The sequence below is a fragment of the Nelumbo nucifera genome, chromosome 1 (assembly GCF_055504915.1).
Source record: "Nelumbo nucifera cultivar China Antique chromosome 1, China Antique-T2T, whole genome shotgun sequence".
In the NCBI taxonomy this organism is placed as follows: Eukaryota; Viridiplantae; Streptophyta; class Magnoliopsida; order Proteales; family Nelumbonaceae; genus Nelumbo; species Nelumbo nucifera.
The window spans coordinates 35,686,730-35,830,908 of NC_142649.1; the positions used below are offsets into that span (position 1 = coordinate 35,686,730).

A 144,179-nucleotide genomic window follows, 5' to 3' on the forward strand; every position below is an offset into this window, starting at 1 on the left:
CTCACTATATGAAATTATATTTTTCTCATCGAATGACCTTTTAGCCATTTCCTTATCTCTGCTTTGAAGGGCCATAAGCATATATTTTTTTTTTCTGGATTCCTCATCAATAATCTCATATAGTATTTCTAGAAGATGTTTTTCATTCAAGATTAATACATTAATTTTCCCTAACTCTTCATTTTCTGAATTTGTTTCATCTTTACAAGTACATATGCCATTGGCACAACATTATTCAGAGGAAGTAGAGGATTCCCTTTGTAACACTTCTTATTCTTCTGCTTCTCCTAATTCATTAATTTTCTTTGAGGAATTTTTATTTTTAAAACATTTATTAGCACAGTGCCCTTTCTGCCCACATTTGAAACAGGTTGGGGCGGAAGTGTTTCTTATTTTAGAAAATCTTTTTGATTTCTTATATTTCTTGTCTTCCTTTTTCTTATAAGACTTTAATTTATTTTTTCTATAGGCCGGTCTGGAGGTTGAGGATCTCAGGAGCCATTCTAAACTGGTAGCAGAAATCTCCCAACTCTTTTTTAGAGTTGAATTTTTCTTTCTTAATTTGTATTTTTAGACGTAAATCATTGCATAACTCTAATTTAACCAAGCAGGTAGACCTGTCAATGATATTTAAAACTTCACAACTTGATCCAATTATCACATATTTAGATAAGGTGTTTATGTAATCAAATTTGGATTTTGCAATATGCATCCGATTAATAATAAAAAACAAAAAGCATATAAAAACAAAAAATAAATATATATATAAATTTTTGAATACATTATTATTATCGTTATCACCATCTAGAATTACTACGTGCAAGCTTAATAGTGCAAATAAAACTCTCTTTCAAGTAAAAATTATACGAAATTTGTGAAGACATGAGTGTGTAGCAGCATGGAAACAACTCCATGTGAGTTTAAGATATATATGTATAGGGAAATATTCCAATGTGAGGCTGGATGCCATATATGTAAAGTTTTTATTTGCAAATACTGTGCAAGACGAATGGGTGATCTGCTTCTTACAAGCACCTCACAACGCCCTCTGAGGCAAATCCCGGTCTATTGGATTTTGGGAACATCTCCCCATGAGTACTACACTATGCAATGCTTTAAAGGCTGTTCGAACGGGTCTTGCACTTATTCAAGCCGATCTCTCCCGATATATGATGGGATGTCCCTGTGAGGTGCGCTGCGTAAGGAACCGGTCTCGTACAAGGCACTTCTTCTCATTTTTAGTCTTTCCAACTGATGCGGGTGCATCATTAAACAATGCTCCTCATCACATATTAACATATTGTAATTTGTAGATGTGTGAAACCCTCCAAAAGTCTTTCATTTGCAAAGAGCTAGGACAAATAAGCGGGCTGGGGGGGCTAGGTTTTCTCTAAAAGCTTATGCAAGACTGAGGTCGAAGAGGGTTTTCAGTTCAAGACCCCGCTGTGAAGATCCGTCGACGAGGCGGGCTTTGACCGTTACAGGTATTCTTTTCTTCTTTCTTTCTTTCTTTCTTCTTCTTCTTTTCTTCTGTTCGATGTTTTTCCTGGAACCACGGGCCCTCCGTTCCTTTGAAAGGGGTCTCCCGCGCTTTCTGTCTGTGGAGAGTTTCTCGATGTGAAGCGGGGGATTCCTCCCCTTTTTCTTCTTCTTCTTCATTATCTGCAAGCTGCAAATATTTTTAGTAATTTGCTACTAACATTATTGCTCTTTTCGTGCATTATTCTAATTATTAATTTGCTAATTGTCATTCTTATTTGTTAGTTGCTTTAAAATACTATACTATTTTGCTGTTATGCCAATTTAAGAAAATTGCGAACTTGTGGATTAGTGTATGAATTACCCGGTAGGAAATTTAAAATAGAAAGTAATAACTATCATGTTGTTTCTTTGCCTTATTTTTTTTCTTTTATTCTCCACAATTACTTATTAATAAAAAAATATGCTCGGGAATATTTGTCCTAACATTGAAGTTGACACGGAGAGGTTGGCTTACATCCTTGGTTGTAAGAATGAAATTGGCCTTTAAATTAATTTTTACATCTTGGGTAATTTTAGATATAGTTGTAATGGAAGAATTTTATATTATTATAAGGATAACCAAATCTACTTTATCCAACGTTGTTTACTATGAAATGGTGTTTAACCCTTGTGAAATTATCAATGTTGTTGGGAACATAAAAAAAACTTCTTTTGGGAACTAGGCTACCTAGGATTGCCTATTTTTATGTTTTAGGCCCAAGTATTTTATTTAAGGTGGGGTGGTCAAGTTATGGGAGTCTTTGCTTGCTATCCTTCGTAAATAGCCTTGCAATTTTCCTAGAGGGAGTTTGAATCTATGTCATTGGTAAAGGGATTGTGATTCAAAATTGTTAGCACCTTTTGAAGTTGGGGTTCTCTGGCATCTATAGCGTTTTTAGTGATTGGATAGACAATATATTGTTTGTTGGTTTGATAGGGGTGACTCTGTGATGAGTTGAGCAACTAATGCATGATTTAGCTTTGATATGAAACTAATGTAGGATGATCCTATAATATAAGAACCAGTGATTTAAAAGGCGCCCCTAGGCGCACAGGCGAGGCGCATTTTGGGGTATGCGCCTTGCCCAGGTCCTAGGCACACCCCTTTCAAAAGGCACATGCCTGATGCGCCTTGCGCCTCAGCCCAGGCGTGCGCCTTTATAAATATTTGCGCATTTTGCTTTTTTTTTTGAGTCTAACCGCTGGGCTGGGGTCTCTGCCCCCAGATCTCCAACCACGCTCCTCGAGGCAAGCCCGAACAAGTCTATGTTAGGGTCCTGAAGCTTCATTCGTTCATTGCAATAAAATATCTTCTTAAAAGGCAATGAAAGTTATAAAATCATTATTTTTTATGTGAGAAATAAGAATTTCAGACCCTAACATAGACTTGTTCGGGCTTGCTTCGAGGAGCATGGGACAAAGGCGACTCATAGAATCAAGAATGCAATATGTTTTACATCACATTAATTACTTGAAGCAATGCAATTAAGGAAAAAAAGAGATTGTGGGTTTAACATGCTTGAAAATGCTTTATATGTTTGCTTTTATTTTTAAATTTTCATTTGAATACACTTTACATGTTATGTTTATGTATTTTAATTTTAGATAATAGGTTTTTTTAAATAATTTATTTTAAAATTTAAGTTTATGTTTTTTATTAACATTATGTTTACTATTTTTTTGCATTTTTTTTTAAAATTTTTTGGCATTTTTTTGAATTTTCTGACTTTTTTTTTGATTTTTTAGTTTATCTTTTTGTAATTTTGCGCCTTTTTTAAGAAGGCGTGCGCCTCGCCTTGCGCCTTAGGCGCAAATTGGCCCTTGCGCTTTAAAAACACTGATAAGAACATGGAAGAAAATTAACCTAAGAATTAGCACCTATCGTTTTACTGGAATCAACATCTATGGGAACTATTATTTTTTGCCGGGGGGGGGTTAATCCGTTAAGGTTTCTTTTGGTACATATTCTCATGTACGGCCTCTTAGCTTAATGAAATTATACTTTACCTATTAAAAAAAATAAAAAAACAAAAAGAAGAAAAAACACAACTCTGTTATCTGTTGTGAAAAAGAGAGTATATTACATGTATTTATAGGCTAAGAGGGGTTGGTTGGTAGTAGCACATTGGGTGAGCACTTTAAAGCTCTTTGCTGACTTTAAGGTTGAAGATTTTTTCAGATCGTGGGGAATAATCGCGGGTTCTTCGTCTAGAAGACAGATTGTTCATGAGGCCTGGTCTCCTACATGTGTTGGGTGGAAGAAATTAAACTTTGATGGTAGTTGTATGGGCAATCCTGGACCATCGGGTATAGGTGGGGTGATTAGGGAAGAAAATGGAAACATTCTATCTTTGTACTCAGGTCCTATTCAGCATGGAGATGTGGTGAGATTGGAATTAATGGCAGCAATCTATGGAGTAGAGAAAACTAAAGAAATGGGGATTACTAAGCTGATCACTGAAGGTGATTCAAAGGTAGTTGTGGGCTGGTTGAAAAAAGGGAAGGAATCATATGGAAGTTAAGGAATGAATTCAGGAGATTCAAGCAGATTTCTAAAGATATGATGATCCAAATACGATTGATTAGGAGGTCTGCTAACAGTTTGGCTGATGGTTTGGCAAAGCAAAGAACTCAAAGACACTATGTTCTGGGCAATTCTGTAAATAGTGAATAGTTTCTGGGTGGGCTTGGTTTTTGTGCCCACAAATCTTTGTTGTACCTCTTTTTTAATCTATTGAATCAATTTTGTGTTGCTGATCAACAAAAAAAAAAAAAAAAGAGGGGTGGGTTGGTTAGCCATTTCCCTTTGTTTCTACTTTAAAACTATTGAGTAGTTTTAGTTAGTACATGATAGTTATATAATTGCTTAAGTAAGGGCAGTGGTGTCATCACACATTATGGAGTAAGTATTAATGAATGGCTCCTAGCTCAAGATAGAAAGTTGCTCCCACACTTGGTGTCATTGTACAACGTTGATGACAGCCCAACTATGGTGGCACATTGGGTCAAAACTTTTGAGTTATTTGCAATCTTCACAATTGATGGTGTCATCTAAAACCGGAAATTAGTGGCTTACTTGTTTCAGCTATATCCATACTGAATGCTGAATGCCCACTACCTCCTTTGTACACCAAATTGAATTTTGATAGCTGCAGGCTAGGCAAAACAAGGATTTTAGGAGTTGGAGGCATTCTTAGGAACCGTAAGGGACACATGTTGTATACTTAGGACCTATTGGGGTAGGGGACCCAATGAGGGCAAAGTTGATTGTGATTCTGCTGGGTATTATAAGGCAATAATCACTGAATTGCAGAAATCTCATGATTGAGGATACTCATGAGTTGTGCAGGGTGGTTGGGAAGGGGTTAGGAGGGTTCTTGGAAGTACAGACATGCACTTGCACTTAGAGAGGTTAAAGAGTTAGGGGCCGTTTGATAATGGCTGAAGTTGCTGAACTGACTGACATATTGCTTTGTCTTTTAGTGGATAAAATAATTAAATCATAAAATATTCAAGGGTATAGTAATCCACCTAACTTCAGCTTCAGCAATTAAGAAATCCACAACCTCCTTAAAAACTTATTCACTAATAGACAAAGCAATCAAATTTTCAGTTAAGCCACTTCAGCTGTTATGAAACAGCCCCTTAGTGAAGCTGTGAAGGAATTAAGAACAAGTATCATATGGATACCTCTATCTGCCAACAAGATAAATGGTCTAGCAAAACTGGGGGTACAAAGAGATAAGATGTTTTGGGGTATGATACATTAAGGGGGGAGTTGTAGTTGACAAACATTCTTTGTAGTGGTTAGCTAAGGCTGTCTACTCTTACATAGTTTGCTCTCTCTCTCTCTCTCTCTCTCTCTTCTTTTCCCCCCTCTCTCTATACATATATATGTATGTATGTATGTATGTATACATACATATATACATACATACATACATATTTTTTAAAACAATCATCATTTTCATGTTTTTATTCTTGCATTTTTTTTTAAATAAGAATTGGGCCTTCACCCCTTCATATTTTTTAGCATTTTTGTCTTTCTCTTTTTTGAGACAAAAAACAGGGGCTCCACCCTTGGCTTATGTGTTGATTTTTTTCTTCTTTTTATATGACAAAAAAGAACAGCCCCTTCTTTTACTAGGCGATGGTTATTTCTAGGACTAGCCTTGAAACAATAGGAAGAAAATGGTTACTTTTGAGACACTAGCCTTGAAACATTACAAAGAAAAGGTTTATTTCTGAAACACAACCTTAGAAACACTAGGAAAAACAAGTTTACTTTTGAGACACTAGGTGACACCTAGGCACCTGCCTAGGTGATTAGGCAACTAAGCACTAGGGGTGCTCACGGTTCAGTTAACCGAACAGTGGGGCATTTTCTTGAACCAAACTGGAACTGAACCAAAACCAGTTGGTTAATCGGTTGATCGGTTCGGTTATTTGGAACATGTGGCACATTAGTAAGAGTCAAGCCGTGAGGAAGAGATATCGATCCTTGGTTTGCAATGGAAGAGAAGGATCTATCAACAAGTTTGACTTTATCTCTTCTAGACAAAAGGCTGTAAGATTGAAATAAATTTGACTTACTAGTCATGTGATTGGAAGCCCTTGAGTCAATAATCCATAGGGAATTAAGGCAAGGCCCGCAAGGGTGGGTGCATTGTAGATAGAGGCAATATTACCTGCTATATATGCAAATGAAGTTGAAGGAGTACCACATTGGCCATCTGACATAAAGGCCTACCATATGATTCTGGGGGGTCATGGAAGGAGTCAATGGCAACCTCCTTGGTTTCAGAACCAATATGATGCTCTTGATTAGTGCCTCATCTGAGAATCCTGACCTGCCACATTAGCTGCATTGTGCTTCTTTTGTCTATGCATCTTATTTTGTTCTTGATTTTTGATAACCCACTTTGGCTTCCCAATAAGGATTCAACAGGTTTCACATGTATGTTTTGAAGCTTGCAATATGTACACCACAACTAACCTTATCATCATTCTTCTTGCCATCACTTTTCTTCATCATATTGCTACCCTTTGTGGCTGAGGCAATCCATTGCCACTCAGCTACAACCATCACACTTTGTCTACTCTCCTTAGGTTGAACTAGGGCATATACCTCCTGGACTTAAGGTAGCTCAGTGCTTCCCAAAATTCGAATTGTAAGAGGTTCGTACACAGGGTTTAGTCCCAAGAAAAAGGCAAAGAATTGCTGCTGAGAGACCAACTTCTTATAGGCCTTAGAATAATCATTATGTTTCTAGTTAATGGCTTGGTGGTGGTCTAACTCCTTCTACATAGGTGGATAGAAGGTTTGAACTGGCCAACCATTTCAGATGTTTGCAAGAGTTGGTTAGAAAGAAGGTTCGAGTTGGAAGAGATCAAGGGGCAGTGTTCTCTATGGATAGATCAAAAGCATCAGGGTTGGACGGATTCACCATGGCATTCTATCATTGTTGGGACATATTAAAAGATGACCTAAAAGAAGTTTTTGACGAATTTTTTGACAGAGGAGTAATAAATCTTGGTATGAATGCCACATTCATTGCATTGGTGCCAAAAAGAGGCGAAGCAGTCCATCCAAAGGACTTTAGACCCATAAGCCTGGTGAATAGTCTGTATAAAATCATAGCTAAGGTGTTATCTTTGAAGATAAAGAAAGTTCTCCCTTCCATCATCTCTCCTAACCAAGGGGCTTTTGTTCAGAATAGACAAATAACAAATCAAGTTTTGATAGAAAATGAGTGCCTTGAAGAAATGAAAAGAACTTGAAGAAAAGGCATAGTTTGTAAATTGGATTTGGAAAAAGCCTATGATATGGTGGATTGGTCCTTTCTGATGGAGGTTTTAAGTCACTCTGGTTTTGGGGAGAGGTGCTACAAATGGATCTGGGGTTGTATCCAAACATGCCATTATTCGGTGCTTGTAAATGGATTAATGGTGGATTTTTTCGAAGCAAAGCATGGTATTAGACAAGGAGACCTCCTTTGCCCCTTTCTTTTCACCATCATTGCAGATGTCTTGAGTAGATTAGTAACAAAAGCTGATACAAGACAATTGCTAGGAGGTTGGAGAGTGGGGAGAGGGATAGGGTATCGGTTACCCATTTACTATTTGCTGATGATACCCTATTGTTTTGTGAAGGGGACGATGTGATGTGTATTAGGATTCTAAAGCAGACAATGCAGCTCTTTGCAAGTTTATCCAAATTAAAAGTCAATTTTGAGAAGAGTCGCATTGCAGGTGTAAACATGGAGGATAGAGAGTTAGAAGTTTGTGCTAAAATCTTGGGTTGCATTGTCTCTCAATGGCCTTTAATCTACCTAGGTTTACCCTTAGGAGCCAACCCGAAGGACTCAAGCTTTTGGAATCTAGTTATAGAAAGGGTGACAAAGAAACTAGCGTGTTGGAAAAAGGGCTACATTTCCCTAGGAGGTAGGATAACCCTAATAAAGTCGACCCTAGCAAACCTCCCTGTGTACTATATGTCAGTCTTCAAAATGCCGATAGGAATAAGCAATAGCATTGAGAAATTAATAAGGGACTTCTTATGGGAGCCAGGAGAAGAGAAAAGAGATCACAAGGTGTGATGGGAGATAGTCAGTAGAGATAAAAAGTACGGGGGTCTTGGAATAGGAAATATCCAAAAAAGAAATTTATCTCTACTAGGGAAGTGGCTATGGAGAATGCCAAAAGAACGAGATAAACTATGGGCAAGGGTGGTGGTGAGCATACACGAGCTATTGGACAATGGATGGGATGCTGGATCACTGCAACGGGCTACCAGAACTTCAACTTGGAAGGTATGATCTCAATTCTGGCAACTTAATCAAATTCCGGGATCAAATCTGGTATGGGAAATCCCCTTTGAAAGACTTATACCCCTCTTTGTATTCTTTATCATGTTTCAAGAGTGAGACCATTTCAACTTTCTTAGTCCCTTCGAACTCAATCAATGGTTTCGATTGGAACTTTGGCTTTAGAAGGGGATTAAGGGATTTAGAAATTGATAGTGTACTCTCTTTAATCCAAAACCTTGAAGGAACTTTCCTTGATCCTGATAAGTCTGATGAAAGAATTTGGACACCTTCCTCTTCGGGTCTGTTTTCCTGTAATTCCTTCTTCAAAGTGTTAACCTAACCTCCCCTTAGTCTTCCTCAATCTTTTTCTGTTAAGGAGGTATGGTGCAAGCCTATCCCACCTAGGATTGCGGCTTTTTTTTGGGAAGTTGTACACAAAAGAATAAATCCTTTTGACTGGCTACAAAGGAAGAGGAAAAAGTGGTGCCTTTCCCCACACTACCGTGTTCTGTGTAAGGCTAATAGTGAGACTTGCTTTCATTTGTTTATTACTTGTTTGTTTGTTGCTGGTATTTGGGAATGGCTTTTTTCCTTATTTGAATGCAGGTGGACACCTCCGGCTGACATCAAAAGTCTCTTTGATCCAACTTCCTGTCCATGGCCGAGGAAGATAGGTAACGTCATGTGGAAGAGTGCTAGGGCGCAATAACTTGGGTAGTGTGGGAAGAAAGAAATGCAAGAATTTTTAGAGAAAAGGAGAGAACAAAAGAGGCCTTGATTGAATCAATACTGATTAGAGTGGCTCAATGGCTGAAATCCTTAGGAAACTTCTCACATATATCCATTGATGGTATCATTAGAAACTGGAAGATAGTGGTAGGCTCAAATGTCAATAAGCAGCCTATTATTCCTATCTGGACCCCTCCTGAAAGATGATTTATAATGCTTAACTTTGACGGTAGTAGCATGGGAAACCTAGGAAGGTCAGGAATTGGAGGTGTATTCAGGGATGAAGAGGGTAAAGTGTGTGCATTATTCTCAGGCCCAGCAGGTGAAGGAGACTCACTAATAGCGGAAGTAATGGCAGTTATGGAAGGGGTGCAAAGGGCTAGAACCATGAATGCTAGAAAGCTAATAATTGAAGGGGATTCCAAACTAGTAGTGGCTTGGCTATTGGATGAGGAAAGTAGGATGTGGAAATACAATAATGAGAAGAAAAAATTCAGATGGATCACAAAGGGGTTGGGAGAATTCAAACATTTTGGGCACAAATGTAATTGTAATTATAACTAAAGTTAAAGGGGAGAGATAAGAGAGCTTGTCTCTCTCTCACTTTCTCTTGTACACTTTCCTTTAAATTCAATGAAGTAATCAGTTATTCATCATAAAAAAAACTACGATCTCCGTGCTTACAAGTAGAGGACTCAACCTATAATTGACAGATTCAATGTTTTAAAAATCGACCCGGAGGCTGAACTGTTTTTGCCTTTGGGTCGTGGGTCACTGGTTCAACTGGCTGGGTTGAACAGTTAAGACCGTGGCACGTTAGCGCATATATGTATTAAGTATATATGTTTATATACATATATATAAATGTATAAATAGGCATATATATATGTGTGTATAAATATTTTAGCAATAAATAATGTATAAGTATGTTTTAGATATTTTATATGTATTAGTTTATATTTAATTTATGTTTAAATATAAACATCAGGGTCAAGGGATGCATAGATCTCGAAAAGTTATCCAAAATAAAAAACAAATCACCCCAATCGAACATCAGAGTGCAAAGTTATGGCCTCTGAAAGTTTTGCATGCATTGAGTGCGCAACTTGCGATCTGATCACCGGGTCGAATGGTTCTTGACCAAGTCAACGGGTTTTGACCGTCTGACGGGTCTTGATTAAACCAGACTTGGAATCCTGGCCAAGTGACGATTCGACCAGCTGGGTCAATGATGGGGTGAAAGCCTCCGACAGATCTTGGCATAATGTTTCTGCTCAAAGTAAGTAGATTTTGCCTGTTCCCAATATCTCATTAGCTGTGTAATTTATCAAAAAAAAATCTCATTAATTGTGTCAGCCCACATAAATTTTTTCCTCACCTCAGGTTCCATATCTACAAGAAGCTAGGACATGACCATACTATTCTCCTGATCCCACCTATTATGTTCAGCAGTGCCATATAGGCCTTTTCACATTCCCATTGATGTATCCAGCTTTACCCCTGGCTGTAACATAGAATTTGAAACCCATAGACCACTCCAAGTAATTTAATGGGGTGATTGGCATAGGAAAGTTCATGTTATCTACCCCTACACTAGCTGTTCCTTGGATAGATGTAACCCCGAAAGAGACATTCATCAGTTGCCATTTGAACAAACAGTGGGACCACAAGAAGGGCTGCTGAAACTGATTATACCTCACAAAAGAAATCAGCCAAATTGCTGAATCTCCAGAACTGGTGGAATACCAACCACAACAACTATACTAGCCCTGAAACTTGGTCTCCAATCACCCTCAGCCCACACACCACATGAGGCAATAGATTACTACCTCTACCTATTCAAGAAGGGGTGGTACAACCCCTTCACAGCACATACACGAAGGCACACACCCCAAGAAACTACTGTCACAGCATCCAACTGTCACCAAATAGTCTCCTTGATGTTATGACCAAGGGAGGAAATAAAAAGAGAAAAAAAAACTGATGGTCTGACCAGGCTGATCAAGGTTTTCTTCCCTTCAGCCCAAAAAACAGAATTCTGGGTAAAAGAAGAGAGGGAATCTGCAATCTGAGTGCTTCTATCTCCCAAAGGTCTGCTCTGATACCATGTTTTCTACCCAGAAACAGCAAAGAATAAAATGGAGGAGAAGAGAAGAGAGGGGAGAGATTAGAGAACCAAAGAAAATCAGGGCTGGTGGCACCCTCTTTTTATTATTTATGGTGGGGACAACTTAAAACAATAAATAAAGGTGGAAATATAGTTGTACCCTGTGACACAATATAAAGTAAAGAACAAAAAATAATAGTCAACTAACATCATTTGTATTGGAGGCCAATAGGGCATGAGAACTCCACAAGAGTGGAGCTTTTGGGAGTCTTTCAAGGGATCAAACAGGGTAAAACTCTAAACTTCAACAACTTGGTGATTGAGGGTGATTCCAAGGTGGGGGTTATGTAGCTGAATGGAGGCAACGAATGACCATGGAAATGCAAGAAAGCTTTAAGAGGGATTCAATTATTGAGAAGAATTAACTGTGAGGCCAATAGGGCATGAGAACTCCACAAGAGTGGAGCTTTTGGGAGTCTTTCAAGGGATCAAACAGGGTAAAACTCTAAACTTCAACAACTTGGTGATTGAGGGTGATTCCAAGGTGGGGGTTATGTAGCTGAATGGAGGCAACGAATGACCATGGAAATGCAAGAAAGCTTTAAGAGGGATTCAATTATTGAGAAGAATTAACTGTGAGCTTCCGCAGGGTAAAGAGATATGTTAATACCCTAGCCAAAGCTCTTTGTTAGGCAAGGAGTCTAAATCAGCCAGCTTTTTTTGTTGTCTGTCCTTTTGCTTAAAATTCTGTTTTTAAACAACAAAGTTACTGTCATTGATAAGAAAGGGTTTTGAGGGATTCTTCTATCCTTTCATCAAATTCAAGAATGGGGTGGTCAGTAACTCATCAAAAAGGAAAAAACATAGATTGTGGTGGTAAATAGAGCTTGTTTTTGGCTGGATTTCTGGTGCAATAACGAGAAAATTGAGGAACTTTTTTGTTGCTGTTCCTCATAGATCTGAACTGGGAGGTGCTTGTAGGGATCAATAATAATTAGGGATATGTAATAATAATAATTAGGGAAATGTAACCTGGAGATAAAAATGTAAGCTTCTGCCCTACTCCCCTCAGGTTTTTTTGATCGATAAAACTCCCCTTCACTTTTCCTCAATTCTCTTAAACTCACCCTCACTTTTCAAAATCTTCGGTGATCCCCTGTCAAAGATTTGCCATTAGAAGTTTAACAGTTTTTACAAAAATTGCTATGTTAACCTGTTTCAAATACAGAATCTCTCCTATCAAATATAGAAGGAATCCAAAACTTCGGTAATCCAAAGAAGGCATGCAATGAAAATCCAATCCAAATATATATTTTTTCTTTTCTTCCCTTTTTCTTATTTATCGCTTGAGAGGGAGAAAAAAACTAAGTGGATCAACTTTTTGTTAACCTTCAAGAGAGGTAAGATGCAAGAGGATGAAAGGCTAGGAGGGTGTTGATTATGCAGTCAAGGTTATCGGTGGTCTTTTGCATCGGATCAGCATCAGAACTTACGGGGTAGAAATTGGCACTGATGGTCAAATGCCTCTGCTCTCCTTGTCAGAGGAGCTGAACAGTCACCACCCATGTGTCCTACCCCTCTGAGGCCCAGGGTCCCTCCTCTCAATTCACTCTTTTTTGCTCAAAATGGTTCAACTAGCTGTGCACTATATCAACCCAAGTACACAACACAGGGTAGAGGGGCTGCTTGTTCTGGTGCCAACTCATTTGGTATTTTCACCTTATCTGCGTGAGATCGGCTTCAGTCAGTGCAAGACCCATTCGAACACCGTTCGAACAGCCTTTACAGCCTTGCATTGGGAACATCTCCGTACTTTTGTGTTTTATTTCATGGGGAGATATTCCCAATGCAAGGCTATAAAGATTGTTGGAATGGACCTTGCACCGACTGAATCCGGTTTCCATCTGGGTAGGTGTCATTAAAATAAGACCAAATCCTCTTGCTACGATATTGTTTATGTTTAATTTGCAATGAAACTATTCCCTGCAACACCTGGCAATCATTGATGACTTCATGACTTCAAATTTATCACCATAACAATCCAAGACATCATCAACAGACAATTTAATTTTAGAATCATGTCCTAATGAAATGAACAGACTAAGTTGCAGAAACCATGGAGTAGTTGGACATGCCAAGGTCGTTCTTGATTTGGTGGATATTGGTAATGGCAGATACCACAACAAAACACCTTGATCAGCACATTGCATTTCTATTTGTTTTCACAACCAAAAAGAAGAGATGACAAAGAGAAGTGGCTTTTCAGGGCAAATGAGACTGGATTGTGAGACGAAAGAGAGTAGAAGCGCGATATAGAAATGATTTTGTTCTCTCTTTTTGGGACCAGAGGATAAAGTACAGGGAGATGTGTCACTGACTGTAAAATCTTAACATTGACCGGACTATCAGGGTTAGCTTTGTCATTAAAAAATTTATGGTCTAAGGAGACAATTTCTGTCATGATTTTTTTTTGATAATTAGCAATTTCTGTCATGATTAATAACAGTAATCTAATGGCAGGTGAGTGTTAGATAAAATAATTCTCTGATAGGGGGTCTCGGGACTCGGGGGGGGGTGTTCAAAAGTGAGGGTGAGTTTAAGAGGATTGAAGTGAAGGAAGAGTTTTAGCTAATAACCTCAAATTGGGGTGCTTCTGAGAAGTGGAAGATGAAAGGTTTGGTGGAAGTTAATCTAGGGAGAGTCCTATTTTCCTATGTTGAAGCTACACGGCATTTGTCTCAAGAAGAGGCTTCAAGATTTCATGATGTGATAGTATGAAGAAAGGATGGAACAGGTGGTTTGGTTGAAAGAAATAAAGAAATTTTAAATGGGAATCCCCCCCAAAGAGAGGATCGATTTAAACGATTGTGGTCCATTTGATTTTATGAAAGTTGGGCTGGCATATGATTATTTAGAGTCACATGCCAACAAGTTACACTTTTAAGAGGTTGAGGCTCCTTAAGGAAAGAGGTATGTTAAGACAATGAATATAAGCAATGGTTCAAGGTGAAGGCTATAAAGGGGGAAAAGGAATAAACATAAACGATCATTGGAGCATACTTGTTCCAAGTAGGGGAAAGGGGGATTTTGATTATTGGGAATGGGTTATTACCAGGTTTGTTTGTGTTCTGAGGAGGTTTTGATTTTTGAAGGACATGAATGGAATAAAGCTTTTATAAATGATGGGGCTTTACAGGTATCAAAGGTAAATCATGTCAACACACCCTTGGTTTCAGCTGCAATAGAAGAGGTAAATTTTCAATACCAGGACTTTTTTTTTGGAAAAATTAAGGTAAATTTATTCAAACAGAAAAGGAGAACATTACAACAAAACCCAGGCCAAAAAGCTGCCTGAGCGTGGATCAGATTACAGACTCATCCAAGACTGAGAACAAAACAAGTGAGCCAAATCTGATGCCTAAACTCCTCAGTAATCGACACCCAAGAGATCAACATGCCCACAGCTCTCTGCACTAACTCTTTAGGGCTTTTAGCTCTACTGCAGAAAATTCTATTATTTCTCTCAGCCCAAATAAACCACAAAACAGCTGCAGGAATGGTCTTCCATACTAATTTTCCTTTCTTGTTGAGACCTTCCACTCTCCAACAATACAGCAGTTCCTTGACTGATCTTGGCATAACCCAACTAATACCCAGAGCCTTCAGGAAATGTCCCCACACCATTGTGGAAGTCGGGCAGTGAATGCACAAGTGATCTGTAGTTTCTGAAAGAGAACCACACAGCACACAAGAGGGAGTCCAGAACCTGAATGCCATATCTCTCCAGATTAGCTCTAGTCAAACATTTATCAAGAGCCATTGTCCAAACAAGAAAGTGGTATCATAGTGGTAGTAGTAGTAAGGAGGTGGAGATGGGACTGGGTTCAATTTCAGGAGGATCAGCAAAGGTGGACGGTTTGGAGAGCTATTCTTCATCAGCCTGTATTTCTGATGAGTTGATGACAGTTGAGATTGTTATGTCAGGGGTTGAAACTCAATAAGACAGTGTTGTTGATCCAAGGAAGAGTAGGATCTATTTTGGGAATGCTTCTCTTCAGGAGGATGTCTTTGAATCTGTTATGGGCTATGGGGATTGACATGCTTGTGTTAGGGAATGGATGTGGTGATCTGGATGGGGAAAAAGGAGCTGAGAACTCCATGGATTTTGGAGGTTCATGTGATGTAGAGATGTTGGATCCATATCTGTTACCCAAGTGTTTATTGGTAAACTGAGGGTGGATTTAGGGAGGAAAAAGGATGCTCATTTAATCGAAGGAACTAGAAAAGGTGATAGATCTTTGGTGAACTTGAAAAAACCCTAAGGTTTAAATAATGGTCAGTTAGTTCACGTTACCAATGTTTTTCCATTGGTTGAAGGAGGATCTTTTAGGAGTTGGCCCTTGTAGTAAGTTCAAGAGGGTCTATAAGAGGAAGGGGGCGAAGGTCAAAAATAGAAATCAGAGCTATGCTTGAAGAAGCAGTGTTTTGGATTTATTGAAGAAAGAGGTGGGGAAGATGAAGTTGGGACTAAATTCTAATGCTCAAAAAGATGTTATTTTAAGAGAGGGTGAGCTTTTGGGGGTTGGAGGATGAAGACAAAGAAAAGGACGTGGAAGGAGAATAGGAAAATGAGGTGATTGTTGATCAAGTGAAGAAGAAAGAGAATGTGGAGAGTATTGATGTATTCTATTTTTATAGTCCCTGCTGTATCGTATTCTATTCTTTTATTTTTTCTCTTTCATCCCTATAAGGCCTTTCTTGTAATCTACTAGCCCCATAAGGGTTTTCTTGCAATTATGCATAATATAATAAAGGTTCTTTGGGGGTGGGGGTCAATTCATTCATTTTGACACCCCTGGAACCTTGTATTTAGATTCTCCTTGGTTCAGCTTGTTGTCAGAAAATAAAGTGAATTTGGAAAAGAAAAAATGTTGGGGTTATTTTTTTTGGGAGGGGAAGAATTTGCAAGAAAAAACTTTTTTTTGGAGCTAGAAAAGAAGTCTTTTTGGGCATGTGGAAAGATCTGGTGCAGAGAGTTGAGTAGTGAATAGTTGTTGATTGGGTCATGTCATTAGCCGAGGCGTAGGGGTTGATTCTTGTCCTCTTGTGATGGTTTTGGGTTTTGGCAGCAAGGTCTTTTGATGGCTTAAGGTTTGGGAGGGGAAAAGCTTGTATACCAAAGGTTTTCGAGGCCCTGGTGCTTGGGCACCTTCTTGTAACTTCCTTTAAAATTTTTCTTATTTTAATTACCAACAAATGAAGAAGATTTTTCATAAGGGAGTGGTTCCAATTCATTCTTGGCTCAATTTGATAAACCTTTTAGAACTGTCCCTCACCAAGTGTATTTTAGCCATGAAACTCTTATTGTATAGATTTAAGTGGAATAGTTGAAAGTGCCTTGTCTGAATTGGTATATCTTCGTTGTATAGCTTCTCACTGTGTATGAGCTATACTTGTATATGTTTTTTCTAAAGTTCATCTTACCTTAAAAAAAAGAGTTCGTCATGTCTTTAAATGCTTCTTCACTTGGATTGTTAAATTGCCCTTTTTCTTATTTCCCTTACGCTTTTTTATCTATATGTAAAGGGAGAATGGGGAGTATCTTCTGCCTTGTTTATGGAAATACCTAGATGGTTCATCCGATTATGAACAGGATTGCCGTGGAGAACTACATATAATGAACATTGAAACTATGTCTACATTTAAAGAATTATTGCATTACAAATTGTTTAAAGAATAACTGCTTAGAAGGTCCATGGAAAATGTTTCTAGGAGCTATTTGATACCTCTGTCCTGTGTTCTGCTTATTTAGTTTTTCTTTTTTCTCAATTCTTAATGAATTCATTTTGGTCAATGTTCTGATTTTTCTACCTGTTTTGAGTGTTATAGGTTTCTTTTCTAAGCTTTGAGATTTGTGTGCTTTTAGTGTTATCAAATGCCCATTGTGCCATGTTCACATGATACTTGATCTTTGTATTTCTGTTTATTGGTGGATTTTGAAATTAAAAGATGGTTATTGGTAGAAATGATCATTCAAATTGAAAATCTCGTAAAGCTATACTTGTTATTAAAAATCAGAAAATAAAAAAACAATGTTTTGTCTGTTCACTAGTTGGTACACAATGAGTTTGAAATTTGAAATTATTATACTTGCATATTTCACTGAGTGGCTTGGATTTGGAACATTGGTCTCATACGAATTTTTCTGTCCTTTTTCCTTTTTCTATTTGTTTGTATTGTATTTATGAATTGCTATTCTGATAGAGAATGGAACAACAATTGGGCTTCATGCCTCCCTATTTTTGTGACTTTGTTTATATTGGATTGAGATGTTGTCATTTATATTTGGAATGATTATGGGCTGTGTCTTTTCCATTTTGGAACCGAGACAGTTGAAATCAAGAGTAGACTGGGTTTTGAGGCGATGCCCTGAGACTACAAGCATGTCCGTAGATCCTAGTGTACCATTGGCATTTTTGCAAGACGATGCTTCATCACATTCAGAAGAGAACGTGAACATGTTAGATGGACACAACAAGCGCCAGTTTGTAACACCACCAAGTTCGGGCCGTCGCAAGAGAAATCGTAAGGGAACTGGTGATGCTATAGTAGATGCTATGTTAGAGATAGCAGCAGCTTCAAGGTTGAGGGCAGCTGCAATGATGAAGAAGGATGATCGTTTCTCTATAAGCAATTGCGTGAAAATATTGGATGATATGGAAGGCATTGATCAACGCCTTTACTTTGTTGCCTTGGATCTATTTGAGAATCCCAATGCCAGGGAAACATTTATATCTCTTAAAAGCGAGAAGCGATTGACATGGCTGCAGGGGAAGTGCAACACTCCTTCTGGTTCTGTTGTGTGAGGGGCTTAGTGGACTATGTTTTCTTTTTAGTTTTGGAATTTATATGTTGTGGTCTATATGGCCATATTGGATTTCACCAACACTACACTGTTTTTGTTTAACTATATGGTTGTGCTCTGATGCTTATATTATGAATGAATGATATTAACTTGTGCCCTTTTTTCAATGGAAAAAAAATATTACATGTGAGTGAATGCTACCAAGTGGGACTAGTTTTTATTGTCTAAAAATGTGCCCTGTGTTGCATGTTTTATATGTTGATTCTATTGGTACAGATATATATTAAGCTGATATGGATGACAATGACATAGAACTGGATGAGATGGAATTAGTTGCAGCAGCTGCTGGCTATTACTATTATAATCATATTTGTAAGCAGCCATCTCGTAGTTCATCCCTTAACAGATCTGAATTTATGGATGAAGTCTTAAATGATAATGATGATCGATGTCGTGAAATGTTCCGGATGGATAAACATGTCTTTTTTAAGTTGTGTGACATTCTTCGACGGAGAGACCTTTTACATGATACCGCTGGTGTTAGGATAGAAGAACAGTTGGCCATATTTTTAAACATCATTGGCCACAACGAGCGTAATCGAGTCATACAGGAACGCTTTCAACACTCTGGTGAAACCATCAGCCGGCATTTTAACAATGTACTGAAAGCAATCAACTCACTGTCACGGGAATTTTTGCATCCACCACAGACCACAACTCCACCGGAAATCCTCAACAATTCTAGATTCTATCCCTACTTCAAGGTTTGTTTCCAATAGTAAACTTATTTTATCAGTTGGTATTTCTTTCTTTCTTTATTTTTTGTTCTAGAAGGAAAACACTTAAAGGGTTTGTTTCCAATAACAAGTATCTTTAGCAGTTTGTATTTATCGTGTTCATATATTCACTTTACATCTTTGTCCTCAGGATTGTATTGGAGTGATTGATGCTATGCACATCCCTGCACATATCCCTGCCAAAGATCAATCTCGATTTCGTAACAGGAAGGGTGTTCTGTCGCAGAATGTATTGGTGGCTTGCACTTTTGATCTGCAGTTTATATTTGTCTATCCTGGTTGGGAAGGTTCAGCTGCAGACTCACGTGTATTAAGAGCTGTCCTTGATGATCCAGATCAGAATTTCCCCCACATTCCTGAAGGTTCTGCTTTTCTTTATATGTTTATTCATATTTTGTATAGTTCATTTTCATCTTATTTATTAATAGATCATTTTTAACAGGTAAATACTACCTTGTGGATGCGGGTTACAGGAACACAGTTGGATTTATTGCACCATTTCCAGGAGTTAGGTATCACCTTTATGAATTTAAAGGTGCTAATCAGCAACCAAGAAATGCAATGGAGTTATTTAATCACCGACACTCGTCACTAAGAAATGCAATCCAGCAGTCTTTTGATGTTTTGAAGGAACGGTTTCCTATTCTGAAATTGGCCCCTCAATATGCATTTCGTATTCAAAGGGATTTGGTTATAGCTGCATGTGTTATACATAACCACATCCGGCGAGAAGGAAGAAATGATTGGTTATTTACCAGCTTTCAGAGGAGGACTGCAGAAGAATATGAGATCGATCAACCTGAAGTGGAGTTGACTCAAACCTTCCAGGAACAAATTGCTTTCTCACAACGGGAGTTGATTATGGCCGCAATGTGGAATGACTTCCTAAATGAATGGAAGGATTGGTGATTGGCAATGCAGTGTTAAGGAGGTACTGCTAGCCTCTTCTTGTAGGTCTTACAGGAACTTGCAGTTGCTTCTTGGTTACAATTTGGAGCTATATTGCCTTTTGTTATGACTTAGTAGCTATATACTTTGTTCTTCTCTGAATGTTTTGTTTTTGATAATTTTCGCATTGTAGTTTGCCAATTTTTTGCTTAATGTAATGACGTAAGATGCATGTTGTAGGAAGTAGATTACTAAACATTTAGTTCTGAATTTCTTATGTTTTAGCATTGTCTATATGGATATTTCCTGATATTTGAATTTTGAGAAGTACCTGCCCTCATGTTTTAGTGATTCTTTTATTTTATATTTTGATAGATTTTTAGTGATTCTTTTATTGCAAACTAGTACTTTACAAACAGTTAAGGAAGCACTAGAGACAGAAGAGTTGATTGATTGGAGGCAAATTTTCAAAGACACTGATGAGCAACTTTTGTGCATCACATTCTCACGAGGTACTTGTTATACTTCTTATTTGATAGATGAGGTATTTATTATAGTCGAGTATTATGATGTGTCTCTCCCCAACCCTATGAGTAAATGCCCTTTTCCGCTCCTCTGTTTAACGTGGACAGCAAAATTTTGTGAACGCAAATTGTTTGAGTTGAGGTTTAGGTCTTCCTTCCCTTGTCTCTCCCCTTTATTCTACCTTGGCTTTTTTCAGTTTAGGGCAGAGCCACAGTTAGAGTTCTTTTTTTTTTCTTTTTAAAGTTATTTTTTTGGGCCAGTTTAATCTCACAGGGATTTAATTACATCTGGAAGGGAGAGAACGAAATAGGAGTTCCATCCCATTTCTCCCAGGTACCTATACCCCAAAATACGTTGAGATTGCTACTTTTGCCGGTTTCATGTCGGAAATTGGCTTAGGAGACTGCCGTTGCCCATACGGTCATTTAGATGCCAATAGAGTCCAGACTATGAAGACGACGTGTTGTTTAATCATTTAATGTGTATCCAAAATTTTAACGTGTTATTATATGCGACCTCTATCATTTTTTTTTAAATTTTATAATACTATTTAATTTGTTGTCTGTTTTACTTTAGGCTCAGTTTGGAAGGAGTACAAATACAAATATGCACAGTGCAAATACATACAAAATACATAGGCTCAGTTTGGAAGGAATACAAATACAAATTTGAGAGTGCAAAACCTTGTATTGTGTTATTTTGTATATAATTGTATTATTTAATTTGTTGTCAGTTTTTCTTTAAGCTCAGTCTGGAAGCAGTACAAATACAAATATGTACAATGTAAAATTTTGTATTTTGTATTATTTTGTATTTATTTGTACTATACATATTTGTATTTGTACTCCAAACTGGACCTTCCTCAGTTTGGGAGTACAAATACAAATTTTAGAGTATAAAACATTACATTTTATATTATTTTGTATGTATTTGTACTTTCAAACTGAGCCTTACGATCATACATTATGGTTGCAAACTTGCAATTGACCAGCTGACTTGCATCAAACGGTTCAACCAGTTGGTTCAGCTAATTATTCTGGGTTTAATGTATGATGGCGGCCCGGGTTCAGATGTCACTGCTGATACCATCATACCATCTGATCATGGATAACGCTCATGGTTGGAGCTGCCCAGATGCGTTGCTAACTTCTAAGATTACACTCGTGTCCCGTCATGCAGGGAGAAACATCTCTCCATTTGGGTAAAAGATTGAATACACGACGCCGGAAGGACATGATACCAGAAAAAAACAATCAATTGGCACCATAAAAGTGGCAACCAATCGGATGGTATTTTTTTTTATCGAAATTGATGGAGGTTTTGACTTGTCAAAAAACTTCCGGAGTCATCTCTTTTGTTTTTGCATTATGGGTTTTCTCTATAAATGCCTATCCAAAATTATATTTTTAGGGTCATTTACTTAGGCACCCTCTTTAGTTTTACTTACCGAAACATCCCCGATAGTTTGTTCATTACTAAGACACTCATAGTTTGCAGCTACTAATTCTATCTATTTGTTGACATTAACATATATTTCTGTCTAAAAACGGTCATCTAACCAGGGCATTGTCTATAATTTTTTATATAAAAATATCCCTAATAATCCAAAAATTAGATTTTTGTTGTATAATCCCTGGTATCACGGCCATTGTCATTTTGGTGGTTGGGATCACCAGAGGATTTTATTTTTTATTTGAATTAAAATGAAAGCACGGTGGAGTTACAGAGCCATTGGCCGAATGACGAAGATAGAAAGCCCTTCATTTTTTGAGACTCGTCTCCTTGATTCTTGCAATTGGGGCAACACAAAACTTGTTCCCATTGGCCGTTTACAAAAACAGAGCCAAGATTGGAAGATATCAGAACTCAGGAGCCCCATAAAAGAATAAGCACTGCCCTACAAATATATCACTTTTCTGTGCAGAGAAAGCATAGAAGAAAATAAGATAGAGCTTATTTAGATCGTTTATTTTTTCATCCCCTAAACACAATGGAATGGGGAGTAAAAAATTAGGATAAACAAAATGGCCGTAGGCATTCACACCATTCTACTTGGAAAACCAAAGAGTCGCAAACCAATGAAGGTTCTTTAAGGAGAAAATATCTTTCAGTCTATTGAGAAATTAGAATTATGAATTACACATCTTCAGTCTAGAGAAGTGGTGGTGGGGGGATGAGTTAGAAGGATTTTTGAAAATTAGTATAATTGTCAAGATAATTTTCAGAGCATCTGAAAAATCCTGCATTTTATCATTTTATGGTGATTTTGTTGGGATGCAAATGGTGCGTGGGATGCTGTTTTTAGTTGCTCCGGAATGCAGATTTGCTTGACTCTATAGGAATTTTTCTTAGAGCCTTTAAGTTCATGGAAGGAGATTGACCTTTTTGTAAATGGAGTTTCTCTGGAAGCAACGCTTGCTAGAGGTTGAAGCTGATAGACCCAAACCTTGGTATATCATCTTGCAAGGGTCTTTTAGATATATGATCAGTGATCACATTAGGTTGGGCCGGACCAACCCATCATGTGTCAGGCTGTCAGCTGCTAGACTATTGGTTGCCCGATTTTTATAATAGGCAAACTTGGTATTTTAGTTCTTCCTTTTCATTTAATTGATCAAACATATTTGAGGGCTAGAAATGTCATTAAGTACTTCGGTTTTGACAGACAAAGCATTTTGTAAAACGGGAGCAAACTAGCAGGCGTGTCTTAATAATGTCTTAGTAATCATAGAATAAAAAAAGTTTTATCAAGAGTCATCAAAATTCCGGCAGAGAGGAATAATGACCTTTACTTGGGAACTAAAGTTTTTAATACTAAATTCAATAACCTTTGAATTCCTCAAGGAGAAAAGTAATGAAAAGCTTAAGGGATAGAAGAAGAACTCTCCTTGTCTGGAAGAATCAATCTCATAAATTCATCAATTAGCATGATGATTCCTAAGAGTGTGATTGGTGGCATCAATAAATATCAAAGACAATTATAATAGTGAGAGGAAGTCCCTCTACTTAGTTAAGGTGGAATGAGAAGCAGGCAATGGAGAAAAAATAAATTTTTGGAATGATGTTTGGACCGATGATACCCCAACAAGTTGTGTGATTAGGGAAGCCATATCTAATGAAAACTTGAAAGTGAGTGATGTGATAGATATAGAAAGAAGGGTGTGGAAAGAACAAGTAATAAGGAGCTTGATTCCACACCAAGTATGGGAAAAGAAAAGGACAATTTTCATTTCTTCGGCTCCTAAAGAAGATAGATTAATATGGAGACCAAATAAGGATGGGGAGTTCTCAATTAAAACTGCCTATTTAAAGGCAAGTACTTTAGATAGTGTTCCTCCTAGGGGACCTAATGAGATTGCAAAAGTATGGAATCTAAACACCCCCCACCCCCCCCAAATACAAGACCTTTATGTACCTCCTCTTTAATGAACTACCATCGAAAATGAACCTACTTAGTAGAGGAATGAAGATTGATGGGTCTTGTAGTATTTGCGGTGAAAGTGAGGAAGATCTGAACCACATTTTTGTCAATTGCAACCATGCAAAACAAATTTGGTTGATTACCCAAAGTACATTTAAGTTCAAGTGAATTAATTTTCTCAGTTCAAGAGATGTGGAAAAAGTTGAATGATAATGATGCAAATATTTGTCAAAATTCAGATATTAAGGAAAAATTTGTAATTTTACTTTGGCATATTTGGAAAATAGAAATGAGAAAACTTTCAAAAAATAAAATCTTACCTCCTTCTATCATTCTTGATAGAGCTCTCAGCTCATTTTGGGAGATTAAATCAGCTCCTAAGGAAAAGAAGAAAAAGGAAAAAAGTTGGATCCCAGTAAGATGGACGAGTCCATGTTTAGATGCTATTAAAATAAATTTTGATGCTTCGTGTGTAAATGCTCACTGCTCTATAGGCTGTGTTGCAAGGGACCATTTGGAAAATATTCTTGACCTAAAAGCCTATAAAATCGGATTTACCACTGTTAACTTAACTGAAGTTTGGGCTGCTTGGGAGGCCCACAATATAGCAAACAATTTCAGAAACAGGTACGTCATTATTGAAGGTGATTCAAATCTCGTCATCAACTACCTCAATGACAAAACCAAACCACTGTAGAGATTAAAGCCTATCATTGAAGACTGTAGGGCCATGAGATAGCTTGGAAGGATATCAACATGCTTTCAATGAAGCAAATATAGCTGCAGACTGGTTAGCAAACAAAGCTCATGAAGTTTCTGTTTTGAATGGGTTGATTCCGAGACCTTTAACGTTAATTTCGTGCTTAGATTTGTGGGGAAGTGCTACCCCCAGAGCTGTATAGCCCTTTTGTTATTTTCCCGTTTTATCAAAAAAAGAAAAAAGAAAAAAGAAAAACTATAGGGGGTATTTTAGTTAATATGGTATAATATAGGGGGTGTCTTAATAAATGACCCTTTTATATTCATTAAACCTATCTTAGATGGCTACAGGTATAAAGTGTTATCTAAGACAGATCAAGTTCCAAATATCAGTATCATCATTATCGTGTATCTGTCGATGAGTTTGATATCATATGGTGTCTGTAAATTTCAAAATATTAACACAATGTCTGATTCGGTTATTCAAATGGTATACTATATACCCACTAATCCCAACATCGATCAATAGAGTTTTTTTCCTCTTTTCTTTTATATATGATTCAACAAAAATGAACATGAACTGAACATTAACAGAGAACTAAATTAGCCAATTTACAATCCGCAGGATAATAGAGAACCCATTTTTTTTTTAAGGTAAACCCCCAAGTTGGCACAACATCCACAACCAATAGGTGGCAAAGCTTTCATTAGAATGTTCAAGAAAGGAGTACAAGCAGGAGAGGTGGTTACAAACCACTTACCTATAGGTACTAGTCATTCAACATTCAACAATCCAAGACTCCACCCTTCTTTGCGACAGGATTCCCTATCAGCAGAAGTTCTGTACACACTCTGAAAGCACGGGAAGCCAACCATTGGGACATACATGTATGGGAGATATTCCCAATACGCGACCAGATGCTATATGTACATAGATTTTTGCTTGCAGGAAATCCATGCTCTCCTCCAAAATCTCCAATTTATTTTTTTATATTAAAATGGAATGTGCCAAGTTAACACTTTCTTGCTTTGTGGTTTATTTTCAAAGTTATTTATCTTTTTTCTGATTTCTTCTCAAAGGTACCTATCTTTTTTTCTGTTTTTTTTTATTTTTTTTTATTTTCTAATTTTAAAATTGAACAACATAACTGAAGTGACCAATCACCTTTAAGACTTTTAACACTAATTAATACACTATTCTCTCTCTCTCTCTCATTAACTCTTTTAATATTCTCTCATTAATTATGCCATTAACTCTCTCCTTTTATAATTGATGCCACTAATTCTCTCTCATCTCCATCACTCCATTAAATTGCATAAAATAAATTTTTTGGTAAATTGCATAAATTTCATTAACTTTATATATATATAACTATAACCACTTCTATTTAAAATTATAATCCATTTATATTCCATTTGAAAATAATAAAAATTAATTAACCATAATAAAAATAATTTAGTAAGTTACTTAAATAAAATAAAATAATTATTAATTAGTGTTACTGATAAAAATATTTTTATTAATATAATAAAAATGATTTAATTAATAAAAGGAATAAGATAAAGTAAGAACTAATATCAATTTAAAATTAATATAAAAATGGCACAAAATTGTCAAACAATTATTAGTTTTATAGTTGAATTTTATTAATTTAAAATCAACTTTAGTTCCATTGAAAAATAAAACATTAAAATGTAGTTATAATCCACTTATATTTAAAATTCTAATCTATTTATATTCCACTTGAAAATAATAAAAATTAATTGACCATAATAAAAATAATTTAGTAATTTACTTAAATAAAATAAAATAATTATTAATTATTGTTACTGATAAAATATTTTTATTAATATAATAAAAATGATTTAATTAATAAAAGGAATAAGATAAATTAAGAACTAATATCAATTTAAAATTAATATAAAAATGACACAAAATTATCGAATAATTATTAATTTATAATTGAATTTTATTAATTTAAAATCAACTTTATTTCCATTGAAAAATAAAAACTTATATAGTTAATTAGATTTCATAAGGATTTTAAATTCAGTAAAAACTTAATATTCTTAAATAAATTCAATTTTACTAATTTAAAAAATTAATAAAAATATTAATTTTAAATATAGTTTAATTATTTTAAAATCAATTTAAATTCCATTTAAAGATAAGGAAAATTATAAAAACCTCCATGGGTTTTCTAACAATCCTATGAAACTCCCCAATGTTTTGACCTTAGCAAAAACTTCCCCTATTGTTTTGAAAAAACGTGCAAACACCTTCCTTTTATCATCATTTCAAATAAAAATTGTTGATGTAATGCATTAATTTTACTTCACTTTAGCCTTTTTATCTTACTTAGTCCAAGAGGAGTAAGGATTCTTTGAAAGTTGTCTTGCAAAATAAATTAGTGAAAGGTAAGGTTGACACTTTAAATTATGTATGATAATGCACTAACAATGATAAGGGTATTTTGGTAACTTCAATGTCTTGTTACTGAAAAGCCAAGGGAAATGAGGCATTTGCACTTTTTTCTCAAAACACAAAAGTGGTTTATAGAATTGTTATAAGAGGATGTTCTTTTAGAATTTTACCTAAAATAATACAAAAATAATAATAAACCAATAAAAATTAATAAAAAAACTTGAATTTAACTTAGATGAACACCATTTAATTGGAAATGTCATAAGGCTCCATATTCAATTTTGCTTATAGATAAAGCTTGTGCATCACATAGGTCCTGACTAATAAATGAATAAACCCAAAATGGGGAGGGGGGCGATTGGGTTAGTTTCAACTCCATGCTTAGCACATTGGAACTCTATGTCCCTCTTTCCCTTATCAATTCAGATCAGTCCTTTCCCATTGGAAGGCTTTTGGTTCATTAAAAACTCCTCAATTCAATGAGGAAATTTCTCCTCCACCTGTTCCATGGAGAGCCACTTAGCACAATCCAGGGAGTTGTCTTTTTGGACAAAGCCACAAAATAATTCTTTTTCTTTTTCAGGCACCACAAAATAATTCTTGTTCGCCATTTCTTGTCACCCTTGTCTAGAGGTGTAAATTGGGTAATGTTGGGGTTGGCATAACCCGTAGGTGGCTTGTGCTTTTGGCAGGTTGTGTCGTGTCAGCCCGCAGGATGAGTTGGGCCATGCTTCCTTCCCTTGGGATACTTTGAGGGGTTGACCTGACATGACCCACAACCCGAGTCCACGTGGCCTCGTGCCATGCCGTGGGTCGAGCCTTGGGCCAAGAAGGGCCATGGGTCGAGCCAAGCCATGAGAGGTATATTTTTTTTAAATTGAAAAAAAACCTTTAAATGAAATTAACAAAATAGGAAAAAATTAGAAATGTCTTAAAATTTTATTTTATATGAATTTTGATGTATACAAGTGTTTATATATGCAATAATAAAATTAGGGGTGGATTCGAGCCGAGCCGAGCCGAATAACTAGCTAGCAATTCGAGCTCGGCTCGCCAAGGTAGTATGAGGCTTGAGCTCGAGCTCGAGTTCGACTCTAGTCAAAAGCTCGTAAGCTCGAAATTAAATTGAAAATAAAATTAGAGATGGATTCGAGTCGAGTTGAGCCGAATAGCTAGCTAGCTATTCGAGCTCGACTCGCCAAGGTAGTATGAGGCTTGAGCTCGAGCTCGAGTTCGACTCTAGTCAAAAGTTCGTAAGCTTGAAATTAAATTGAAAATAAAATTGGAGGTGGATTCGAGTCGAGTTGAGCTGAATAGCTAGCTAGCTATTCGAGCTTGGCTCGCCAAGGTAGTAGGAGGCTTGAGCTTGAGCTCGAGTTTGACTCGAGTCAAAAGCTCGTAATCTCAAGCTTGACTTGAGAAAAATGTTTTATAAAAATAAAATAATTATATATAAAAATATTTTTTTATTTGATATTTAAAAAATAAGAATTATAATAATTAGTTATTATTATATATAAAAAATATTATATCTATAATATTATATATATAAATATATTATTTTCTATCATGAGCCTTACAAGCTGTGTTTTATTAGGCTCGAACTCAGCTCGATTAATAAATGAGTCTGTAAATTAGACTTGAACTCGACTCGAAGCTCGATTGAAACCGAGCCGAGCCAAGCTCGAGCCTAATAAAACTCGACTCGTGGCAACCCCTACCAATTGTAACCCACGGGATAGCTACTTGCCGTATTGTAGCCTTGCTCACCCCTGCACCACCAAAGGTCGTGAGATCCATAATCACAAGATAAACTAGAGCCCCAACTAAGAGATTGCAAGATGATAGGCCGCAATACCAATTAAAGCCTAACCGTTAGATCACACCCTCACTTTGTGACATGACCTACATGTTGACCTGGTCCCTTGTTGTCAATGCAAATCCTATTAACCCTTTGACCTGCCAATCATCAACATGAGGAGCGTCTGAACACTTGAAACTACCGGTGTCCATTCTAGGACTTGTTGTACCTTTTGGGGTTTACCTTTTGAATAGCATATCTATTTTTGTTATGTTGTTTTGGTGCCAAAGTTCCAAAAAAAAGTTGTAATCCAATCTCATCTTGACAGTATAAAAGATGCCCAAACCATTGTATTGGGGGGAGTTTTTTTTTGAATAAAAATCAAGTTATTTCCTTTTGCTTTTGGGTGTTATCTTCTCTTTTCTCTCTTGTTCGTTTTGAGCCATGGAGATCCCTTAATCCAATCTTATCTTGACTGTATTAAATCTGCCCAAACCATGTTGTTTTACTTTAACTATTGTAGTGTTTTAGCTGTAGTTTATTCCTTTACGAGCCCTATTCTGTTAATGGATTATTGCTGCACCAAATATATTTGATGCGATCTCGTGATGATGTGCCATCCTTAGAATGAGAGTTTCATCACATGGTTATTACACAAGCTGGGATGAGGCTAGGGCTAAGGTTTTTAGATTAAATAATGTTAGGGAATATTTTGAAAATGACATAACATCTTAGTAATTGGAGCGTGCATGGGGTGATTCATCATAGTAGTTTTGCATATACACCTCAACAAAATGGAGTAGTAGAAAGGAAAAACATGCATGTTGTGGAAGTGACAAGAAGTCCTATGGTGTGTGCTTTGGTTCTAGTTCAGTTTTTGGGTAATGTTGTACTTACTATCTTCTTGATCAATGGTGTACCTTCTTATGTCTTTGGGTTCAAGGTGTCATATAGTCTTCTTTTCCCTTATGGGGGAGATGAATTCAGTTTCCTTTATAGGTCTTTCAGTGTATCTATTTTGTTCATATTCCACCATGCTAAGTTAGATCCTAAAGTCAAATAAAAGTATTTTTCTTGGGTATGCTCAAAACCAAATAGGATATTATTGCTATGATATAGTGTCAAGGAGTCAATATGTCTGTCGCTATGGATGTCATTTTCTTTAAGTCCACATTCTTATTCTCTGATGGTTCTCCTCAAGGGGAGTGTTTTGGGGAAGGAGTGTGAGCATCGTATTCCTCTTCATGTTCTTGCTCCTTTACCTATTCTAGTTGCTCCAGCTCTACCTACCCCATTACATTCTACCTCACAGTTCTTTACACGCTAGCATAGGAGGGTTGATTCTACACATGCTCCAATAGGGAACCTTTACTACTCCCTATCAATTCATTTGGGATTTTGGGTCTAACTACTATAGGCACAAGTCTTGATCTCGTGACAACAACTGTTTGTGCTCCTATTGATGATACCCTTGTGCATAACACTATTGTTGTAAATGACCTTGATCTCCCCATTGCTCTCCATAAGGGAAAGAGAAAGTGTACAACTCATTGTATTGTTAGACAATTATGCCCTTAGTTCCAATTAGATTGATGTGTTTTTTGACATTTATTGTAAATGAATAAAGTACATAATTGATTTATGTCATTATGGTGTGTTTCTGTGTAATACCCTTAAACTGGACACTTATGAGGCTCGTGTTAGTTTAGAATCTTCACAGCCATTTGATAGATCTGGGGAGATTTATCTTGCCAAAGCTGACACTGATGTACCGCCAAATTGGTTGGGGTGGCCTGTTTCAGCTGCCAGAGTGAGACCTGAGGTACATGCAGTGTGGGTTTCCTTGAAACCTTGAACCAGACCAAAATTCCAGTATTGCCTTGGACCTTGGAAGTAGATGGGCAAAACTGGAATGTTACACCTGACCCATAGACTCAATTATGATACTACACTAGGTGTCAGATTGTGTTGTCTTTGATATGCCAACTAGTGAGATCCTTAGAGGGGGTCAAAACCTGGGTATGTTGGGACAGTCTGAGAATTCATCTGAGTGGGTGATCATAGTGACATGATTAACCCCTTTGTCGGGCAAAGTGAATGATCGGGGATGCACCCTCTTTGATGGAAACCTAAACTGCTGGTAGTTGATTTCAATCATTGAAATTTGTTTTTGCAATATATATATATATATATATTTGCAATTTACAAAATGTTTTAATTCCCGGGATCCATGTGAGTAGAGAGTGCACCACTGTTCCTTGTAGCTGAGGGAGAGGTCCTCTCTTGTCGGGCAGTGTTTGATCATTATGGGCTGAGAGGTTAAGTGTAAGACCATTGATGGTAATAACTGATGGGCTAATCTTGCATCTACCCACAATCCTTGGGTTTTCATAAGGTGGCTGGACCCAAGGACCATTTAGTGTAAATGTTGGGCCCATTAAGAGTCCATACTGATGGATTCAGGGGTTCACTGTCTTCTACAGTGAATTCAGCCAGGCCTTGTAACAAAGGCTGGGCTAAACCCATGTGACTGATGTGTAGATCAATGGTTGGGTCCCACGCCATACAAAGAGAGCCAATTGGACAGTAGGTTAAGAGGTTAAGTGAGCACATAAACTTAATGGGCCTAAAGCCCAATTCGAACTAGGCCTAAGTTAGTTAATTAAAAGGAGGCAGAATAGGATTTATAATCTGATTAGGATTAGCTGAAGGATAAGATAAGTCTTTTCCATTCTAAAGTCCAGATCCAAATATCAGATTTGGATTATGGAACTCTCTCCTAATTGGATTAGGAGGCTGATCCTGAGAAGGCTATAAATAAAGGGGGCGAATTCCTTAGTGACACATAATACAACAATCTATAAAATTCTTCCTTGTTCTTGTCGCCCCTACCTAGTTCGATCTCCACTTGTGGAAGTGATCAAGAATTGTTCTTGATACTAAGTCGTGCTCACCAGCCCTCCACTCCGTTCTTACTGAAGAATTCGGTTCCTGTTGAAGAGCCGTCCTATTGATCCTGCTTCACTACACGCTGTGTTATATTCAGTGGAAACGGGTTTTGGTTTTCTCCTTGGGCGTGAAAACCTTCATTGAGAGTTACTACTACTTCGTATCAGGTATATCCCTCTCCTCCCTTTTGGTTTCAGATTTGGTCTGGCTTTGGTTCAAGATTGATCCTTGAAAATGCAGTTTTCCAAAATAGGGAATGCGATTCCCAAATGGGAGAGAGAAATTTTTGAAATTTCACCCAACCTTCCTGTAGGGTTCGACCATCCATATGATGGATCTCTCATCCCTTCAGTGGTATCAGAGCATGGTTCAAATCTTGAACCGAATTAAACTAGATCTGGATCTGCGCAAATGGGTCGAAGGCGTTCTACTCGATTTGCGTAGTTAGCATTTTTTTCTGGAAAATTGATAGCTATAATTATATAACCCTAGCAAGTGCACTAGTTATCAAGTATTATAAAAATATCGTTCCCATGAGGATTTAACAAAATAAGTAATAGAACTACAACCTTTCTTAATTATTTGGACAACCGAAATTCAGATTCAATAATAAAAACTATTAAAAATTAAAAATAGAAAAAGAAAATAGAAGCAAGGGCAATCAATAATTGAATATGCAACGATTAATTGAAATCGCTAGGACCATTGGTCCGCCTAACCATTCCAACGAATATTAATGGATGAGATTAACCAAGACAATTTGTCATTCCCATAAGCTGAAATTTTTCCAATTTTATTTAATATTCTTTCCCAAGATATATTAAACCTATTTCTATCAAGTCACCCCCCGATCCCTCGACTAGGGTTCTCAAGATAGAAATGCATCAAGTGCAAGAAAAACTTATACATTCAGATGAATCATGTGTATATATCCTTATATACATTTCAATTCACACCATGAATTATGTGGTATAATATATGAATTCCTCTCCCGGTTCATTCATATAAACCTAATCAATTAAGAGATGGCCACTCCTAATCGCATTAAGCAAATAACTCATAGACTATATGGCAATCACGATCTTGGAAGAATCATATTAATAGAAATATATTCATTGTCATGGTTAGGCTTTCCACAACCCTAGCTATAAATAAATCAGTTCATAATAAAGGAAATAAAGCAAACAAGAGGGAAGAAAGAACTCATGATTTCGCCCTTGGAGCTGAGATCTCCTCTTCTTCTTACCGCCACCTCATTCTTGAAGCTTTCTTGATGGTCTTCTTGATTACTTCTGAGGGAATTTCAGTAATTGATTGATTGATTGATTGATGCCTCAAGCTGGTCCCCCCCCTTTATATAGCTTTAGGAGGAGGGGCTCTCTCCAACTCTTCTTAGGAGATTATCCTCAAAATTAGAAAGCCCTAATTGGTTTTGATCTAATCCTATCCTATCTCTTATCTAGTAATCTCAATCCTCTTATCCTTCTAGAATTACATTGAAATTTAAATCTGATAGGACTCTTCATTCTTGAATTCGAGTGGGCTGCTTTAATAACTTGGGTTGCTACAAAGCGTTTCTACGAATTGGGCTTCAGCTGTGAGCTGGGCTTTACTATGGATCTGCTTCAATTTTGGGCCTGATTTTGACTTCGATGCAGGCCGAATCTGTCAAAACCCAAAACATGAAAGTTGTGGAGTTCTCCCTTATCTTTTCAATGCATATTGAATCTTCTCAATCGGAGTCCGGATGGGAGAGTTATGCCCAGATTACTGAATGGTGCCGAAACTGTGAAAAACCATCCGATTAGCCTTGTTTTCTTTCTTGCAACTTCTTTCCTTGCCTTGAATCAAAATACCAGAGTGATGAGTCCAATTTAATGTAAATTAAGTGTAAAAAGACTGAATATCAGAGATAAGAATATGATAATTTTTATTCACATAAAAAATCGGTTCCCAGTTTTGGGCGAATGATCTGAAATTAAATTTTTTATTAATCTGATTTATATTTAGAATTGTTCTATGTATTTTTCTTGGATTTTAGGTTGTTCGTATGGTGGAGATCGAATTCTTTTTGGTGCAAGAAATCTGCGCACCTACTGATTTATTCTATTCATTCTTGGTCTATAATTAATTTTATTTTTATTTTTAATTTTAGACAGAATGTATAGGTATTCGAATCTGGTGTAATATTAATAGAAAAATTAGGTTTTCTATTTTATTTCATTCGAAAATGAAGCTGAAAGCGCAAAGGAGAGAATTTTGCAGATTCAGGTTCAGTGATCTACGATTTGCAGTTTTGGAAACTGCATACTGCGAATTGATCTTTGTTTTGCATGGTAGCAGCCTTACAAACATCCCTCTTACTGATTCTTGATTGTCATAATCAGTTTCAATATTTTTCAGATCATGATTCTTGAATTGGATCTTGAACTAAACATCAAACCCTAGATTCATTCGAACCAGATTGGACCAAACTGGTTGAACCAAATCTATGGTTCGATAGGGGCTGTTCTCAGCCCTAAAATTTCCTTCATGGACTGAGGGATTGATGGTTAATTGCAAGATGCAATCCGACCCACATCTGTAAAACCCAGTTTTAATCTGTAATAACTGCTTTAGCCCAATTCAGCATAAATGCTATATGGGTCGAATTGCTTTTTGTAGTTCAGCCCATATACCTAGATAATATTAATTGGTAATATTATGGAATTAAATGAGCTTCATTTATGAGTTTTACAGTTATTTAATTGATTGGATCAATTATGGATTTCATGCATGTGATGTATGGATGTGTGATGTGCTACGAACATGGGCCATAAGCACTTGGCCCATGCTAATTCGGTAGTGGCTCTTTCGAACACCATGGTTGAATGCACATCATTGCCATGGTGCCCTTAAGATCATTGGATGATCTTCCTTTCTCAGTGGGGCCCACTTCAGTTTCTCCCCAAGAGGAACACCCCAGAACCCTAGCCGTTTTGGGCCCACTTTGAATCTGGCTTTATGAAAGCCAGTGGGAGCCACTTTGGTTTGACCTAAATCAGATCTAGGGGATTTCGTTCCATCCATTAAATATAAGTGCATGTGATAGGGAATTTCATTTGACAAACTCTCTAAAGGCCTTCCATCATTAGTATGAAGGTTGGATGTATTGGTGGGTGGAGATGCACCATAAAATTGGGTTATCCATCTGCTAGTGCAGTTGACTGAATTGCTTCATGAGATGATAGGGGCGTCATAAACCGATGTGGGAGGGGCCTATCCTAAAATGGAAGACTCTCTCATGGTACCTTGGCGTTCACGAACATGAAGCTAAAGGCTTATGCAAATGTAGATTGGGATTTTGATACACCTATTTAAAGGTGTTATGAGGAATTAGGTGTTTTTATTGATTAAACCATATAAAAATATATGTAAAACAATTTTTTTTTTTTGAAAAAAACAAAAATTAGTAAAAAAACATGGGGTAAAAAGTAATGAGACACCCTTGTTGGTGTATTGGGGTGTATCAATATTTTAAACTATGGATGACAAGCTACATTAGGATTCTACACCTTTCTTAGGGGTAACATGGTTTTTTGGAAAGGTAAAAAGTTGTTATTTGTGGCCAGGTCAAGTGTAGAAGTTGAATATAGATTAATGGCTCATGGTGCCTCAGAACTTATTTGGATTTGTTCTTTATTATGTGAGCTTGGTGTTATTGTAGAGGAACCTATGGTGTGACATTGTGATAATTAAGCCGCAACCAACATGCTTATAATTCACTTTAGCATGATAGGACAAATCATATTGATGTAGACAAATACTTTATAAGAGAGAGGGTGAAGTCAGGAGAAGTATGCCTGCCTTATGTTTCATTTGACTTACATTTAGTTGAATTCTTCAACTTCAATGAGATTGAGAAAAAAACTAAAAAAATAAAAAAACATGGGGTAAAAAGTATTGAGACACCCTTGTTGGTGCATTGGAGTGTATCAATATTTTAAACTATGGATGACAAACTACACTAGGATTCTACACCTTTCTTAGGGGTAACATGTTTTTTTTTGGAAAGGTAAAAATTTGTTAGTTGTGGCTAGGTCAAGTGTAGAAGTTGAATATAGATCAATGGCTCATGGTACCTTAGGAACTTATTTAGATTTGGTCTTTATTAGGTGAGCTTGGTGTTATTGCAGAGGAACCTATGATGTTGTATTGTGATAATTAAGCCGCAACCAACATACTTATAATTCACTTTAGCATGATAGGACAAATCATATTGAGGTAGACAAATACTTAATAAGAGAGAGGGTGAAGTTAGGAGAAGTATGCCTGCCTCATGTTTCACTTGACTTACATTTAATTGATGTCTTCAACTCCAATGAGATTGATATAATTTGATATTTGCTAATGAATAAAATCAAAACATTATTATTTCATGTATGTTTTGGTATGTTTCTATGATTTTCCCCTTAAACTAGATATTTATAAGACTTAAATTAGTTTAGAATGTTCTAATCCATTTGATAAACTTGGGGAGTTTATCTTACCAAGGCTAATATTATTGTAATGCTAAATTGGTGGATCAATCTATTTCAATTGTTAGGATTAGACCTACCTAAGGTACAATTAATATGTGTTTTTTAAAATACTGAACAAGGACCATTTCTGGTTATGTCCTAGATCTTGGAGACAGATGGACATAACTACAAAGTTGCGCTTAACCCTAGACTTGATAACGATACTACACTAAATGATGGACTAGGCAACTTTTGATGTACTAAATAGTGAGATCCTCTAAGGGTTAGATACTTGGGTATGTTGGAGCGGTTAGGAATATCACTTGAGTGAGTGATTATTGTGATAGAATCAGCTACTTTGTCAAACAAAGAGAATATTCTAATGGGCAAATTTCTTAAATTACCCTTATGGTTTAGCTAATTGACTAACTCTGCCCTTATTGTTTACATATTGTCTTAAGTACCCTTAAGTTTTCTGATAATTGTCCAAAACCTCCCTTGCCATCAACTTTCCGTCACACTCCATTCAAATGTGACATCATGTGACTGTTATATTTTTTAAAATTCCTAAAATACCCTTTAATTGGACAAATACATAACCTAAACTCTACCACTAAATCAATTGTCCTAGACCCACCAAATGAGAGGCAATTCGTTTTGGTGCCTTAGTTGCTGACTCTGAGGAGTTTTCTAGAGGTTGCCGACTTTGAGAAATCAGTTGCTAACTATTGCTTTTAGTTCCAACATCTTTCATCTTAGATGTGGTGGGGCTCTTTGGTGACTTCTTCATTTTCTTTCTCTGCCATCTTGATCCAAAAGAAAAATTATAGAAATTTTATTCTAGAACCAAAAGTTAAAGAAATATGAGATTTTCTTGTATTACTCTTAGATTTCTTCAGCCCCTTGGACCACAACTTTCCTTTCATTTTCTCAGTTTGACTTTCACTCTTCCACTTTGAAGAAAATAGACTTCTAAAACCTCAGATCTAAATTCACCACATGAAAACCTCTAGAAGAAGAGAAATCTCGAAGCAACACCTAAAAACCAGCAACAGCATTTGACCGGTCATCGTAGAATAAAGAAATCGAACTTGCGAGCAACTTCAGGAGTGAGAACCCCTTATCTCCCTCACTCTTGCCTCTTTTAGGAGCAGTAGCACGCGCACACACACACACACACACTCTCTCTCTCTCTCTCTCTCTCCCCCTATAGTCTTCTATCTCCCTTTCTCTCATTGCAATATAATAATTGAACACGCAAATGGATAGAACAAATAACAAGCTCTACCAAACCCCCCATCAATAGTTAGAGAGACAGAGAGATGCCCACACATTGCCACACCACTCTCAGTACTGCAAACTTGATTTGATGTTGTAGGCCTTATCAAGATGAACTTCAAACCCTATTTTATGCCAAGAGAAAGAAGGGTTTGAGATACTTTTTTGGGCAACGAAGCCAAACTTTCCAACATCGGTGATGGGAAGTAAATAACCTGCATCTACATACTCTCCCTAGCTTGTGGATTTCTTTCAGGTTTCAACATTCAAGTTTCAACCCATGGCAAAGCAGTTGCTATGGTTGGAGCTGAGTTTGAGAAGATAGTAATGGGTGCTCACCTTTTGTGTCGAAGTTGAGCTTGAGAAAGGTCTTTCCCAGATTCTTTGTTTGTTTTTTTATTTTAATGGTAATAACAAATGATGATTGGAATTAAAAAAGGGGGTTGTTGATTGCATTAGAGTAAAGATTCCATGGGTTGAAAGAAGAATGGGGAAAGAGATTACAACAATGGTGGGGAGGAAGAATTAAGAAGAGGGAGTAAGAGAGATTACATAGAGGACAAAAGGGGAAAGAGATTACCGTTCTTCAATTTTTTTTTGGGTTTTATTTTAAAAATTTGAGGAATAGTAAAGGGTAAATTTGACATTTTGTTTTTTGTTAGCACCTGACGACAATGTCAATCGTTAGAAAAGTTAAGGGTACTTTAAGACAATAAGTAAACAATAAGGGTAGAGTTTGTCAATTAGCTAAACCATAAGGGTAGTTTAAGAAATTTGCCTTATCCTGATTTATACTCTTTCTCTCTCTCTCATGGAAACCTAAAACTACTGGGAATGGATTTCAACTTTTTTTTAAGTTGATTTATAAAATGTATTCATACATATAAATAGTTTATTTTATGAAAGGGTCTACAAATGGTTTTAATCCCAAGATTTAAATGAAGAGAGAGTGTTGCATTTGCATTTTATAGTTGGGGAAGAGATCCTTCCCTATAGGCAGTGTACATATATTGTGGGCTAAGATTTTAAGTTCAAAAATCTTTTGGGCTAAAACCTGATGGGATTATTTCTCAGATCAAACCATGATATTTAGGTTTATAGAATGGATGAAATCCACATCCCACTTAAGTGTTAGGCCGGTTGCATGACCAATAAGATTAGGTGGGTGGTTCACTAGGTTTAACTAGTGAATTCGGTCCATGTGTTTTATTACATGGGCCAAATCCATGTGGTTTAATGCAAGAGCTTAGTGGGTTCCAGGACATACAATGTTCATGTCAAATTGACTAGTCAAAGTTGTGAGTCAAAGATAACTTGAGAGTTTTGATGTAATTGTAAAAACGACTAGTTTGACTAGTCACATGTTTAGGTTAGTTAGGAAATCGGGTAGTTGGATACATTGGGTTGAATTGAGAAGGGTGTTAGAAGGGTTATAAATCAGATTAGATATTGCTGAACCAGGTTTAGTGGCTGGACAAATTTCTAAAAATTTTCTAACCTGACTTGGGAATTAATTTCCTAGTGATTTTGAAATCTAAAATTTCGAGATTGATCTTGCAATGATCAGACCAGATTTCAAACCCAAATTAAAACTGACTATATTTGATATGGAGACCACGATGTGCATCTCTTAGAGTGGTAGTTTATGCCCAATATTAATCCAAAAATTTTCCTCTAATTGAAAATGGCGCAGTGTGTATGCGAAGCCGATTTAGCATTATTGTTTTAGCAAAACCAATTCCCAACTTGCTTGGATCGATGTGGGTGCATAAACCTAATATCATATGATGTTTTTCTTGCAAAATCATAGTAAAGAATTGGTGGAAATTAGTCCCTAACAAAGTTGGGTCGAATTAGGGTTTCTGGGAAGCAAAGGAGAAGAGAGGAGAGCAAGAGAATGGAGAGAACTGATAGTGAATTGTTCCTCCCCTCTTAGTCCCTTATATAGATCACTCCCCTAATCTTATTAGGAGCTTATCCAAATCAGATTTGGCCCATTTAATGCAAAATGATTGAACTTCTTACCACCTAGGCGAAAATACGATTTTGTTTCTAGTTTAATATTAAAAGTATAAAATTTTATACTTTTAAAATTATTGTATTGATTTAACTAATGGAATTTAGTAGTGAGAAACAAAAATGCGTTAAATATATAATAGGAGTTTGTTAGATAGTACCAATTTGCTACCAAAGAAGTTGGGGAAAATTGTCTCAGCTGCTAGGGTTAGATCCAAAGCACATGTAGTGTGTGTTTGAATGAAACACTGAACCCATACCATTTTCCAGTTATGCCCTGGACTTTGGAGATTGATGGACAAAAGTAGAAAGTTACACATAACCCCTAAACTTGATTATGGCACTGCACTAGGTGTTGGATTGGGCTGTCTTTGATATGCCAATCAATGACATCCATCAAGGGTCAAAACCTGGGTATGTTGGGGCAGTCTGAGAATTTATTTAAGTGGGTGATCATAGTGATAGGATCGGCCCCTTTTTCGAACAAAGTGAATGATAGGGCTTACAGTCTCTCTGATGGAAACCTAAACTATCGGTAGTGGATTTTCAACTGTGTTTGAGATTTGGTTTTGCAAAATTTATATATATATATATATTTATATATATATTATGTTTTATGAAAAATGTTTGCAAAAGGTTTTAATTCTCGAGATCCATCCGAGTAGAGAGTGTGACATTCTACCTTGTAGCTAGGGGAGAGGTCCTTCCATGTCGGGCAGTGTTGTGATCATTATGGGCCGAATGGTTAAGTGTAAGAGACCATTACAGGGCTGATTACCTGATATGATTTATCTTACTTAAGTCCATTATCCTTTGATTTTCATAGGATGGCTGAATTCAATGATCATTTAGGTGTAAATGTTGGGCCCATATTGAACCCATAGTGATGCGCTTAGTGGTTCATTGCGTTTAGCAGTAGATTCAGCTAAGCCTTTTCATAGAAGCTGGGATAAACCCATGTGGACTTATGTGAGGTCATTGTGGGGTCCCACGCCATACAAATCAAGCCCAAGTTGGCCATGCAACACCTTGGGTCGTGAGCCTTTGAAGTAAATGGGCTTAAGGCCCATAATTAATAAGATTAAGTAAGCTATCACATGACCATGTGTTTTGGGTCAAATCTAGGTTTGGAAATGTGTATGGAGCACCCATCCTCTTAAGAGAATAAGGCTTATCTTTTAATAGAGTCCAGATCCAAATTAGATTTGGATAATCTCATAATTTGATTAGGAGAGTGCTCCATAAGGAGATAAAAGAAGAAGAGGGCGAACCAAACTAGAAGACCACTCTCTCTTTCTCTCTTGTTTTCTATTGTCTTCCAAGAAACCCTATCACGACTTAGACTTGTAGGACTAATAGAGATCAGTTTTCTTCTGATTTTTGCAAGAAAAATTCAGAGGAATTTCAGGCTCACCTTCTCCAATTCGATCCATGTAGTTGGGTTGCAGTTTTGCTGAATCAACTTCACCTTTACACTGCGCCATTTTTAGTGAAAGCTGGTTTTAGGATTGATTTGGACGTGAACTTCCACCTTGGGATCTGCATTTAGGGTATCCATATTAGGTATAAATCTCTCTCTTTGTTTGGTTTCAAATTTGGTCCAATTCAATGCAAGACCGATCTGAATAATGCAGGTTTTTAAAATATAGGGAATTCGATTCCTAAAAAGTTTAGAAAATTTTGAAATTTTGCTCAAATGTTTGGATCCTAACCCTTCCAACAGAGTTAATACCTTAAATGTGGAATTTAATGAGGGGGGTAAATTAAGTAGAGCTTTCAAAACTGATTATCTTAGAATTCAACCAAAATTCTTAGTCTTAGCAATCAAGACCCTTCCTCTTAAACTGAACCTAAGTCTTCTTAACAATTAAGATGTAATGGAAGTTTTAGGCTTGGTCCGTTTGGTTCAATAGTTAATCAAGAGTTTCCTATAGGATTAATCAAACCATTGAATAAGAAAAACTTGTAGCTGTAAAAATAAATATACAATAAACAGTTAAGAACTACAAATTAAACAGCTAAGAACTACAACTTGCTACCAGGTTAGTGGTTCTATAGTTAATAAAAGATTAATAACAATGAATGTAAAGAACTATAGAAAAGTAAAGGGAAATTAGAAGTAAACGAACAATAAATTCAAATGGCAGTTGCACATGGTGGTTTGTGCTTAGTAGTTAAGCACCCCTCTCTCATAAATAGCATGTAGTACCAATTTCTCTAGAGATAATGCAAAGAGAAAAGCTAAAACAACCAATGACTTTTACTAATGACAGAAGGCCTTTAGAGAGTTCATCATATGAATCTCCCTATCACATGCACTTATATTTTTAGGAGGTAACGAATAATTACGCCCTAATTTTATTTAGGTCAAACCAAAGTGGCTCCCACTGACTTTCATCAAGCCAGATTTAGATGGGCCCTAAACGGCTAGGGTTCTGCATGGTTCCTCTTGGGGTGGAAGCTGGTGTGGGGCCCACCACACAGGGAGATCATCCAATGATCTTAAGGACACCATGGCAATGATGTGCATTCAACCATGGTGTGCGAAAGAGCCACTATCGAATCAGCATGGACCGAGTGCTTATGGCCCATGTATGTAACACATCACACATCCATACATCACATGCATGAAATCCATAATTTATCCAATCAATTAAATAATTGTAAAACCCATAAATAGAGCCCATTTAATTCCATAATATTACCAATTAATATTATCTAGGTATATGGGCTGAACCGTCAAGAGCAGTTCGACCCATATAGCATTTATGCTGAATTGGGTTAAAGCAGTTTTAATAGATTAAAACTAGGTTTTACAGATGTGGGCCAAATTGCATCTTGCAATTAACCATCAATCCCTTGGCCCATGAAGGAAATTTTAGGTCTGAGAACAACCCCCATCGAACCACAGATCCGGTCTAACCAGTTTGGATCAGATATGATGTAAATCGGCCCATGTTTTGGTGTCCAGTTCAAGATTTAATTCAAGAATAATGATCTAAAAAATAAATTAATTCAAGATAATCAAATTATCGAGAAACTGAAATCAGAGGGCTGCACTGTGATTTTCTTGGATATCCTGCAAACCTACAAAGAACAGTTAATCGCAGATTGCAGAATTGATATCTGCAAAATCACAGATCGCAAAACTTGTTTCTGCGAAATCTTCTTCTCCTCTGTTGCGCGTTCCAGCAATCTCCAGATGGAAATAAAATAGAAAAACCTAATTTTTCTATTATTGCATCACATCGAATTCCTATACAATTTGTCTAAAAAAAAATTATTTATAAACCAAAATTGAATAGAAAAGAAATCGCAGGGTGTGCCATTCTTGGCACCATAAAGATTCGATCTCCATGACATGTGCAGCCCAAAATTTCAAGAAACATTCACAGAAAAATTCTATAAATATAAGAGAATAATAAAAATTTATTTTCCAGATCATCTGCCTATAATCTGGGAACCAATTCCCAGAAAAAACGCTAACTACGCAAATCGGGTAGAACGCCTTCTGCCCATTTGCACAAATTCAGATCTGATTCAATTTGGTTCAAGACTTGAACTTGGCTCTGATACCACTGAAGGGATGAGAGATCTATCACATGGATGGCCGAACCCTGCAGGAAGGTAGGGCAAAATTTCAAAAATTTCTCTCTCTCCCATCTGGGAATCGTATTCCCTATTTTAGAAAGCTGCATTTTCAAGGATCAATTTTGAACCAAATTGGACCAGATTTGAAACCAAAAGGGAGGAGAGGGATATACCTGATACGAAGTAGTAGTAACTCCCAATGAAGGTGTTCACACCCAAGGAGAAAACCAAAACCCTCTTCCACTAAAGATGACACAGTGTGTGGTGAAGCAGGATCAACAGGACGACTCTTCAGCAAGAATGGGTAGGGGTGGCAAGAATAGGGAAGAACTCTGCAGATTGCTGTGATGTGTAATTGAGAAAATTTCCCCCTTTATTTATAGCCTTCTCAGGATCAGCCTCCTAATCTAATTAGGAGAGAGTTCCTTAATTCAAATATGATATTTGGATCTTGACTATTGAATGGATAAGACTTATCTTATCCTTCAGCTAATCCTAATCAGATTATAAATCTTATCTTGCCTCCTTTTAATTAACTAACTTAAGCCCAGTTCAAATTGGGCTTTAGGCTCATTAAGTTTATGTGCTCACTTAACCTCTTAACCTACTGCCCAGTTAGCTCTCTTTGTATGGCGTGGGACCCAAACATTGATCTACACATCAACCACATGGGTTCAGCCCAGCCTTTGTTACAAGGCCTGGCCGAATTCACTGTAGGAGACAGTGAACCCCTAAGTCCATCACCACGGGCTCTTAATGGGCCCAACATTTACACTAAATGGTCATTGGGTCCAGCCACCTTATGAAAACCCAAGGACACACCTGAGAGGGCTAACAATGGCCGGAGGAGTGTTGGGAAACCAGGTCAAAACAAGCCGGACAATCAGCAGAGTGTTATAGATGTTCAAGAAGTTCAAAATTCCATTTGACACCAGAATCCCCGCCATTGAATCACCAGGTAAAATGGCAGCAAAGTTGTGGTTGTACAAGGTATTGAGACTCCTGGAATTTCTGCAATGAATCTGAAAGAAGATTTCAATGTAGTACTCATGTCTCTTAAGAAATAAGAGAAATTTGTGCAACTTAAGTCCTAATAAGAGTTATATGTGCCAACCATTTACCCATGCTGACAACCAGCTCAAAACCCCAACCTAACTATTTTCTTGTGTTCCGGGGCTACCATAGCTCAAACCAGTTAATAATCTGACTAGATCAATATGACTAATTTCCATCGACATCTCCATCATCTAAGGCTTGTCCTTACTAACCTTCATCTCCAATGTAATTTGGCCCTGCCTAAATCTAACTAATTCCCCAGATTTCCCCTGTTAGAGCTGGCACACCTCAATGGGATTTGGATTGTCAAGAATCAACCCATTGCCACATTTAGGTAGGTAAGTTAGTATCTGAAGCAAAATGACCAACTCAAATACCATATGAGAACTACTTGGTTGTAGATATAACTCTTTCAAGAAAGACAAAGTCTACGTTCAGACTATAAAATTTTCTCTTGCTAGAACAATACGAGTGATTGATGTTTGAACAGAGAAAATAAATCCCTATCCAAGCCAAGGAATGAAGGAATAGCTTTCCACGTTTGGTTTGAACATATTCTTTAAGAAAAATTTCTGATTTATCCCAGTAAAGGTTTTGTATGAACAAAAATTCCTAACCAATCAACTTATACATGGTATTTATAATGAGATACTATTTTGATGATGTGACGACAAAAACATAAAGCAGCAATAAGCCATTATGAATGGATTATGAAATAGAATTTAAGAAAATATTTTCCACCTTTCCCAATCAATTGCGCGTACAAATGTCAATTGCGGGCAGACATTGTTTCAATTACTAGTCATCCTTGGATATGACAGTCTTGAAGTGAAAATCCATAATTGTCTATATCAAAAGGATTCTTAAGTTTTTCATCAGGGGAAAAGGGGTGCAGAGAATTACCTGGAAGAAGTTGCAAGAATTGGTAGGTAAAGAGAAGAGATTGTGAAGAAAAGGATTTGCAGAAATGACCAAGTTTAAAGTCTTGAAACACCGATCAGCGGATGATAACAACGACCTGTGTAGCAGCTGGATGATATCGAGGAGTGTTGAAACGATGCATGAAACGCTAAAAAGCGACCTGTGCTTTTTGTTCGTTCAACCTAGAATGAAGACAACAGGTTTCGTTCGTTCAACCCATAACGAAGACAACAGGGGACAAGGGAAATAAGAAGGGTTTTTCGTAAATGGTATTTTTGGTATTTTGAAAAATTTAACCCGCATGTGAGTTTATAACTGATGGAAATCTAACGTTGGGTATTAAATTGACACTCGATTAAAGTATAGGGTGCCTATCGGGAATTTTTCCTAAAAAATATATATATCATAATAAAAATGAAAATTATCAAAAAAAAAACAGAATTATTAATATTCAAATTTCAGATTATGATTTACATATTTACCTATTCAAAAGTGTTGCCAAATGCCATTTCAAGCTCCAAAGTCCAAATTTAAATTCGAGTTTCCAACTTTCAGCCTTTCAGGTTGCACGTTGCAGCTTAGAAATCATAGAAAATTTGAAAAAAAACATATTAAAATAAATGAAAAAAAATCGATTTGCCAAGTTCGAGGCTTCTAGCAAGTTAGCAAATAGCAACTACAGATCTTAGTATCTTACACACAAAAAAAAAAAAAATCCTAAATCGAAATCCGAAAATGAGATATACACAACCAGAAAAAAATGAAAAACACAAAATATAAAATAAAAGACTTACCAAGAATCTACCTCTCTCTGAACTTTGAATCGCCTAGCCCAACACAAGCACCACTGACCGACAAGAAAGAAAGAAAGATGTTCAGCGGCTGGAGCTCCGGTGTCACCCAAACTCGATGCAAATGGCAAAAACGTTAAGAATTGATGTCACGGGCAACTGGAGACGTTCTATGTCTTGCAATGACTGAATCTTTGTGAGCTTGTTCGACAGTTCTATCTATTTCCTCTAGCGTTTTCATAAGGGCAAATTTCTTAAACTACCTTTATGCTTTAGCTAATTGACTAACTCTACCCTTACTGTTTGCATATTGTCTTAAAGTACCCTCAAGTTTTTTGAAGGGCAAATTCGATATTTCAAATTTTCTTTTAGTACCTAGCAGTGATGTCAGTTGTAGAAAACTTAAGGGTACTATATGACAATATGTAAACAGTAAGAGTAGAGTTAGGTAGTGTTTGAGAACACTTAAAAGAAGTGCTTCTTTTAGCAAGTACTTCTTTTAAGACATGGGGCCACACATTAAGTGGTTTTTAAGTATTTATGGGTGTTTGGTAAAAAAGTGGGGAAGTACTTTTTTTTAAGAAGTACTTTGAAAAAGTGACTTCAAGTTGGTTTTTTCTTAAGTACTTCTCCAAAAAAATAGGACGAACCAGTCCCTCATAAATATTTTATAATGCCTAAAATATCCCTCCACCCAAAAAGCACTATTCATCATCTTCTTCCTCTTGACATCAACACAACGTTTACTTTCATTCTTCCTCTCTCATTCTCTCCTACCCATCTTGATCATCCCCCTCTTCCCTAACGAGATAAAAGGAGATTTCACCCCTATTGATCGTCTTCTTGACAAGAATAGGGGAGTTGCAGCGGCAACGACCTCCCCCCCTCTGATTTGTTCTTCCAGTGGCAAATAGGGGAGTTGCAGAGAAAGTTTTACCACTCGTTGGGAAGATTGTCGACAAAAGTAAGGAGCATCTTAAGCTTGCTCCCGCCTTCAAATGCCAATCTAGCGTGCATCTCAACAGCCATAGCATCAACGACTTGCCTCAATCTTCCTATCAACGTTGAAGATCCCTCCTCTAATTCCCTCAATACACCAACCACTCGGCTCCACTTCCGCCGACTCTTCACTCGTCTACCAACCAATATAGCAGCGATTGTACACGACACTATCACACAACTCACAGCCAAACCAAAACCCACCTTCCCCATCTCCACCTCTCGCTCTCTCCTTGCTTCAAACCAGTCAAGCCATCGAAACAATATAGCCAACAAAACCACCCTTCACTCCACTCCCCCTCTTATATCTCCTTCACTTCAACTAGTATCAACGGATTGCTTTTTCTAGTGACAAACTCGGAGAACCTTCGTCGGAAATCTATGAGGACATACTGTTTGAGTAGATGCCCAAGAGAATTGCTATTGCAAAGATAAACAAATGGCAAAGAAGAAGAGAGAGATGAAGGGAGAAAGCTCTTTGTTTCCTTTTAATTATATTTATAATAATTATAATTATTTATAATAATTATTTTTATTTTTATTATGCTTATTATTATTTATTATTATTATTATTATTATTATTATTATTATTATTATTATTATTATTATTATTAATTGAATCCACATGGGGGTCCACGTGGGCTCTTAGTTGAAATGCATAGTATAACATGTGAAAAGCATTGTATATATGTATGAGCGAAGTGAGGGCTAAAATTGTCATTTGTGTCAATATAAGCACTTATGGGGAAAGTATCTTACTAAACATTCCCACCCCAATAAGTGCTTAAAAACATAATAAGTGATCTGAAAAGTGGGTTACCAAACAACCTTGGTATTCTTTTAACAAGTACTTAATCATCAAACAGGACCTTAGACAATTAGCTAAACCATAAGGGTAGTTTAAAAAATTTGCCCTTATCAAAATCCCTACAGAGAAACAAGAAAGAACAGAGAAATAAAAGGGAAAGAGGGTCAGGCTAATGTTGGGACTTTTGGGGAATTTTTAAATCTTTAAAACCTAAAATATGGAAATAAAAACATAGGTTGACATGAGATCCATCGCCCGCTAACCGGGTCATCTGGTTTAACGGTTCAATCATCTGGATCAATTATTTTATTTTTTTACTTTTCAATGATTTTTGGGGAAATGCCAAGTTTATAAGAACCAGACCCAAAAAGTCAACCGGGTGATGGTTCGAATGATTCAACTGTCCAAATCAACAACGGGTTGAAAACCTTGCCCGTTCTGTTTCCATAGCTTCTTTTTTGCCATTTCAACTTGTACAAAGTTGCTCTTGCTAGCAAATGAATAAGCCAAGAAAAGATAGAGATTATGCTGGACATCGTACTTTAGTCGACAATAAACTCGAACAGAAGCTTCAAGCCAAAAAGAAAAAAAAAAAAAACTTAAAACCTTAGTCTACCTTCTATAGTTTTAATACCAGTTTTGTATTGAACATGATATGCAAACCATCAATTGTTCTCGTAATTAGCCAAATGACCATAACACCAAATGTAACTACATACATATTTACTTGAATGTAGAGGAACATGATTCCTCTCTGTTCCTACTTCCATGATCTCTCGATTCCATCCACCTCTCCGTAGAGCTCTTTGGCAATATGATTCGCATTATCTATAAAGTATCCTAGAATCCTAGCATTGTACTACTAAGGAGCCATTATGAAGGCCTTTGTCACTGTGAAGGATTCAAGAATTCAAGAAATATTGAAACATAAATATGGAATAAGTGTATCTTGGGAATAGGAAACATTTTTGAATAAAAAGATGTAATGAAGACATTAAGAAAAGGAAACATCAAATTCCTCTTGTTTCCCACTCTCTGCTTAAGATCACATCTATAAACTAGTAAAAATGTATGTGCATTGTACGTGGCAATATCAAATGATGATGATGATAATAGTCAGCAATCAAATGACCTTACTGATTGAACCATTAGCCTACTTAATTAGGAAAATGGACTATGATTAAGACATTAATTCATTTTTTTCTTTGTATTTTAGTCATTTGTATCTTTACTAACAATAATTCTTATTTTTCAAACATATTTTTGTTTAATATGAAGAATATTTCTTATATGATGACAATAGTTGAAAAAATACTTGTATTTTTTGTTTTTCTTTATTTCAACTTTTATATTTTCTTTTTATTTTAATAATTTATTATTTTTTACAAAAACAAATCAGATCGTATCATATTCAAATGTCTGACATCTCAATTGGATTCAAATTGAAATCAATATTTATTAGATCCGGTCGAATCTTTGGATCAGATCAATATTAGAATATACCCTGATTCAAATCTGATCTGATCTATTTGCATACCTACCAAGCCACTTGCCTACGATGACCTAGCTAATTAAATTATTGAACCATTTGGCATGGTTAGTCGGGTCTTGTGTTAGACATTAATGCTCTTTAATTTTTATCATATTTTTTATCTCATTTCTATCGTTAATGAAAATAATTCTCATTAATCACACTTTTTTATATGATGAATATATAATATTATAGAATGTACCTAAAATTATCTACAAATTTCTACATTTTCTATAATTTTATGTACTTTATTATTTAACAATAACACCATATGTTGATTCATTTGACATGGATAGTTGAACCACTAACCCACCACTTGGATGGAAAAACCAATTTTCTTTTTCGGTTGGTTTAAAATCATGCATTCCATTTTCATCATCAATAAAGGTAATTCTTATTTTCACATTTATTTTTGCACGTGGTAGTATCAAATGATGATGATGATAACAATCAATAACCAAATGACCTTATTGGTTGAACTGTTACCCTGTTTAACCAAGAAAATAGACTATGATTAAGACATTAATTCATTTTTATTCATTGTATTTTAGCCATTTCTATCTTTACTAACAATAACTCTCATTTTTTCAAACATATTTTTGTTTAATATGAAGAAAATGTATGCTCAAATTTTTTATAATATTTATAAAAAAATTCTATATTCTATATTTTATTATTTAATTTATGAGATAATAAAAATTACTTATTTACCAAAAGGAAATGCAAATCCAATATATTTTTTGAACACTAGTTTTTAATATTATGGTCAAATCAATTATATATATATATATATATATTATTTATAAATAATATATGTGTTATTTATATTGCATTTTTGTAAACTTTTTATATGATGGAAATAGTTGAAAAAATACTTATATTTTTTGTTTGTTTATTTCAACTGTTATATTTTCTTTTTATTTTAATAATTTATTATTTTTTACAAAAAACAAATCGGATCGTATCATATTCAAATATCCGACATCTCGATCGGATTTGGATCCAAATCAATATTTATTAGATCCGGTCGAATCTTTGGATCATATCATATTAGAATATACCCTGATTCAAATATGATATGATCTATTTGCATCCCTACCAAGCCACTTGCCTACGATGACCTAGCTAATTAAATTAGTGAACCATTTGGCATGGTTAGTCAGGTAATGTGTTAGACATTAATGCTCTTTATTTTTTATCATAATTTTTTATCCCATTTCTACCGTTAATGAAAATAATTCTCATTAATCACACTTTTTTATATGATGAATATATAATATTATAGAATATACCCAAAATAATCAACACATTTCTACATTATCTAGAATTTTATCTATTTTTATTATTTAATAATAACATCATGTGTTTATCCATTTGACATGGATAGTTTAACCACTAACCCAAAACTTGGATGGAAAAACCATTTTGCTTTTTCGGTTGATTTTAAATCATGTATTCCATTTTCATCATCGATAAAAGTAATTCTTATTTTCACATTTATTGTTGTTTAATATGGTGAATGCATAACAATAGAACTGTATCAAAATGCTTTATACAAAGCTTATATTTTTCTTTGAGTTTATGTATGTTTGTATGTATGTATGTATGTATGTATGTATGTATGTATGTATGTATGTATGTATGTATGTATGTATGTATGTATGTATGTATGTATGTATGTATGTATGTATGTATGTATGTATGTATGTATGTATGTATATATATGTATGTTATGTATGTACATATGTATGCATGTATGTTTATTTAATATTAGTTACTTAGTTATGACATCATAGATTGATCCATTTGACCCGGAATGTTAGATCATTGACCTACTTACCATCTAGATATGGAAATTGTTTCATTTTCAAACTGGTTTTAAATTTTGTATTTCATTTATATCATTGATAAAATAATTATTGTTTTTCATACTTATTTTTGTTTATATTATTAGTATATAATATTATAGATGTGCCCAAAATTGTTTCATATTTTTTGTACTATTCTATTTTAAAAAAATATTTTTAATTATACATCATGGGTTAACCTATTATTATATATTAATTTCCCATTGGTTTTAAGTTGTATGTTTGATGTCATTTATTAATAAAATTATGTCTATTTTAGCATACTTATTTTTTAATATGACAAATATATAATAATAGAAATGTGTCCAGTTTTTTTTTTTCAATATTTTTTTTGTATTTTTTATATTTATAAATTTATATTATTTATTTATGATATCATGAAATTATTCATTTGACCCAAATGGTTGAAGTACTTATCCACCACCTAGATGGAAAATATGATTTCATTTCTAGCTTTATTTTAAAAATATAAAATTTTATTCTATTAATAATTATTATGTATGGATTTATTAGTGGAATTTAATGATGATAAACAAAAGTATTTTTTATATTTCTAAATGTGTATCATTTATTCATAACAATATGAAATTATCCATTTAAAACTACTTACCCACCACCTAGATGAAAAATATGATTTCATTTCTATATTTATTTCAAAAATATGAAATTTCATTCTATTAATACTTATTGTGTATGGATTTATTAGTGAAATTTAATGATGATAAACAAAAGTATAAATGTTGGATTCAATGAGATAGAATTTGATTTATTTAATGACTTAAATGTGAGACTTAATGAGAGGTAATTGAATGTACTTAATAGTATTCTTTTAATTACATTTTCTACCCTTTCAATGGAGATGAACTAAATTCAAGAGGAGGGGTATTTTAGTAAAAAAAATTTCTAAAAGCCAATACCTCCTCATTCGTAAGTAGTAGAGATATAGATATTGTTTGATTTGGGGAACCAAATCTTACTAAGCTAGGGCCCTATCTTTATAGTAAAGTATAAAGAATAGAGCAGAGTTGGAAATAAAAATAGAAAGGATAAATAGGAGTTAGAGATAATTTAGGAGAGATATTACAGCAAAACATATATTGAGCTAATTAAGAAGTCATGTGCATAGAGATAAAGATTCGTGAGAGAGAGAGAGAGTGAGAGTCCAATGGGAAGGGAGAGGAATGGAGAGAAGGGTGTTGGCTTGGCTTAGTGAGAGCTGAGAAGGAAAAAGAAGACTTAATGAAGAAACAGGAAAGGGGATTTGAAAAAAGAGACATGTTGGACTGACTTGGTTTATGTATATATATAGTACATATTAATAAAATATAGAAATATTTTAATTTTTCAAACTTTCAATTTGTATTCAAATTCATCGTATGTTTAATTGAACCGAGTTCAAACCAGAAAATAGAATTCGAGCTTAGAACTCAAATATAATGGTTTTTTAATCTGACCAAGACATGCCTAAGTTCGGTTTGTCTCGGTTCATTTACACCCGTAGGTTGTATAGTCCAATAGATTGGTTGAAAGCTTGGAATAGTATCTTAATAATCATTTTGCTTGAGTAACTTATTTCACTTGTCAATAATGTGTTTCTGGATTGTGATCCTAAACAAAATGACTGTTGGGTGTGAAAAGGCATTTGTCGCTCAAGAGATGTATTACGTGGGGGCCGTGCGCATCGGGTGGGCAATGGACATTTTGTATGTATATAGGGTGATCCATGGGTCCCCTTTCAACCAAATTTCAAATTACAAATCCCACCTATTAGTGTTTTAGATGGCATTTGTATAGTTTGTGATCTTGGCTCTAACCAATGATGGAGATTGGGTCTTCTTCATAGATTTTTTGATCTAATTTTAATTCAAAACATTCCTATATCTACTAGATCAAGTGGTGATGATGGCTGGTTGTGGACCTTGGAGCGTAAGGGTATTTTTTCTGTAAAATCTGCCTACAAACATCTATGCTCTATTTCAATTGACTCTCAAAATGGTGCATTTTGGAGGAGGTTCTGGAAATTGAAGATTTACCCAACGATTTTATTATTTTTATGGAAATTCTTACATGGAGGACTGCATGCATAGGATAAGCTTTTTGGTGTAAAGCCTGACCGTTATGCCCTTTTGGGTGTAACCACATTGAATCATCAAAGCATTTATTTTGGTATTATTCATTTTGTAGAACTATTTGGTTTGGGTCTTCTTTATCATGGAGACCATATCAACTTTCAAATATAAATATTGCTGATTGGTTTCGAAATTTTGTGATTGGTGCACAGGGTCATTATGAGGAGATGATGTCTGACCTAATTTTCATGACTGTTGTGGAAGATCTAAGACACTCGTAACAAATGCATTTTCCAAGGGTATTTGGCTCAGCCAATGGAAGTACTTCAGCGTGTGTACCGTTTCTGTAGGGAATGAGGTAATATTCTACAAACAACAATACATGAGGATGTGGGGGTTCAACACACGTATAGGAGTAAAGAATCAAACTGTGTCTCTACTGAGGCGGATGTCATTATTTACACTGATGTTGCTATCAGAGATGAATCCAATTCTGCTACATGGGTAATTACTGACGTAAATAATATGTTCATCAAGGCAGGAGTTACTCCATCTCCTCTTTGTGATGTTGAAGGTGTGGAAGCATGGATATTCTGTCTGCTTTAAAGCATCGCTCGGCATTTCATCATCAAAAAATCTGTGGTAAATGCCAATCTCAATGTAATTACTGCCTTGCAAGGGACATTGCTCTCTTCTACATGGGCTGCCCAACCAGTTATATCTGACATTATATGAACGTTGCTACTTGTTTTGATGATTTAAATTTGATTTCTCATACTTTCGCTACAAGGTTTAGGGGAATTCAACATGAATCTGTTTGGGTTTCTCCTGATGTACTCGACTTTTTTAACACTTGAAATTTTAATTGCACAAAAAAAAAAAAAAAAACTCAAAATATGCCTTGAATTTGGCTTGGCTCGACTCATTTACACCTGATGAGTGTTCTTAGCTGTTAGATATGTCAATTATTAAATTAGTACATCACAACACTTAAATTAAATTTCTGAAATTTCAACTTCAAATATTAGTAATAATAAGTAATAAAACATAACACAACCCCCCCCCCCCCCCCCCTGGCATCCATAGAACAGAAAAAGAAAAAGAAAAAAAAAACAGGATAAAGAAGACAGAAAAGGGCGTCAACATATGCATTATACATAATTTACTTGTACATACATAAGTATCACAACTTGGTCTAATTTGGGGAGAGAAAATGCACCCGTGCAAGTGGGTATTCTTTTCCAGCTATCCAAACACCAGTTTGTGACCACTGCACATCTTCCCAGTCGAGATTCTCCTCCAATACCTGTCAAAAGAAAAAGTTCAGGACCGGCCAGGCCAACGAAACAGAACACTTGGCAAAACAACTGTCAACCTGAGCTAACTTGATTGTAAGTATCAGTAGGTTTAGTGAAAAGCACTGGACCATAGTCACCCCACAAGGCAAACTGGATGGCTAATACAGAGTTAACAGCAACTCTTTTCGTCCCCTTACATTTTCCCTTGATAATGCACTCCAATAAATTTCCATTTTTTCTGTTGGCTGGGTTTACAACATTCAATGATGAAGTACAAATGGCAAAGTCACCACCATCCAAACAAATGAGTTGGTCAATCTGATAACATGAAATTCCCCTACTGTTTACTCAACAAAAATTTGACTTGATAATGAAGATAGTTCACCAAGGAGGGCTGATTTTTGGCCAAGGCAACCCACCTAGGCAGGTTAAGCACTAGTTTGGTTCAAAACACATACGACTGCATCCTGCATGTAAGCCAGATGAATGACCAGCTGGTCTGAGAGGCAGCTTAAGTTTCGACTTGTCATGACAGAACCTCCCATCTCCACAAAAAGGATGCATTTTCTTCATACATTGTAAAAATGATTTCTCTTTTGTACATCTGAATATGTGTGTGTGTGTGTTTAAAGTCCCATATGCTCAGGATAAGTGTCAGGATTGAAGGATCAAGAGAGAGTACCTCCAGATGTTCAAGGGGCAGTGGGATACCGATTGTTCTCATGACTTTTTGGGGAAGGGGTTTCTTACAGTGAGACCACCGAAATACATTGACAGTCATTGTTTCACGGTCCACACTTCTTTCACCATTTTGGGCATGTGAATTATGAGTTTGATGTTTTTCTGTCTCTCCTTCCATTGCCTGAGAGTTTGCACTGATCATTTTCTCCCCATTGAAACAAAGCTCGTACCTTCAGCCATCCAGAAAGAAGTTGATGGGCAAATGAGAGAGAGAAAGAGAGATTAGCACAAATTTATGGATGAGCAAGAATGTGAAGCAAATCTCATGGATTTGACAGATTGTAAATGCTATATAAAAGTACTATTTGAACTGAGTTTTATTTTGGTGTGCTCATTTATTATATAGTTGTTGCATAATATTGATGTTTCAAAACTTTAATTGAGCTTTTAACTATTTCTTTAGTTTAGCAACATTAAATTAAAACAAAAGAATCCATATAAGAAAACTGCCAAATTGCGAGAAATATTACTCATTGTTACCATTAACCAACAAGTTGCAAGAAATATTGCTTAGAATTACCATATAATGCATAAGATAAACAGGTAAAAACGATGGAACAGCAACAAAAAGCATCTAAGCTGACCAGACATTTTGCTCGGTAAGAACATCATTCAACTTGGTTTGAGAATTGACCCAGGCCTGTAAAACTAGATTTTGTGGTGGACCAAATAATGTGGATGGAAAGCATCTGAACAGAAGAGGCATTTTGAACAGTTTCTTAACACATGTTTACTTTGCTAGGTTTGAGAATTGACCTATGCCTGTGAAACTTGGAACTGTTTCACCTCTAGTTGTCTAGGACCTTGTAGAGCAAATGGTCACTTTAATTTGTCCGAATCAGTCCAAGAAACAACAGAATAGCCTTAGCGAGAGAGAGAGAGAGCGAGAGAGAGAGAGAGAGAGAGAGAGAGAGAGAGCTAACAGGCACTGAGTACAAAGGCACGGGCACAAATTAGGTATATGGGACGATGGTTTAGAGAAGCAAGGAAGTATAAGAGCAAAAACATCAGACAATCTGATTGAAAGGCACGTATTTATGTGCATTAATATGCATATGCCATAGGTTAGGACTGTACCCAATCTACCCCTCCCCAGACCCCAGATGGCTGGGACCAACATTGGGTAATGGGCCTTTATGGCCTTTTATATGCATATGGCTTCAAGCTATATGTCAAATATATGTCTAACCAAATGGGTTGGAGCTGATCACTGGTCACACCAGAGGGATTGATTGAACCCCTTGTAAAATTAATGTAAAATTTTGATTCTGAGCCTCATGACTATGTTGGCCAATTCACTTTGTTCTTTGCATTGGTATGCAAGCAACAATCTAATCCTAAACTTCATACTACAACAAATAGCTAACAGTCACTGATTATGTAGTTTGTTGCATACAAAAAAAAAAAGCTCAAAATAATAAATACAGTCATTAGCCATATATTGAAAACAATGATATATAAAAACCTGTTTGAATGTGTTTCTAAGTACAAAACTTCTCCCTTCTTCAAGCGTGCAGAAGTATAGAGGGGCTTCTTCAATCCTTTATCAGCAACTATGCTTATACTGTATTTAATCCTGAAACAGACCTCAATACCACAAAAAGTGAGTTCATGAAAACATTTCTTTTCTAGATCAGTGGCAGATATTATACTCATTGGAAGTGTAAGAGAGTATGTATACAAGATGTGCAAGAAAGGATGAGACTGGAAAAAAAAAAGTAAAATCCTCTGACCCTGGGCCCCAACATTCAAGTAAGGCCTAAAAGCCTAGAATAGACAAGAGAAACCCAACTAAATTCAGCCCCTGAAGCCCCAAACAAGAAGCATGAAAACAACCACAAGAGATCATAGCTTCCAATAACCAAGGAATTCCAGACTGGCAAGGAGAACCCAATTACAGACCCTACCAAGTCCCACCTACCTGCAATCTAAAAGAGAGCCATGTGCCCCTTGCTTCTCCCTCTTGAAAACCAACTTTTTTCATGAACAAAAACTGTAACAAAACGAAGCACCTAAGATCTGTGGAAAAAAAAAAAAACACCATATCCACAATTGTAAGCTAGGTAACTGTCCACTCTAGACCTTCTAGTTATAGAGCATCCCTTGGGCCATAGATCCAGAAACAAAAGTTAAGAAGACTAAAACCATCCAATTGATTGGTGTTGTAAAAACTTTCAGACTGCCCAAATATAGATGAGATCAGAAGGCCAGGATGGTGCATTCTAGCAAGACCTGGAGCCAAAGTTGTTTAAGGAAACCACATTCATTAGAACAATCCCCACCCCCACCCATAAATATAAACAAAAAAACGAAAAGTGAACAAAACAAAACTATTGGAGAAGAGTTGAAGTATACCAAGGTTCATTGCATAGGTTGTACTGTATGGTGACCTCTCGAACAAATCTTTGCTGTCGCAATGCATTCTACATAAGAGAATGTATTAGCTGAGTTTCAATTGTAAACTTCCAAATTGAGAAAAAAAGCTTACCAAAATTCAAATTTCTATGCATTCAACTGTGAATTTTAACATTGACAAAAGAATGAGCAAAAAAACAAAAAGGACTTGGAATTCATCAAAAAAAAGGGCTTGGTTGGAGGTAAAAAGAAATCATTAACGATAGATGTGTCACTGAACAGAATGGAACGGTGAAACATGATTGATGATGATTACATTTCTGGTTTGGCATTCGAAATTTTAAGATGGTTATTTTTAGGAAATAAAATATACAGGTGTTGGCTGTAGGGAAGCAAGTCTATGTTAGCATAGAACAAGGACTTAAATATCGATATGATACATCCGATACAGGGGTAACATATCAGTATTGACCAAGGGTGATACAGGAAATGCTATAACTATGCCTATATCATCTGAGTCGTGCGTGCCGAATCTATACGCATTCGTATCGGCCCGTATCGTAATATATCAGTCGACCGCACCCATACGGGACGATACAGATCAATGCACTTGCATGTTTACACGTAAAAAACGCAAATGCAATAAATCGAACCCACACCACCCAGCACTAAAGCTTTGATCCATTAGGCCCACCTTTCACCTTCTGTTGATAAATGAAACAAAATAATATTTTATCAATTCCAATGTCCACATTTGTGTTCAACAAATCTAACTAAATAAAAAAGATAATATTCAACACTAGTATTCCGTAAACTAATAGAATAAATAATTTCTCAACTCCACATTTATATCAAAAAATGGTTTCTAATCTCAAGAAATTTATACAAATAAAGATAATATGTATTGGAACTTAATAGAACAATTATTTTATTACTTAATATTTATAAATTTGAACATAATATGTATCTTAAAATTTTATAAATTATTAATTAATATTTTAATTTGAATTAAATAAAAACATATATATTATTTATAAAAATAAAATATTATTTACAAAATACTCAAGAGTATAATATAAATTAAATTTGTCAAATTCACTAATCTACTTTTTATATCAAAGAATAATTTTTATTTCATAAAATTTATAAAAATAAAATATTAATAATGAAATAATTATTTTAGTAATTAAAATTTAAGAATTTGCATATGATATGTATCTTAGAAATTTTAACATATTTGATATATTTTAAATTAAGATTATATATTTGTATAAATTATTAATTGATATCTTAATAACATGTTTATTGTTTATAAAAATAAAAGTGTTATTTACCAAACATTTGATAGTTACTTTTAGTTTACTTTTTTGTTAATGATAAAAATTAAAAATAGTAAAATAAAAAATAATTGATATAATAATCCACATATAATATTTGCATATGTTTTGTGCCTTGGAAGGTTGGCAAGTGTAGCCTTAATTAAAGTCAGCCTACCCCCTATTGAATTGTAATTCTTTTTCCAAGCCGCCAAGCACTTATCAAATTTCTCCACAATAGGGGCCCAGAAACTACTTTCTTTAGGGTTGGCTCCTAAGGGTAGCCCTAAGTATGTCAAAGGCCAAGAAGAAATATTGCAACCTAAGCATTCTGCAATGGATTCAATCTCCTTATTCTCCAAGTTTACTCCAACCACACAACTTTTATCAAAATTTACCTTCAAGTTGGAGACTCTCTCAAAAGTACTTATTAAAATCTTAAGGTTCTCCACTTTGCTCAACTCATTCCCTTCACAGAAAATAACAATATCATCAACAAACTAAAGGTGAGTTACTAGAATGCCTCTACTCCCTATTCTCCATCCCTTTATTTGGCCCTCCTCATCTGCTTGGGAGATCATCCTACTAAAGACATCAACAACAAGTGTAAAGAGGAAAGGGGAGAGTGGATCCCCTTGTCTTAAGCCTCTATTGGCTGGAAAAAAATCCTTAACCACCCCATTCACCAACACTGAATAACGACAAGAGTTTAAGCATCCTCTTATCCAATTACACCATTTATCCCCAAATCCACGTCTACTTGACATCTCTAGCAGGAAACTCCAATCCACTAAGTCATAGGCTTTCTCCAAGCCCAGTTTGCAAACAAATCCTTTCCTGCCCGATCTCCTTATCTCTTCCACACTCTTGTTTGCAATAAGGATTTGATCTGTAATTTGTCTGTCCTATATAAAGGCTCCTTGTGCTTGGCTAACAAGAGAGGGGAGAACTGCTTTGATCCTCCTAGAGAGCACTTTTGCCAGAATCTTATAGATGCTTGTCACCAGGCTAATTGGCCGAAAATCTTTGGGGTGTCTGGCATCATTCTTTTTGGGAATTAAGGCTATAAAGGTGGCATTGATTCCAGGACTCACAAAATGTTTATCCTCAAATTCTCTAAATACTCCAATTAAGTCTTCTTTGACTATGTCCCAACAGTCCTAATAAAATGCCATTGTAAATCCGTCAGGACCCGGTGCCTTAGCCCTATCCATAGAAAAAACAACTTGTTTAATTTCCTCTTCCTCAATCATTCTTTCCAACCATCCCTTATCTGTTTGGTTCAAAATTGGCCAATTCTCCTCCCCCACTATTAACCGATTCTCTAAGGGTCTTTGAAAGATGGATTTGAAGTGATCCACAATCCTACTAGCAATCTCCTCTTGAGAGGTTATCTCCACACCATCAACCTCAAGCTTTAGTATCAAAATTTTCCTCCTTCTCCCATTAGCCAAAGCATGAAAGAATTTGGTATTCCTATCCCCTTCCTTGATCCACTTATGTCTGGATTTTTGTCTCCAAGAGATCTCCTCCCTCAACAAAGCCTCCTTTAACTCCTTTTTCAGTTTCCTCCTCATTTCTCTGTCTTGCTCATCCATCATCCCTTGGGATTCTTTTGCATCTAACTCCTCAATCTGAACCAATAATCTAGCTTTTACCTCTTCCACTCTTCCAAATTGATCCTTATTCCATTCTTTTATTTTGCCTCTCAACCTTTTTAATTTTTTGTGGAATCTAATCCCATCCCATTTCACTTCTCTCATCTCTTCACTCCACCATTCCTTAACCTTAGGCAAGAAGTCCGGGTGTCAGCCACATATTTTTAAACTTGAATGGTCTAGGTCCATTACCAAGAGGTTCTTGTCCTACTTCTATAGGGTAGTGATCAGAGGTTATCCTAGGTAGGGCCTTAGCCACCAAACCTCTCCAGTGGTTCTCCCAACCCCCATTAAATAGGAATCTATCAAGCTTTGAGCAAGTTGGGTTTTCTTGGAAGTTGGACCAAGTGTAGGTAGCCTGTAGTAAAAGAAGCTCCCGTAACTCACAGGAATTTATGAAGTCATTGAACTTCCTCATACTAGTTGTAATGGCCTGCCTAGGATTATATGACTCATTTGTGAATCGTATTGCATTAAAATCCCCCCCCAAACACCAAGGACCTTTCCACAAACCTTGAATTCCATGAAGCTCCTCCCATAACTCATTCCTCTCTGTGATTATTTGGACCATACACATATGTTAGCACCCAAATAAATCCATCTTCCACAATTCTAAATTTTAGGGATACAGTGAAGTTTCCTATTAGCTCCTCTATTGGTTCTGCGAAGTCCTCCCTCCACAAAGTTACTATTCCCCCCGAGGCTCCCCACGACGGAGTTGAGCACCATCTTACCCCTCTTATTTTCCAGATCTCCCTGACCCACCTTCTATCTAGTTCAGCCAATTTTGTCTCCTGCAACATCACAACATCACAACATCAGGCACTACCCAAACCCCTTACATTCCAGCTTTGTATCTTCATTACCTTTCAAGAATTTAGCCCTCCAATATAGTGTTCATTTAGAACCCTTCTTTCATTCCCCTCTGCCACTGAACTCGATATCCCCTTCAATGTCCATTATTAGTCTCTCTACTTCAGACTTTTTCTTCTTTTTCCTACCCTTATTTCCCACTAACTTCCTATTCTGCCCTTTATTTCCTAATTCCTGCCCCAATCTATTGGTTATTGCCTCTGATTCAGGGTTTTTTGGAGCCACCTCTATCATTTCCTCCTTCTGTTTATATTCCTCCAGCAGTGCACAAATCTACTCCCAAATCCATTCTAACTCCTCTTGTTTCCTTTCTAACAACCCAATTCCCTTCTCTGATCGAACTCCATCATTATCAATCACCACTTCCCTGCTACCAGTTGGTTGGTCTGGTTGGGATTCCAGGACATCTGTTACAGGCAGAGAACCCAAGTTAGTATCTAAAACCAAATGAACAGGCTTACCTGGAATTAGCATAGATGGTTGCATGTGGACCGGTTGTTGGGTATCAATTCTTGGAGTCAGGACTAGGCCCTTCCCCTTTTCTAGACTCAGCCATGGAAGCGGACTAGGTACAACAAATACTTCCTCACCCTCTACAGTCATAGAAACTTCACTTCTCTTTCCCTTTGCGTGAATCCTTAGGTAAGGCTCCAAGTCTGATTCCTATCTCTCTGGCCCGATGTCCTAACTAGGCTGCACATATGGAATGGACTCGTTTATTGGCTGGGATGCACTCTGCCTTACCTCTTTAAGTGTTCCCAACTCCACCTGTCTTTTGTATAGCATACCCAATTTGGGAAAGATCTGTTCTCCGCTGCTAAGGCTCACTCTTCTTTGCATTTTGATATTAACAGAATCTTGTGAATTCGTTTCCTCCTCTAAGAATAACAGTTCAGTGTTTAGGCTACCCTCTTCCAGTATATCTCTTTGTTTTTGGAGGTCGATACTTTCCAAGCTAATGGTTTCTTCCAAATCTGAATCGGAATCAGAAAGTTCTTCATCGTCTATCAATCTTTCCGAATCAGAGTCAAAAACTTCACTACTCTTCACACTCCTGGGGTTACGGCATTCCTGTTCCTTATGCGGCATCTTCTTCGAGGGTCTCCACTGTAACGAGCTGGAGACCTTCACTGAACTGTTCGAACGAGAGAAAGGGCTTGAGGAAGACGATGGTATACGGATTTTACTGTCTACCTGAGGAGCCAACCTTTTCACGTGCTCCTTTAAGTTTTCACGCGCCCCCCTCACTCTTGGGTCTTTTAAGCATAGCCCACTTAACTTTTCGGGCCTACTGGGCCCAGAATTACAATTTAGAGATGGGCCTGCTGGTTGGACCCCTGTGCATATTCCTGAGGCTACCAATACCTCTACCCGACCCGATGAATCACCTCCCTCCTCCCGTATTGCACTCAGACAATTCATCTCCACTAGAGTAAATTGCTTAGGTCCACAAGCAACTGCCTGAGTGATGAGTGCACAAATTACACATATTTTATGAGGCTTTATGCATGGTTTTTATGCTAGTTTGTGTGAGTTTTACCCAAATTCAGCTTAATTTCAGGAAATCTTCAAAGGAAACCAATTCAGGAGAAAGAAAGCATAAAACAAGGAAAAATGAGCTAAATTGAAGGTAATTCAGCCCAGCTGAGAGAGTCAAGAGAGGGTCATTCGGCCCATGCAACACTCTTTGGGAGATACCCAAAGAGAGAGCCTAGCCACAGCATTCCAAGGGAGCCTATTTGGCCTAGCAAGGAGGAGGCCCATTGGCAGCCCATTAGCAGCCCAAGAGAAGCTAGGGGCGGCAACTTCTAGAAAGTTCAAGAGAAGCTAGGGGCAGCAACTTCTAGAAGGTTCAAGAGAGGCTAGGGGCGGCAACTTCTAGAATTCTTGGAGAGCTGAAGGAAAAACTATTTAAGGAGGTTTCTTGGAGGAAAAAAGGGTTCAAACACTTCGAGACTTCAGCCCTTTGGGGAGATTCAAACCTTGAGTTCGAATTCTTGGAAGGAGAAGAGAGAGATAGGCGCAAGAGAGGAGATTCAAGCAATTTCAAGAGGAGAAGCTGAATTCGAAAGGAGAAGAAGCCATTGGAGATCTAGGTTGTCTTCTTCCTTGAATTTTGCACATTTGGTAATCGAATTCAGCTAGGGATGATATGTATTTTTCTCCATAAATTTTTCTTTCTTGCTGTAATTTCAAATTTGTAATTAGCTTTCTATGTAATTTCGAATAGAGTAGATGCAATCTTGATGTTTCTTGATTAGGAATTTGATTGTAGAACTGCTAGCCGAACTGTTGTTTTGTAATTTCAGATTTTGATTTTATAATGTCTGAATTGCTTGAGAAAGAATTCAGGCAACATTAATTCTGTTTGGCCGAACTGTTCTTCATTCTTGGAAGTTCTAGAGTGCTTGAGAAAGACTCTAGAATTTCGGATCTACTAATCAAGAACCGAATTGAGTGTGAGTTTAGAGATAACTTGCACAATTCGATTGGTGTTCATTCAGCTGAAATGTTGCCCTAGAATTGCTAGATCTTAGCATAGGTTGAACATGCGCTTGAGAGAGGCTGTTCATTGCCTTGGGGTTTCACCAAACCAAGGCTGAATCCTAATCTACTCGAATGACCTAGAGAACTAATTGCTTAATCAATTTTGTGCATATTTAGCTTGTCTTCTCAGCTTGCAGGCAAGGTGTTTGATCCAATTTCTTAGAGATAGTTTGTTAGCTAGGATTTCAGTTTTGGGATTAGATATACATTTCAGTTTATCAGATAAGAGAAGGCTAATGTATTACTAGTAGTTGCTGCATAAGTCCTCGTGGGAAACGATACTCTATTACTTGTGCCGTTAGTGCACTTGCTAGTGTAGCAAATACGCATCAAGTTTTTGGCGCCGTTGTCGGGGACTTATTGCAGCAATATTAGGAACTATTAGCCACTGTTAATCTGATTTCTAACTCTGTGCATTGTAGTTCAGATTTGTGTGCATTAACCTCTGTTGCTGATTTAGGTAGTTTTTTTTCTTATAGCCAATTGTCTCTAACATAGGTTGTTCTAGTTCAATAGTGTAGTTGATCTTTAGTTCTATAGATTACAGTTCAGATCTGCACACACTAACCTACATTACTGATTTAGGTAATCTCTTTTTTCTTGCCGAATGTTTGTAATTCTGTACTAGGTAATCTGATTTTTTTTCTGTATATTAGGTTCAGATCTGTAGATAGAGTAACTTCCCTTGCTGATATAAGTAGTTTTCATGCTTATTGTTAATTGCCTTTATCTTAGTTTGTTGTTCTAGTTTCAGTTGTGTAGCTAGTTTTGGATTTCTTTCTCCTTGCCGAATGCATCTAGCTTAGGTTGTTGTTCTTGTTTCTGTAGAATGTAGCTTCTTGATTCTATAGGTTATTTTGCTGATGTGGTAAATTTCAGATCTGTGTTTTGTAGGAAGAACTCTATAGCTTGCTGTTATAGATTTCATTTCTGATTTGATAGATTTCTGACTTGCGAGATTTCGATCTGTAGTAGGATTCAGATTTGTATATAGTAACCTTCAGTACTGATATCAATAGTTTTCTTTCCTATTGCTGATTTGCTTAGTTTTTGGTGGTTGTTCTAGTCTTGGTAGTGTAGCTGAATTTTTGTTCTGTATACTCTATAAAAATAGTGTAGTTCAGATCTGTACACATTAACCTTTATTGCTGAAATCATAAATCAGATCTGTGCACACACAAAAATAGCTATTCTTGTTGCGGTAGAGTGTAGTTTCTTGAATCTATAGGTCATTTCTCTGATTGGACAGAATCCTGTAGGCTTTTTTTTTTTCTTTTTAGCTAGCTTCTGTGTTTTGTAGATAGCTGATTGTTCTTCTTGCCGATTGGCTTTATCTTATGTTGCTGTTATAGTTTCAGTAGTGTCAAGTTTTCTTGATTTGATAGACTACTTTTCTGATTTCAATCGTGTATATTAGATTTCAGATCTGTCCACATTAGTTTCCAGCCAGCTGATTGTTCTTTTTCTTAAGGTTTTTCTTTTTAGATAGCATTCAGTCTTTGCCTTGTAAATTGTTGCTACAGTAGTGGTTAACAGTACTTCTTTATTAGGATTGTTGATTGTTTGATTATTTACATTTCTGATTGGTGTACATTAGTCTTTTTTATTGCTTTGACTTGTATAGTTTATGACAAGCAGACCTGAACCGGAGGAAGTCCCTTATGATCCGGAGATTGAAAGAACCCTCCGCATCCGCCTAAGAGCTGCTAGACAAGTTAGAGATGAAATTGAAGAGATGGCCGAACCAAGGACTATGATGGACTATGCCAAACCAACCCTAACCGGGGCTGCATGAAGCATTGTAAGACCAGCCATTGCTGCTAATAATTTTGAGATCAAACCAGCCATAATTCAGATGATCCAAAACACAGTTCAGTTCTGTGGTATAGCTCATGAAGATCCAAACTCTCACATAGCCAACTTCTTGGAGATTTGTGACACTTTCAAGCACAATGGGGTGAGTGATGATGCTGTTAGGCTGAGGTTATTCCCATTTTCATTGAAAGACAAGGCCAAGGCTTGGCTGAATTCATTACCGGCCGGATTTATAGCCACTTGGGATGAGATGGCTAGCCGATTCCTCTCCAAGTACTTCCCTCCATCCAAGACAGCAAAGATGAGAAATGACATCACCACTTTTTTCCAACAAGATGGAGAATCTCTATACGAGTCATGGGAGCGTTATAAGGAGCTGTTAAGGAAGGTCCCTCATCAAGGACTTCCTATATGGCTGCAAGTGCAAACCTTCTACAATGGTCTAACCGAAGCCAACAAGACCATCCTAGATGCGACAGCCGGAGGCTCCATCAACAATAAGACCTCTGAAGTGGCCCATGCACTTATAGAGGAGATGGCAGCCAATAATTACCAATGGCATTCAGAGAGAACACAAGTGAGGAAGCAGTATGGTCTTCACAATGTGGACACATACACAGCTCTATCTGCGCAAATAGGTGCACTTAGCAAGAAAATTGATGAGATGCAGATGGCAGCCATGCATGTGCAGTCCATGACTTGTGATAAGTGTGGGGGAGGCCATATCAGCACTGAATGCCAAGTGGGCAATCAATTTATACAATCCACGGAACAGGTAAACTTTGTTGGCAACTTTGCAAGGCAGCAATACAGTCAGAGCCATCATGCCTTCAACCCCGAATGGAGAGGCCACCCGAATCAGCCATGGCCAAATCAGCATGTACCGAATCCCTTCCACCAAAACTTCCATCAGCCGGAACATAAATCTAACCTCGAGGAGCTGATGACCAAGTTCATAGCTAATGCTGAAACAAGATTTCAGAATAACGAAACATCGATAAGGAACTTGGAGAATCAAGTTGGGTAGTTGGCACAAATGATTTCAGCAAGGGTACCGGGCACTCTACCAAACAACACCGTGGTGAACCCAAGAGAACAAGAGGTTGTTGGGAGATATCCCAATTCAGATGCTTAGTCATAAACTGTCTTACTTGCTTTCTGCTTTTCTCATTCATAGCATTTGAGTTTAGTCAGTTTTTTTTTAGGATGTTAATTGCATAAAGTTGTTGATCTCTCTTTCTAGCTTAATATGATTCTTAGCAGCTAGAGGCTTCCCATCAAAAGAACTATTGCAGAATTTGAGAACAATCTTCAGGGAAGTCCTCTAAACCCCTCTCCTTACTTGATAATGTTCTTCATGTTATTACCTTCATTGCTGGATTTATTTATTGTGCTCCCTAACACTAGGAACATTGAGGACAATGTTCATCTTAAGTGTGGGGGAGTTAGGCTGAGGCTATGCACCTCAATCATCCCAACACTTATATACATGCATTGATAAGACAAATAAACTGGAAATCCCCTTAAGATCATTGTTGTTTATTAGGTGAAATCAAAGAGGGAATACAATGAGTGGAGGGAGACCACTGTATGTGTCAATTTTTATTCTTGTGAACGATCCAACTTAGCACAATGCATGAGGTTAAGGGAGCTGAATATGACTTTCGTCATGACCAGCCCTAACTACCTTCATATGTATGAAGCACTTGATTGCATTATTAATGATCAGTCGAGCTAGTCACATCTGAACATAATGCATGAGGTTCAACAACTGCAAAAGAATTGACTCCGCTATTCCGAGCTGAATAGTAAACCTAACAACTTGGAATATGAGTATTGTTATCTACCTCAAGCCTGTGACCAGTGTGAGATGGATCATAAAATGCACTCACCAAAAGAAAAAAAAAAAAAAGCCTACAGAATTTTGCCAAATCAGAGAAATGACCTATAGACTCAAGAAACTACACTCTACCGCAACAAGAACAACTATTTTTGTGCGTGCACAGATCTGATTTCTGATTTCAGCAATGAAGGTTAATGTGTACAGATTTGAACTACACTATTTTTATAGAGTACACAGAACAAAAATTCAGCTACACTACCAAGACTAGAACAACAACAAAAAACTAAGCAAATCAGCAACAGGAAAGAAAACTACTGATATTAGTACTGAAGGTTACTATATACAGATCTGAATCCTACTACAGATCAGAAATCTCTCAAGTCAGAAATCTACCAAATCAGAAATGAAATCTATAACAGCAAGCTATAGAGTTCTTCCTACAAAACACAGATCTGAAATCTACCACATCAGTAAAATAACTTATAAAATCAAGAAGCTACATTATACAGAAACAAGAACAATAACCTAAGCTAGATGCATTCAGCAAGGAGAAAGAAATCTAAAACTAGCTACACTACTGAAACTAGAACAACAAACTAAGATAAATGCAATTAACAATAAGCATGAAAACTACTTCTATCAGCAAGGAAAGTTACTCTATCTACAAATCTGAACCTAATATACAGAAAAAAAAATCAGATTACCTAGTACAGAATTAAAAGCATTCGGCAAGAAAAAAGAGATAACCTAAATCAGTAATGTAGGTTAGTGTGTGCAGATCTGAACTGTAATGTATAGAACTAAAGATCAGCTACACTACTGAACTAGAACAACCTATGTTAGAGACGATCGGCTATAACAAAGAAAACTACCTAAATCAACAACAGAGGTTAATGCACACAAATCTGAACTACAATGCACAGAGTTAGAAATCAGATTAACAGTGGCTAATAGTTCCTAATATTCCTACAATAAGTCCCCAGCAACGGCGCCAAAAACTTGATGCGTATTTGCTACACTAGCAAGTGCACTAGCGGCACAAGTAATAGAGTGATGAATAGAGTATCGTTTCCCACGAGGACTTATGCAGCAACTACTAGTAGTATATCGGCCTAATATTATCTGAGAATCCGAAATGTATATCCAACCTAAAACTGAATTCCTAACTAAAAAATTGGATCAAACACCTTGCATGCAAGTTGAGAAGACAAGCTAAATATGCATATAATTGATTCAACAATTAGTTTCCTAGGTTACTCGACTAGATTAAGATTCAGCCTTGGTTTGGTGAACCCCAAGGAAATGAACAGCCTCTCTCAAGTGCATGTTCAATCTATGCATGACTGATGGTCCTTATATCTCTATCAAGGATCCAATCCTCATGCATGCATTAAGATCTAGCAAATCTAGGGCATCATTTCAGCTGAATGAACACCAACCGAATTATGCAAGTTATCTCTAAACTCACACTCAATTCGGTTCTTGATTAGCAGATCCGAAAATCTAGAGTCTTTCTCAAGCACTCTAGAACTTCCAAGAATAAAGAACAGTTCAGCCAAATATAATTAAGAGTGTCGGAATTCTTTCTTAAGCAATTCAGACATTACAAAGATCAAGATCAATTCGGCTAACAGTTCTACAAATAAAATTCTAATCAAGAAACATCAAGATTGCATCTAATCTATTCAAATGAACCTCAAAAACTAATTACAGATCTGAAATTACAGAATTCATGCTTCAATTACAGCAAGAAAGAAAAATTAATGGAGAAATTACACATAATTCCTACCTGAATTCGATTACCAAATGTGCAGAAATCAAGGAAGAAACAACCTAGATCTCCAATGGCTTCTTCTCCTTTCGAATTCAGCTTCTTCTTCTCTTGAAGTTGCTTGAATCTCCTTTCTTCTCCTCTCTTGCACATATCTCTCTCTTCTCCCTCCAAGAATTCAAACTCAAGGTTTGAATCTCCCCAAAGGGCTTAAGTCTCAAAGTGTTTGAACCCCTTTTTTCCTCCAAGAAACCTCCTTAAATAGTTTTTCCTTCAGCTCTCCAAGAATTCTAGAAGTTGCCACCCCTAGCCTCTCTTGAACCTTCTAGAAGTTGCTGCCCCTAACTTCTCTTGAACTTTCTAGAAGTTGCCGCCCCTAGCTTCTCTTGGGCTGCTAATGGGCTGCCAATGGGCCTCCTTCTTGCTGGGCCGAATAGGCTCCCTTGGAAGGCTGCGGCTGAGCTCTCTCTTTGGGCTCTCCCAAAGAGTGCAGCATCTTCATGGGCCGAATGACCCCTCAGCTGGGTTTTTGTTCCAGCTGGGCTGAATTACCTTCAATTTAGCTCCTTTTTCCTTGTTTTATGCTTTCTTTCTCCTGAATTGGTTTCCCTTGAAGATTTCCTGAAATTAAGCTGAATTGGGGTAAAACTCACACAAACTAGCATAAAAACCATGCATAAAGCCTCATAAAATATGTGTAATTTGTGCACCCATCACTGAGCAAAAGAAACATTGGTTTTCCCACTGTTGCCTTGTGTAACACGTCTAACACTTCTAATGGTTTCCTGATCCGAGTCTTTTGGCCTGCCTAAAGGTTGTGCTTCCATTCTTGTGAAAACTCCTTGTTTCTTTTTTACAGCCACTTTCAGACTGCCACGTAGCTGCAGCTCCTCCACCACTTCATCTTCCTCCTGCCTTGCTTCTCTCCACAGGGTAGCTTCAATGGAGGACAGTAACCACACTGGGAAGAACAAACCCTCCACAGCTACATTCACCTTCCTCGATATATCTTCTGGTTTTACACCAGCTAGTAGAATGGCTGCACTTCGCAGGTCTCCCCAAAAAACACCATCAAGGCGAGCTCCACACAACAAAGCAATTGAGTTTGCTGTTTTTTGATTCCAGAGATAGAATGGCAACCCAAGCACTCGAACAATTGCATTATCTTCCACTGAGAACACTTTTGAATTTGATGAAAACGACCATTTAAAAACTGAGAAGGTTCCCAGATCATCTTGGATACTTAGGGCTCTAACATTTACCTGTTTTTCAAGAGGGTCCAACACTGCCTTAGCAGGATCAAACGAAGCCACAATAAAGGTGCTTCTTAGCTCCATCTTGCTCTTCAACATTTCTGCAACATTCCACCAGTCTGTCACTACCCCTCTAGCTTCAACCACTAGCATTCTATCCCATTTTCCTTTTGTCCCCTCTGCTACCAATGAAGGGTCCCTCCTACTATTTGCCATGACAACAAACTTTTTGTTTGTATCCTCTTTTTTACACAAAAACTGGCTTCTGGTTTCTGATCATTATCCCCTTTCATCAACATTCATATTCTCTTTATTCTCCATTCTCCTATTTAGAAAATTTGTTAGTGTCCCAGCAATCCTTCTCCACCCTTGATCATTCTTCCCTTGAGGAAGACAAAAAACACCATAAATGCACCTTTTGCATTACTCTTGTTCTCCAGCACATACCTCCTACCTGATCCTGAGAAATTTTCTTTCCAACATTTCTGCTTCCCTTTAGCAGCTGCATCAGAGACAAACTCTTTCACCCACTCAATCATTTCTGAGCCTTCCACAAGGACCGTGGCTCTCTTCTGTTCTCTTACTTTCAAACCCATTCTTCCTTTGATCTGTATCTCTTCGAAGAGAAACTCTTTGGCCTCTATCCTCAGAGCTGACCTCCATTTTACTTTCTCCACAAAACCTCCCTCCACTTTCTCCACGAAGTCTCCCATGGCAGTTATCTAAATCAGTATATCTCTTTCTATAATAAGGGAACTCCTGATTTTTTTTTCTTCCTATGCATGCATTAGAACTCCAGATTTTTTTTTCAAATATATTTATAAAATTGGCATGCATTTTCCAGCTTATCCAAGCATATACATTTTTTTTTTCATTCGCATCCATGTGTTTCCAAAGCGTATCCGTATCCATATCCAGGCAGTCCAATACGATACCCAATACCAATACTTTAATCCTTGGTATACAGTATTGTAGTATAGAAGAGAAAGGTGAGAATGGAATGAAGAATTTTTCAGCTACTTTTCCTTGGGTGTTATGCTCAAGAATTTTACTTCTTTGGTTCAACGCCACTGATGGTTCTGTATTGAGCTTGCAACTCCATACTTGTTCAAGATGAGGGATGGGACTCCTCTGACTATCTTATTTCTGCCTTATTCTATCCTATTTCATTATCTGTAAGAGATTTGATCATCTCTAAAGCTATTCTATATGAAGTTGATATCAGAACCCCACGTCATTAGTGCAACAATCAAGTTAAATATGATGCTTACTGTTTATCTAATCTATCCTTTTTCCCATTTCCTGTTTAAATCTAGGGTTATGACTTATGACAACTGACAACTGCCTATCTACAACATGTCCAGTTGCCCACATGGCAATATGCTGCTGACCAAGTGTTTAATTGGCATTGCCTAATAGCACACAGCAATGGCTCATGAGAAAACGAGTATGGCATTTCTCTGCCGCAACACTTGGCTCTTGTAACAGAACATGGTTGAGAGGGTAAACAGTCAGAATTAAAAAAAAAAAAATGAATGCAAACCAAGAGAAGAAATGGTAAGAAAAAGATGCAAGTCATACCGATGCAGCAGCTCTTGTAGTCATTGTCCGTTCAACAGCTACTGGAGCCAAAGTAGGCTCCACGGCTGATGTATGAGTTAAACAAGGTTCAAGATCAATGGTACCGCCACCCTTCTGTAGAAAAGTATTAAACTAGCAAGGGTTAGATTAAGCATCAGAAAAAAGACACAACAAAAGATAGATGATGATGTTGAGGGCAGAAATTTACAAGGTTTCTTAAAATAAATAGACATGAATAATAGAAAAGACAGGCAGTAGGAAAATTCTATTCCCCCCCCCCCGCGCCCTTTATTATTGATAACAAACAAGATGATTCATTCATAAAGGTTCTGAAATAAAGTGAGTTTTTTTACTTCTTCTCAAAAAAGAATAATAAAGTGAGATACAAGAACTGGGCCACAAGGTCCATAGAGAAAAAAAGTTAGAAGAAAAAATAGAAGACTGGGAAAGAAACATAGAACCAACTAATGTGATACCATTAGAAGCCCTCAAGCCCCCATATCAAATCCAACTAAAATGAAGAAATACTATCACACCCAAACTCAAACTTCTACTTGCTCAAGACCCCCAAGAGATGAACCTCCAACAAGTCCCTGCTCCCCCTAACAGCCACCAGGAAACTAGAAAGACATGATGCTAATCCCAAGAACATCAATATTTGAAAAAACGAAAGCAGAGAAAATGGTTATAGAATCTCCAACTAAAATGAAAAAGCACTGTCAGTATTGAAAATCCAACCATTGCAGGAGAGACGATATATGTAGAAAAGCTCAAAAGCATAGTCAAGGTGTTAGCTGATACATAAGCATTTTCAGCTGTCAAGGCCAAGCATCACATGGGTGACTAGATAAGGATACATTTCTCAAAATTCTAAATAAAATAAGATATAGAAGTATCAATATAATGCATGTATAAAATGGTAAAACACGTATTAAAGCTTTACTTTTAGAAACATGAAGTTTCATATCTTAATTTGAACCAATTCATTCTCTTTTGCATCAACAACTTATCTCAACCCCCCCCCCCCAACCAAAAGAAAAAAAAAAAAAAAAAGAAAAGATAAAACAGGAAAAGTAAGAAGCCCAATATCAGTGCTAACAATACAATGCTTAGCCTAGCATAATACATTTTATGTTAAAATTACCTTAACAATGCAGCATCTTTCAACACGATAACTACAACCAATTGCAGCACCCCATGCACGAGAACGTACATTGTTTCTCAAAGTGGATGTATAGCCTACAAATGAAATATAAAACTTAGACTTTTAGTATGATTAACAAGCATATACAAACCAAAATGCAAGGAGGAAGCTCCCCTCATATCGACTACTTGCTAGTGTACTCAATACTCACATGATTCACAAGTTAAAATGAAGCTCTAAAATCTTCCATCAACTGAGAATACGGCCTTTTACACATTGAAGGGGATAGAAAAGCTAGGGTAAACCACAGAGGACATGGCTAGTAGTAAGAACTGATTTTAGCACTTTAACAATGGATATGGCTTTAAATAGAACGAATTGGCAAAACAGGATTCATGTAGCCAACCCCATATAATTGGGACAAGGCATGGATGGTGATGATAATGATATTAAGTTTGAAACTTGGAACATGTGATGTGGGTACGATCTTGGCCTACAATAATTTTAGGATTAATTGGGTGGCACCCAAGGAGGGATGGGAAAATTTATATTTTGATGGATGCTTTCTTGGTAAGCCATGTAAGTTTCGGATTGGAAAAGCCTTTAGTGATCTGGTTGACAGTATCTTGTTGAGTGATTCAGACCCAAGTAGAGAGTCAGGCTCACATTGGAGTCTGACACTCCACAGACTCCGGGGGATACTTCTATTTGACATCTCATCACTTAGCTTATTTGGCATAAATGCACAGCTAATGTACAAGAAGAATGTCATTTTTCATGTCAAATATTACTTGGTAATAAAGGAAACATTTAAGACCACATTTTTTGCAGGCAAGGTTCAAAATTTCAAATTGACACGCCCCGTATCAGGCATAATGTATCATATCGCCAAGTCTCTGATACCTCAAATAAGGGGTGTTTCAGATTTTGAGTGGTTTCAGCAGATAGGCATGCCTAAAACCAACCACCTGAAGCAATTTTGAAAAAAATAAATAAAAACTAAAAAATTGTTATTAAGCATTGAAACACCCTATACGCCTGTTCATGTGTATTGGATGTATTGATACTTTGAACCTTGTTTGCATGTAATATAATGTTGGAAATTCAAATAATATGAACTATTTTAATAGTATACACTTTCCCATAGGTGTGTTTCCATATGTTCATGTTTCCTCGTCTTGCATCAGATTCCAAGTCCCATGTCCCCTATACGCCTGTTCATGTGTATTGGATGTATTGATACTTTGAACCTTGTTTGCATGTAATATAATGTTGGAAATTCAAATAATATGAACTATTTTAATAGTATACACTTTCCCATAGGTGTGTTTCCATATGTTCATGTTTCCTCGTCTTGCATCAGATTCCAAGTCCCATGTCCCCTTCCATGCAACATTGTCAAGGGACCTCTTTGAGGGCTGAGCTGCTTGCTCTCCCTTGAGGATTGAAGTTTACTTCTTCATCAGGATTCAGGATAGACAATGTGATTGTTGAAGGATACTTCCAGGTGGTGGTCAATTTGGCGCTCATCCAGATGCAATGATCCTTGGTCTGAGACATTTGTTAATAGCATGGTTTCAAATGCCGCCTGACATATGTTGATGTCGAGGCTTACCAACATGAAAATGGATAGTAATATAAAAAATACATTATTTCGGTCGACATTTCCTATATTTCGGAAATGTCGACCAAATCGATCCAAATAACCCAAAAAAGGACAGTTTTTCCTATTATGTCGGCAGGATGCCAACTAATGTCGATAGGATGTCGACTAATGTATATTAATAATATAATATATTAGTATATTATATTAATATAATACGGTATATTAATATAAATTATTCCATTAATAATTTCTATTTAATATTCCATTAATTACTTTATAATATAAAACATAAAATATTTTTCAAGTAATAAAATATTAACTAGTTAGTATTTTTTAAAATATTTATTAAAATCAGAAAATGTTTATTAAATTTTATAATAAATCATATTCTACATTTAATATAAAAATCACAATAAATTTATTAAATTTTATAAAAAATCATTATTTATTATAAATTTAGTATTAAAAATCATAATAAATTCATTAAGTTTTATAAGAATTCAGAATTTATCATAATCTTAATACTACAAAAAGGAGAATCAGTTTATTAAATTTATAATAAAACATAATGTATTATAACTTTAATATTTAAAAAATCAGAATAAATGTATTTCTATTTGTTATTGATCTTAGTTTCTTAACATTATATAATGGTTGGGAATAAGAATAATATTCTATAAATATGTATTAATGCTTATTTTATCACTTTACAAAATATCATTGCATATTTCCACATATTTCATAATATTTCCACAATGTCTCTAATTTTTACAATATTTCCCTTTGACATTTCCGACATTTCTGACATATGTCCTATGTTTTGGTAAGCGACATTTCCATCGACATTGACATTTTAAACCTTGGTTAATAGAACCTAACGCCTTGGTAATAGGTGTCCATTAAGTGCTCATTCACATGGATTCCAAGCTCTACCAATGGCCTGGCAGACTCTCTAAGGCAAGGGTGACTGAGGAATTTTTGTTTAGGGGATAATAGGCCCTGGGGTGGATATTATCTGTTTTTATTTTTTATCTTTTCAATGAATTAATCTGTTTTCAATATTACCTGTATTTATTGATGTTGGGTTTTTTTCTTCTCCTTTTCAATGAATGAAAGTTGTTTATTACTAAGAGATTTTCTAAATCTCTTAGTAAGTCCAGATACACAGAGGCTTTTTTTTTCATTTTGTATTGTTTTATGGGTTAGGGGCCATTACTCAGTTTAATGGAAAAAAATTGGCCTGAAACCAACATTGGACAATGGCCTTTTTATTGTTTGCATGGATTGGTCATCAGTCCTGTGGGAATCAGAACCAGTTATGTTGCTTTGGGTGCCCAAATGGCAAGTTTCAATTCTAGAGCCAAATAATGAGTTTTCTTGGATTTCGCACCAAGTTTATTCAAAAAACATGATGGCCTAAATTGAAGCACAAAAAACCAAAACAAAGTAGAACTACCGGATTAGTAACAGATGCTTGATGGAGTTGTTAATAATAACAGAACTGTGAATGGCCCATTTAGGCCCATTAAACAAGTGTATACCCAGGGACCTCGCAAGATGGCCCAGTATGGCTGAAAAGGGGGTAACCAACATCAAGCCATTTTCAGATTCTCTCTCTCTCTCTCTCTCTCTCTCTCTCTCTCTCCCTATTTTCTGATTTCAGGAGACAGAGTCTCCCTCGAAGAGACTCCTGTGGTGAGCAGGCTCTCTCCAATGCCTTACTGTCTGTTATTCTACCTCCAAGGGACATGTAGTTCATCTTTCAAACAGTCAATTTCTTGGTAAATTTGTCCACTACAGGATCTCAAAAGCCCCTTTGGATTTAGTGGCAACCAAAGATATTTCAAAGGCCAAGAGCCAGGGAAAGCATACAAGTCAAAGCTGTTCAATGGATCAAAATAACAAAACCTTTTGAAGAATTTACGATTTAAGATGTACTAAGAACTTGGACTGCGATAGCAGTGCTTCTGCCTTATGGCAGTGTGGCCTCCATGTCATGGGCTCCACCAATAGAAGGTGAAGTCAAATTAAACTTTGATGGAAGCAGTATAGGAAACTCTGGAGCAACCAGCATAGGAGGTGCCAGTGTTTTAAAAGCACAAGGTGCAAAAAAGGCACAGGAATCAACTTGCGCCCAAGGCACAAGCTGCAAGGCGGGGTGCATGCCTTTTTGAAGCAATGCACAAAAATAAAAAAAATGAAAAAATATTAAACATAATATTAATAAAAAATATAAACTTAAATTTTAAAATAAATGTTTTAAAAAACCTATTATCTAAAATTAAAATACATAAACATAACATGTAAAGCATATTCAAATGAGAATTCAAAAATAAAATCAAACACAACATTTTCAAGCATGCAAAACCCAAAATCTCTTTTTTTCTCAATTGCATTACTTCAAGTAGCTAATGTGATGTTAAACATATTGCATTCCTACTTCTACGAGCCGCCTTTGTGCCACGGCCCTCGAGGCAAGCCTAAACAAGTCCATATTAGGGTCTTAAATTCTTAGTTCTAGCACAAAAAAATAATGACTTTATAATTTTAATTGCTTTTTAAGAAGATATTTTATTAGGATGAATTAATGAACAACATTACCAAATAGGGGGTTCTTGAAAAAAAAAAAGCAAAAAGTGTCAAATTTTCAAAAGGTGCATGCATGGGTTGAGGCGCAAGGCGCACCAGGTATGTGCCTTTTGAAAGGGCTGCGCCTAGGACCTGGGCGAGGCGCCTACCCTAAAATGCACCTTGCTTGTGCGCCTAGGCGTGCCTTTTAAATTGCTGTGAGGTGCTTTTGGAGACCACAACAGGAATATCTAGGCATCAGTCTTTTAAAAAGGTGCTAGAGGCATACACCTAGAGGCATATAGAAACTTGAGGTGTACAAGGCATATGCCTCAAATTCTCTTACATTTAAAGTTTTTATAATAAAAATGATATAGATAAAATTAGGGGAACCATTTTATCATGCTCTCCATTATATACTAACATAATACAGAGGGTGAAACCTTCCAAATTTGTTCATTGTAATATAATAAACAAATTTTATTATAAAAAATTAAAATATGTAATCTTCTACTCTATCTTCCTATTCCTCCTCTCATCCTCCTCCGGGTAGTGGAATCCTCACATCATGCCACATTTTAAAACATTGCTTCACAATATTCTCTAGACCAATGGAGGAAGAAAACTCAATCAGGGCTGAGTTGATAACAGAACTGCAAGGTTTATGAATGGCAAGGACATTAAGTTTGCAGAACCTAGTAATGGAGGGGGAACAGAGGTTGTGGTGTAATGGCTACAACATAAAATAAGGCCCAAGAAAATTTTGGAGCTACTTGAAGGAGTGGAGAAAATTGGAAACTGAAATGAATGCAAGTTTTAGTTGGGCATAAAGAAATGCAGATGTGCTAACTGATGCAATGGTTAGGCAAGGGGTGAATAGGGCATAGTTCTGGGATAACTTGTAAAAAACCAAATCCATATATTGCTTGAAGTTTGATCCTCAAGCTAGCCACAAGGCGCAAAAAAAAAAAAAAAAGTGCAAAGGGGAAATTGTGCCCAAGGCGCGAGGCAAGGCACAAACCTTTTTGAAGCAAGGTGCAAAAATGCAAAAAAAAAGGTAAAAGAATTAAAAAAATTGTGAAAAATTCAAAAAGATTCATAAAAAATATTAAACATTATATTAAAAAAAATAAACTTAAAATTTAAAATAAATGCTTTAAAAAACCTATTATCTAAAATTAAAATACATAAATATAACATGTAAAGCGTATTCAGATGAAAATTTAAAAAAAAAAAATCAAACATAAAAAAACATTTTCAAGCATGTAAAACCCACAATCTTTTTATTTCCTCAAGTGCATTACTTCAAATAGCTAATGCGATGTAAGACATATTGCATTCCTAATTCTACAAGTCTTGTTTGTACCAAGCCCCTCGAGGCAAGCCCAAATAAGTCCATGTTAGGGTCTTAAATTCTTAATCCTTCCACAAAAAGATGATTTTATAATTTTAATTGCCTTTTAAGAAGATATTTTATTAGGATGAATGAATGAACAACATTAGCAAAAACGGGGGTTCTTGGAGCGAAGCATTTCTATGAAAATCCTAGAAGACATTCAACACATCTTGCTTGGTGAAATCCCAACATTCAACAAAGAAAAGATTTGTCAAACCATCCAATCCTAAGAAAGATTTTTGCTCCTCAGTAATTTGTTTGAAGGGGGTATTAGAGGGGAGGGGCCGCCCAAGGCTCCTCGGACAAGTTTTTCCAGAAAGAAGTTGCAATTGATTTAATTTTAGTAAAAGTTTCCCCTAGCACACCCTCATGCTCTAACTTACAAATTGTGTTGACCTTGCTTCGGGCATTGGCCATTCTATGGAAAAAAAAATGGTTTTCCTATCTCCCACCTTTAACCAATTAACTTTTGCCCCTGCCCCATCTAATCTCATCTTTATAAGCCAGCCTATTGAAAGTGGCCTTCACCTAGCTTCTTTTCAATCTCTCTTCGTTCAAGATAGGCCCTAACTTTTCCGCTCTATCTACTTCCTCAATCACACTTAGACAAGATTTCTTCTTGGTCTTAGAGATTAGCCTATTTTCCAAATTCCAAATTTTCAGCTTTTCTTTTACTACACTCAATCTTTTTTGCAAGAATGAAGAGCTAGAGCCTTCAATCTGAATATTTTCCCAAGTAGAAACTATAAGGGAAAGGAATCCTTCCTCTTCAAACCAAGCATTTTCAAGTGTGAAAGGAGCCTTGGTTCTCTCTTGCTCAACACAAATAAACTGGAGTGGACTATGGTCAAACATTGGTTTAGGAAGAACCAACTGCATAGAAGCAGGAAACCATTCATTCCAACCTATAGAGATTAAGAACTTGTCCAGTCTCACCAACGTTGGAGAAACTTAATTATTGTCCAAGTACATTGGGCCCCCAACTAGAGGAAGGTCGATCAACTCAAAACTGTTGATAAACTACACAAACATACTTATTGCCCTAGTTATGCACCCTCTCATGTTCTTTTCTTCAATGGATAAATACACATTAAAATTCTCCCTAGGGCCCAAGCACCCAAGTGAGCCTCTAGCCTCCACCAACTGCCCCTAGAAATCACCTCTTTGCCCATCTTCCATTGGACCATAGACATTTGCAACTTGACAAATTTCCCTGTTAAGAACTCAAACACCACCAAGATAGAGAAATTCCCAAACCTATAAGATGGCTTAACTAGTTTAAACCAAAGAGAAATGGGCTACTTGCATCCAGACTGTGGACTAGTCCTTTGGGTTTACTAGCTGCCTTCGGCCTTTGCCCATTTGGGTTCCTAGAAGAGAGCGGTTGCTCTGGGATTTTCTGATTCAACCTGCTAATTGAGACACCAAAAAGTCAAACCTCTTTTCCTGAAACCCCTTCTTTAGAAGCATGGTTTCTAGGAAATGTCAAAAAAAAAAAATAGAGCTCACAATAGTTCTCTTACACAGATGGCTTAACTAGTTTAAACCAAAGAGAAACGGGCTACTTGCATCCAGACTGTGGACTAGTCCTTTGGGTTTACTAGCTACCTTCGGCCTTTGCCCATTTGGGTTCCCAGAAGAGAGCGGTTGCTCTGCGGTTTTCTGATTCAACCTGCTAATTGAGACACCAAAAAGTTAAACCTCTTTTCCTGAAACCAAGAAGCCCCCTTCTTTCAATCTCATGTCTCTTGGGTTGTCTCCTTGCCAAATGTCTCTCTCCCCAATGGGATTAGGCACCACATAGAGTTCTTTCAAACAATCCTTAGTCACTAGCTTGAGACGGTCTAAAGTCAAAGTCTCCACCATATTTTCAAAATTTAAAATTTGAACTTCACCACAAGCAGGCATAACCACAAAGGTCAAATTGTGACCATTAAAGCTCCTAAAAATTAGATGGTCCACACCAGCCCCCTCCAATGACTCTCCAGCTTCCTCCTTGGTGGCCAAGACAAGAGGCACCACCTTCGGTTGTCCCACTTGGGGTGGCTTTGAACTTTGTCCCTTGGACCAGAGATTCCCGATGACTCTCCAAATTCCTCCTTATCATGTGCCAGCTTAATTAATCATATCAATTATAGGCCTCAGGCCCATCAGCTATAAGGCTCACGACCCAAGGGTATTGCATGGCCAACTTAGGCCTGATTTATATGGCGTGGGACCCCACAAAGACCTTACATAAATCCACATAAGTTTGGCCTAGTCTCTACGAAAAAGCTTGGCCAAATTCACTACTAAACGCAATGAACCCTTGAGCAAATCACTATGGGATCAATATGGGCCCAACATACACTTAAATGATCCTTGAATTTAGTCATCCTATGAAGACCCAAGGATAATGGACTTAGATAAAGCCCATTAGGTAATCAGCCCTTAATGGTCTCTTACACTTAACCTCTCGGCCCATAATGATCAAACAACACCCGACAGAGAAGGACCTCACCCCTGCCTGCAAGCTTGCAAGGTGCAATGTAACACTCTCTACTCGGATGTCGAGAATTAAAACCTTTTTGCAAGCATTTTCATAAAACATTACTATATACATATCATAAACATATTTTGCACATCAGTGTCAACCTTGGCAGAATAAACTCCCTAAGTCTATCCAACGGCAAAGAACATTCTAAGCTAACACGAGTCTCACAAGTGTCCAGTTTAATGGGTAATTTCACAGAAACATACCAATATCAACATAAAACAATAATGTACTTTTATTCATTTACAATAAATGTATTTATACATCAATCTGATTGGAGCTAAGACAATACACTGTCTAATAGTAAAAAGTAGAAAGTCACTTAAAATGAGGTGATCCTCCAATGGACACCTTGTCACCTAGGTGTTGTATAACCTTGACAACTATGCTCTGAAGTTTTTGCCTTCGAAAACTACTAATGGAAATGAATCCAATAAATAATATAATTTGTGATCAATGTGCACCGATGCATGGTATGATCTGCCATTGTCAACAATCCATGTTGTAGAAAACCCCTTGCAATGTAGGGTTTAAACTTCCAAATGACAAAACAGGACCGGGTTTACATGCATGGAATTAGCATTTTTTCTAGAGAAAGAAATGATGAAAAATTTGCACTACATAGATCTACAATCTATATCGATAAAAATTAAATGCAATTACCAATTATGGAATTTCAAGGAATAAATCCCACAAATAAACCATTTCCTCAATTCAATAAGTAGGAAACAGACTATGAGATGCACTTAAATCTGTGAACTTACAATCTTGTGGCGGTAGCACTCGAATGGTTGCCCGTAACTCATGAATGGCAGATGGAGGAGGGCACGCTGTTGGGCGACAGTATCCTGTGTGCATAAGAACTGACAAACACACATAAAAGATCAATATTGGATCCATCAGTAGAATGCAGGCTATCAAGTTTGCAACCTATAGACCATCCAAATATTCTATATTCTTCTGCATAAAATTGCTTACCAGCAACAAGATCCGAATCATCTGTGTAAATATCTGTCCCCCATAATTGGCCACCTCTAACCTGCACATATAAAACCAAATTAGTATATAAAGTAGACATTTGAATATATATATGTTAGACTCTACAACATATTTGGAAGAACATTAAATTAGTACTCAGAATAGAGATATTCGGAAGAACATTTACTAGTCCAGTACTGTTGGTTGAACAACAAACAAAAAGAACAAATTTTATAACCTTTAAACCCAAGGTCTCTGTAATTCATTTTATTTTTATTACAAAATTTCTCATACTTAGATCTGTTATGGGCAAGAATTCCAAGGAGAATATCAGCTTTAAAACACCTCCTATCATTGAGTTAAAGTTGCAAATAGCGCACTAATAGGAATCACACTAATTCCTTTAGACATTAGCAACAACTCTCAAAATGCTAAGGTATTAGTAGCTAGAAGAATACACCATGCTTTTCTCTTTCTTGGAGGTGCAAGTCTGTATAGGGAACACTGGAATTATATAGCATGGCCTTAAGTATGTCCAATGAGGGTGTGAGATCCAATTAGGGTTTCCATTTTCTTATGATTATAGTTTAGCACTAGATATACTATCCCTATAAATGTAGAAATGAATAGGGAAAAAGACTTGAAGTGAGATGTAAAAGTGTGAATTTGGTTGCATAAGTTGCTGTTTAGAAAAATAAAATCAATGGATTTACTCTAAACCTCTATTCTGAAATATTAGAGCAGATTGATTGCACACTTCCTGGAGCACCACGGACATCACCATCATATCGATGACATCAGTAGTCGAACAGTCAACCTGCAGCCCATTTTGATTTTAGGGTTATTTTGGAGCAGGTTGCAGGCCTGACGAATTCATCTGCTATATTTTATTGATTTTATACCAAGAAAATTAAAAAAAAATAATATAGATTTGATTTTAGTGACTCATACACTTTCAAATGTGAATTTTTCTGAATGGGATCACTTATACTTGACCTGAATCATATTTGAAGCACAATGAAAATGGTTTCATAATTTTATGATGTGTCATGAATAATTTGTAAAATTTTCATTGTACCTATTGTGCTGCCAAATTTTTCATATTTGGAGCAACTCCCAAATTTTCATGGTTTCATAACTTTATGCTTTAAATAAAAAGTGTGTACAAAGACAAAAATTCCCTTAATCGGGTGGCCAGTGCTCACAACCTAAAAAGAAACAAAACTGCTACTCTAATAACTTCTAACAAATAAGTTGTGGTCCCGGCTAACTAATTAAACGAAAAAAAAGAAATAAAGATATCAAGGGAGAAATCAATCCAATAACAGCAAAAACCCTCAGCACAAAATACTAAAATATTAAACACAATATTAATTAAAAGTATAAACTTAAATTTTAAAATAAATGCTTAAAAAACCTATTATCTCAAATTAAAATACATAACATATTAAACATATTCAAGCATGTAAACTCTTAATCTCCTTATTTTTCCCCAATTGCATTAATGTGATGTTAAACATTACTTATCAAAAAAATGTTATGTTAAACATTATGAATTCCACAATATGGCTTTCTATCAAGGCTACTGGAAAATCATAAAATTTGATTTGATGGAGGTTTTATTGAATTCCACAATATGGGGGAAAATTTTTTTATCAATAATATGGGGGAAATTTCACTAGGAGCACATGCAACCTTTCTTGCCCAAGTGCCTAATAAGGAAGAAGTCAAAACTCCAAAGGATTATAGGCCCTAAGCCTTGTGTGTAGCTTGTACAAAATCATTGTTTAAGTCCTGGCTGGAAGATTTAAGAGTATTCTGCCTTTGGTAATATCCCAAAATCAATGAGCCTTTATAGAAGGGAGACAAATAATTAACCACATTATTGTGGAAAATGAGTGTATGGCAGAAAAGCAAAAGCAAGTAGAAGAAGGTTTAATCTACAAATTGGATCTAGAGAAAGCCTATGATAATAGTTAATTGGTCCTTTCTTTTGAGATTGTTGGAAAAAACTGGCCTAGAAGAGAAATGGTGAAAGTGGATCAAAGGATGTACTAGTTCGGCACATTTCTCAATACTAATCAGTGGAGTAGCTAAAGATTTTTTCCCACCTAAAAGAGGTCTAAGGGAAGGAGATCCCATTTCTCCTTTCTATCAATGTTTTAAAACGCGGAGGCATGACACGACGCGTTCCACTACCTAGAGGCGTGAGACGTAGTTTAGAATGCAAGAGGTGTAAGCCTCCTGAACACAAGGAGGAGTAAGCCTCCTTAAGAAGAGGGGGGTTAAAAGGAGGAAGGGGAGGAAGGGGAGATCTCATTTTTTCTTTATTTTTAATAAAAATCTTTTATATTAAGAAGAATAAAGATGTATAACATTAGTTGAAAGGGGAGGCGGTCTTGTCGAAGTGGAGGCGAGTGACCCCCAGCCGAAGGGACAGGGGACAAACCACTTTCTTTCCCCTTATCTTTTTTTCCCTTCCCTTTTCTTTTCTTTCCTTTTCTCTTTTTTTGATTTTGTTTTTCTTTCCCTTCCCTTTCTTTCCCTTTCCTTTCCTTTTTTTATTTTTTCTTTTTTTTTCTATCTTTTTATATAAGATGTGCATGAGGCACATGAGGTGTACGCCTCTAGCACGCCTCATGAAAAAAGTTAGAGGTGTCAGCGCCTCTAGCATACGCCTCAGGGCATTTTGGGAGTGCCTCGCCTAACACTACTTCCTATTCACCCTTGTGGCTTAGGTGTTAAGCAAGTTGATTATTAGGTTGACCTAGAAGACCAGTTTAGAGGTTAGAGGATAGATAGAAACGAGGTTGTTGTGACTCACTTGCAATTTTTAGATGATATAACCATTTTTTGTGAGGACTATACTGAGCTCAGTTTAAGAAATTAAAATCTTTAGTCAATCATTTCCAAAGGATTTCAAATTTAAAAGTCAATTGGGAAAAGAGTTATGTGGTAGGAGCCAACATGGGAGAGGAAGACAACTGGCTATTGGTGGGAATACTAAGTTGTGAGGTAAAATGTTAGCCCCTAGATTTTCTTGATATGCCTCTGGGCGAAAACCCGAGAATAGATAACTTTTGGAAACCAATTGTAGAAAGATTTGCTAAAAAGTTAGCCATGTGGAAAATGAGCTACATCTCTAATGGGGGGGAATCACCTTGATCAGATCCACTCTAGCCAACTTGCCTACCTATTACTTGTCCACCTGTAGAATTCCGAAAAAAATAGCAAGACAACTAGAAAAAATAATGAGGACTTCTTGTGGGAGCCAGGAGATGAAAAGAAAGATCATCCAATAAAACGGGAACAGGTGTGTACATCTAAGGAACAAGGAGGACTAGACATAGGGAATCTGATTATGAGGAATACAACTCTTCTAGGAAAGTGGTTTTGGGCATTTTCCCCAAATGGAGATAGGTTGTGGCATAGGGTCATTGGAAGTAGGGGTGTCATGGGCCGAGCCAGATTTAGCACTAATGATAAATGCTTTAACCTAGGCCCAGGCCTGGCCTGGCTCGCACCCCGGTCCTAGTTTGCAAGCCCAAGCCCAGCCCTATACAGGCCCGAGCTATGCTTACGAGCTTTTCTAGGCCTATGACATCCAATAATAAAACTTTAATCATTTCAATTTTTTATTTTAAATTAAATAAAATAAAATGTAATATATGCAAAAAATATGGCACAAGCCCAAGGTAAATTGGGCTTGGCTAAGGTGCTAAGCTTTGGGCCTATGCACATAAATAGGCATGGGCCTCATTTAATTCTTATAGTTGGTTTGGTTTGGCTTGTCTTACCTACCCTTTTATAGATGAAGACAAGGCCTTCATTCCCATTCTTGAGCAATGCGGGACTTGGAACAACACTAAATAGTGAGTGCTACCATTGAGTGTTTTTCCAATTCCCACATTGCTTAGGCAATGAGAATCAAGGCCTCATCTTCATCTATACAAGGCCTTGTTCTAGGAGGACAATTTACATACTTGAGTTGGCTCAAGTGTTCACAGATATTGACATGTGTCAACTAATTAATATTTATTTATATGTTAAAACTTAAATTTTTTATATCTTATAAAAATAATAAACATTTTTATAACTTAGGCAATGAGAATGAAGGCCTCATCTTCATCTATATAAGGCCTTGTCTAGGAGGACAACTTACATACTTGAGTTGGCTAAGTGTTCACAGATATTGACGTGTCAACTAATTAATATTTATTTATATGTTAAAACTTAAATTTTTTTATATCTTTTACAAAATAATAAACATCTTTATATCTTATATATATATATATAATATAATGTTATAATATATAAATATATGTTATATTATATTACGGGCTAGGTTGGGCCCGGGTTGGGGTTAAAGTGTTGGGCCCAAGCCCGGCCCAAAATTTTTCAGGCTTGATGTGGGAACACAAAAACCTTGGCCCAGGCCCAAAAATTTGTAGGATGGGTCAGGCTAGGTTTCCAGGTTGGGCCAAGAATGATCACCACTAATTGGAAGCATTAACAATGTAGCAACAATGGTTGGGATGCAAAACTAGCACCTCATGTAGCTTCAAACTTTCCGTGGAAAGCAATTTTTGAGGTATTGCCAACCTTTCTTAATTTCATTCATTTTGATGTGGGATGTGGGAACAAAGTCTTATTTTGGGAAGATAGTCCACTTGTCAAACTATAAGGCTGATTTCCAAGTTTGGCTTGTCGTCAGAACTTGGTTTAAATGGGAACTTTGGTTTCAGAAGGGGTTTGAGGGTCAATGAATGTGACTCCCTAATTCTCCCACTTCCAAACTTGGAAATGGTTCTTCTAGGATCAAACTCCTTGGACAGTAGAGTTTAGTCTCCCTCCCCTAATGGCCTCTCTTGTGCTTCCTTTTTTAACCTTCTTATCTGCTCAGAACCTATGAGAGATTTTTCTGATGAAAGAAATTTGGTGCAACCCAATCCCCCCTAAAGTGCAAACTCTTTGTTGGGAAGTGTTCCTTGAAACGATTAACACCCGCGACATGCTACAAAAAAGAAGACCAAATAAATGCCACTCTCTTCATGTGTGTATCCTTTGTATGGCTAATGGTGAGACCCTTCCTCATTTGGTAATCTCCTGCTCTTTAGTGTCTTGTATTTGGGAATACTTCTGTTCACTCTTTGGTTGCAAATGGGCTCTCCAATAGGATGTGGTTAGATTGTTCAACTCCGACTTCTTGAGGCAACAGAAAAAAAAAAAGGGAAGATGTTTGTGGAGGGCAACAAGAACAGATTTGGTATGGACCATTTCGGAAGAAAGAAATCAAAGGATTTTCAATGAGAAGAGTAAATCCAAAGAGAAAGTGATTGAAACCATAAGAGTCATATATGCACATTGGGTAAAAACAATGGAAATCTTCAAAGATGTCTCTACAAATGACATGATAAGGAATTGGAGGGAAGTTGCACAAAAAGATACACATAAAGAAATTGTCAAGATGGAATGGAAACATCTGGAGCCAAATAAAAGGAAGCTGAACATTGATAGCAGCTCTTTTGTCAATCCGGGGGGGGCAAGTATGGGGAGTCTTTAGAAATCATCAAGGAGAAGTTGTGGCTCTGTTCTCAGGACCAATTGGTTATGGAGAATCAGTTCAGGCAGAAAGTATGGCATTTTTACAAGGCTTGAGACTAGCAGTACAATTAGAAGTTAGAGAATTGGAAGTAGTAGGAGACTAACTTTTGGTCATTTCTTGGGTTAAGCAAATAAGCTCAGTACCCTAGAAATATAGATTTGCATTCAGGGAGATTGATCTTCTTGCAAAGAGTTTTAAGTCAAAAAAAAAAAATTAATTCATACTAGTTATTAAGACTCAAGTTCAGCCAAGAAAGAACAAAAATGAGTTTGCATCCTCCTTATTCTTTCAGTCTATAAACCAGTACTCTATGATACGAGTATTGACAAGACATATACAACTAATTTATAAGCTATAAACTTTTAGCAGCCCTAGATTTTGTACAAGTATTGCCTAAACACTATTATCAGCCATCTTGTCAAACATGTTTTAAGCAGTCCTAAATTACTTATCAATTAGTCAACTGATTGGAAATTTTAAATAAATTCTTCTGCCAGGTTAGCAATATTTGAAGATCATCCATATCATGACATAAGGATGTGCATAAATTGTTAAGGACACAATGCCCTTAATTAACTGGGCAAAAACAGAACAGCAACAACTAAAAGCCTAAGCAAGCAAAGGTATAAACCACATGAAACAATCAATCACTCTAATGATCAGTCTAAGATCCCTTGGATATATAAACTTCATAATTTGTGCTTACTTGGCGATTTGTGGCAGTAACATATTCTGCCGGTATTCGAATTTCCAGAGTTGGACCATTATGAGAGCTGTCATCAGTTTTATTTTCTTGGGATGACTCAAACTCCTTCCATAATTTTTTCAGTTCTTGCATGCATTCACCCACTTTGTAAGTGACAGTTGATACTTCAGGTTTACCTGCAATAGGAATGGAACGATTTCAACTATACAAAAATACTGATAAAGCAAAACAATTAGGGAAACAAAAAACTCATTTTCTATCAGCAACAGTAAAAATATTATTGATTACTAGGAATTAAAGAGTACATGAGTAGCAGAAGGAACGTCAGCCTCAACTAACCATCCAATTGTACATTCAGATTTTACATAGACCTACACCTCTCTCCAATCATGCAGATTACAACTTGGCCCAAAACAAATGATTCCTCGTAACCCCTTCTTTTGCTAATCAGTCAACCATTGAATTGGCTGACCTCTGTATACATTGTACTGAAACTGTCATGCTCCTTGTCATCCATTTAATGCTTTTAATTTCATCTCTGTTAAGTCCACATAGCTTCTTCATTATTCAGCAGCCATCCTCTCACCAAGAACTTCATTTTCACCAGTATATATCAAATATCCGTTTCTTTATAGTTAACAATCGATTTTATTAAATATAAATAACAAAGATTTACAAGGCTCATTGGTCATGGTCATTACTATCTCTTCCCATAAAGTGTATATTACAATTGAGCCCAAAAAAAAATCGATTTCTTGATACCCTTTGTTTGGATAATGCATCAGCCAAACTATTTGCTTTTCACTTGTATGTTCCAAACACTTGTGCATCTTAATTTCTTGAGTTCATTTCTACAGGACCAAAATACTCTCTCACTATCTGCAGCCAACCAATTACCACCTTTGAGTCACATCCAACAAGTAGTTTGTTCATATTCTTTGATTATACAGGCCTGTTAACCTTTATTTTATGTGTTTATGAGCTGACCACCTTATTAAGGGTATTTTTGTAATTATACATTCATTCATTAGAGTTAAGAAAACTAATTAGGGGACTGGAGAGAGATCATCAAACTCTCATCTCTTTCTCCCTTCTTCTCTTACTTTATTCTTCCTCTTGTTCTGCATATTTTCTTATTTTCTTCTTACTATTCTTTGATTAAATACTTTTTTCTGCTTTCTGTTTTTCTTCTTTTTATCAGAGCAACCCCAACCTTTTTGCTTTTTCTCTTAATCCCATACACAACCCTTCCATTGGATGTGTATGGAGAGTTGGATTGCTGAATGTTTTTGGATGATTGAAGACTGGTTGGTAGAGGTTTTTGGAAACATATAGAACCTATCCTGAAGCCCAAGAAGGTAATCGGAGATTCAGCCTAAGAACTCTAGCTGGCTAGAGAAGGAATCAACTTAAAGGTCAAGGAGGTTGATCCAGCTTAGTGTTTGGCTCTTGGAGATTGATTCAGGTAAAGAAGGATTCTGACAAGGCTGGTAGAAGTGGCTGTCTTTTCTCCTCTTCTCCCAAATTGCAGGGTTGGTGAAAATTCTAGTTTCTTGTGTTTTGCTGCCTGGAAACCTGTAGTGTTGGATTACTTTAATCAGTTTGTGTTTCCAAAAGATTGTTTAAGAGGTTAAATTAATGGAGCAGTTTGGAGTAGTGATGAAATAACCAGAGTCTAGAGTTGATCCAGCAAGGTCTTTAGATACTTAACTAAATGCTGTGACTACAATTAAGCTGAATGGAACCAACTACCTTGCTTATTCACAATCTGTGGGTTCATGTTTGCAATAGAGGGAAGTTGGGCTATCTTACAGGTAGTAATAAGAATCCAACGGATACTGATTCCACCTATGAGAAATGGATGCATGAAAATCATAGTGTTATTGGTTGGTTAGTTTACACTATGCAACCTCATATCAGTCGGCACTAGTTGTGGATGGATTCAACTAAGGAAATCTGGGACAACGTAACAGAAACTTGCTCTCGAAAATAGAATGTGGCCAGAGCCTACAAGTTGAAGAAAGATGTGAATGGTCTAAGAAAGGGGGAGAAAAACTATAGGCTATAGCTGTGTATTATTCTATGTTGAAGTCCCTTTAGCAGGAGATTGATGCGAAGGAAACTATTGTGTGAAAAAGGATGAAAGATATTGAGACTTATAGAAAGCAGGTAGAGAGGAACAAGGTCTTTGAGTTTCTTATTGGACACAACCCTGAATATGACATTATTAGATAGATATATTGACAAAGGATGAGGTGACACTATCTCAGGCATCTGTAATGGTTAGTAGTGAAGAGAATAGGTAGCAAGTACAGTTGCAAGGGCCACCTATTGATCACTTCGCATGCTGGGGTGAAGTCCAAGGGGGCCAATGAGAAGAAAGAGGTATGTGAATAGTGTATGAAGACCAAGCATACAAAGAACACTTTCTGGAAGTTACATCCACAACTTTTATTGGTAAGATTTAGGAACAACAATAATAGTAAAATGACTGGGAAGAGTGGGAATGCTAATGTGGCTACTATACCAAAGGGTGAAAAGGATCTTGTGATGAGAAATCAGATATAGAGTAACTTGCAATTGTAAAAGAAAAACTTTAGAAATATGGACTTATTGATCATATGGAATCCGTAGTTGCAGCTTCCAACTCTTCAGGTAATGCCTCTTCATCCACCATTGCCCACACAAGTATTCACACCTTTGCAAATCATGCAACTATTTCAGATAATCATAGAACCCCTTTTTATTGATCAATAACTTTGAAAGAATTTCATTAATTAAAATGCTTTAGGATACAACAAGAAGTTGCAAAAGAAATCAGCTTAGTAAGCTGACCCAGAACAGAATTACAAATGTGCCCAAAACATATATGTTCTTTGAACCCCTTGCTTTGCTAAGCTATCTGTCAAACTGTTGGCAGATCTCCTAACCCATCCCACCTGGATTGACATGTTCCTTGACATCCATTTAAATCTTCTGAAATCATTCTTCAACTGCCATGTCACCCCTTCCCCTTTCTGCAACCATTTTATCACAGTTTTCGAGTCTCCCTCGATGATCACTCTATTAATCCCCAACTCTTTAACCTTCTCAACCCCATATGCTGCAGCTAGAAACTCTGCCCTTGCCACATCACCCTCCTCCACAGGACTGGAGTACAGAGCAATAATAAATCCATTTTCATCTCTAATGGCCCCTCCAATACCTGAAGGGCCTGGGTTACCCACACAACTCCCATCAAAGTTCAGCTTCTTCCAACCATCTTTTGGAGGGGACCAAGTCTCAAAAAACTGCCGTCTTGTAGATGATGAAGCAGCAATAAGTCCCCAAACCCTGAAAAAGTCTTCGACCTTAAAAGCTGAAAACAGCTTCAAGCTTTTTACCCAATGTGCCACCCTCAATGTTATTGTTTCAACTAAAGCTTCCTTGCATTTTTCTTTACTTTCAAATATTCTATCATTTCTTTCCTCCCAAATGGTCCATCAACAACTAAAGCTTCCAGTGCTTATAATCATATGACCAACATATCTAACCTTTTTAACTCTTACCAACTTCTGTTAGGTCGCGACAATATCCCTTGTTGATGGTTCTCTTACCCCTATTTCTGGCAAGGGAAACATCAGGACCTCAGACTCCCTTACCCCATCTTCTATCCTTCATGTTTCCAAGCTTAACACTAATCTTCTTTCTATTAATAACTTAACAAAATCCTTGAATTGCATCATAACTTTCTTTTCCATTTATTATGTTTTTTAGGACCTAAAGTCTAGGAAGAATATTGAAAGTGGCCATGAGCAAGGTTCAAAATATCAATACAGGTCAATATGCCGGTAGGAGTGTATTGGCCTGTATTGAAGCTCTCTCTCCTTTTTTTTCTTTGAAACTGGTTCAGAGGGGTCGGTTTAAGGATGGTCTACCCCCTAAATCAGGTCAGACCCTAATACGACCCCTGTAGGGGTGTATTGTTAAGCCACTGATATGATAGGATACGCCCAATACAGGGCGTAAGGTATCGAAATTTTGAACCTTGGCCATGAGGCGAATGGGATATACTTGCTAAATGTGCCTGAAAATAGCTTAGTACAACCTCAACAATTTGCTTTGAAGTCTATTTCATTAGAATTGGATAATCAAATCATGTCATGTAATCTTTGTTTGGGTCATCTTTCTTTTTCTACTTTGAGGAATTTGTTTCCAAAATAGTTTAAAAGGAATAAGCTTGTTTAGTCTTCATTGTGAGTCATGTGAACTCTCCTAGCATTATAGAAATCCATATCCATTAAGTAACAAAAGATCTTTTCCTCTTCATACTATTCATTCTAATGTGTGGGGGCCATATCATTTATTGCATTAGGTGGCCATATGTATTTCATACTATTTATTGACAATTTTTACAAATATACTTGGATTTATCTAATACATTCTCATGATGAAATTCCAAAAATTGTGCAACATTTTCATGAATTTGTTCTTACCTAGTTCCTATACTTATACTCTACAACAAAACGGAGTACAAAAAGGAAAAACCATCATATTGTTAGAGTCACCTAGAGCATTCTCTTCATATCCCAAGTTCCAATGATGTTTTGGGGGGATGTACTGCCACCTATCTAATCAATCATATGCCTTACTAGGTTTTGGGTTTCAAGTCTCTCTTCAGCCTCCTTTTTCATAGTGGTGATCTTTCTCTCTTCCTCTTCATGTCTTTGGGTGTAGTTACTATGTCCACATCCTTGGATCTCAAAGGCATAAATTCAAACCTACAGCCCATAAATGCATTTTCTTGGGTTATGAATCCACAAAGAAGGGCTATTGTTATAATTCTGTCAATGAAACTCGGTTTTCTTCTATGGTTGTCATTTTTGCAAACTCTGTTCCTTTCTATAGTCTTCCCCCTAAGGGGGAGCATTCCATTGAATTATTTGATCTCCCTCTTCTTACTCCCACCTTAGTTTAGTCCCCTAATCACTCTTCTACTACTCTTGTTGAGTCTTCACCTTCTATTCTTGCTCCACCTCCTCCTCTTACTCCTCCTACCTTCATTACCAGTGTTTTAAAAGCGCAAGGTGCAAAAAAAAGTGCAAGGGGCATTTTCCGCCAAAGGCGCAAGGCACAAGATGAGGCGCGTTCCTTTTTTAAGCAAGGTGAATAAATGCAAAAAAAATGCCAAATTCTTTTTAAAAAATGCAAAATATTGAATTGAAAAATAGTAAAGCACATTATTAATTAAAAAATATACCACAAATTAAAATATATAAACATTACATGAAAAACATATTTAAATGAAAATTTAAAAATAAAGCACATTATTAAATGCAAAATACATATTAAAGCACATTTTGCGCCTGAGACGTGAGGCCCATGCCTTTTTTGAAGCAAGATACAAAAATGCCAAAAAATTTTAAAAAATGCAAAATATTGAAAATAGTAAAGCACATTATTAATTAAAAAATAAATGTTTTTAAAAAAACCTATTACCTCAAATTAAAATACATAAACATAACATGTAACATATTTAAATGAAAATTTAAAAATAAAATCAAGCATAACATATAGAACATATCAATTATGTAAACTCTTAAATCTCTTTATTCTTTTACAAATGGATTACTTCAAATAGCTAATGTGATGTTAAACATTATGCATTCCAAATTCTACAAGCCGCCTTTGTACCAAGTCCCTCGAGGCAAGCCTAAACAAGTCCATATCAGGGTCTTAAATTTTTAAATTGTAATCCCTATAAAAGAAAAGGATTTATAACTTTTAAGTGTCTTTTAAAAATATCATGTATTAGGATAAATCAATGAGCAACATTGCAAATATGGGGTTTTCAAAAAAAAAGCACAAAAAAATAGAAAAAAAAAGCATAGATTTTCAAAAGCTGCACAACTTGGCTGAAGTGCAAGGCGCATACCATAAAATGTGCCTCACCTGTGCACCTAGGCACACCTTTTAAAGCATCGTTTATTACTCCTTACATCATTTAGAGGTGGTACCAAAGGCAAAGACACAGGCATGAATAAGTTGTTCCCATATCATCAATTCAGCCTCTTGCACCACCAATTACTGAAGGATGACAAAATAAGCATCCATTACTCCAGCCCCATCTTACACCTTTCCAGACCTTGACCTACTCAATGCTATAAGAGAAGGTAAAAGTAAATGTGCAACTCACAATATCTCCAAGCTCTCTTATAGCTTGATTTCTCCATCCTATTATTGCTTTCTAGCCTTTGTTTCTTCTCAACCCATCCCTAAATCTGTATCAAAAATCTTGTCTAAACCAGAATGGAAGGACGTTATGACAATTGAGATAGAAACATTGCACAAAAACAATACCTAGGAGATTGTCGACTTGCTAGAAGGGAAGGAACCAATTGGTTGTAAGTGGGTTTATACTATTAAGTACCATGCTGCTGGTACTATTGAGAGATTTAAGGCTCACTTGGTGGCCAAGGGGTATACTCAAATATGGCATAGACTACTTGGAGCCCTTTACTCCAATAGATAAGATGGCTTCCATTAGGATTCTCTTGTCCTTGGTAGCTAGTTTTGACTGGGCCCCCAATTAGTTTGACGTTAAGAATGCTCTCTTAAATGAGGATCTACATGAAGAAGTTTATATGCTTCTTCCTCTTGGCATGCATGGTAAGGAAATGCAGGGAAAGGTTTGCAAATTAAAGAAGTCTCTTTATGGACTTAAACAATCCCCTAGAGCATGGTTTGAGAAGTCTCGTGCTACTATTGTTAGTTTTTTTACTTACCCTCTATTAAGAGGAGAGATTCTTTGGTGACTTTTCACTAGGGGTGTTCAATCAACCGAAAACCAAACCAAGTAAGCAAGTTCGGTTTGGTTAATTCGAATATCAGTTCGGTTCGGTTTTGTTTTAAAAAAAAAATCGGCTTTTTGTTTCGGTTCGGTTTGGTTGAGATTTTCAACTGAACTGAACCGAAAACCGAATTAGTGTTTATTTAATGAAGCATATTAAATATTTAATGTGATCTATTTAATACTTTATGCTAATTAATTATTATATTTCCCAATGACCAATTTAACAATTTCCCAATGGGCTTTAATTGTTTGTGAATAACTATTAATTAATAATTGTTAATTAAAACCTAGACTAATCATTAATTGTTCATTAATTTTTTTTTTTTTTGAAAAATGCCCAATTCGTCAATTCCCCATTTGTCATAGGGCTTTGGGCATAGCTTTTAATTAATAATAGCAAATTAATTAAAACCATTGGGCTTTGGGATAATCTAACTTTCAATTAATAATAATAGTCAATTAATTAAAACCATTGGGTTTTGGGGCCATTTTAGCTTTTAATTAATAACACTTATTAATTATACATTATTTATTAGTTGTTGATCAATGTTTGTCATTTATGTGGAATTAGGGCCCAAACGAACAAAAAACCGAACCAAACCAAACCTAATTCGGTTAGAGTCGGTTCAATTCTGAACTCTAGTTTGGTTTGGTTCGATTGGAGAAAATGGTCAAACCGAATAGTCAATTAGGTCCTCAATTCTAACCAAACCGAACCGACCGATTGTACACCCCTACTTTTCACATTGATTATGTTGATGATATTGTTGTTTCTGGAAATGTTTACAAGAAGCTCAAAGCCTCAAGTGGTTCCTTAATACTAAGGTTGAGATTAAGGACTTTGGAGGGGGGGGGGGGGGTTGAAATATTACTTGGGAATAGAAGTTGCTCGGTCCAAAAAAGGTATATTCTTTCCCAACAAAAGTATGCCCTTGACTTTCTTTCTAAAACTAGTAAACTTGAAGCTAAACCTACATCATCACCTACAAATCTGAACCACAAGCTTTCAACCAATGACGGTGAATTATTGGCAGATAGGGAAGTGTTTCAAAGACTTCTTGGGAAGTTATTATATCTTTGCATGACACAACCCGATATCTCTTATATTGTAAGCGTGACCAATCAATTTATGCATCCTCCTAGAAACACATAGATGCAAATTGGTTGGGTTGCATTGATAATAGGAGATCTACTTCTTATTATTGTATACTAATTGCAAGTAACATTGTTTCTTGGAGGAGTAAGAAGCAATCTGTAGTGGCTAGATCATCAAATGAGGCAGAGTACAGGGTTATGGCCCATGGTGTATCAAAGCTTTTGTGGTTTAGATCTCTCCTAGAGGAATCGGGCATTGCCTATGAAAGCCAATGATGTTATACTGTGATAATCAAGCAGCTATCAACATTGCTCAAAATCCAATCGAGCATAACAAAACAAAGCATATTGACGTAGATAGACGTTTCATATGAAAGAAAGTAGCATCAAGGGGAGTGTGTCTGCCATTTATTGCCTTTGAAGAACAATTAGCAGATGCCTTGACAAAGGTAGTTCCTAAGGCAAAGCTACAACATTATGTAAACAAGCTAGGTATGATTGGCATCTATAATCAGCTTGAGCAGGAGTATAGAAATATTGGGCCAAATGGGTCCTAAACTATCTTTTATTACTTGTCCTTTATTATTAGTTATCTTTTATGCATGATTCTTAATTTTGATATCAATGGACATTTCACCATGTAGAGATGGAAAATTTTAGAGATACTTCACTCAATTCGCTAAGATATTTGGAAAGTCTAAAAATTTTAAAAAGATTTCTAGAGACATGTAATTAGTTGATAAACCTTCAAGGAATCATTACAAAATACATAATTGCACATTTAAGGCTCAAAGAACCATAAGAACAGAACTATATAAGTCAAATAAGAGAAAATTGAGAGAATAGATATCTTACTCTCTGTCTCCCTTTTAGGTTTTTTAGCTATCTTCTCATCATTAAATATGTCAATTACTTGCCATTTTGACTTTTGTCTTTTTTGTTACTATAATTTTTGGTTAGTTTGAGAATACTCTTTTCTAGCTATATGCATGTTACTTTTTCTTTAGAATTATGGTGACTTAGTAAGTGAATCATAGCAAAATAGTAAGCCAATTATGAATTACACAGCTACCAACTCCCCATTGTTCTTATAAGAAGATATTTTTAAGAAAAATATGTTGATTTTTTTTATTTGCAACAAGAAAAGAGATACAATCATTAATTAGAAAAAACAAATAGAAATCAATTATCCTCTGCTATCCCACCCATCCCTTGTATTTATAGGGATACAAGTCGGGCAGGTCGGGCCAAGTTTATGGTCAACCCAAGCCCAACCCTGAAATTTGGGCTTAAGGCCCAAACCCGATGAACCCACTCTAAAATTATACATGTATGTATGCATTTATGCAAATATATATACATATATGTATTTCTTTTGGTAAAACATATATGTATATATGTAAATATGTATGCAAAAATTCACATATACACATATGTATGTATGAATTTATATAGTTGGGTCGGGCTCGGGCCAGACTCGAGCTACCTAAGTTCTAGGCCCAGGCCTGGCCCGAAAAATAAAAAAGCCTAAGAACCGAAAATCCAAGCCCAACCAATGTAAAATTTCGGGCTGGGCCGGTTTGGGCTCAGGTTGGGCCCGCCCAAGTAGCATCCCTAGTATTTTACAACGGCTACAGCATAGCCCAAAAAAATTGTTGTCTATTAACTCCCTGCTTGGCCAAACCACCAGTCAGGCTATTGACTGATCTTTGTACCCAATGAACCTCAATCTGCATATCCTTTGAGAACCATTTAAAACACCTACTTTCATTTCTGAAACACCCAGCTGTCTTCATCCCATCTAACAACCAACCAATTACCACTTTAGAATCACCTTCCACAATCAGACTTTGTGCTCCCAACTCCCTAGCTTTTTGCACTCCAACAGTTGTTGTTTTCATTTCTGCCGTTACTGAATCCCTTTCACCTATCGTACATGAATACATTGCAAGAATATTTCCACTCCCATACCTAATTACTCCCCCATCTCCAGATGGCCTGGGATTGCCTACACTGCTACCATCAAAGTTTAACTTCCACCTACCTCTACCTGGTGCTGTCCACTCCTAATACATTTTGGTTTTTTGGAAGAAGTTGCAACTACCCCCCCCCCAACCAATTATTGAGTATGTCAATCAGTGTAAAATCTACAAACAATTCCACCGTCCTCACCCATTGTGCTACTCTTATAGTAATGTTTTCTGTCAACACCTCTACGCTCCTTTCTTTTTCTTCAAATATTCTTGTGTTCCTTTCCTCCCACAAGGTCCATGACACTACAGCCCTAGTGCACTTCCACAATTTTTTTTGATAAATCCCTTGTGCACTTCCACATTAACCATCCTTTTTTCTTTGAGCACCTGATCAAGGAAACATCAAACAATCTACCCAAGCTAGTAGGAGCCCACCTGCATCCAAAGAGGGCAGTAAACCAATTCCAAATACAGCAAGCCAACGGACAGGATATCAAAAAGTTTTTAATAGTATTCTAAAATTTTAAACCTTAAACATCAGTGGTTTGCAATATCATTGGCATACCGGTAAAATATCAGAGTATCAGACATATTTGGGAAAAAAAGATTGCCAAAAAATACCATATCGACACCTAGCAAAAGGGGATATTTCAGATATTGCAAACCATGCTTTTGTGTTAATGGGCCTTGATTATATGGACCTGTTAAGCTTTCTTTTATGTCTATGAGCTGGTCGCCCCACTAAGGCTATCGCTGTAATTATACCATACATTCATTAGAATTAATAAAAGTAATTAGGGGACTAGAGAGAGATCATCGAACTCTCATCTCCTCCACTCTTCCCCTAGCTTCTTCTTCTTCTTCCTCTTGTTCTGCATATTCTCTTATTTTCTTCCTAATATTCTTTGATTAAATTCTTTTTACTGCTGTTTTATTTTTCTTCTTATTCATTCCAATAGCTCTCTACAATCCCTGAATTACAGCCATCAGTTCTGCCCTTGATGAATCTCCCACTCAAATTGGACCCAAGAAAATTGCAACCACATAACCCTCTTGATCTCTAAAAAGCCCTCCCACCCCTTTTTAGGCCACAGATTCCCAAGGCTACTGCTTTCAAATTAAACCTTATGAATTTTCTCTCTGTCAAAACAATATTCAAGAATGACAAGATTCCCAATACCTGCACAATAGGTCAAATAGTACTTACATAGTGATCATGTGGTCTCAAAACCTATGCCCACACATATTTTATTATATGGCAATTTAAATCGACTAAAGAAAAAGCAATTTTCAATTCAGTCATTATTATTAAATAAGTGGCCCCTTAATTTGATAGTGGGTCCATTTTTTGAGACAAATCATTCATAGAATGGATTTAGGAGGTTTTAGAAGTTTAAAAAACTAATTACTAATATAATCTGCTAGAGAACATTCTTAATTGGTTTAAGTTGGCCAAGAGATCAATTTAGAGAAACCACACTACTTTTTTTATCAGCAACTTAAAGAGAATTATTAGAACTTAAAAAGAGAATAGTACAACAAGAAGTTGTTAGAGATACCACCCAAGACAGCAGGGAGCCCCACTACCCAGCTAACATTGAGCCCAAAACAAATGATGTCTATTCACCCCTTGTTTAGACAAGCCATCCACCAAACCATTAGCAGACCTCCTCACCCATCTTAACTGGACTTGCATATGTCTTGACAGCAGCTTCAACCGTCTGAGATCATTTCTGAATTGCCATAATACCCCTTCTCTTTTTTTAAGCCATCCAATGACTATTTTAGAATCTCCTTCTATTAATCTTGCAATCCCCATTTCCTTGGCCTTTTGCACCGCAACAATAGCCGCCAAGAGCTCAGCTCTCACAGAGTCATCCTGCCCAATAGGCCCCAAAAACAAGCCACAAATGATCCCATTCCCATCCCAAATTAATCCAATTCTGGAGTGACATGCATTACCAAAACTACTTCCATCAAAGTTAAGTTTCATCCAGCCTTCACTTGGGAGAGACCAAACCTCCAAGACCTTTTGATTCCTAGAAGAAAAAACAATCGACCTCCAGTTTCGGAAAAAATCCTCCACTGAAAAATCAGAGAAAAGCTTCAAAGTCCTCACCCAATGAGCAACTCTAACAGTAATAGTCTCCAAGATTACTTCCTTGTTTCTTTCTTTATCCCCAAAAATTCTTAAGTTTCTTTCTTTATCCCCAAAAATTCTCAAGTTCCTTTCTTCCCACACAGTCCACACAATTTCTGCTCTCATGCACTTCCAATTCCAAACTAACGGGAGGGCTCTACCTGCAACCAAATAGAGAGCAGAACCAATCACAAATACAAGCAAAAGGGCGGGAAATAAGGAGATGGATAGCACTCTCACCATTCAACTTACACAAAATGCACCAATTGGGAGCAAACACCAATTTGGCCTTTTCTTTTGCAACAGATCACCCATGTTGATGTTCTCATGATAAGCTTCCCAGTAAAAAGCACCGACTTTTGGGGGGACAGGGGCACACCAGACTTCTTTAATAGAGAAAGGATGGGGAGGGGGAGAGGCCACTAGTGAAGAGAAAAAATATTTACAAGTGATAGATCCAAAGGGACTGAGATTCCACACTCGTTTATCTTCCCTAGACTCATCAAAAACCAAGTTATCCAAGATATTCAAAAGGTTAAACACAACAAGAATTTCAGATTCTCTAAGGTTTCTCACAAACCCTAAGTTCCAACCCTCCCAAGGGGAAGAAGAAGACCCAAAGAAATTAGAAACGGGATTATCTTCAAGGCTTGAGAGAGCATACAATGAAGGGAATACCACTTTCAAGGGAAGATCCCCAACCCACCCATCTTCCCAAAATTTGATCCTAAAACCAGAGACCAAGTCATACCTGATGTGCTCAAGGACTCGAGGATGAATACCACGCACTGCTTTCTGCAATGTAGCATTGTCAACTCTATGCAGAATACCAGCATCCCAGCCATTCCTAGAAAGCCCATGAATACCAGCATTGTTAGCTCGAGACCACTTTATGCCACAATCTGCCATTCTCCAGGGGGAAACACCACAAGCACTTGCTTAAAAGTGCAGTGTTTTCCTTCCTAATGTTTCCCAGACCACCCACCCTCCTCCTTCCTTTTGACCACCTTCTCCCACCTAACCAAATGATCTTCTCTTCTATCTCCAGGCTCCCACAAGAAGTCTCTCCTCAATTTTTCTATTCACTTTACAATTGCTTGAGGCATACTAAAAACAGGCATGTAATAGACAGGGAGGTTAGCCAAGGTGGATTTGATCAAACTAATTCTCCCCCCTAAAGAGATGTAATTCCTTTTCCAACCAGCAAGCATTTTCTCAATTCTCTCCACCACAGGGTTCCAAAAGCTGATAGACCTCGGATTGCCACCAAGAGGTAAACCTAAATATTTTAAAGGCCACACACCTCTCTCACACCCCAAGATCTCCACAAATGAACACAACTCCTCTTCGATAACATTTATACCCACCACCGCACTCTTATTCCCATTGTTTCTTAAGTTAGACATTCTTTCAAAGAGGCTAACCCACTAGCTTCAAGACTTCTACCCCATTAGTATTTTCCCCCTCACAAAAGATCAAGATGTCATCTACAAACTGGAGATGGGATACCACCACACTATTCCTTCCCAGTGTTTCCACCTCCCATCCTTTAAAGAGATGCAACTGGCTAGACCTAGAAATCAATCTACTCAGAACCTCTACCACCAAAAGGAAAAGGGGTAAGGGGAAACCACACTACTATCTGCATATATAGTTTCAATATCCCAAAATGTTAAATGTTCCACTTTTGAATAACTAAGAGAATTTCTAAATGAAGTTTAAATAATTTAAGAGATCTACAAGGAATCATTTCCTATCTATTTATCAATGTCCACAAAGCATTTACTAGTCAGTTGACGGCCAGATTGACTAAACCACAAACTAGTCAGTCGATACTCATGACACAGTCACCTAGGATGAGAAAGCATTAACTAGTCAATGTAGTCAACCACAATCTTACTTTAAAATCCTATTTGATTGTTTTTATGATTTTATCTCTAATTATTTGAAATAATACAATAAATGCTTTGATTTTGTTATATGCATTCTACTCAAGTAATTGTGATGGCATATGGTTGTTTGATGGTGTATAAAATACAAATAAAGGCATAAGATAAAAGAAGACAGTAGCCAGGTTCTTTTAAATTTTCTCACAATTTGTATTGTACTGGTACAAGATTTCCACATGCACAAACAATGGGCGAATCAAATGGTCAAGGTCAAACTCTTCTTTCAAAAACAGAGGCTTTAACTCCCTAGCACCTGGCCTTTCTTTTTTATGTTTACAAAACAGAAACTATAAATTAAATGTTCTATATCATTCTATTATTGGATATTTGCAGTTTATAGTAATTTAGAGATTGCATCAATATGTTAAATTTAGAACATAAATTTTTCTGTTGATTATTTGACTAGTCAAAGACTAAATACCAATTAGCCATTGCATTGACTAGAGATAGAGAGGCCACAAATGACTAGTAATCGCCTCATACCATTATTAACACTGCTATTTATGTCTCTATGTGTTTACTGGGGGACATAGTTTTTTTATGAATACTGGGGGGATATAGTTTGTAATCAATGCAACGTTCATCACATTAAACCTCCTTTGTCTTATAGCTACTCCATTGAAAAAAAGCATTTTATACAGTACATGATAGTCATAAGAAACGAAGGACAAATTACAAGTCGTGCACATCCACATTATTTTATTATTAGTAACAATCAAGGAGTTCTATTAATTTGTAACAAGAATGGTTTACAGATTTGCAATGTCATCTGGTCAGTTGTAGGATATCATTCACTGCCTACCTCAACATATTTTACACCATGTTCCCCGTGGAACCAGCCCCCAAAAGAAATGTGATCTAGGAGGTGGTACATGAGAAAATCATCACTTGGTATAATCTTCAAAAGAAAATTCTGAATTAGTGCATCTCTCCTAATATGTGTCCTTTGCAAAGTGAATTGTGAGACTGTCTTACACTTACTAATCTCCTATCCTTTTGTCTTTGCTATTTGGAATTTCCCAGGCTCCCAAAGAAAATCCCTCATAATCTTCTCACAACCATGATCAGGATTTTAAATACTTACAGGAAACAAACAGGTAGATTAACAACGATAGAGTTGTCAAAGTAATACTACCCCCGCAAAGAAATATAGTTCATTTTCCAATTGAAGCTTCAGAATCTATCCACGTTTGGATTCTAAAAGTTGTAGGCTTAAGGATTTTCCTCCCAAAGGTAAATCTAGGTATTTCACAGGACACTCTCCCCTCGCACACCTATCCATTAACATATCTTCCCACTATTGTCTCTTCAGTGTTGACTCCCACTATACAGCAATTCTTAAATTTGGCAATCCTTAAAAACACCTGATAAAGCAATGTAGATTCTGCTCCTTCCACACTTCTATCTTCACAAAAACATAGGATATTGTCAATGAACTCCAAATGTGAGAAATAGCATTCTCCTTCCCTATCCTCCACCCAAATACCAACTCTAGTCTATCCGCTCTAGAGATCTTCTACTAAAAACATTACTAATACTGGTGAAGGGAAAAGGTAAAAGGGGGGTCCCCTTATCTAAGTCCCCTTCACCATAATCAAGTACTGGCATGATTTTAGGCACCCCATTACACATTTCTTCCATTTCTCACCAAAGCCACCTCTCTAAGGCCAAATCCCAAAAAGACCAATCTACCATATCATAGGCTTCTTCTAGGTCTAGCACTCTAGCTTACACATCAAACCTTTCTTCCCCCTTCTCTTTGTGTCTTGTACACATTCATTGGCCACCAATATTTTGTCAATAATTTGCCTTCCTTGTACAAATGGCCCTTGAGATTGGGAGATGATGGAAGGCAACATGTCCTTAAACCTTATGAACAGGATCTTGGAAATTATTTTGTAGAAACCTCCAACCAAATTGATTGCTCTGAAGTCTTTGGAATGGGCCACTTCAAGGTTCGTAGGGATCAAAGCCACAAAAGTTCCATTGGTCCCTACATAATAATGTCACTATCATAGAATTCTTCAAATGCTTCCTTTAGATCAACTTTTATAATTTCCCAAAACCCCTGAAGAAGCCAAAGTGAAACCATCTGATCTAGGTGCCTTTCTCTGCACACATTTGTAAGAATAGACTTATTATGGGCTAGGCTTTTGACAAAATTTGAATAGGCCCGGCCCAATGCCCAAGTCCAAAACAGTGTAAAGTTGGGCCCAACAGGCCACTCGTGAACAGGTCTAGTTATGAATAAACAGCCTCCTAATAACTATAAATCAACAATATTGACTAGAAGACTTCAAATTTCAAAATCTTACAACGAAATACTTCTACCAACGATAATCATCTTGAAGTACAAATAAAATAGAATTAACATAAAGACATCAATATATGGAAAAAACTAGGCCAAGTCAATGGAATAAGAAAAGGCTGCTATGCACAGTCAAAAGATGTTCTCACTGGCTGCAACTTGAATAAATTATCAACAAATATAAGAATATCATGGCTGACCTTGAGATCTGCAAATAAAGAAAAAGAAATAATTAGCATGGTTTAAGCCACAAGAATATATCAAAAGCATATACCATCATAAAAAGAGAAAACTGTTCAAAAAACTGCATAGCATGTTCTCAAATTACCAACTCCTAACCACTGTAGACTAAACAAATGTTGCTTTATTCAAATCCCTGACTAACAAGTGTTAAACAAAGACAATCTTAACACCACCACGTTACTTTTATTTTTGTTTATAATGTAATCTTGCAGGTCCAAACAAAATGCATAATCAAGTATATATGACAGTTAACATATAATAATGAGTAAAAAGCCATAAAGGATTAGAAGATACTGTGACAATGTCTTACAAGCCACTTAAATTGGTAACTAAGGAGAACCACAATTAGTAATTTTGACAGTGAAAAAGAACCACAAAAACCATTTTCCACTTGAGGGTTTTCCTTTTTCCTTATCAAAAACATATCAAAGATTGTTAAGCTAGAAGAAAAAACAGAGAGATAGAACCTCATAATTTTTTTATCACTAGATACAACCCTATCATTGTCCAAGTAGGAAGAGTAATGGGACCACATATCATAATAGTGGTGCACAACACAGTACAGAGAACCCTTATCCTGTGAGGGTTATGGAAGATGACAAAGCGTCTGAGCCAATGTTTTAAAACGCGGAGGCGTGACGCGAGGCATTCCACTACCTAGAGACGTGAGGCGTAGTTCAGAATGCAAGAGGCATAAGCCTCCTTAAGGGGAGGAGGGTTAGGAGGAGGATGAAGAGGAAGGGGGATCTCATTTTTTCTTTATTTTAATAAAAATCTTTTATATTAAGAAGAATAAAAATGCATAACATTAGTTGAAAGGGGGGGGGGGGGGGTCTTGTCGAAGCGGAGGCGAGTGAGCGAAGCAAGACCCCCCTAACTCAAAAAAAAACAAATAGGGCTGCATTGAAAAGGGGGCGGGCCGAAGGGGCAGGGGGCAAACCACTTTCTTTCCCCTTATCTCTTCTTCCCTTTCCTTTCCTTTCCTTTTCTCCTTTTTTCTTCTCTTTCTTTTTCTTTCCCTTCCCTTTCTTTTTTCTTTTTTTTCTGTCTTTTTACATCAGATGTGCATGAGGCGTACGCCTCAGAGGTGTCAGTGCCTCTGGCATACGCCTCAGAGCGTTTTGGGAGCGCCTCGCTTGGAGGCGCGACGTACGCCTCCAGGCCCTTCCCACGCTTTTAAAACACTAGTATGATCCCTTTTTCTATAGTAAAAGAATTTTTTTATTAAAAAATAAAAGAAGACAACATACAACCACAATTGGGTGCTAGGAAACCACCACCAAAAAAAAAGCCAAAGGACTGCCACCTACTACATACCTGGCACCCTCTCCCCATTTCGAAAAATAAATACTCACAAAACATACTCTGCTTTGGACAAACAGGCCAAACCGGACACAAACAAAAAAGTCTTCCCCAAAATCAAGTCTCACAACCCCACCCCCTACTAAACTCCAATGTCAATCCTCCCCGTCAAGTAACTACTCTTGTCCACCCTCATTCCAAATTTCCCCTTCTTCAACAAGGACTTTCTTTAGCCTTTCTTCCCTATTGTTCCACTCAAACTTTTCAAAAGCTCTCCTAGGAAAAACCTCAACTCCTAAGAAAAACAAGCCTAAGGATTTGTCAACCTTGACATCCCTGTCAACCAACTTTTCGATCTCTATACAACCTTTTTCCTTCCCCCGTCCCTCTGAGGACACCTCAAAAATTCTTTTTTCAACTTCACTGCCACCTTCCCTATTCTTCTCCTCCGAAACTGTCTCCACCTCCCCTACAAGCGAACCCATCACCTACCTATTCTTACAGCCAAAGCTAAACTGGACAACCTCCTCTCCATCATGAGCCCCACGGCCAGAAACTCTTTGCTTTGCTTCCCTTCTTTTATACAAAATTTTGTACTTGTTAGCCACAAAAACACCTTAGTGACATGCACAATGTGAGATTTATTTGAGCTCCCACGAGTCTTAGAAGTCACTGGAACAGAACTTAATTCATCTTCATCAACTCCAAGTTTTTCCAGACAGATTTCGAAAACCAGCTGGTTACTTCCATCTTCATCAACTCCAAGCCCGATGGTTTTACCATCTTGTTCTATAAGAAGTGCTGGGAATTTATTAAAGAATATTTAATAAAGGTAATTGAGGAGTTCCATGAATTGACCACCCTGTGAAGAAGCCTTAATGCTACCTTCATCTCTCTAATTCCAAAGAAGGATGAGGCAGAACACCTCAAGGATATCAAGCTGATCAGCCTGATTGGAAGTGTATATAAAATTATTGTGAAGCTATTAGACTTAACATTGAGAAAGGTTATGAGTTTTCTAATTTCACAACAGAAAGCTTCTTTTGTCCACAATTGGCACATCCAAGGAATTCTTATCACCAGTGCATTGGTTCAAGATTGAGAAGCAACAAGACAGATATTGCATGCAAGGTGGACCTAGAAAAGGCTTATGATCACATCAACTGGGATTTCTTGGACTACTTGTTAAAACGATGTAGTTTGGGCAAGAATGGAGGAATTGGATGAAGGTTTGCATCTTCAATCCAAGACTCTTGGTTTTAGTCAATGTCCCAGCTAGGGGTAACTTTCCTATCTCTAGAGGTTTGTTGCTACCCCTTCTCTTTCTTATTGTGATGGGAAGTTTGGGTAGAATGACAACCAAAGCTTCTGATGAAGGTCTAACAGAAGGCTTTGATGTAAGAAATGGTGGAAGGAAGATCTCTTTGTTCCAATTTGTTGATAATACCCTCTTCTTTTGTGATGCTAAGGCAGAGCAAGTGCAGCACCTCAGATTCCTTCTCTATTGGTTTGAAGTTGTGTTTAGGCTGAAAGTTAATCTAGCCAAAAGTGAACTTCTTCCAATTGGAAATGTTGCTAACTTAGACTCTCTGGCCAAGGAGTTCGGTTGTGGCATTGGTTTCCTGTCGTCTTAAGTACTTGATAATGTCATTAGGGCCAAGTGCAATTCCAAAAGATTTTGGATCCTGTGGTAGAGAGGATGGAAAAGAAATTGGCTTCATGGAAGGAAATTGCCGTCTTAAGTACTTGATAATGTCATTAGGGGCCAAGTGCACTTCCAAAAGCATTTTGGATCCTGTGGTTGAGAGGATGGAAAGGAAATTGGCTTCATGGAAAGCAAAGTATCCATCTAAAGGTGTTTGTCCTTATTAAAAGTGTCTTTGCAAGCCTTCCTGCTTATTATATGTCAATGTTTCCCATTCTAGTAGTTGTGGCTAAAAGATTGGAAAAAAACCATGAGGGAGTTTTTTTGGCCGAGTTGGAAGGACTCCTCCAAAATTCATTTGGTTAAGTTGGACCAGGTTTGCCAACTGCTAGGCTTAGGGGGTCTTGGCATAAGAAAGGTGAAGCAGTCCAACATCTCTCAAGTGTTTAGAAAACCAGACCGGACTGGCCAGTCAGACCAGTTGAATCGTGACTCAGGGCCCTAACCATTTCGGTCACACCCCAATAACCGTATTTACTAAAAAACTAGTGAAAACTAGCTGACCCAGCAGTTTAACCGGAAAACCGATAACCCGTTGCTGGTTTCACGAAACCACCAGCCATTAAGTACTTGAAATTTTAAAATGAGTTTGAGAAGACTTGAACCCATGACCTCTTATTTTTATATATTACTTTACTACTACTAGCCCACCTCTTTACTTGTGTTATTTAATGACTCTTATTGTATATATCACTTTATTACACTCATATTTTAAAGAAAATGCAAATTATGAAACTTGAACCCTGGTCATTTGCTTTAAAAATTAAGGAACTTTCCATCCATCCACCATATTTAAGTATATTAAAAGTAGTAAAATATATTATATATAGTACTTTTTTTTGAAAAAGGTAAGGTAATTTTATTAACTGAATCAGAGAATAAAAGGGGTTCCAGCAAAGGTAAGGCAATAATATAAATACGATATTATATATAGTATTTATATAACCCATAGTATATATACATATATGCCATGTCATCACGGTTCGACCCCGGTTGAACCTCCGACCCGTGAACCTCTCCCTTCTTCGGTTTTATGCCTGATCAGGTTCTCTGAACATTGCATCTCTCTTCTTGGAAAGTCACTTTTGCATTTCTTGTCAGAATCATAAGGACTGGAGAAATCTAATTGTTGAAAAAGTATGGATGCCATAGAAATGAAAGGAAGGCAGAAGAGTCTCACATTTTATAGTGTGTGGAGAGGGTATCTGTAAGGCCTACCCCCAATTCACTAAAGGAATCAAGTACGAAATTGGCATGGGCAATAAGGTGAAGTTCTGGAGAGACCTGTGGTGTACCAACTCTCCTCTTAGTGAGTGAGTTATTCCCTATTCTCAGCAAGCAGGAAAAAAAAAGGTACAGTGGCTGAATTCTATGATGTGGAGAGGGGGCTTCTAGTGTAGACTCCTATCTTTAGGAGAAGTTTCAATGGTTAGGAGTTGAAATCAAATTGCTGATTTGCCATCCTTGGTACACCAGAAAAGGTGTAACACCATAGAGCAAGACACCAGATTTGAATGTAGCAGCACTTAGATGTCCTCTCAGTGAAGTCTTTTTACAGGAATGTATCTGGTGGTGAGAGGGTTGGCTCTCCTCTCGTAGAGCTTTTCTGGGGAGTTCAGCCATTCTTTTGTCTAGAGACTTTTTTAGGAGCTCTTAGATGCCCTGTGGCTGATGTAGAAAATCCTTGTACAGAATCATTTTGATATTAATACATTATACTTTACCTTTTAGAAAAAAAATGTATGCATGTTCTTTCATAAGAAACATTCTAATGACATGAATCAAGTGCGACCAGTTTAGTTACAATGAGTTATGAATTTGAAGAGCATGCAAAGAAAGTTAAAAATATACTAATAGGAAGAATAAAATGTGATTTTTAAGTTACAAAGGAAAAGGACTGCAAGGTTGAAAACCATGTCAGGGTGTTCACGCATACTTGATAACTCTAGTCTAGCATGTTTTTAACTATCAAAATAGACACCAAAGTTTCACCTAAGCAGACTAGCATCAACTTTGCACAGCACCCATAGGATATTTCATTCATTCGTATCCAACATTTTCCACAAGGCAACCATGATTGAGAATGAGAATAAATGTCAAGCAATATTCTGGAGGTTGTGACATTATATAAGAATTAGCCAATATCTTTACAAGAACAGTAAGCCTGAGAATGGTAAGGTTGTTTACATAGTTGTCAAGGCGGGCGCCTAGGCGACAAGGCTCCCTTTGAGGCTCGCCTCGCCTAATCGCCAAGCAGTTTTCTACTTCCTACTATAAAATACTTTTTTATTCATTCTTTTTGAGATTATAATGATAAAATAGACATTATTAAACTAAAATAATCATTTTGAGTGTTTATATACTAATTTATTTTTATTATTTTCTTATTTATTAGGGTTTAATCAACACAAACACTGCTAAATTCTGTATTGAACCCTCAAAGACTTAAAAACCTGAACCAAGAAGTAAGGAAGAACTTAAAATTTTATCTAATCAGAGCATATTTTCCTCTTCCATATATTCTTCTTCTTCTTCTTCTACTACTACCAATACTTTTTATTTTCTTCTTTTCCTATAACAAAAATAAGGGTTCAGCCCCTATATTTTTTGAATTTTATTTCCCTTCTTCCTTTTCTTCTCATGAATATGTTGATTTTCTATACTTTAATATGAAATTTATACTTTTCTTATGAATATCATGAATAATTATTAAGGAAATATGGTTATGGTACCTAGGAAACTACCCTAGGATCTATGTTTTTAACATAAAAAAATCCATCGCCTAGGCGTTGCCTAGGCACCCGCCCAGGCGACTAGGCAAAAAGGCACCCCCCAGTCGCCTAGCCTCGCCTTGGCGCCTTGAAAACTATGGTTGTTTATGGCTAGTAGGGAAGATTGCTTCATTTAGGAGGTGTTAATATGACAATTTTGGAGGTATCCCATCTTGTATTATTTACTAGATGGTAGTTAGAAGAACAAGAACAAGAAGGAAGATTTCTGACACAAAAACAAATTTATTGCTAGAATTCATTTTTCTTGCCTTAGACTAAAAGCTGGTATAACTAGCCAAGGTAAATTTCTTTGCTCAGTAAGTGGAGTTTTTTTTTTTCATCAGCAGTGAAGACTATTGTTGCTTTGATTAAGAAAGTGAAGATTTTTTCATCAATAACTGAAACTTTCATTAAGAGAATTAATGAAAGTAATGGCAATGAAGATGAACAAAATGCAGGTGTCTGTAACACCTCTTAAATCCATAAATGAACCAAATACAACTTAGCAGAACTCCCACATGAAGAGTACAATTTATAACTTCTTTATTGGTGGCAAAAAGATAAATTTTATGTTTACCAAGCATCATTGATACAAGCATGTACAACTCTGGGCAAAACCCTGCCTCAGCCCCCACAACCAAAAAAAAAAAGAAAAGGCAAAGTAATATCTTTGTACAAATGGAATTTCATTTGATTGGGGTGAACTGTTATCATAATCTTTCAAATTCATATTGTACAATTTTAACTTAATCACCAGTCCGCACTTTCTAATGGCAAGCTCTAATTACAAGAAAATCTCTGCCTAAAACATTATCACAAATCCAACCAGCATGATAACAGAACATAAGATTGGGAAGATTCGGTTTTCCATACATTGATGTATCATGTGTGGTTAATATAAAACATTAATCTAGATAAAGCATATATAATTATTGTTTGAAAAAGTGACAATGCATGTATAACAAGCAATAATACATTAGAATAACAAATATGCTTTCAATAAAACAAAAACCTAGAAACATGGTAAATGTTAGAACATACCCTTCATTATCCCGAGAACGAGATCGAAAGCGAGGTTCTCGATTAGCTGCTTGTGTTGTACCCCTTGGCCGAAGCATTCTCTTACGCTGTTGGACACCATAACCAAAAACTTCTCTTTCTCTTTCAGTACCTCCATCACCCTCCATGCACCCATCATCTGGTTCCTTATCATAACACCTAGTGCGCTTTTCATGCCTATCTCCTTCTACATCTGCCTCCCTTTCTTTTCTCCTTTCTTTAGCATCCCTATCAGCACCTTTCCAGCCATCAAATTCTTTGTGTCTTTTCTGTTCTAGTACTGGATTTTCTTGTTCAGGTATTTTGATGGATCCATCCATCAAATCCTTCTCATTGTGCAAGCCCTCCTTCTCAGCTCCATTCAATGTTTCCCTCTTAATATGATCTTTTTCCCTCTCCTTTGGTCGCTCCTTGTCTTTTGGAATATCCTTTCTCTCCCTCTCCCACCTCTCTGTTTCTCTTTCTTCTCTTGTTGGCCGTTCACTACCACCATTACCTACTTGCAAGTTGTTTCGACGATCATTTCTGTCCTTGTCCCTTTCTCCCCAATCTCTGTGTTTTTCATCCTTTCTTTTCCTTTCCTTCTCTTTGAATTTTTCCTCAGATTTCAGATCAACCTTGTTCTCCCCAACAGTGTCATGTGTTTCTAAATAATCCCGCTCTTCATTTGTTAAAGCTTCTTTTCTGATCTCATTTGGACCATGAAGATTAGTCCGTGACATACGCCATGGATCTAAACCATCATCTAGTGCTTCAGGATGTCTTTTTACTCTATGGTGTTCCTTAGGTTCTTTCCAAATCAAGTGAGAACTTCCTGCAGTGAAACTATCCTTTTCAATCTTAATTTCACCCTTAAAACCTGCATGAGCTTCCCTATCATGTTTTGATTCTTTATTATCATCTCCTCTACCTTCTATCCTTACATCTTTTTCACCTTTGGAAGATTGAAAATCCACCCTTCCTTCGGTGTATGATTCCCTTCCTTCTGCCTTAATATCTCTGTTCTCAACCTTGGAATCTCTGTTGTCCTTGGAGTCTCTAGATTCCATCCTGTTCTCTGAAGTGAGTGAATGGTCCATAGCTGATTCATTAGAGGATGACGGCATCCTATAAATTGGAAGAATAGGTGATCTTTTATCTGCTTCACAGGATTCAATCCGGGGGACTTTTGCCAACCGCCCATCTGGGCCTGGTTCAAAGGGTGGATGATATTCATTGGCAATTGACTGTGTTAGTTTCCCTGAGGAATTAGAAAAAACGGTGCTATCTTCAAGTGGGTGTTTGGAATTAGTAGGATGGCTTCCATCCTCATGCAATCTTTTGGGAGCACCACTCATAATGTTCTCAAAGTTACAACTTAATCAGTTTTTGTCTTAGAAACATTTGCTAATTTCTACCTGAAAATCAAAGTCAAGATGCAATCAAACATCCAGGAGTTTCTTAGTATAAATCCTACCATGCTGTTTATGCATCAAAAATAAAGAAAAAGAAAACAAGAAAAGTAGTGATAGCAAACACTACGTCGTGTTAACATCAAGTCAAATGGGTTACCAAGGAGCCATAAACGTTGGCATCTTAACATTCAAATGAAAAAAAAAAAAAAGAACTTTTATGGATTTTTTAAATAGTGCCTGAAAATATAGATAAAAAAAATACACCATCAGACAAAAAAATAATACCTCAAATTACAGACAGAACCACAAATTCCACAGCCAAGGCTAATAGGATTAAATGGATTAACAAAAAATAATTTGTGAACACATTTTTGAATCCTTAGTAACAGGGAAATGAGCATATAAAGAAGTTCAGAATAAACAAAAGTATTAAAAGTTAGAGAGAGAGAGAGAGAGAGAGAAGATAGAAGAAAAAACTGCAGAACCAACAGACTAAAGCAACCACATCAATGGCGAAAAAATAAACTAAAATATATTACAGAAAATACACAATTTGCAGAACTGAATCAGTTTCCACATTGAAGAAAGGGACCAAAAATCTTAAAAATTTGCAAAAGTAGTCTCTTGTTTACATGGATGAGATGATCGGATCTAAAATGGCATAAAAACAAAAACAAAATTAACGAGAACTAGGGTTTTCCATGAAGAGCGAAACAAACATGAGAAGAGACAACACTATAGAAGAATACCGCAGAGCCATAATAGAGGAGGAAGAGAAGCTCACCTCGGTGCTCGCTCAGCCGCTCGAACTGCAGATTCTCGTCCACGGTCTCCCCTGTTGTTTCTTCTTGCCTTATATAAATTGCCCAAGACACATTTTATTGGCTTCTGCATAATGACTAAAATGCCCTACTGCTAGTGTTGAAGTTTGAGCATAAACCAGACCCAAAAGAGGAAATTTCCATGTTGCTTGCGCCATGGTAGGGGTGCAACTTGGTGGAGAGGAGAGGGGGGCCAAGCCGAGCCCGGAGCGATCCATCCCGCAATTTTACAGGCTTGGGTTTTCGGTCCTCGGGCTGGGGCCGGGGCTAAAAGTAGGCTTTCTTTAATTTTTAGTTTGAGCCGAGACCTAGCCATTAGTAGTCAAGAGCAGTGCAAATCTGGCCAGACCTAATATCAATCATCCATATCCACGATCATGGGATCATGGATATAGGATACGTCACGAATAGGTATTGTATCTCATGAGTCATGTGTATCGGCATATTATGCCTAGTTAGTGTCGTTTTATATCCATGGATATGGTACGTCATGTATACAGGTGGATATGGTCCCATATGCATTAATACTTAGGGCCCATTTGGCAAATCTTTTTGGGAAGATCTTTTCGTACTTCTGACAGTCAAAAAACTCATTGAGCTTTTGCATGAAAATCTAAGCAGCCCGAAACTAGTTTGGCATATGCACGTCTTTCTGTGTCTTTCTGTGTGAGAATAAAATGCGAAAGACACGAAAAGCTTCATTTGGAACTTCCCAAAAACAGCTCAAAATGGGCTTTTCGTGTCTTTTCAGTGCTCCGGCTTTTGACGATTAGATCTTCCGTGAACCAAATGGGAATAGACCGAAAATCGGTTTGCTTGGCTTGTAAATAGCCGAAAGACCCTATGGAAAGACAAGCCAACCGGGCCCTTAGTTTGACAAAATTACGTATTGATTGCTTTTGGATTGTCTTTCAATTTTAATAAAAATTAAAAATTAGAATTAAAAAAAATAGAACAAATAATTTAAAATTTAGCTTTCCCCAAAATGTTAATATAAACTATAAATTATAAAAATAATATATTTGATCTACCTTGAATGATTTATATGTTTTATTTTACATGTAATTATATGTTAAAAATGAAAACAAATTTATTATTTGGAAAAAATAAAATTATTATATAAAAACTAAATAAATAATTTTTTCAACAAAATTAATAGAAAATATAAAATTATACTTACAAAAACTAAAATGCATAATGTAAGATTTAGTTTTCCCCAAAAAACTATAAAATAATTTATTTTATCTGCTTTAAATGATTTATATGATTTATTTTACAAGTATACGTAAAATAAAACAATTATTTGTTAAACATGATAACATATTTATTATCGAAATAGAATGATAATTGAAAAGTACAAGTATAAAAATCGAAATAGAGTGGTATTGTATGATGTGTCAATGCTCTAGAGTCCTAGTATTGTTGATTGTAATGTTTCTCTCTTCATACAACTTGTTAAAGTGTTTATTTCTCATGTGTTTATACCTTATTCATAGGTATTCATGGGTCGGGCTTCAAGCCTAACTTACACTGTGTCAGGCTTGGGCTTCGCACTAGGCCCCATTCAAATTTTGGCAAAAGCCAAGCCCGAGCTTGGCCCATTAACAGGTCTAACTATATTTATGTGATTTGTAAGTATTTGCCTAGCATATCCAAGTGTTTCCATATATTTCATTTGTATCCACGCATTTCTAAAGTGTATTTGTATTTATATCCATAACTAAGGGCCCGTTTGGCAAGTCTTTCTAGGAAGATCTTCTGGTAGCTCTGGCAGTCAAAAGACACATTGAGCTTTTGACTCAAGATCTAAGCAGCCCAAAGACTGTTTGGTAATAGTGATTATTCATTGAGCTGTTGAAAGACCATATCAGTCCGAAGACCAATTGGCATTGCTCGGATATGCACATTAGTGATGTGGGCTACTTAGTGCATATTTGACACTTGGCCCATCATGGTTGGGTCACAATGGCCCAAATGACAATTACTCAGGTATCAGTGATTTTGCATTTGGATTGTTGGGACAAGGCTCTTAGGATACATACACAAGCTCATAGGTCGACATTCATTTTTTAGAACAATACAGATGAGTATAAACACAAAAAAACAGTGGTTCCCATATCAAACCACAAACCACACTACCATATTTGCTTTAATCCATACATAGCACAACAAAATGGAACAGATGTGTTCACATTAATCCATACATAACACAACAAAATGGAAGGATGCATTCAAATTAATCCATATAGAACACAAACAAAAAACAGTTTGAAAATGGAATTGATCTGCTCACTTTAATCCATATCAAGCCACAAAAGATGAAACAAAAAAAAAACTAACAATCCAAATGGTGATGTGAGTTGTACATACACAAACCACAAACTGACCGACAGACGATCACCGCCATGAGAAAACCGAGTGCTGAATGATTTGTAATCTCCTATAAAAAATTGAAAAATCAGTGGAATAGGATGTGGTGGAAGCGGCGGTAGAAGAGAGAGGAAGCAAGGGAGGTAAAAGGAAGGGACAACAATGGCGAAAAGAAGAAGAAGAAAGGGGAGGAGGAGGAGGAGGAAGTAGAGGAGAAGGAGAAGAGGAACCTGCGAGAGTTGTGGCATGAGAGAGTGGGTGCATGTGAGGGTGTACGAGTGGTCGAGGGTTTTGGGGAATTTGTTGAGAGGCTATTGTTCATTTTGGTGTGCGTGTGAGCATTTGCACACGTATGAGGAAGCCCTGAGAGGGCGTAAAAGCTCGGAAGCTATGATTGGAGATTCATGAAATCAGCCCAAAATGGGCTTCTCGTGTCTTCTCGATGCATCAGCTTTTGGCAGCTAAATCTACTGTGAACCAAACGGGAAAAGATCGAAAATCAGTCTATCGGGCTTCTAAACAGACGGCAAACCGTGCAAAAAAGACTTGCCAAATGGGCCCTAAGTTGTTTGATACGATACTCGATACTCGATACTAATACTTTGATCCTTGTATATACATACAAGTGTGCATATAAAGATGCATATTTGATTACATACATGCATAAATAAATAAGTACATTTATGTCATATTTTAGTGTGGGATGATTGACCCAACGTAAACTTGACCCAAGCGTGAACCCAATTCAAGTGAATCAAATTTTAGTATGGGTTGGACTTGGGTTGGACAAATGGGTATTGACCTCAAGTTAAGTCCAGATTTAGGCTTTAAACCCAATTATAAGGGTTGGCTTCAGTTGAGCTTAAATTCCGCATAGCTCGCCCAACTTACATCGTACACCTTGAGGTGCAACTTGGGTTGGCTCAAGTTAGTATTTTACATTGCTTTAGGCTCAAGCTTTTAAGTCCGACCCATTCAATTTTTGTTAAATGCTTAACCCAAGTCCACTCAAGTTGCACCCTTGATTGCACATAGTCATGACTTATGAATCAAGGGTACGTGTTTGTTGTAGGAGATTTCACAATACTTTAATATGTTGCAATAAACAACAAAAAGCTTCCAAAGTAATGCCCACTTTTTTTTTTCTGATATGAGTAAGGGCCTATTCATTTCCTCTTAACTCTTATCTCTTATGAGGAATCTTTTAACTTAAAGAGAAAATCGGTTGTTCATTTCCTCTTATCTCTTATCTCTTAAAGTGCAATCATACAATTTTTTGTTTTCTAATGATACCCCCAAAAAGACAAACAAAAACTCTCATATATGGGGTCAAAATGGATATTTGATAGTTTTCAAAATTCATAATTTATAACAACATTCCCCGCATTCAAAATTCAAAGGAAAGAAAAGTTCATCAATACCAATATACCTCTTAATGTAATTATTACACTTTCAGATGTCAGACTTCAGAGCAAACGAACAAGCCCTAAATGTATAAATGCATTGCACTTGGTAATTTTGGATAACAACAACAACAATAATAATAATTTGTTTCCATGTGAAAAACCATTGTAGCAAAGACAATTAATTGTAGCATAGTGTATTGGTGGAGTTATTTTCATTTAATTAAAAAAGTTGTTTGTAAAATGTTGTTGGCAATTTATAATATTACATCATTAATATAAATATAACTCTTGCTTTCACAATTTTTTTTAATATGGTGAATGTACAATATTACAGATGCCTCCAAATTTTTTCTAAAAATTTTTATATTTTCTATAATATTTGTATTTTTATCTATTTCTAATTTTTGTTGTCTAATTATGACATTATGGGTTGACCCACTTGACTTAGACAATTGAACCATTGACTCTCAACTAGGAAAAAAATGGGTTTGCAAGTACATGGGATTAGGTTCCACCCTACTTGCAAGGTGGAACCTCTAGAAAGTTTCTATAAGCAACTAGCTTAAGGACACTGTAACGATGCCAAGTTCCTAATGTAGGTATTCCCCATAAGACATTAATTTGCCATTACAAATTCTTAGTATAGAGGGATGCCACAACAAAATAATGCATCTATAATGTAGATTCCCAACGCATTCTCGTAAGAAGTCACACCACAACAAAAGCTATTAAATACACTATAGAATTCTAGTTTCACATTGCAAACCCTCACATCCTTGCAATATTGACCACACACCTCTCTTTATAGCCTCATGATTTAGCCTTGTATTTGTACATCAGTCATATACTTTCCACTATATGGCCTATGTTAGCACTAACTTGGGATTGCCTTTCCAAAAGTAGGAAAACTTTCCTCCTTTTACTCAAGGAGATCCCTATAAATAAAGAACTCCTGAGGACCTTCACATAAATCCATTACTAAAACCTTGTGTGAGCTCTGCCTCTCTAGAGCCCTTACCTCTTTCAACCTTATGCTTTCTTGTCCTCAATCTCCTTAGAGACCACCACCACCGCCATCTACCATACTTTAGGTAGATATCCTCAATGCTTCCCACCTCAAACTTACATTAAGAATCTCTGATTGTCATCATGGACATAGAGATGACAACAATAAGGAATGACCAATCTCCCATCCTTGAAGACATGATGGAAGACAAACACCTAGTAGTCCCTAAAGTACCGTTGGAGTATAAAGATGGCGATGTGTTAGAAATCCTAGGTAATAAGGTTTGCATCCTCAACAATTGCATCATTGAGGTTATGAGACATTTGGGTGCCGTCAGAACCAAATTCCAAAAAGTGAGAGGATTGACCACTTGGAAAACAATAAGCCGAGTGTTACCCCTTAAATTGAACATTTATGAGACTTATGATAGTTTAGAATGTTCTTGGTCACTAGATAAACTTGGAGAGCTTATCCTAACAAGGTTGATACTAATGTACTACTGAAATGGTGGAGTAACTTGTCTTAGTTGCAAGGGCTAGATCCAAGGTACAACAAGTGGGTGTTTATGAAAAATACTAAACATGGATCAATCTTCAATTATGCCCTAAACCTTAGAGACAAATGGGTAAAACTAAAAAGTTGCATTTAACCCCATATTGAATAATGATACTGAAGGAAGGTGTAATCCATCATATGGATGACCGAACCATGCTGGATGGTTGGACTAAAATTCAAAAAAATTCTTTTACCTTCCAGGAATCGAATTTCTAGTTTTAGAAAAATTGCATTTTTCAATGACCGCTCTTGCACCAAAAACGGACAAGATTTGAAACCAAACTAGAGGAAGAAGAATACCTGATACAAATTCCACAAATGTAGCTCCCAAAGTGGTAGTTACACCCAAACTAAATCCCATAATCATCCTCCACTGAAGATGGCGCAGCTTGGAATGAGGCCAGTTTAGCAACACAGTTTTCAACAAAATTGCAATCCAACTCTTTGGATCGTACAAGGGAGGTGAGCACGAATTATTTCTGATATTTTCTTGCAAAAATCAGAAACTAAATTTGATGTAGCGCGATCCGGTCACTCATAGCTGGCACTCACGTGGCTCTTGGAAGGTACCTGAGATGAGGAAGAAGAAGAATCCCCAGGGAGTTTACCCGTTGTGGCGTACGTCTCACCCGGGTGAATGACACGTCTCCGGAGTGACAGGCACGCCCTTGCCTGCTGTGAGACGTGGATGCAGACTGTCGAAAGGACTGGGACTACGCCGTCAGTAAGGGATATGGCGCAGTCTGATTGGTACGATCTGTCAATCGGAAGCTTCCTGGGGAGTGCTCGTGCGGTTCATTCGCGAGCTATTCTATAGTGAACTTGGAACACTCTAGGGTTACCCTTAGTAGAATTGGCCCTGGGGATGGCTCGTCTGCTTGGGAGCTCGGGCGAGCTAATGACCTTAGTTCGCGAGCTAAAATTTCCTCGGAGTATCTCTTCAAAGGTAACCTAGGGGGCCCGGGGTTCGTGTTGCGGCGAACCCCTTTCGCGAGCTACAATGTAGCGAGCTACTTTGTAGACCCGTCACTTGGTCGTACCAGGCTACAACGCTGAGCTGCCGCTCGTGCCGACTTAGTGTCCATGTGTCACCGTTTCATAGGTTGGGTCAAATCATCCTCTATCAATTGCCCCCCACTCCTTGGGCTAAGAGCACTGCCTTAGCGCGAGGAGTTTATGAAGCGCGATGAACTGATTTGACCGAAATTCAAACTTGATTGACTGCCCACATTAAATGCATTTGCGGGAATCAAGAGATTTTCTGACTTTCTTGTCTTTTTGGATTCTGAAAATGTGCTGGGGTGGCTTTTAACTCCAAACGTCGTGCGGCTGCGATTACCTTAATTACGGAAGACGTGCCGCCAATCACCTTTGGTTTTCAGGAGGCGTGCGATCAGGGCGCCCGCAGGCCGTTGGATTTGCCTTGATCCGGACTGTCAACTTGGAAGGGTGGAGACTATAAATAGGGGGGCCCTTTGGGCCTCACTTTCTCCCACACCATCTTGCTGTCTTCGGATTCTGAGGTCGCGCACTTTATCTAGTCTACATGAATTCCTCAGTTTGCTTTGCTCTGTCTCTTCTGGTGAGTCCCAATCGCTGTCAGCCATGTCTGGGTACCCGTACCACACCTACTACAGGTGCGATTGCCAGGACGACGATGCTCCCTCGAGCTCAGGGGGAGCCTGGGAGTAGATCCCGGTGGCTCGGGAGGCCTCCAGTGACATAGCGTCTACTTCTAGGGGGAGGGAGCCTGACACCTTTGGCCCTTCCTTGATGATAGCGGAGAGACTCAGATCTCTAATCCGCTACTTTCGCCTCCCTGGGGACCTGCTTTACAGCCTCCCTACTGGCAACTTCCCTTGGGAGCATGGTCCCAATGACATAGTAATCTTCCAGGAACAACTCGAGGCTGGTTTGCGTCTCCCCCTACACCCCTTGATAGTGGAGGTGTTAAATCACTTTAACATCACCATTGACCAGCTTCATCCCAACGCCATTCGAAACATGGTTGGGACTATATCTTGGTGTTATGAGTACTATCTTCCTCTGGACCTCGATATTTTTGTCTTTATCCTCTGTATAAAAAATGTTGCTCCTGGGGTTCCTCTGGAGAGGCGCTTTTACTACCTCTCTCCCTGTCGCGGCTATAAGCTCTTATACGAGCTGCCAAACAAGATTCCCGCTGGAAGAGGGATTACTTTGTGGTCCGTAACCCTGAGGGGTGGCCCTTTCCAACTGCTTGGAGGGGCGCCATCCAGGACCCCGGGGCCGAGTAGGACCCCGAAGTTTGGAAAATGATGCTGTCTTGGGCATCGTTAGGCTTCCTTTGCTCGGACTACTTGGCTGAGGAGAAGCTCGTGCAGGCCGGCTTGAGCCCGGGTAGGTTGTCTTTTTAGGTCACATGGTTTCTGTAACGGTGTGGTACTCACATTCACATGCATGTATTTCATTCTTGTCGGACTAACACTGATGCTCTTCTTGACAGCCATTATGTTCAGTGCCGATTCGCGCCGTCTTCTCTCGAGCAGCCAGCGGCGCCATGCGAAGAGGACGTGCCTCAACCGGCTTCCCCCTTAGGAGGTACTGAGTTTGGGTCTTCCGAGCCGGTTTTATCCTCCCCTTTGCCCGAGATTCTGGCACCCCCACTCGAGGGAACTAGTGGGGTTGACTTCGGAGGGGACGAGCTCCCTCAGCAGGAGGAGGCTCCCTGTAACCCCTTCCAGCCACGCCCTTACCCCTGGTTCCCAGTGGGGAAATGGTAAGGGGTGAACGATTACCTTGTGGCTCGCCGGAGGAGCCAAAAGGCGATTACTAATGATGAGGTCGCTCAGTGGGGAAATATGGAGCCCGGGGACCTCGCCGCGTTCGCCTCTGCCCACTGCATGGTGGTAAGTGACTCCTTTCCCTTTTCTTCTCTCGTTTTGCTCATCTCCGCTGTCCTCTGATCTTCTCTTCTGTCGGCAGGTGAATTCCGCCATCCATGCCATGGCTCTCCAGACACGCGTCCATTGTGTCGACGCCCTCGACCAGCGGGCTACTAACAAGAAGCTCCAAGGCGAGCTTGACCGGATCCGGGGCGAGATCCATCACACTCGCAAGGGGAGCGAGTCTCAAGAGTTGCTCGTCCATGACCAAGAGGCTCAAATTGCCCGGCTTTCTGAAGAGAGCGCGCGTTACGGGGAGGAATCGTCGAGGATGGCGGCGGAGAGGGAGCTCCTCAAGCAGCAGGTGCGGGACTTAGAGTCCACTCTTCTAAATCGGGCTCGAAACTTTGATCAGATGGTGGAGGCTGAACGAGAGAAAGCGGTCTGGGATTTTAAAGACTCCCAGGAATTCCACGACCTCCAGGCGAATATGGTTCGGGTTCGTACCGCTTTGGGTTTAAGCTTTACCGGTGGCTGGTTCGAAAGAAGTTCTCCGGACTCAACCTTGACGGCATCACTATGAAGGGTCTGTTTCCTGAGACGGAGGACCAAGTGGAGGAAGAGGAGCCTGACTCCCTAGAGGATGAGGAGGCAGATCCCTGAGGCGGTGTTTCTCTGGACTTCTGGTGGCTTCCGGGTGCCGTAAACTCGGTCTTTCACAAGTCTTTGGTTGGGTGGTTGTGCCCTGTGATAGTCAGACTTTCCCGAGCTGTTTAGCTCGGTTATTGCATTGTTATTTTTCTCTTTCTCCTCTTTTTTTTTTTGAAATGATAATGAAAGTTCTTCCTTTCTTCTTCCAAGTATGATGGGCTCTTTGTATCTTTGCTAAGGCGATCTCGATACCCAAGCTATCAAAGCTATTTACCCGAAGTAAGGCATCTCTATGGTGCATGACAAATCGATTACCATTTGTGCCCGAACTATGTGCTCGTTGGTTATTCTTTAGTTCGATCATCGTACTAGAACAAGCTATGCTTGGTGGGGTTTAAGCCTGAGCTGTTTACACTCCTCTCTTGAAGTTCGCCCATGTCATGAAGACAACTGGGTCTGATTGCGCCGAGATCGTGTTAGCTCGGCATTTTTGGCACTTAAGCTCTGGGAGTGATTTATAGTTCACTTTTGAAGTTCGCCCGTGCCTCAAAGGCGACCGGGTCTTATTGCACCGAGATCGTGTTATCTCGGCATTTGGGCCCTTAGGCTTTGGGAGTGGCTCGTGGCCTACTCAGTTGTTACAGATAGTATTGTCTTAAGTTGACAATATTCCATGCCCGAGGTACTTGCTTCCCTTCAAGGGTCTCGAGCTCATACGTTCCTTCCTCGAGTACTCGTTTCACTCGGTAAGGTCCTTCCCAATTAGACCCATGTTTGCCAGCGCCGGGCTCAGGTACCATAACCTTTCGAAGAACTAGGTCGCCGACGCGGAGTTTCCGCTTCTTGACCCTGGCGTTATAGTACCGAGCTACTCTCTGCTGGTAGGCTACAGTCCTGATATACGCGAGGTCCCTTACTTCGTCAAGTAGATCAAGGTTGGTACGAAGCTCGTCTTCATTCGTCTGATCACTGTATGCTTCTAGTCGCAGCGTAGGTACCTCGATCTCTGCGGGGATCACTGCTTTGGTGTCGTAGGTGAGATTGAAGGGTGTTTCTCCCGTGGCGGTCTTCTCCGTGGTCCGGTAAGCCCATAGGACGCTAGGTAACTCATCTGCCCACAACCCTTTAACCCGGTCCAGCCGTGTTTTCAGTCTGCGGAGGATGGCTCTGTTCATGACTTTTGCCTGACCGTTTGCTTGAGGGTGTGCGATTGAAGTAAAATTCTATCGGATTCCCATGTCTCGGCACCAGTCTTGGAATTTGATGTCCTCAAACTGCTTGCCGTTGTCAGAAATCAATACCCGAGGTAATCCGAAGCGGTACACGATGTTCTTCCAAAAGAAGTTTTGAACCTTTCGGGTTGTGATCGTTACGAGGGGTTCGACTTCTACCCACTTGGTAAAGTAGTCCACTGCTACTACTAAGAACTTCCTTCCACCCGTTGCTGGCAGGAATGGTCCGAGTAGATCGATGCCCCACTGCGCAAAGGGCCACGGGCTGGTGAGATACTTGAGATCGGCGGCAGGTCGGTGGTGAATATTGGCATGCTTCTGGCATTTGTCGCATTTTTTAACAAGCTCAATGGCGTCTGCCTTCATTGTTGGCCAATAATACCCTTGTCGAAGTGCCTTCTGGGCGAGGGCCTTGCCCCCCAAGTGCCCGCCGCACAACGCAGATAGGGGAGTGTGTAAGATCTCCGGTATAGCCATTCGTCTATCATGACATATTTGGTTGCCTGGCGCTGCACCCTTCTGGCTGCATTACGATCTACAGGGAGGGTCCCGTGTAGCAAGAAGCTCGCGAGCGGGTCAATCTATGGTGATGTCGCTGGCGCTAGATAATCTGGACAGGGCATCGGCCTCAGTGTTCTCCAACCTTGGGATTTACCTGACAAAGTGTGACTGGAAGTTGAGCAGGGCCTCTCTGACTTTGGCTAAGTAAGCTATCATGGTTGGCTCGCGAGCTTCGTACTCGCCAGTGACCTAGTTAACCACGAGCTGGGAGTCACTGCAAATAACGATGTGCTTTGCTTTTACTTCTCTAGCTAGGGCTAGTCCAGCTATCAATGCCTCGTATTCCGCTTCATTGTTAGATGCCGCGAACTCGAAGCGTAGCGCGTACTCCAGTTTCGTGCCACTTGGGCCGTGCAGAACTATTCCGGCTCCGCTGCGCTGTTGGTTCGAGGAGCCATCTACGTGAAGGATCCAGGGCTCCTCATCCCAGCTCGCGGTTTGCCGAACTAAAAGAGATGCCACACTAGCTGCTACCTCACGGGGTTTGGACTCGACCGGCCTGGGAGCTTCGGGCTCACCTGAGCTGGGAGCCTTGTGCTTAACCGGCCTGGGGACTTCGGGGCTGAATGTGCATTCGGCTATGAATCTGCTAAGGCTTGGGCCTTGATGGCAGTTCGCGGCTTGTACTGGAGGTTGTACTCACTGAGCTCAATGGCCCACTTCGTCAACCGACCAGAGACCTCGGGCTTAAGTAAGACTTGCCTCAGAGGCTTGTCGGTGAGAACGATAACAGTGTGAGCTTGGAAGTACGGGCGGAGCTTCCGGGCTGCAATTACCAGTGCGTGAACCAACTTTTCTATCTCTGGGTATCTCGTCTCTGCTCCCTGCAATACTTTACTAACATAATAGATGGGTCGTTGAACCCGATCTACTTCTTTTATTAGTACCGAACTGACCTCTTCGTCGCTTGCCAAGAGGTACAATTCTAAAATATCACCCTCCTCGGGCCGGGTTAAGATCGGCACACTAGCGAGGTATTTCTTGAGCTCGTCAAACGCGAGTTGACAGTCTTGGGTCCATTCGAACCCTTTGCTTTTGATTGCCTTAAAGAACGGCAGACAGCGGTCCGCCGATTTGGACATGAAGCGGCTCAGGGCGGCTATGCGTCCATTCAACCTCTGAACCTCCTTCAACTTCCGGGGTGGTCCCATATCTAAGATGGCCTTAATTTTATCCGGGTTGGCCTCAATGCCGCGTCGGTTAACGATGTATCCTAGGAACTTGCCCGAGGTCACTCTGAATACACACTTATTTGGGTTCAGTCTCATATTAAACTTACGCAAAATTTCAAAAACAGAATGCAAGTCTTGTATTAATTCATGTGAGAATTGAGTTTTGACGACCATGTCGTCTACATAGCATTCTACTTTTCTGCCAATTAATGGCGCAAACAACTTATTTACAAGTCTTTGAAAGGTTTCCCCTGCGTTTTTCAACCTGAAGGGCTTAACCTTGTAACAGTATAGACCGAACACCGTGATGAAGGCAGTATTTTCTTCGTCCTCTGGGTCCATCCTAACTTGGTTATAGCCCGAATAGGCATCCAAGAAACTTAGCAACTCGTGCCCTGAGGTTGCGTCCACTAAGCGGTCAATTATGGGGAGCGGGAAAAAGTCTTTTGGGCAAGCCCGGTTTAGGTCGGTGTAGTCGACGCACATGCGCCACTTGCCGTTGGCCTTTTTCACTAGGACGGGGTTGGCTACCCAGCTAGGGTAGTGGACTTCTATTATGAAGTCAGCAGTGAGGAGCTTCTCGACCTCCTCGTCAACCGCTTTCCACAGCTCCGGGGCTAGGTTGTGTTTCTTCTGTCTAACGGGCCTAACTACAGGATCAATATTCAGCTTGTGAGTTATGAGTTCAGGGTCTATACCGGGCATCTCTGCCGTGGACCATGCAAAAATATCTAAATTTTGGAGTAAGAAGCTTACCAGTTTGGATCGTAGGGGTTCCTGGACGGAAGCACCGATCTGAAGCGTCCGAGCCGGGTCGGCTGCCGAGGTCGAGACCGCAACTGTTTCTTCCATGGGTGCGGCTCGTTCCTCGCTTTGCTCTGTAGGCCGCTTCAGTTCGAGGTTGTCGGCTACCTTGGTCTTTCCCTTCAGGGCGGCGACGTAACACTTGCGGGACTCGAGCTGGTCGCCCCGCGATACCCCCACACCGAAGTCTGTTGGGAACTTCATAGCCAAATGGTAGGTGGAGACCACCGCCCGTAGGACATGGGTGATCGGTCGACCGATTATGGCATTGTAGGGGGAGGGGGTCGCGACCACCTGGAAGTCATGTTTGAATCTGACCACGCAAGGCCACATGCCGACTTCCACAGGTACGGTTATTTTCCCAAGGGACCGGACTTATTCTCCGCTGAAGCCCACCAAAGGAGTGTTCGCAGACTTCAGGTCGCTTCTCTGCAGCTGAAGTTGGTCAAACGCAACTTTAAAGAGGATGTCGGTCGAACTGCCTGAGTCGACAAGTACGCGTCTGACCTCGAAGTCGTTGATCCTTAGCTTTATCACAAGTGCATCATCGTGGGGGTAGTGGACCCCTTGCGCGTCGTCTTCTGTGAAGAAAATTGGCTCTTTTGTCCTCGGCCGCTTTGGAGGGTTCTGCTCTTCTCGGGCGGCCTCATGAATTGACGTCCAAGCTGCTGCTGAAGTACAACCCGCGACGATCGAACCTCCCACTATCATGTGGATGGTCCCACGAAATGGCCTCTCTTCTGGAGGCTGCTTCTGTGGCTGTTCGGCCGGCCTATTGCTGGAGTCGGGAGCGTCCTTACCGTGCTCCCCTTGCCGACTTGTTTGTTATTACTATTACTATTATGTACAAAATTTCTTAAATACCCGCGACGGATGAGCTCTTCAATCTCATCGCGGAGGTTTTTACAATTTTCGGTACTTTGACTGTGATCTCTATGAAAACTACAATACGAATTCTTATTTCTTTCATTGGGATTCCCCCTCAAACGAGGTGGTCATTTCACATACGGGGCGTCCTTGATCGCCATCAGGATTTCGACCCACTTCGCGTTCAGCGGAGTGTAATTAGTTCGGTCCGCTACAGGAGCTTGGGACGACTAACCCGGCTTGGCCCCCTGAGTTGCATCCTTTTTCTTTCGGCTGTCCCCTTGACTGGAAGGCTCTCCTTCCCTCTTCCTCTTTTTGGGCGCGCCCTCGCCCTTCTAGTTGATCTCTTCCTCGGTGGCTATAAACCTGTCCGCGAGCTTAAGAAATTCGGTTATGGTCATTGGTTGGTTGACGACCATGTGCCACTTGAAATCCTTATGCGTCACGCCTTTCTTGGCTGCTGCAAGGCGCACAGCGGGGTCCAGGCATGGTATCTGCATACAAGCGTCGTTGAACCGCTTGATGTAGCCCCGGATGGACTCTCCCTCTCTCTGCACTATGCTGAGGAGACTATCTTTAGTTCGCGGACACCACTTGCTGGTGACGAAGTGGGATGTGAAGGCTTGTGCAAACTGCGTCCAACTTCTTATCGACCCAGGTGCCAGGTTCCGATACCACGTACGGGCTGCTCCTCTAAAAGTGGTGGGGAAGGCCACACACATGCATGACTCGCTGGCCCTTGCCAGGTGCATCTGCGATTGGAAGGCATCTACGTGATCATTTGGGTCGAACGACCCGTCGTACTTGTCAAGAGGGGGAAATTTAAAGTCTTTACGCATTGGGACTGCCAGGAGCTCGGAACAGAGGGCTCCTGCTTGGAGCCTGCAGCCAGGATCTCGAACCGGTTCTCTAAGAATGGGGTATCGGGCTTGGAGGGCTGAGACGATGTGGGCTTGGCGAGCTGGGGTCCTTCCGACCTGACCTCCCGTGGCGAGGTTGGAGTGGCCGGCCTTTCCTGTCTGCTGCGGGAGGAGGCCTGGCTCCTTGGAGGGTTCCGGGGGGCTTTTCCTTGGCGGGAAAGGTGCTCCTCTTGACGATGGGACCTAGCCTGCTGTAAGGCTGGGTGCCGAGGAGGGAGTTGCGATTGCTGAAGCTGAGGTTGCGGCAGCTGGGGAAATTGCTGCTGATACTGGTACTGAGAGACCTGATGCAGCACGTGCTGTTGATAGATCTGAAACTGCTGAAGCTGTTGCATTTGAGCCTGCATGGCCCGCATGCACTGCACCAAATCTTCCAGCTGGTTCGGGTTGGCCGCTGGGGGCACAACCGAGGGTTCAGTGAAGGTTGTTCCGACTGTTGCAGGGAGTGGAGCAATGACGGGTGCCCCTGCAAGAGGCACGTTCAAACTAGGGATCCCGCCCGCTGAGAGGGGGACAGTGAACTGTTTGATATAGACAGTAGGGAGCTGGGGCTATTCCGTGGAGTTATTCATCTCCGTGCTTCTTCCGATGTTGCTAGAGAAAGCCATGAGCGTTGAGTTTTTGGAGAGTAAAAAGATGTGAAAGTTTAGAGAAAGGCTTTTCGAAGCGTTTCCCACAGACGGCGCCAAATGATGTAGCGCGATCCGGTCACTCCTAGCTGGCACTCACGTGGCTCCTGGAAGGTACCTGAGATGAGGCAGAAGAAGAATCCCCGGGGGGTTTACCCGGTGGGGATACTCCGATGCTTAAGTTAGTACTATGTAGGAGAAGCAAGAAGGAGACAAAGGCTAAGAGTACATATAGCGCGTTCTTACTATACTTTTGAGATTAGAGGTCTCAAAGAAGAAGTCGTTTCTCTTCTGCCCTGAGGGATTCTATAGGGACATTTACGTCAGGTTGGGCATAACCGCCACTGAGCTCCTGCCACGGCCGTTACCTGCCAGGGCTGCGTAGGTGGCCGTTGTGGCGTACGTCTCACCCGGGTGAATGACACGTCTCCGGAGTGACAGGCACACCCTTGCCTGCTGTGAGACGTGGATGCAGACTGTCGAAAGGACTGGGACTGCACCATCAGTAAGGGATATGGCGCAGTCTGACCGGTACGTTCTGTCAGTTGGAAGCTTCTTGGGGAGTGCTCGTGTGGTTCATTCGCGAGCTATTTTGTAGTGAACTTGGAACACTCTAGGGTTACCCTTAGTAGAATTGGCCCTGGGGATGGCTCGTCTGCTTGGGAGTTCGGGCGAGCTAAGGACCTTAGCTCGCGAGCTAAAATTGCCTCGGAGTATCTCTTCAAAGGTAACCCGGGGGGCCCGGGGTTCATGTCGTGGCGAACCCCTTTCGCAAGCTACAATGTAGCGAGCTGCTTTGTAGACCCGTCACTTGGTCGTACCAGGCTACAACGCTGAGCTGCCGCTCGTGCTGAGTCAATGTCCATGTGTCACCGTTTCATAGGTTGGGTCAAATCATCCTCCATCAAAATTGATCAAGATCAGTTACAAAAGGTGAGAATGAATTAGGGTTTCTAGCGCAACAAGAGCAAAGAGAGAGAATTGAAAGCAGAAGTTATGTTTTAGAACAGTTCACCCTCTCTTTTTATAAGCCTTAAAAAAGCACCACTCCTAATCGAATTAGGAGGTTCCTAATCCAAATCTTTATTTCGATCTGGACTCTATAAATTGATAAGACTTATCCACTTATGAGAATGGGTGCTCCAAACCCATATCCAAACTCATATTCGCCCAAGTCACATAACAGCTTAAGCAGTCATGTGACATCTTGATTAATCTTATTAATCATGGGCTTTAGGCCCATTAAGCAAGTGACTCACGTCCCAAGATAGTTGATAGCCCATTTAGGTTCAATTTGTATGGCGTGGGACCCCAACAATGACCTTACATAAGCCCACATGGGTTCGGCCCAACCTTTGAGAAAAGGCCTAGCCGAATTCACTGTCAAGTACTGTGAACCCCTGAGTCCATCAATATGGGCTCTTAATGGGCCCACACATTTACTATTAAATGATCATTGAGTCCAGCCATCATATGAAGGCCCAAGGATAATGGATTTAAGTAAGACATAGCCCATGAGGTAAATAACCATTAATGGTCTCTTACACTTAACCTCTCAGCCCACAATGATCAAACACTGCCCGACAGGGAAGGACCTCTCCCCTGACTGCAAGGTGCAGTGTCGCACTCTCTACTCGGATGGTCCCGGGAATTAAAAACCTTTTTGCAAACACTTTTCTTTAAAACATAATATATAAATATCATATAAATATATTTTTCAAAACCAATCTTAAACACGATTGAAATCAACTGTTGACAGTTTTGGTTTCATCAAAGAGAGTGCAGTCCCGATCATTCACTTTGTCCAACAAAGGGGCTGATCCTATCATTATGATCACCCACTAAAGTGAATTCTCAGATTGCCCCAACATACCTAGGTTTTGACCCACAATGGATCTCACTGATTGACATATCAAAGACGGCCCGATCCGACACTTAGTGTAGTACCATAATCAAGTCTAAGGGTTATGTGTAACTTTCTAATTTTGCCCATCAATCTCCAAGGTCCAAGGCATAACTAGAAATTGGTCCGGGTTCAATGCTTCAAACAAGCACACACTACATGTGCTTTGGGTCTAACCCTAGCAGCCGAGACAAGCTGCCCCAACATCTTTGGTAGCACATTAGTGTCATCCTTGGCAGGATAAACTTTCTAAGTCTATCCAACGAATAAGAACATTCTAAACTAACACGAGTCTCACAAGTGTCCAGTTTAAGGGGTAATTACACAGAAACACACCAACGATAATATGAAACAATTATGTATTTTTATTTATTTACAATAAATGTATCTATGCATCAATCTGATTGGAGTTAAGGGCATACACTGTCTAACAAATACTGCACTATGTTTTTTGTTGGGCTGCTTTTGATATGCCAACCAATAAGATTCTTTAAGGGTATAATACTTGGGTGTGTTGGAACAATTTGAAATACTACATGAGTGGATGACAATTATGATAGGATCAGCCCCTTTGTCAAACATAAAGAATGTTCATGTTTACATTCTCTTTGATGGAAACCTAGAACTATTAGCAATGAATTTCAATGTGTTTTTGAAATCATCTTGCAAAATGTATTTATATTTATAACATGTTATTTTGTGAAAAATGTTTGCAAAATATTTTTAGTCCTGGGATCCATTTGAGCAAAGGGTGTGACATTACATTTAATAGTCGATGGGGGTGGATTCAAGCCAAGCCGATGATCTTGGCTCAGCAAAACAAATGTTAGGCTCAAGATTAAGCTCGATTTGAGCTAGAGACTTTAGCTTGAACTTAACTTGACTCAAAATCTTACGAGTTTGAGCTAGGCTTGGCTCGAGCTCGACTATGAGCCAAGTTTCCTATAAAAAATAGTATATATTATTTTTTTTATTTTACATGCAAAAAATTAAGAATTATAAAAAAATATTTTTTTTACTTACAAAAAAGAAGAATTATAAAATTATTTATTATATATATATATATAATAATAAAACAATCATTATGTATATATATGTATGTATGTATGTATGTATGAGGCTCGATTAGGCTTGTGAGCCTCACAAGCTAAGCCTCATTGGGCTTAAGCTTGGCTTAATTAACAAACAAGCCTATATATTGGGCTCAAGCTTGGCTTGAAACTTGATTCAAATCAAATTGAATCAAGCTTTTCATGAGCCAAGCTCAAATAGTTCATGAAAATATCGATTCATTTTCACCCCATACAATCAAAGAAGAGGTCAGTCCTTATGTGTGAGCAGTGTTTAAATATTTTTGGGTTGAAAGGTCAAAAGATCATTTAGGGATGAAACCCAATGGGCTTTTATCTTTATTTAATCCATTATCTTTGGGCTTTATAGGGCAGTTGAAACCAAGGGTCACTTAGAGTGAAGTGTTAAGCCCATACTAAGCCTAATTGGATTGGCTTAAGGGTTCACTAGGTATACTTAATGAATTTGTCCCACATGCTTCCTTGCATGGTCTGAACTCCGAACCCTTATGGACTAATATAAGCGTTTTGTGGGTCTCATGCCATACATTATTCAGGTCTAATTAACTCTCAACTCATGTAATTAAGAAACCACTTAAGTAATGGGCCTCAGCCCATTAACTAGTTATATTTGTCACATGAGAAGTTATGTTATGCATATGTGTCTTTTGGATCAAATTTGGATATGGGTTTGGGTTTGGATCTTTCGAATTACTAATGTGATAAGAAGTCTAACCAAATCAGATTTGGATAGTCCTAACCACATTAGAAAAAGCAAGTCTATATAAGATAGATGAGAAGTAGAAATCGATGCATCCTTATTTTGCATATTTTGCAAATTGCTTTGTACTCTCTAGCACCCCAAAAAATCCTAGTTTGACCTAGCCTTTTTCCTTAAAGATTTAATCTGGTTCATAGATGCACATAATCCAAGGTAGTTGATTGCAACTCGGTTCTAGTATTGTTGCAAGATCGAGCTTTCAGTATAGCTATGCAATCTTTAGTTTAGAGCTAGGTTTGGGCTTGAATTTTGGGCATGACAACCACTCTAGGAGAAACGCTTTGTTGTCTTCGTATCAAGTACACTTAGTTTAATTTTGAAATCAAAATAGGATCATTCTAGGGCTGGATCAATCCTAGGATAATTGGATTCTCCAATGAGAATTCGATTCTTACCTGCTTGGGCTGTCAAAATTTTTGAATTTTAGCCATGAAACCCTAGCAAGGTTTGGACTTTGTGGGGTTTTGTAGTCTAAACAACACCGAGATCAAAGAATACTGATGCAGTTGCTTCAGTGGTCCTAGAATTGCAACCCTAACCCACAACCAAGCTACATTACCAAGCCCAACCGTTGATGGATACCCACCAACAAACTCAGTCACGACATCAGAACTGACCCCAAGTCCTTATACCAAACCTGACCTGGCATTCCAAACACCACAACCACTCAAATTAGCTTATTTCACCGACAAGGCCACCCCCATTGCGGTTTTAGCACCATTGCCACCAGCCATGATAATCAAGAAGGTTGGTGGATCTTCTAAGATGCCTATTAATTGAGTAGAATTGCACGTGTATGTGCAAGATTTGATTGAAGCCAATCAATAGAAGGCCAAGTCCTCATCCATTCCCCAGAAACCGTATTTGAATGTATCCTACACAAGTCCTACCCATTAGGCTACCATCCACCTCAGTAATGGTCCCTATACGATGGCCAACACGGTAGCCCTCAAGTGCACATAAGCAAGTTTGAGGATTTCATGAGTCCCTTCACATTGGATGGAGGCACAAAGGTATGGGAGTTCTCTAAATTGCTCGCTAGATTGTCCTATTCCTAGTTCATCAACACTTGAGAGGAGTTGGTTGAAAAGTTTGCTACCAAGTGGTTTACTCTAGAACATGTCACAATGGCTGATTTGAGAAACATTGTCTACAACATTGTTTACAGATTTAGAGAGGGACAATTTGATTATGTCGTAGTTCAGGAAAGCCACTTACATCCTGCATAACGAGCACGTGACAAAAAAACTTGGTGGAGAAAAGCGTTAGAGGGATGCAACCATGGTATTGCGTTACCATTGAGAATCTAGAGTTGCCCAACTTTTCGTAGTTGTGGAAGTGTGCTAAGTGCACAACTATGACTACTAGGAGACCCCAACTATGCCAAAATAGACCATGGCAGCAACAACAACAATAATTGTCCTAGTGCCAAGTGTAGAGACAAGGAGAACTAGTCGAAGGCTATTTTTTTGCTTTTACCTTTCTTTCTTGTACATTAACTTTTGTATACTAAAGGCCTATTTGTCCTTTTGACACACCCAGTCACCCACCAATCTTATTATTATTTCTTTAGGTGTTGATTGCCACTTTTGACACACCCACCAATCTACTGGCCTCTCTTTCTCTCTCTCTACTTGTCTTTCTCGATCTAAGTTTGACATGGTATCTAAGTAGGTCTTGATCTGACCTATATAAAACTCTTTTTTGACCTGTGTTTTCTCTGTACTTTTGAGGTATCTCTAATAATATTGGGAATCCTTCAAGTGCCTTTGAACCCCCTCTCTAGGGCTACTTGATCCACTTCTTGTTCAGTAGACTGTTATAGTTTCTTTTTTTGGACATCGACTAAAAGGTACCTCTCTTTATCATATGATTTGAAATGTGCATCACTGTTCTTTGTCTTTAATGGCATCAAATTGAATGGATGTTCTCCCTATCAAGTTCAATGGTACGAACTATGCCTTGTAGAAATTTATTTTCAATTCCATGTTGAGGCAAAGGGACTTTGATGATATTTGGATGGGTTTGTAGCTAAACCTGATGATTCAGGCATCAAGGCTTTCAATCAATGGAAAATTGATAATGCAAAAATTGCATCATGGATACTAGGATTAGTTAAGACTGAAATTGCAATTCGTATAAGGGGATATCAAACTGCATATGAGATGTATGGATATATTGAAAAGGTATATCAACAATCTAACACTTCTAGACAATACCAAATCGAAGTTGATATATTTTCGTGTTACCAAGGAGAAAGAAAATTCCAAGAATACTATGTAGATTTTATTAATCTCTAAATGGAGTATGAACTGTGCATATGGGAAAGGATCCCTCAGGTTGTTGTATAAAATATATGAAAGAGAATTTTGATAGAAGGAAGATTATGCATTTTCTAATGTATTTCATACCTAAATTTGAAGTTGTTAGATCTAATATTCTTAGTTAAGGGACTCTTCCAGATCTAGACACTATTCTTGGGGAAATATTGAGAGCTGAAACAAGGATATTACACATACCTCTCTTGATGGAAGGAAATATTCAAATATTGATATTGTTTGTCTTGCAACAAAACCAAGGGGGAAGAAGGACTTTTCTAGAGTACAATGCTATGAATGCAAGAAGTTTGGGCATGTTGTATCACATTGCAAGAAGAATAACACATTTATTTATTGCAAACAGTCTAGACATATCATTATAGAATGCCCTATTTGACCCCAAAAAGGTGGTGGGTCAAACAAGAAGAAAGGAACCTACAAAGCCTATCAGACTTCTATAGAGGGTTCAGATGCCTCCTTTTTTGTTGCTTAAGTGGCTAGACAAAATGATACTTCTAGTGATATGTTTGAAGAAAGAATTTAGCAGCTCATGTCCTCGATAATCTTTTCAGCCTTCTTTTCTATTGGTTTGTCTAGTTAGTCTTCGACCTACTGCCCTTCATCAAATCACCTTTGGATTATTGACTCTAGCACCTCTAACCATATGATAAGGGCCACCTTTGGTTAGTATCCCAAACCCCATATTCCTAATAAACAAATTGTTACTACAAATAGTGAAAAGTTATATATACTTGGTTGTTATGATTTATATTTATCTACTTCTAAGTCTTCTTCTTTTCACTTATCCAAAACCTTATTTATGCCCAAGTTAATTACCAATTTGATTTCTATTGGAAAACTTGTAGAAGAAGGTAACACTATTTCTTTTTCTTCTGATGGTTTGTTTGATACAAGACCAACAAAATGGGGAGGTGAAGGGGAAGGGGCTTAGACTAGGTTGGCTATTTGCTCTGAAGTTCAAGAAGAAGAAGGCTAATCCAATTTCTGCTTCTTGTTTTCTTTCTACTACTTCTGGTTTTGAGTCTTTTAATTGTAATAATGATTGGCATTTGTAGCGTAAGCACCTTGGTCATCATTTTTCTAAGAAACTTGATCAGTTGTTTACTTTTGGTAGTTTACCATTTTTCTATTACTTCTCTTAAAAATGCCAATAAAGAAAGGTTTATGTAAGAATCATAATTTACCTTTTCCTTCTTTTTCTAAACATGCTACAATTCCTTTTTATTTAATACATAGTGATGTTTGGTCATCTCCAGTTATTTCTAGATTGAGATACAAGTATTTTGTAACTTTTATTAATAACTGCACTCAGTTTACTTGGGTTTACTTTCTTCACAAGAAATATGAAGTTTATCTATATTCAAAGAATTTCATGCTTATGTTGCTACCCAATTTGATGCCAAAATATGTGTGCTATGGTTGGACTCAGGGGAGAGTACTTTGATGGGGATTTTCAAACCTACTTGAAGCAATAAGGAATTCTATTCCAAAAATCCTGCTCTAACACACTACAACAAAATGGGGTAGCAGAAATAAAGAATATGCATATTTTGAATGTTGTCAGAACTTTACTACAAAATTCCCTTGTACCTTCTTGGTTTTGGGTGGAGGCAGTCGGCACTGCTATGTATCTCATAAACTATCTTCCTTCATCTATCCTAAATAACTCTTCTCCTTTCCAATCCCTCTTTCACAAATCTCTAAGGATGATGGTTCTCCCCATGAAGACCTTACTCTTTATCATCAACTAGTAGGCAACCTAATCTATCTCACAATGACTCAGTCGGATATATCATATGCAGTCCAACTTGTGAGCCAGTTTGTATCTTCCCCAAGGCAACCACATCTATCTCCAATCCATCGGATTATTAGGTATGTGGGGGGGGGACTTTATCAGATGGCATATTCTTCTCTTCTTCATCCCCCATTAGCCTCACTACCTATGCGGATGCTGATTAGGTTGGATGCCTTGACACCTGATGATCCATTATAGGTTGGTGTGTATTGTTAGGTAACTCCCTTATTTCATGGAAGCGAAAGAAACAACCTATTGTATCCAATTCTTCCACTGAAGCTGAATATAGAGCAATGCCCTTAGTGTGCAGTGAAATTATATGGCTCTGAGATCTCCTACTTGACATCCTCAATGAGCCATCACCATTTGTTCCTCTCTGTGCAGACAATGTGAGCGCAATCAAAATTTCTTCCAACTGCGTATTCCATGAGCGCACCTAACATATAGAAGTTAATTGCCACTTCATTCGCAATCTACTTCTTGAGGGTACTATTTCTCTACCTCAGTGTCCTTCGGCCTCCAACTTGCAGACTTGTTGACAAAGGCAATAACTTAGGCCTGACATCTATTTTTCATGGACAAACAGATGCTCATTCCTAGGAATCAGTTTGAGGGGGAGTGTAGAAACAAAGAAAACTAGCCAAAGGCCATTTTTGTACTTTTACCTTTCTTTCTTGTACATTAACTTTTGTATACTATGGGTAGATTTGTCCTTTTATGTTTCTTTAATATAAATATTATTTCTTTGGGTGTCGACTACCAATTTTGACACACCCAACAAACTGCTAGCTTCTCTCTCTCTCTCTCTCTTTGTCTATCTTTCTTGATTTGATTCTAACACCAAGAAGCCTACGTAGTGGAAAAATGTCAGTGCATTGGTATTGGAGCTACTCAAGGACCCTATACTCGACACAGAGATGAAAACCCATGACCTACCCCACCCCTCCTTTCTTTGGATGTAATAAGAGTGAGGTAATTTTAATAATGAACAAACTCATAGGAAATTGAGTGATTGAATTGCCCCCATCCCCTCCCCATGTAAACCCAAATAGGGACCATCAAGGACCAAGATGGTGTGATATCCACTAGGCCACCACACATGAGTTTACATGCTTTATATTGTGAAGAATCTTCATGGCCAAGGAAAAATTAAAAGAATACTTCCAATGCAAGCCAACAGAAGTGAAAAGCAACTCCTACAACCATTGGTGAGGTGGAAGCACCGACATGGTAAGTGCAGTAAATTATATGTCTGCCTCACCTGACACCTTGGCTTCGCAATTTCAGTTGAGCAACCAGTGTAGCAATTCATTATCAAGCAAGGGCTGATGACACAATGAGGGCAGCAACATTAGAGGCAGTGGTAGAAGTCTTCAAAAACCTAGTACATAACAACACTGGTAGCAAAAGCACAATTGAATTTTCTATGGATGATATGCTAGTGGCAAACCTAGACCACAACAAGCCACTTTACATTGCAGCCAAGGTGAAGGAGTTTGACATGCATCAAGCCTTTATTTATTAGGGGAGTTTAGTAAACCTTATGTTACCTAATGAGATTAACAAATGAATTGGTGATTGGTTTGCCCATGGAAGCGACAGACTTTAATGGTAACATTTTAACCACCAAGGGATTAATTATGTTAACTCTCAGCCTTGGTCCTTTCTTCACAAATTAGAAATTCCAAGTGGCTAAAGGGAATACTTTGTACCACATCCTACTAGGCAAGTCACTCATTCACTAGCTTTGACTCATGCCTTCCACTTACCATCAATGTATTAAGGCAAGACAGAATGGACGGGTAGAGTGGATTCTAGCGACAAAGGTGACATTTGAAAAGTTTGAGGTACACCTATATGACTCCATCCACTATACTGAGCTTATCAAGGATAAAGAAGCTAGGATCATGCAAACCGAGGGAACCACTCTACTAAAGTGCGATGAGAAGGAGAAAGCAACCCCTATGCAGAGAAAAAGAAAAGTATAAGGTGTGTGAAGTTGATTGATCCTAGTGGCTGATCATACTACACTTTGGTGAAGGACGATGACTATACAACTAATGAACCAGAGAAAGAAAAAGTCATTGATGAGGTATGATATTTTCCAATTAATTAGACTAGGTCATGACAAATTCTCTTTGCATATTACATTAATTGCTTGTGTCCACCAAAATATTATTATAATATACACATACACATATACACATTCACACACATGATTTCCCGATAATTCTAGCATGTTACATCCTGTTCCCCTTCATACATGGTAATTAACTATTACAATAATCACTTATTGAATCATAGCATACAATTCATGCATTAATGCATCTTTGTGCTACACCCTCATACAAGTACAAACAATACAGAACTACAAAAGATATTTGACATCAACCAAGTAAACTTTAACAACTTTGAACTTTCAAAAAGAAACGTAACTTTACAGCACAACACTTAACCTAGATACAAGATGCCCACAATAGGTCAAATTAAAGCCTAGCAATTTCACTAAATATTATGATGAGGTAGAACTTTCCCCTAAACACTTGCAAGATTTGAACAATACTAAAAGGAACCCTTAGAAGAAATTGACATCATAGAAGGGGAGGGTGAAAAGCATCCATTGTTCATTTCAACTATGTTGCAAGGGCAATACAAAACTAGCTTATTAAAATTGATAAAATGTATACAATCTTTCCCCAGAATCTTCTATTCATTTCCCTTTCTCATTGCACTAAACCTAGCACTTTTTCTCATAGAGTTTCAAGACATCTTCACATGGTCGTACTACTAGATGTCAGGGCTAGATCCTAGTTTTGTTAAGCATTTTCTATACATAGATCCCAATCTCAAGCCAATGAAACAATCCCAACCTGTTTTTAAGCTAGAAATAGCCCTCAAGACCAAAGAAGAGATAGAAAAACTTCTCAATATTAGTTTTGTCAAACCTATTGCACATCCTAAGTGGCTAGCCAATGTTATCCTAGTCAAGAAGAAGAACGACCAACTTAGGTTAATCACAACACTTTACTCTTCACTTTCTTAATTATAAATCCTTATTCTCCAAATAAGTCTTTGTCTCCCTCATAGGTGTTGTGTGGACTTTCTAGATCTCAATAAAGCCTATACAAAAGATGAATTCCCTTTGCAAACAAGGAGATATTAATAGATGCAATGATAAAAAAATGAGTTATTTTCTTTCCTAGATGCTTATAGTGGCTACAATTAGATATTCATAGACACTCTACTAGGGTGAGCATTATTCTGTTAAAACTAAAAAATTGAAGTGGACATTTCAGTTTTTTTATTTTTGATTAATTTGGTCCAGTTAATTCAGTTTTTGGAAATTCCAATTTCAATTTTTAAAATTAGAAATTTGGTTAATCAAAAAACTGAATTAACCAATTTCGTTGTATAACATGTAATAATATAAAACATATATTATATTATATATATTTGTATACATTAATACTCTCTCTCTCTCTCTCTCTCTTTATGTTAATGAAATTTAGTTTTAACCAAAATTTGAACTAAAAATTTTGGTTTTGGTTATTTTGATTTTCCTATATTTCAGTTTCAATTCAGTTTTCATTCTTTTATTTTAGTTTTTAAAATTTTGGTTTATTTAGTTTGATTTTTAATCGATCAAATTGAATGATCGCCTTTATGCTCCACATACAACTTCTAGGACACCTATAGGGAACTTTTACTATAAGGTGATGCCATTCGGACTTAAGAATGTCCAAGCCACGTACCAAAGGGCGATGACATGTGTGTTTCATGATGTGATACATAGGGAGATTGAGTGTTATGTTGATGATGTGGTTATTTGACCTGGAGGGAGATGATGATGGAGTTGCTAGCTAAATTTTTGGGAATTGAAAATTTATGGAAACCCGAGTTTTTACAAGAAAAACAATTTATTTGTTTTTTGGTGACTTCTTATCGAGTGGGATAGAGATTTTGGGGACCAAGGTATGGTGTGGGAAGGTGTTAGGCACCCCACATGTGCCCGATTGAACTGAGCTCTATTTCACTAAAATTTCAAGGAAAAGTTAATAATCTTGGGCATAAAAGAATAAATAACCACACACTACATTGTTTTAAAAAACTAATTGTTATATCCATGTTTTAAGAGTACAAAGGTTAGCGATAGAATAATTAACCAACATATCTTTAAATGAATAGAAAGCTATCTATAGAAGAATTGATTCCAAAGGGATTAACAAAAAATGGGAATACCATGATGGAGGCTAAATGCTAAAAAATTGCCAAAGATATATGCTGAAATGGGAAGGAGTGAGGCAGACTACATGGTTACTTGACAAATAATGTAAACAACAAAGAAAAATGGATGAATGAGAAGGTCCATAGGTGAAAAATAGAATGGGGTTATATAAACTACAAATGCAAACATAATATGCCATATGGTATTCAGTAGTAATGCAAACATAGATGTATGGTATTTGGTGATAATGTAAACATAATTCAATACTAATGTAGATATAACTATAAACCAATGCAACTACCTAACTATCCAAATGTAGCAAGTACTAATTAGGCATATGGTATTAAGTGGTAATGACAGTAAAAGAAGGACCCACTTGGATGCATGATTTTACAAAACAAACAATGAATTTAATCCTCTAAAATAAAAAAAAAGGCATGTGACAAATCTATTCTAATGCATTTTTTTTAATAATAGTAGATGTTTTCCTTGGCGTGAAAATTTAATGGCTCTAATGCAACAATTGTGCCTAGAGTTGATCTGAAATTGAATAAATGAAAAAGAAAAACAAAAAATAAAGAAGAAAGAAACACCAAATGATTGCTAGATTAATAAAAAAACTAGTAAAAGCTATGTAAAATGCAAATACGATAAACGATTAAGAACTCTAATAATGTCATATTCATCTTTGGATAGTTGGTAAGATGATCCTAGTTGACTACTGAGAAGAAAGTAGAAACACACAAATACATACATGCATATATATATATATATATATATATATATATATATATATATATATATATATATATATCAAAACTCTAATTTAACAAACTGCAAAGATAAACATTCAACTTAGTATTCATATGACACTAAATAGAGGTAGTGACAAATGAAACACAAATTGATTTGGAAACCAGTTTGGCAATAATCACCACTATCAATGAAGAATATCATCTCCATCTATTATGGGAATAGAGAAAGGAATTATAATGCTTACAGAATGTAACAACAAATGAGAATGACTGAAACTCTAAAAGTTACCTCCTACGGCCTATGTACCTTGCTCATGCTTGAGTTATCCTCATGCAGTCTTTTGCGTGTCTCCTGTAATTGTTTGTTCTTTGAGTCTTCTTCTATAGATATTATTGAATTATTCTAAGTTTTTACTAGGTGTAATATATACCTTGCGGTATAGCAAACGTTGCTAGATGGATTACTATTTTTGTTGCACTATTATTGCTTCAAGAATGCTTTTGGCTTCATTTCTTCGATGTGTACACACAATCCCATGGGTTTCTTGACTTTAAATTGATATGGAGGGATTTTAAGGATGTAAGGAGTGTGAGCAGGAAAGATTTTGGATGTGGTTAATGTTTGTGTGAGTGCGTTTGCATGGATTTCTCCCCTAGATTAGAATGTCTAGAGCAATCTCTCTTTAGGTCTAAATGTGTCTTTTTGTGAGAAAGCATAGGCATTTATAGAGTTTTGAGAAGGATTCTAGAAAGGAATCTATGGTTGGGGTTTATTGGTTGGGAAATCAAGGGATGGGTTTTAAAGTGTTTTCGGAGGGAGATTAATTATGAAAGAGGGCTGACAAGGCAGTTATGTAAGAGATTCTCTAAATCAATCAAAAGAGTATGTGGAATGTCTTAGTGCTAAAGGCATAAATTTGCTTAAAATTGATTTTCCAAGTTTAGGTGATTGGCTTGATTTGTTGGAGACTTATTTGGTAGTAAATTTTAAATTTGAAGATTGTTCTAGAGACTAGGAACAAGATATGGTCGTGTGGGTCCTTGGTTTAAAGTTTTAATGAAGAAGATTTCAAAGGGATCGGATCGAGTCAGTTTCGGGTCTTAAGACAGAGGGGTTAATGGTGTCGAAATTGGATGATCTTGGTATCGTTGGAATTAGAATTAGAACTATGTATCTATAGGGTTATATTTTTACTTAATGTGAGATAAGGTTTAGGATTGAAAAGATTTTAATCAAATGATTGAAATCAGTTTTGACTTCATGTCTTAGAATGAAGGGGTAAATAGTGTTGTGTTTTGGCAATCTTAATATAGTTGGATTTAGAATTTTGGACTCTTTGCACCTATGGTGTTGTATTTTTTACTTAGAGTGAGATAAGGTTCATAATAAAAAAGTATTCCAATCGGTTGATTAGAATCAGTTTCGGCTTTGGATCTTTAGATGAAGGGGTAAACGGTGTCAGATTTGAGTGATTTCGATATCGTCGAACTTGGAATTTTTTGATCTTTATACCTATGGTGTTGGATTTCTAACTTGGTGTGATATAAGGTTTATGATAAAAAAGATTCTAATTGGACGATCATAATCAATTTTAGTTTCAAGTCTTAAGATGAAGGGGTAAACGGCATTGGATTTGGGTGAACTTGGTATCATGGGATTTGGAAGTTCAGGTTTTACATGCCTGTTGTGTTGGATTTGTTAAACTAGGTGTCTAAACTTTTGTAAAATTTCAAAAATACCCCAGGGTCGGTTACAAAATTAGTTAAAGCATGCTTAAAGTTCGAAATACTATAAAAAACTAAAGGGTGCGAAAATGGGGTGTCTATAGATTGTTCCTCTTTGTTAGAGGATGATAATCCAAACAATAAAGCTTAAGGAGATAACCTATTTTTGTGTAGAAATGCGATGAAATGACTTTATTGTTTTCAAAAGAATGCTGCTAGAAAATCTTTTCATGACAGAAATGCAGGTTGGTTGAAAGAAGATGATTATTTTTGATTGAAAAGGATTCCCTTGGAATCTCCTCTTATGGTATGCTGTTATAGTTGTCTAACACTCATTTGGCTATTGACAAAGGATTTTCGTACGCAGGATAATTCTCATATCTTCTTGAAGGGGTTTTTGAAATGGA

At 37.7% G+C, this 144,179-nt stretch overlaps 1 protein-coding gene and 1 non-coding gene across 2 annotated transcripts; both read right to left on the minus strand.

Annotated features, from left to right (window-relative positions):
- Positions 1 to 54,085: 54,085 nt before the first annotated feature.
- LOC104608276 (zinc finger CCCH domain protein) lies at positions 54,086 to 114,243 on the minus strand. The gene is made up of 12 exons (XM_010274209.3): positions 114,106 to 114,243; positions 111,910 to 113,324; positions 105,048 to 105,055; positions 88,551 to 88,726; positions 82,240 to 82,300; positions 82,026 to 82,124; positions 73,159 to 73,253; positions 72,015 to 72,128; positions 57,358 to 57,425; positions 56,468 to 56,578; positions 54,944 to 55,172; positions 54,086 to 54,269 (listed from the first exon to the last, which is right to left on the minus strand). Exons 2-12 carry the CDS (start codon positions 113,262 to 113,264, stop codon positions 54,159 to 54,161), a joined length of 2,427 nt encoding a protein of 808 aa, XP_010272511.1. The 5' UTR covers positions 113,265 to 113,324; positions 114,106 to 114,243; the 3' UTR covers positions 54,086 to 54,158.
- Positions 65,865 to 65,971, minus strand: LOC148803118 (small nucleolar RNA R71). Its single transcript, XR_016081679.1, has one exon. It is a non-coding gene; the product is annotated as a small nucleolar RNA R71 (small nucleolar RNA).
- Positions 114,244 to 144,179: the final 29,936 nt, after the last annotated feature.

Bases quoted from the DNA above. Each gene is read 5' to 3' on its own strand.
- LOC104608276 (XM_010274209.3), bottom strand. From the start codon at position 113,264: ATGAGTGGTGCTCCCAAAAGATTGCATGAGGATGGAAGCCATCCTACT. The intron at 82,301-88,550 runs GTAAGCACAAAT...TTATATGTGCAG, and splicing joins TTACTGCCACAAATCGCCAA to GTTAGAGGTGGCCAATTATG. The intron at 72,129-73,158 runs GTAATTTTAACA...ACTTTTCTACAG, and splicing joins AAAGATGCTGCATTGTTAAG to AAGGGTGGCGGTACCATTGA.